At 40.0% G+C, this 144,179-nt stretch overlaps 8 protein-coding genes across 9 annotated transcripts in view; 3 read left to right on the plus strand and 5 right to left on the minus strand.

Moving 5' to 3' along the window:
- Positions 1 to 11,282, minus strand: part of LOC105883479 (E3 ubiquitin-protein ligase TRIM34-like) — a 15,661-nt gene extending 4,379 nt beyond the window's left edge. The window contains exons 1-4 of one of the 2 annotated variants that reach the window (XM_076002233.1): positions 11,104 to 11,268; positions 4,791 to 5,283; positions 4,046 to 4,141; positions 3,196 to 3,426 (exon numbers count right to left, since the gene is read on the minus strand). In XM_076002233.1, the coding sequence (XP_075858348.1) occupies positions 3,196 to 3,426; positions 4,046 to 4,141; positions 4,791 to 5,213 (750 nt within the window). In that variant the 5' untranslated portion in view covers positions 5,214 to 5,283; positions 11,104 to 11,268. Of the gene's footprint in view, positions 1 to 3,195; positions 3,427 to 4,045; positions 4,142 to 4,790; positions 5,284 to 11,103 lie in introns of both variants that reach the window. The other variant, XM_076002232.1, reaches the window with a different exon arrangement.
- A 5,076-nt stretch (positions 11,283 to 16,358) lies between these two features.
- Positions 16,359 to 31,982, plus strand: LOC105883338 (tripartite motif-containing protein 5-like). The gene is made up of 8 exons (XM_076002231.1): positions 16,359 to 16,558; positions 22,953 to 23,434; positions 24,029 to 24,124; positions 24,746 to 24,976; positions 29,416 to 29,438; positions 30,663 to 30,763; positions 31,055 to 31,081; positions 31,329 to 31,982. Exons 2-8 carry the CDS (start codon positions 23,012 to 23,014, stop codon positions 31,889 to 31,891), a joined length of 1,464 nt encoding a protein of 487 aa, XP_075858346.1. The 5' UTR covers positions 16,359 to 16,558; positions 22,953 to 23,011; the 3' UTR covers positions 31,892 to 31,982.
- A 7,470-nt stretch (positions 31,983 to 39,452) lies between these two features.
- Positions 39,453 to 59,229, minus strand: LOC105883481 (E3 ubiquitin-protein ligase TRIM34-like). The gene is made up of 5 exons (XM_076002234.1): positions 58,929 to 59,229; positions 55,677 to 55,854; positions 54,812 to 54,889; positions 41,528 to 42,020; positions 39,453 to 40,795 (listed from the first exon to the last, which is right to left on the minus strand). Exons 4-5 carry the CDS (start codon positions 41,948 to 41,950, stop codon positions 40,679 to 40,681), a joined length of 540 nt encoding a protein of 179 aa, XP_075858349.1. The 5' UTR covers positions 41,951 to 42,020; positions 54,812 to 54,889; positions 55,677 to 55,854; positions 58,929 to 59,229; the 3' UTR covers positions 39,453 to 40,678.
- A 4,419-nt stretch (positions 59,230 to 63,648) lies between these two features.
- TRIM6 (tripartite motif containing 6) lies at positions 63,649 to 77,411 on the minus strand. Its single transcript, XM_012786599.2, has 8 exons — positions 77,228 to 77,411; positions 69,402 to 69,877; positions 68,830 to 68,925; positions 67,960 to 68,190; positions 66,606 to 66,628; positions 65,170 to 65,270; positions 64,867 to 64,893; positions 63,649 to 64,649 (listed from the first exon to the last, which is right to left on the minus strand). Exons 1-8 carry the CDS (start codon positions 77,409 to 77,411, stop codon positions 64,084 to 64,086), a joined length of 1,704 nt encoding a protein of 567 aa, XP_012642053.2. The 3' UTR covers positions 63,649 to 64,083.
- Positions 77,412 to 85,730: 8,319 nt separating this feature from the next.
- On the minus strand, positions 85,731 to 86,743 carry LOC105883339 (olfactory receptor 52B6). The gene has a single exon (XM_012786403.2). The coding sequence runs from the start codon at positions 86,709 to 86,711 to the stop codon at positions 85,731 to 85,733; it is 981 nt and encodes a 326-aa protein (XP_012641857.2). The 5' UTR covers positions 86,712 to 86,743.
- A 23,618-nt stretch (positions 86,744 to 110,361) lies between these two features.
- On the plus strand, positions 110,362 to 111,321 carry LOC105883400 (olfactory receptor 52H1-like). The gene has a single exon (XM_012786467.3). The coding sequence runs from the start codon at positions 110,374 to 110,376 to the stop codon at positions 111,319 to 111,321; it is 948 nt and encodes a 315-aa protein (XP_012641921.2). The 5' UTR covers positions 110,362 to 110,373.
- Positions 111,322 to 125,497: 14,176 nt separating this feature from the next.
- LOC105883340 (olfactory receptor 52B2-like) lies at positions 125,498 to 126,448 on the minus strand. The gene has a single exon (XM_012786404.2). The coding sequence runs from the start codon at positions 126,446 to 126,448 to the stop codon at positions 125,498 to 125,500; it is 951 nt and encodes a 316-aa protein (XP_012641858.1).
- Positions 126,449 to 140,209: 13,761 nt separating this feature from the next.
- LOC105883488 (olfactory receptor 52H1-like) lies at positions 140,210 to 141,169 on the plus strand. Its single transcript, XM_012786609.2, has one exon. The coding sequence runs from the start codon at positions 140,222 to 140,224 to the stop codon at positions 141,167 to 141,169; it is 948 nt and encodes a 315-aa protein (XP_012642063.1). The 5' UTR covers positions 140,210 to 140,221.
- Positions 141,170 to 144,179: the final 3,010 nt, after the last annotated feature.

The raw sequence follows: 144,179 nt of genomic DNA on the forward strand, positions 1-144,179 counted from the left end.
GCCAATATCCTTTATAAATATAGACACAAAATTCAACAAAGTATCAGAAAATCAAAGCCAGAAAAATATAAAAAGATTATACATCATAGCCAAGTAGAATTTATCCTAGAACTGCAGGAAAATCAATCAATGTAATACATGATTTTAATAAAATAAAAGATAAAAACCACATGATGATATAATAAACATGATAAAAAGCATTTGACAAAATTCAACACACTTTCATAATAAAAACAAAAGTAGAATAGCAACAAACTAAGAATGGAAGGGAGCTTCCTCAGTCTGATAAAGGGCATCTATGAAAAACCCACAGCTAACACCATATTTCATGGTGAAAAACTGAATGCTTTTTTCCTAAGTTCAGGAAAAAGGCAAGGATGTCTGCTCTCACTACTACTTTTGTTTAACATGGTACTGGAGGCTCTAGCCAGGACCGTTACTCACAGAAAAGAAAAACAGGCATCTATTTTGGAAAGAAAGAAGTAAACCTGTCTCTATTCACAAATGATATGATCTTTTGTATAGAAAAGCCCTGCTCTACCCACTACCTATATGTGACCCTTTCCAATCTTAATTTTAGCTCACACATAGGTGCTGTTGATTTTAAACTTTCTGTGTGGAATCATATCTTGTCTCTGATCATGGCAAATTCCTAATGAGGTAAAAGAATAAGTTTCTTGATTGTCCATTAGCCCTTCTTGGAGGCTAACATCTATATGTGGAATGTTAATTCCACAAATTTTACAATTTTTGATCTATTAAAATTGTTTTTATTGCAATTGACTAAATAACAACTCCACCTGAATTAAATAGAACAGATGCCTGAACAAGTGACATAAAGTAGCTCTTTCATGAAGATTGCAATTGAAAGAGCTGTGAAGAGCTTAGGGAGGAGCTATAAAAAGGGGTCTTTGTTTTTATTGAGATATAATTCAAATGCCATAAAATTCACCTTTTACAGTGCACAATTTAGTAGGTTTTAATATATCTACAAGGTTGTGCAAACATCAACACTATTTGTCATTCCGAAAAGAAACTGTGCACTCATAAGCAATCACTTCCTATTTATCCTTCCCCAGATCCGTGGTAACGAGTATATAATCTCTGTCTCTATGGATTTTCCATTTAAAGACTTTCATATAAATGGAATCATACAAAAAAATCCTCAAAAATAACTCAAAACTGTGTCTGCTTCTTTCAATTAACGTTATGTTTTCAAGGTTCATCCATGGTGTAACATGTATTATTGTTTCATTCCTCTTTGTAGCTAAATAATACTCCATCATTTGGATATAACACATTTTGCTTAGCCATTTATCACGTAAGGAGATTTGAGTTGTTTTCCTTTTTGTGACATTATGAAAAATGCTGCTATGAACTTCTGCATATAAGTTTATATGTGGATATATGTTTTCAATTCTCCTAGGTATATAGTATATATGTAGGAATGGAATTGTCTGGAAACAGGGGAACTCTGTCTTTAAGTTTTTGACCAACTGCCAACCAGTTTTCCAAAGAAGCTTGAGTATTTTACATCTCTACCAGCAATTCATGAAGGTTTCAATCTCTTCACATCTTCCCCAACACTTAGTAGTGTCATTGTTTTGATTATATCCATCCTAATAGGGGTGAAGAGGTATTTCATTGTGATTTGGAGTCTGTATTTCCCGAATGATTAATGATGTTGAGCATCATTTCATGTGCTTATTGACCATTTGTATACCTTCCGTGGAGAAATGTTTACTCAATTTCTTTATCTATTTTGAAATTGGGTTGCTTGTCTGTTATTTTTGAGTTGTAAGAGCTAAATAGATAAACTGTATACTAAACCTAATCACATATATGATTTAAATATTTTTTTTCCACTCTGCGGACTACTTGTTCACTTTCTTCCTGGTGTCCTTTGTAGCACAAAATATTTTAATTTTGAGGAAATCCAACTTATCTACTTTTTCTTTGATTACCTCAGATTTTGGTGTCATATCTATGAACTATTACTTAATCTAAAGCTATTAAAACTTATATCTATGTTTTCTTCTAACAGTTTTATAATTTTTGCCCTCATATTAAAGTGTTTGCTCTACACTGAGTAAATTTTTGTATGTAGTGTGAGGTAGGGGTTCAACTTTATTCTCTTGCATGCAGATATCCAGTTGACCCAGCCTAAGTTGTTCAAAGGACCTATTGCAGTTTTTTACTCAAATTTGTTTTGTGTATTATTTTTGGAGAACCTGGTGAAAATACTCAGGGGCAGGCCCTGTCTTACTACAATGAGCCTGAGTATGCAAGGTCTTTATTAGCACTGTAGCTAATTCTAACACAAGAAAAAAAGGTTTAGGAACCCCTGTTCCAAAGTAATCTGAAATAATAAAAAAGAAGAAGACAAAAGTCAAGAGGAATACAAAGAAGCTGAAATGTATGCACCAAAGACAAAGGAAATGATCCAACAAATGAAAATCAATTGTCCCTATGCTTGGTACCAGAATTTTTAAAAAAAACATGTGGTAATAAAACAACAACAACAAGAAAAACTAGTGGGGTAAGCAGATAAACAAAAAGTCAAGGAAAAAGTACTTTGTAGAAAAAAAATTATATAAATGTTAACCTTAGCTCAAGTGATTCCATCAAGTCGCTATAGATTTACACCAGTATTCTGTCCTAGTTGGTATAAACACACACACACACACACACACATATATCCCACTCAAGTTTGTGTGTGCCTGTCTACATATTTGCCCAACTCTACCCCAGTAAGATTCTGTATTATGTAATCAGACATTTTAAAAAATTAATGAGATATTGGCAATAACAAATATGCATATTTTAATTTTAAAAAAAGAACACGTCTTAAACCTGAAAATGCATGTTTGCCTGTGACCAATGTAAGTAAAAAGAAGACTGACAAATGTCCAACACTAGATCACAGATAGCAACGCCCAGAGACCACAACTGGTTACTATGGCTCTTCTCTTCAAGGTCAAATGTGCTCCCTTACTTCATTAATTACAGACAGTTGGATACACTCCTAGAATGGGTATATTCAGTCACCCCATGACCTCTGGAATGATGACAAAGAAGGGCACTGCAAGGCCAAAGCAACCTCTTAGTGTCACCACCTGGATAAGAGCCCAAGGACACAAAAGAAAAGGAAACAGACAGTGGTTCCAGAGTCTCCGGTTGGGCGATTCTTCTCACCTGCAGCAGCTCCACTGATGACCACTGACCCCGACGCTCCAGTTCTGAGATGAGCTCTTTCACCAGCTGTCTCTGCTGAACTACCTCATCCTCAGACTCTGCCAAGTGGTCCAGTGTCATCTTCTCCTCTTCTTTCAATCTTTGCAGCTCTCTCTGCTCCTCAATGTTGAGGATGCTTCTAAGATGATTAAATTCTGCTTGTATCCTTTGTCTCTCAGTCTGTACCCGATACTGCCAGGGTGGACAAGGGAGACAGGCAATGAGTCTGCTAGGCCGAGGGCCTGTGAAAGGAATTAGGAGCCAGGAAAATAAATATTTTCCGTGGATTTTAAACCAGGTGGGAAGTAGAAGGATGAGAGTAATTTGGGGGAAGCTGGTTTTTTCCTATTATTTTCCTTTCAGTGCCTACTAGAACAATGACCTTAGACTGTCTATTCTAGGCCAACCTTGAGACAAAATGAGTCTTACTTTGTAGACAGCTGTCCTGGCCACTCATGACTTTCTGCATTACCACACTCTCAATTGGAACCTTGAGGAAAACCCTGATCCTTTGTTCAGTGTCTTCTACCAAAAGTATTAGCGCTTGATTGGAAAAGAGAAACGGAGCAGTGTTCTGCACCTTCCGCACCATCGAGTTCATCCTCCTCCTCAATTCCAGGTGTCTATGTGTTTATAATATGCCCACTTTCCAGCCCCCAGCCCCGACAGGGATAGGACAAAGAAGAAAACTAATGAAATGGCTTCAGGACTCATCCCTGTCAGGGACCAAATAGAAGGCCTCCCTGGATTAGGACCAAGGGTCCTGCCAAGATTCCTGTCTCAGAAATCCTCAGAAGGAGTTCCCTCCTGCCTTCCAGGAAGTTTTCTCTTCTCTGATGTCAGCTTCCAACTTCTCAGCTTCCTGCTGCTCCTTCCTTAGCCTCTTGAGGACTGCTTGGAGCTTCTCCTGGGAAGGTTAAGCTCATAGCTTAACCTTAGTTAAGCTATGAGCTTTCTCAGCACCTGGGTAAAGAACAAACAAATTGGTCCCAGAAAAGGCCAGTTTACAGAAATTGTGAGACTGGTTATTAGAATGTATGACATGGAAAAAAAATCTGAGAATCTGAGAAGGTGAATCTATTGTTCATTTCTGGGTGACAGAAGGCACCATTCCCTAATCCAAGAGTAGCCTGATTCTCTCTTCCTTTACAGTAAGTACTCACCTGTCAAAAGGAAAGTACTTACTTCCCTGTTATCAATGCCCTTTCCTCATTCAGTTCCACTGTTTCCCCAGAATCATCCTGCTGAGAGGAGCAGTGAGAGCTCACTCTGGGAAAGAATTCACCAGCCATACAAGGAAAGCAGAGAAAAACCCAAGGCACCACCTACTCTTGGCCAACAGACTGTTTGTACTAGGCTCATTCTTTATGCAAATGGAAGGAATACACAGACATGTACCCCAGGCATTGGAAGCTTAGCATAGGGTAAAAGATGTGCATGGAACAAGATCACAGACCGAAAGACTATGGTGTCAAGGGGAGTAAAGAAGGACAGAAAGGTGAGATTTCCCACCAAGTGCCATTTGCTGCCCTGTCTCTTTCCATCCAGGGCCCTACCTGACATTCGTTGACTAGCTCTTCCATGAGGAATGTGTGGTGACCACGGTGCTCCTGAGACCGCTCACAAACCCAGCAAATGACCTTCCCATCCTCCTTACAGAAGAGTACGAGTTTCTCTCCATGGCGGTAACAGAGATCTCTCTTCTTCCCATAGTCTGGCCTCAAATCGACATCCCTGAGTCTCTCCACTATGTTGGCCAGATGCCGATCAGCCTGTAGGTTCCCAGCTGAGTATCTGATATCACACACAGGACAGCTGCTTGTCGCTCCTGGGCCAATCACTGCCTCCTCATGGTTCACAGTGACACAGGCTTGGCATAAGCTGTGGCCACAGCCTAGACTCAAGGGTTCTGTCAAAAGCTGCAGGCAGACAGGACAGATCTCCTCCTTCTGCACCTTCGACAGGATTGTTGAAGCCATCGATTGCACTGTTTCCCTGGCTTCTTCCTGCCGGAACTCCTGAGGCTCTTGCTTAAAGACTCCTGGATGGCTGGACAGATTGAAAGGGGATGGTATAAGAATGATACAAATAAAAGGTTTCTAGCTGGCTCACATCAAGGAATGGGCAAGGCAATAACCACTGGAGGTCAAAAAAGAAGAAATAGAATTCATTGGCCTAGGTAAGCCATTAATGCCTTAGGGCTTTTGCAGTTGCTCCCTGCTCAGTCTGTTATGATCCTCCTGTTGGTATTTGAATGACTTTCATTTATACCTCATTCAACGGACTCCTCACATTCTCCTCAGCAGAAGGGCCTGCTCTGACTAGCTTATCGACAGCACAACCACAAAATCATCACTAACTGTACATTTGTCATCTGTATTGTCATCACCACAGGATACATGGTATCTATCTTTAGAGACATCTACTTTTCCTCTCCTCAAATATAATTCATACATAGATTACGCACTTTTTTTTCACTGCTGCATTCCAAGTGTCTAGAACAACAGGAACATAATGTTTGATGAATATATAAACAACCTCCCCATCTTTTCATAGATGATTAGACTTGTCTTATCAGTATTTCACTATTTCTTTCTCTCATGTAGAAATTCTCCAACAGCTGAGCTTTGGGACCATAGGTATGTTTTCCAGTGAAAAAGAGTTTACCTTTTAACATACCTGGCCACATAGAGTCCTTGTATGATCTCACACACTTCCCAGAGATACCAACAAAATCAGCCATGGCCACAATATGGGGATAATTTTATCACTAACAATTTCATAACCAACTATAACTTACAAATTACTTTGACCTATTTGTTCCTCCTCCAGAATTCTTGAGAAATAATAATATTCCCTCTCTTTAGATGGATATATAAAATTAAGTGACTTACAAAGATTATTGAACTCAATAGGCAGTATTGGAGTGAACATAATATCCAATCTATGTTGGGTGCAACCTCACATATTTAAACTAAGACAAGCATACGTAAAGCCTGAAAGAAGTAGATTGGTACCCAGTGCTATGAGAGTGTAGGAATGGAGGAATTCGGGCAAGCTGGAAGATGAGGAGGGGTCTTGTGTTTGTAGATGGTGGGATTGTATCATGGCTGGGAAATATGTCAAAAATGTTGATAGGAACCTAATTGTGCTCATTTGTAGGACACAAAGATGGATATGCATGCAAGATAGCTGAGGAACAGAAATACCAATGAGATGGCTGGTAGTCATGGGAGAGAATTCTCAATATATAAGAAGACATCACATTTTGGAGAGATGAAGTTCTATTCTGTTTCAAATCCACATGCACTAATTGAATGCCAATTATTGATTTATTCATTCAGTAAATTCTCACTGAAAATAGATTATCTTCAGTCATTAAAATCCAGGAAATGGATTAAAAAATCCAAGTTGAGGCCGGGCGCTGTGGCTCACGCCTGTAATCCTAGCTCTTGGGAGGCCGAGGCGGGCGGATTGCTCAAGGTCAGGAGTTCGAAACCAGCCTGAGCAAGAGCGAGACCCCGTCTCTACTATAAATAGAAAGAAATTAATTGGCCAACTGATATATATATAAAAAATTAGCCGGGCATGGTGGCGCATGCCTGTAGTCCCAGCTACTCGGGAGGCTGAGGCAGAAGGATCACTCGAGCCCAGGAGTTTGAGGTTGCTGTGAGCTAGGCTGACGCCACGGCACTCACTCTAGCCTGGGCAACAAAGCGAGACTCTGTCTCAAAAAAAAAAAAAAAAAAAAAAAAATCCAAGTTGAGTACAAACAGATAGTATTATTAGCCATAATAAAATTAATAGTCAGCTAAAACACAAAGAAGCTAATTAAATAATCATCCATAAAAGAGTAAATTGGCAGGTGTGATAAACACTACCGTAAACACTACATACCATATATGTTTTTGAGAAATAGTTTTTCATAGGGGACTTTCCAAGATATCCTCCTTGAATGAGTGAGAGGTGGACTGAAAGATGAATGCTGTCAGAAGCAGAAATTGAATGAGAAAAAAACAAACTATTTTAGGTAGAAAGAATGGCATACATGAATGCACTGTTGATGGAGGACATAGCATCATAGCATCTTCTGAAGTTTTAAAATGTTAGTGTGGCTGGAATGCGAAGAATTGCTAGCTCTTTGGCATCACAAGAGCGTGAAGGGTCATGGATATGTGACGTTTTTCAAATAATGTCAAAGTGACAGTCTCTTTCCAATGATGAGGGCTCAGGGAGTGATGGAAGAATATAGAAAAAGTTGCTGGAGGAAATACAAGTAGATGAGAGTGAGAACTGGGCAAGATAACAGAGAAAAGATTGATTATTAGATTGGACATGTGGAGAAAAAAGGGTTATCATTAGGCTTCAGTCCTTTTTTCTCGGCCATTGGCATTACTTTCCACAGTATTTTATTTTATTTATTTTTTGGTAAGCACAGACCTTACCAAAGAGGGTTGCAACTCTTGTAACAAAATAGTACCCTAAATTCATAGATTCAATGGTCATAGATTCAAAGATCTGTAGGGTACTAAATCAAGTGACTTATCTGTAACAGTCAGACACACAGGGAAGAAAGCCATGGGACAATAGAGGCAGAGATGTGAGTAATGCAGCTACAAGCCAAGGAATGTCAAGAATTGTTAGAAACTACTAGAAACTAGGAGAGAGGCATAGAACATATGATCCCTTAATGTCTCCTGAAGATACTAAGTCTGTCACCATCTTGATTTTGGACTTTTAGACTTCTAAACTGTGAGAGAATAATGTCCTATTGCTGTAAGCCATCCAGTTTGTGATCATTTGTTACAACAGCCCTGGGAAACTAATACAATAGTAATGGTTTGATAATAAAAGATCTGGGATATGCAACAACATATAAAACTTCCCCTAGCCTGCAAAAGAAAGGGTAGGGCACAATAAAAGCTGTATGGAGATAAATCTATGCCTACAGATCTGCCTACTGCCCCAACTATCCACGAAAAGCAACTAATGAGCCAAAAGGCTGTGAGGGGGATGGCAAGTATAATCCAGCCAAAGGAACAGATACTAAATATCATTCAAAGGCTAAATGCTGGTAGCCCCTGGCTACAGTGGCTTTGGTCTGACCAGGCTCCAATGACTATTAAAACCAGGGGTTTATATGATTTGATAATATCCACCCCTGTTTATGGCTGAAGCTATGAGCTATCCATGGCTGTGGGGTTCTCTATCTCTTATTCCCATTGGTATCCAACCAATGCTGAGAAACACCAAGGGCTTACAGAAGAGGGACCAGTGGAACATGCATTCTGCCATGGGGTTGTGAGCTCATGTCCACAGTAGGGCTACACATTAATGTCAAAGCAGCTGCCACCATGATGGCCTAAGAACATGGTAAGTGCAGAGGAGCCAAGTCCCATGTATGGGAAATGACCCCAGCACTGCTCAAGAGTGACCCAAGCCCAGCAGCAGTCAGGAAGGTAGAGATGCCAACATGAGTGCCATCTGCCTGGTAAAACTTCCAGGTCAGCTGGCTAGCACAGCTGTCATGTGATTGCACCCTTCATTTCAGTTTTCTCCTAACATCCGGACTCATGATAATGCAAACTCTGTGTCTCTCTTCAGGTTAGACAGTAAAACTAGAGTGTCTCTAGGAAGTGGCATGTAGGGAAGGATGTCCCTTGAAGTTTTTAGACAATATCCCAGGTACTTCTCCTGGTCCCTGGGTCAGGAACTGCCAGTGGGAAAAGCAGAACCTGTTCTCTGCGTCTGGAGACCTGTGGAACTCAGAAACAGTGCAATTTCTCCTCCCCATTCCTCTATGCACAGAGTTCCTGCTTCAGCCACCCTTAGGGTCCAGAGCCAAATCTGTACCACATTAATGACCCTCTCTGCAAAAGCTCTATTGGTCTTGTTGATATATTTCAAAGAACTCACTTTTAAACACAGGATCATTTTCATTTTCATTGAGCTACCTGTAGTCTCATCTTTTCCTCTCAGTTCATCAGAATATGCCAAGGGTGTTTCCTCCTGATTACTTCCAACCACCTCAAAGGCCACCACTCTGGTAGAAGCCACCTGTATTCCAGGAAATTGTTCTCCCTGATTCTGTCATTGCCCTCGTCACTCTGCTGTCATCACCATTCTTATATCACTGGCCACAGTGGTCACCTTAGCACATGTCATTCTTGTCACTCCTCTGCTCAAAGCCATGCCATCCAGAGTGAGGCCAGAATTCAGAATGGTCCAGGTAGGTCCACATCCCACACCCCTTCCCACTGTCTACCTCCCAGCACACTCCTCTCCAACCCGCATTAGTTCCATTCCAAGCCCAGGAGAAAGCATTGAAGCCTTTAAATTCCTTACATTATTAAGCTTTCATTCTAATATTTCCTTCCCACAATGTGGCCTCGTGAAACCTATTTAAAGTTATAAGGCCTTTAGGAAAGATTCTACAGAATCCTTATCCTAATGCAACTTCTTATAAATGTTACTCCATAGTATTCATCACCTTCTTGTGTCCTCTGTCAATTACTTACTGTTTGTTTATGGCCTTTCCCTCACTAGAATGTGGGCTCTCATGTGTATTTTGTATTTATCAAATGTCAAATTGATGCTCATTGAATTATTTGACATCAGCAGCCTGCTTCAGTTCCTATGAATTAAAGTATAAATAATTAAACAGACAAATGAATCCATTTTATCGTATGGTGGGCCTTGTGCTATTATTAGACCTTGGGGTGATAGTCAGCATGTGGGCAGACACAGACCTATCCAGAAGTCAGGCAGGGAGTTGCCGGTAGGCACAGACAGTGAACTCTGAAAAGTGGGAGCAGAGGACAGGGCAGTATGTCCAGGGCATCTGTGGCATATCAACCAAGGTGAAAATTGCTCACATGCAAGCTAAAGATGGGGTATGCTCAGTGTCAAACTTCTTAGCAAGACCAATGTATCCTTGGACTCCTTCTGAGCATTAACTGACTCCTGTTAATAATTTCCAAGTTAGGGGAAAAAAATAAAACAGTAAGAAATTGAGTTAAGAATGAATGCAAAAAAGGGATGATGAAGATGCAAGTTCTAAGGCAGGTGAGTTCTCTGGTGCCATATGGGCTACTGAAGTAAGAGTAAGCAGGTGTACTCAGGGACGTGCAAGTAGAGCCCTGAGACTGGAGCTCCAAAGGACACAGGATAAAAGGGGACACAGAGGCAGGCAGGAGTCAGGTCTTCCAACCTGCTGTCCTCAGGCAGGCCAAGGGCTGTCAGTATAGCCATGGACAGCCCCTCAGCAGTTGCCAGGAAGAGAGTGAAAAGTATCAGCATTGGTATTTCCCTGGCCGAGCCCCTGAGGCTGAAGCTCTATCTGATACCTCAGAGCAGCTTGGGTTTGCACATTCTAGGAAAACAGGGACATCCTCTCTCCAGCTTCTGAGTAGGTAGAAGGGGTCAGAAAAGAAAACGCCTTCTGTTTATCTCTTTATGAGAGAGAGAGAAAGAGAGAGAGAGAAGAGAAAGAGAGAGGGGTGTCGGGGCAGGGGGAGGATTCCTGTTCCGCTCACAAGGTAGGAAATCAAAACTGTAGATAGGAAGGGGATGGGATGCTATTGAAACAGAGAAATGAAGTTCCCTCCAGAAAACACCCTCTGCCTCTGCAACACTGCTTTCAAGGCCGCCCCTCCCCAGTCTGCAGTTGAAGCAGGAAGCCTGCAAGCTGGCTCTTCTTCCCTCACAGCCATGAATCAAGCTTCACTTAGAGCATTCCTCCTGGAGTCCCCCCACCTCCCCCCTGCCACAAGCCTCCCCACATATCTGCAGACACCAACAGAGAAATCCCGGCTTCCAGTTGAAAGGGTGAAGAAAAGCCAGGGGCAGGCTTGGTCTAGATTCACTCACCAAAGCAGAGCCTCTGGGGGAAGTGATTTCTTCCTGCTAGGAGGAGCAGCTGAGAAATGAAAGTGAAAGTCTTGGGGCCTGCCAGGAAAAAGAAAGGGGAAGGAGCTTCTAGGGGAAATGGCCTGTAGCCCTTTAAGGCCTCTAGAGAGAAGATAATGCTTTAACCTATTGGTTCTTGAGGAGATGGGAGGATGGGCACTTGGCAATATCTAAAAAGATATTTGGTTGTTATAACTAGGAAGATGCTACTGGAATCCAGTAGGGTCCAGGCATGCTGCTAGTCATTCTAGAAAGCATAGGACAGCTCCTGCCACAAAGATTTATCCAGTCCAAAATGTCAGCAGTGCTGAGTTGGAGAAGCTCTGTTTTAACCTTCTCTGCCTCCCAGAACCTCCTGCTGTATCCCTTTCATGGATATGCTTGGTGCCTGGAATCAGTCTACTAATTTGAATCATCCTTCAGCTCCAATGTTCCATTTGCTCCTGTCCCCAAAGTACTACATCACCTCCTAGGAGAAAGGTGGGTTGGTGGAGGAGGGGAGGATGGTGCTGAGAAAGGGTTGGCTGCAAAGGGCCTAGGGGACCTTTTGTATTGGAGATGCTCTAAATCTTGACTGTGTGGTCCTTACACAGATGGACAACATTTTCAAAATGTATCAAACTGTGTATTCTAAATGGGTGCATATTATTGCATGTGACATGTGAAGTGAGCTGAAGAGAGCTGTCCCAGGGTCAGATTGGCTGAGACCCCAAGTAAGCAGAACGGGAACCCATTGCTTGTTCCCACAATTAGCAGGATGTGGTTTGTTGACCGGCTGAAGAAACTGTTTCTCCAGGCAAACGGCCAAGAACCTGTGGCCTTGCATGCAAGCCAAGGTTGCTGGTAACCAGCACGTGGTGCACTTGCAAGATGGTAAGGGATTCAAGGTGTCACACTCAAGCTGAGATTGTTTGTTATCTGAAAGCGGTACAAAACATCAAAGAGATCTCTTGTAGAAGGCCATGCTTTTTGCTTTGACTGGAAAAGCAGATGTTGTTGGCCGTGGGAAGTCACGTACCAAAAAGTAGCTGAGAAGGTAGCTGGCATGAGAAAATAGCTGTGGGATGCTTGCCCAATTAAACTCTGTATAGTAAAATGATGAGCACTTTTCCGGGGCTGCAGTCTGAAACCGTCTCTTGTCTCTGTGTCCTTTTTTCTTCCGGGACTGCAGCCAATTCTGTCTGTCTGCATCTTATGTATATGTTCTGTGTATGTCATCCCCCGTTCTGTAATCAGGCCACGACAGACATGTACCTCAATAACACGGATGACAACTAAAAGTTTTCCAGGATATCCTTATGTGAATCTGAGGCTGAGAACCACTGGCCTTATAAGTGGTAAATCTGGGTTTTCGGTCCTAGGCAGAAAAGGTTACTTAGAAACTGAGGTAACCTTGAAACTACACCTAATGGGAAGTAACCTGAACAAGGGAGTCCCTATCAGATGTCACCACCCTTTTCTTGGTTACAGGGCGATGCCAGCACATTGTGCCTCCATGACCATCGTGCTCTGTTTTCTTGAAGAAAATAAGTTGATGGAGACATTCTCCATGCTGTTTTCATCAAGACAATCAAGTCTCCTACCTTCTGTGGAGCATATCACATAAGAAATGTGCCACTTTGGGAAATTGATTGACAAGGTGCTGTTGCCCCTTCCGCCCTCTCCCAGCATCTCACCCATGCTTGGGAATCAAGGACAAGTTCCAGGCAGAAGGACAATTATAAACAACTTTACCATAAAAATATCCACACCCAATACATTTTTTCATATGCTTTGACCACTTTTAATGGAGTCAATTATTACCTCCCCATTACAATTATTACAATTATTACAAATATTACAATTATTACTTCCCCATTCAAATTTCTTCTCCTTGCTTCAATATTGGTAATTAATATCAATCAGAGAGTAAAGCATCAGACAGATTGTTAAATCATGTATTCAAACATGCATCTACTTTAGCACATCAGTTCTGTGTGCATGGCATCCACTGTTCTCACTAATTTTGTTTAATTGGGTTTTTCTTCTAGTTTTTTAAACTAATTTCTCTACGAATTCAATGGACATGCAACTACTCCATGTCTTTACTTCTTTTTGTTATTTTCTTAATAACTATCAACATCTACCAACATATAATGTTAAAAATAGAAAAAAGTTGCTTTTGGAAACTGCCTTAGGGTATCAGGAGTTCCTCTGGTACCCAGAGCTGTAATTGTGGGTGGCAGAAATGGCCTGGAAAGAGAAATTAGCAAGTTTGGTGCATTCAAGAATCTGCAGATATTTCCAGGGGACTGTACTTGGGGCTTTCCGTGTACAGAAAAAAAAAAAAAAAAAAAAGCTGACAGAGATTGGGCCGGGTCAGATCCTCAAGCCTTATTTATATAGGCAGAGAGATAGAGCTGGGAAAGTATTTAGAGACACCAGTGCAGGAGTAAAGAATCAAGAACTTCTGGCTTTACCAGCACCATTTCCCCTGGTCCCCAAGCCTCCTCAGAACGGGGCCCAGCAGGCCTCTTTTCTCTGCCAGCCTCTGCATGAGGACTGATTCTGGAGCTTGGGCCACCACAATTCTAATGGAGCCAATTAATCCAACCGAGCTTGGACTTTACAACCTCAGCCCCATGGATGCAGCTCCAGCCCATCAACCAGTGAGGAAGATCTTCTGAACCTTCCATACAGAGCAGCACCATTACTGAATGAGCAGGGAAATCTCGGGCCTCTCTGAACACAAGGGCCACCTGTGAAGCATCACCTGTTAACTTTAGCTTTCCTATGACATGCTAAACAACAAAAATGCACTCTCGTCCTATATTAAATATTAATATTGCAAAATTGTATGCGTTTGTTAAAGACGACCACTTGAAATAATGGCATGTTAGAAATAACAAAAAGAGGTTAAAGACATGGAGTAGAAAGATAAAATTTATTTATCTACTACTATAAAGTGTTTTCCCCTCCATAACTTGAAGAAAATATGAGCTTTGTAGTCTCCAGCATTCTCAAGAATATCTTAAAACACTTAAGTTTAGAGATTTAGGGTCTAGGATCATATGTTTATAGTCCTAGTGGCAAAGCCACCCAGAGGATGAAAAACAATTCCCCCTGTCCCACACCAGGGAGAGCAGATTAGAGTCACTAGACTTGGGAGGTGCCTACCTCAAGAGGAGCACTGTGGTAGGGAAGGGATGAGGTGCTGAGATTAAAAATAAAACAAACTATAACAATAAGAAAAACTGATGTGGTGATGGAGGCAGGATCAAGATATTAGTGAGCATTATTGTTAGGAAAATGTAAGATCCCTTGAATTTCACACAAACTACCACAGGTTCTGTGTGTATTCCAATAAGGATTTCAGATAGAAACTTCTGGTGATGGCCCCAGATCCTGCTTATTGTACCTTGTCCATGGACCATCCTGCAGGTTGAGGGATCCTCATGCCCTGAGATTCTCCTGAGCTCACCCAAACTTTCACTGTGGATGTTGGACCTCTAATATGACCCAACACCCCAGAAATACAAAAGGGCATGATTGCCACATACTTCTCCAGAGATGGGAAAAGGGAGTCCTGGAATTGACTCTTGCATGTTGAGAACTCACACTTCGTACCCACTGGGCTTTTTATTTTGAATACAGATGCCCTCCTTCTCTGATCTTTTCCTGAGAATACAAAAGTTGGAAGCAACTTACAGGCATCTTGGTCTTGTCAGCAGAGGGTGCCATTTCTGAGGCCAGGAGGCTCTGTTAAAATGATGATGACCCCTAGTGTGCAGATTTTGTTTGCCTTTGCTATTCGAAGTCTTCTCTTTGTAACCAGTGTCCCATTTGGGGACTATGGAGCTGAAAATTCTGAGAATATGGTAATTTTAACAAATTGCCAGAGAGTGAGGGTGTACTAGCTTAAACAGTGAGAAACTCTTGGGGCCACAGCCCATACTTTCTTGAAATTTACCTCCAAAAACCAAATCAGTTTCCCATAGAGAAAAGCCAAGAAAAAGATCTTTTTTTCTCTAGCAGAGGGAGGGTATAAGAATCATTTTGAAATATGCTCAGAGCATCCCTCATAACAAAGGCCTACTCTCCACTGGAAGATACTTTACCAGAGCCTCACTCCACCTAGGGAGAAGAACGTTGCTTCCACGTTCTTTAACTTAATATTTAGTACAATAAAATACTAGTGAATTGAGGGTAGTATGCTCTTGTATAGTCACGTGATTATCACTGCAACTGTTTTGGGGACATCAAAATATTCATAATGTGAATTCATAGTCCAATCTTTTTTTATCCCCACAGTATACCCCATTTGTGTTCGATGTTATCCATAACCAAGGTTCAAGAGTCAAAATAAACATGTACTTGTTTCCATATTTTATAATAGATTAATCATTATGCAAGGTATACAGTTCATCATATTAGGCTGGTTTTCCCACCATTTATTTAACTTTATATCTCCGTGGCATTCCTGACTGTGGTATTAACATTTGCATATGGAATTATTTTGTTTTTCACATTAGCTTTCAACTTAAATTTTTCATCATTGCTTTTGTAAACTTAAGCTAGGGCCCATCTTTTATATTTCTTAGTATTATATATGGGCAATATAGTTATAGGAGTCCCTACATTTTCCATATTATAAACTTCTTTTGACTATTTCATATATAATATTTACATTTCATGTGGTTTCCTGATGTGTCATGAAATATCTCATATATTACTAAAAAGGATTTGTTCTGTAAAATTTGGATTCAGTCAAAAGGCCGCACACAAGGGCCCAGAAGGCCACATGTGGCCCCAAGGCCACAGGTTCCCCACCCCTGGATCAAAACTATGCAGAACAGTCTCCATATAAAGTGACTGACAGATCACGAATCAAATATTCAGTGGCCATAGGTACCCAAAAGTGTGTATTTTCCAAAACATCAGAAACAAGGATAGCATTTTGGAAGAATTTCCACAAAGGGCACCTTTTCTAGCTTTTAATACATGGTCGGGTTAATATGAAACTACATCAGATGCAGCAGTGTCATAACAAAATCTTGATTCTCATGAGAAAAAGGACTTAAAGCAGGGATGCGCCTTTGTTTTACCACCTCTCTTCCAGTGAAAGGCACAGCTACAAAGCAGGTGACTCTCTCAGAGGGTGGGCCTGGAGGCCCTGCACTAGGCACCTCATTGGTCTATAGTTTATCCTCCCCTTCCTCACCCTCCACCCACAAGAACTTAACTTTCATTTCTTGCAGCGTCTCAGGTTTCAACTCCTTTGTGCCTAACAGGCTACTGGGTTGGTGCCTGAATCCTGACCACGTCTGGCGTGGCCCATCTTCACTCTTCCCCGAATCTCCACTTCCTCATTGCTGTCTGTCTGAAGGAGTGCTGAGTGAGGCCAGAAGACTTTGGAACAAAAACTGAATTTGCCTGGGTGAGTTTAACTGATCATGGGGAAAGCTGTTCTGAAGCAGGAAAAGGCCAGGCTTGCAGACTTCCTGCCAGCAGTGCTGACTCATGGGCGGTCTGGGGAGGAGCAGCTTTGAAAGAAGGGAGATGGAAGAAGTGAGTGGGTTTGTTTCCTAGAGGGACTGCTATTTTTCCAGGCTGAGTCTCTCCACAGCCCTTTCTATTCTGTAAATTTGAACTGCACTTTGCGGAAGAGAGCCAGAAGCCTCTATTCCAGAAGCAGACAGTCCCTTCCTCCAGCAGGGGAAAGCCAGAGAAATCTTGAATCCTAATAGCTTAATGCCTGTCAGTGTAATAATTTTGTATTTCTGCATGACTCTGCAGGTCAGTTTCCAACAACCTGGCCAGTCCTCGTGACATCACCCTTGATGGTGTGACAACTGACCAGCTTTGCAGCCTCTCATCTGGTCACTCCTGCTAGAGCCCCACATCCAGATTCCCAGGAGCTACTGCATTTCCTTAAAATTCACTATCCTTGCTCCTCCCTCTCCCTGGGCCACATGTGCCACCCTGAAGCAGACAGAGCTCAGCAAAAAGATTGAGAGAAAAAGGAGCACTTGGGAAAAATTTCCAGAAGTGTCACCTTTTCTAACTTTTAATTAAAGAATGAGGCGCTTGACTGATATTAATGATATGAAAAAATGTCAGAAGACATGGCATCATAATAAGATCCTGAAGCCCATAGAGAAGAGATTGAACAGGGCCCTCTGTTGACCCAATCCCTTTCCCATGGAAGTTCTAGCCTCAGCTTCACTTGGGCTAATTCAGGCACACAGAAGAGTCCAGGCAAAGATCTTTTCTCTCCCCCTTACTTCTCCTCATCTGACTAAATCTTACTGCATGGAGATTGTTTTTGGAGAGTTTCACCTCTTCATCATATTCCTTGTGCCCCCTTCTGGTAATAAATCAGTGTGTAGTGCTTGTCTTTTCACTATGCAATGTACCTCTGTCATGCCACATGTCACAGGATTTTAAAATCGATTCATTAATGTTTGCTTTAGATTTTAATCTAGCTAGTATTACAGGGAATACACATTAAATGGTTAACGACATTGTGAAATATATTTAGTCTTAATTCCTGCTTCCTGGCATACACTCCTAAAATCCTTGAAATCTTCCAAGAGACGATCTTTTTGTATACTAATGAATAGGCTGATGGCTGGCAGCCCATGGGTAGCTTCAGGATGGGGGCTGGTCTGCAGAAATACTACAGCAGGATTTGAAGCCTGGGAATTTCACCCCATGCTCCAACCTTTTTGGAGGTGAGATGGGCTGAAGGTTAAAATGCATCACTATCCAGTGATTTAATCAATCACCCTATGTAATGAAACCTCCAAACAACCCTGAAAGGGCATCTGGGAGCTCCTGGAGAGCTGAGCATTTGAAGATTTCTCCAGGGTAGGGCACCTGGAGTGGGCATGGGAACTCTGTGCCCTTCCCTCATGCCTTGCCTGTGCATCTCTTCATTTGCATTCTTTGTAATATAGCAGTAAATGTAAGGAGGAGAACCCCGATTTATAACCAGTAGGTCAGAAGCACAGGTATAACATCCCAGTAGAAATTGTGGGCAGTCTGTGCGACTGAGTTCTTAAGTATGGGACACACACTATCTGCAGGTACACAGAATCAGAAGTGAATTGGCAGACACCCAACTGGTGTCCCCTGATGAACTTGCTTGGTGTGCAGAAGTCTTCTGTGTTAACTGGTTACAGAGAGTATAGGCAATACTGAGTTCATTTGTATCCTACATAATGGTATTAGATGATATTATAATACTTAGCAAATGAAACATAGTACAATGTCATTTTCCCAGCCTATTTAGGAAAAGTGATCCTTTCTCATATAACATCAATAATTTGCGGCTTCATCATGCTTAGAGAAATAATTTTACCATAATCACAGAATAAAATAATTCTGTCTATATCTTTGTTGCTTGGAGTTTTACAATACCTACTTATTGTCTTTAATGTCTTTGTTGCATGTCTTTAGCTCTGGGACATTCTCATGGTCTCAGATGTCAGGAGAAGTCCCATGTGTAGGGTGCAATCGCCTGAACCCGATAGCAGCCAGGTGAAGGGGGATACCAGGCAGATAACAGTCATGTTCTTATCTCTACCACCCTGATTATCTGGGGCCTTTGTGCCACAGGGGGTGGTGGGATTACCCCCTTGTGTGGGGACTCTGGCTCCTCTGCATGGTCCTCTTTCAGTGTCTGTTATGGCATCAGAGGTTTTGACATCATCCCCTTTATAGCCCCATTATGAATATAAATTTCACAGCTTCGTGGCAGAACTCAATGTCTGCTCCTCCCTCCTATATAGGCCTTTCATGCTTCTTAGCAGTGTTTGGATTTTTAATGGAATAAGAGGTAACTGGAGTCCCCACCATTATGTTGGGCTCGCAACATGAGTCATAAGCAGGGGTAGACATCATCAAATGATGTAAGTCCCCGATCTTGCCATGCTTCAGAGCATGAGTGCCGGGTCACAGCCCTGCACCCAAACACAACATGGCCTGGGCCAATTTTCACTATCTGTGCTCTTGGCTTGGTTACTCCTTGTTCTTTATCGAGTTCCTGTGATAGATGATGGGAGAAGTGGACAGTTTTTGTAAGTCTGAATTAATCTCCATATAGAGAGAGTTCATTCATCGCTTCTCGGCCTTTTGGCTAAGATCAAGTGTGGAGAGAGTTCATAACTGATTTTTTTCTTTTTAACAACAAGGGAAAAAATTATCAGTTGTCTCATATTGGAGATTGTTTTTTTTTTTCTTATATTTTTTTTACCATCAGATCATGGCCACCATCAATACTTAGTATCTGTTAGGGTCTCCACTTTCTATGTTTTCTTGCCTCATAGCCCGATTTGCCTGAAGCTCCTGACAGAGCCGCTGAGCCCAGACTGAGGCCACGAGGCCATTAATGAACCCAGATCTGAGAGTTAGTATCACCGTAGGACCCCTCTGCACACTAGAAGTACTTTACAATCTGGTTTGCCATTCCACTCATGGGAGATGACAGGACATAAACCATCCAGGTTAGTGTGGTTTACCAGGAGATGCAGGACAAGAAATGTAGCTGGCATAGCTACCTCAGATGAGCTCTCAGTGAGAGTTTTTACCATGGTACAAGAGGAACATTATCCCCGGCATCTCAGCTTTTTGAATAAATCAGACTAGCTAGATGTTTGTGAAACTATGATAGGTTGGGTAAGCCTAGTATTCCAAGGGACTAATTATCTTGTGAAAGCTCATGAACATAGCTTCCAGGGACCTAAAAGAGACATGTCTGGTTACATTGTGAAAAATGAGGTCTGTTTTAACCAACTGGAATTTAAAGTCTACATATAATCTTCCCAGTTTAAATGTGCTTTACATATCAGGCTATTTTTACTACCAATAATGTAGACTAGCAAGACAACTAACATTCCTCTTTATTGTAACCCAATAAGTTTCCCAGGGGAAAATAATACCAGGAGAAGGTAAGCCAATATCATTTTTATAGGCAGAAAGAGCCCAAACCTGATGTTAACCATTTGTTCCTACCTATCAATTCTACTTTCCCAACCTGTCCTTTTTGCTTCAATTTATCTCTTCCATCTGTTCTCTGTTTTCTCCATTGCCTTGTCCTGTAAGCTGTCATCATTTTAACCCTGAGCAAGTGTGCCTGCATCCTAACTGATCCTCCCTTTTTCATGGTGGATCCATCTCATATCTCACAACTCAGTGCACAGCTTATGATATCCTCACTTCCCTCTGCTAATGGATGTTGATAATTGACATCGATAACTGACATTGGTAATTTCTCCTTGCTCTTAGGAAAGAGTACCTAAATTTATGTCTTTGGGGAAGTGTCAAATTTTCTGATGCCTGCAGGCCTAGCAGCTCTGCACACACCAGCCAAACTGGCGATTTAAAACTTATGGAAGATGCTGCATATTCCATGAACAGGTTATTCATATATACAATAACTTCTACCTAATACATGTATCCTCTTTTCATCCCATATTTTCTTCATATTCTTCAGGCTTCAGTTAAAACTTTGTGTTTTCAAGTTGCAATTCTTGGATAACCCTCTGTTTTCACTATTATTTGATTTCTAACAATGTGTACATGTCTCTAGTTGAGTTCATCACATTAGCACTTTTGTGAGTGCATATATATATATATATATATATATATGGCTGAATATTTAATTTATTATGACTATTCAGATGAATGTCAAGTTCATAGTGGTTTAAACTATCTGCTGATCTTTTTGTGTTGGATTTTGGTTCAATTTCTAGCATCCATCATCAATGATAATTTGTCAAATGATCTCATAGAATATTTTGAAACTTTTCTCCCAAGGTTGGCATCCATTTCGTGTGTGTTTCTATTTTTGAGGTCATTGCCATGTGTGTACTATGAGTACATCTTTATCATATCCCTCCCTATTATCCATCCATATGCATGTGCACTATATACCTTTAGGTTCCTATCAACTTCCTTGGCAAATTTCCAGGTCAAGACTCCTCAGAAGCTCCCAGCTGGTCTAGATTTCTCTAGCTTCACACCACCATTGCTCTGGGGATGCATTTGCTCTATGCAATTACCTCTGATTTTCTGTGTTTTATTTTAGTTAATTTATTTTTTCTTTTTTAATTTATTTCAGCATAATATAGGGGTACAAATGTTAAGGTTACATACATTGCTATTGCCTTTCCTCCCCCTTCGAGTCAGAGCTTCAAGTGTGTCCATCCCCCCGACAATGCACAATGCACTTATAATGTGTATATATATATATAAACGCATGCCCTCCCCCGACACCTGATAATGTTTTTTTTGGGGGGGGGGTAGATTTTATAATTTTACCTTACTTAGCAAAGGTTAGAGGTATGCCTTTGCCCTCCACACTGTTCGGTGCATCTCTCAGATGTGGATCTAACCCCCCCACCCCCCGATTTTCTGGTGAACACCACCCCCCTTTGAGCACCATATTGAAAATCAGTCAGTACCAATGTGATGGCGAGTACATATGGAGCCCATCCCTCTGATCTTTTGATAATGGGCTCAAGCTCAATCCAGGATAATAGAAGCGGTGTTAACTAGCTGTCATTTCTTAGAATTGAGTAATATTCCATTGTAAACCTATACCAAATTTTAATTATCCAGTTGTGAATTGACGGGCCCTTGGGTTGTTTCCATGTCCTTGCAATAGTGAATTGTGCTGCCAAAAACATTCGGGTGCAGATGTCTTTATAATAGAATCATTTAGGCTCTTTTGGGTAGATACCTAATAATGCTATTGCTGGGTTGAATGGTATTTCTATTGTTAGCTGTTTGAGGTATCTCCAAATTCTTTTAAACAATGGTTGCACTAATTTGCAGTTCCACCAGCAGTGAAAGAGTGTTCCAGTCTCTCCACATTCTAGCCAGCATTTATTGCTTTCGTATTTCTTGATACGGGCCAATCTCACTGGAGTTAGATGATATCTCATTGTGGTTTTGATTTGCATTTCTCTAATGATTAGAGATTTTGAGCATTTTTTATATGTTTGCTGGCCATTATTCTGTCTTCTTTGGAAAAGTTTCTGTTCATTTCCGTTGTCCATTTCTTGATGGGGTTGTTTGATTTTTTCTTGTTAAATCTTTTCATTCTAGATAGATTCTTCTTATCAGGCCTTTATTGAAAGAGTAGAGAGCAAATATTTTCTCCCATTCAGTAGGTTGGCTACTCGCTCTAATGATGGTTTCTTTGGCTGAGCAGAAGATTCTTAGTTTGATAGATCCCATTTGTTTATTTTTATTTCTGCAGTGATTGCTTTGTGGGTCTTCTTCAAAAATTCTTTACCTAGACTAATGTCTGAGACGGTTTTCCCAACATCTTGTGAATTTTTGTTTTTTATTATAACATTTTGGTTAGATTTTATAACTTTGCCTTTTCCTAGCCAAGGTTCCCTTCCCTTCCACACTGTTCACCACATCCCTGAGATGTGAGTCTATCCCCACACTCCACGAATCTCTGGTGAACACCACCACCCTTTGAGTACCATGTTGATAGTCAGTACCAATGTGATGGCGAGTACATGTGGAGCCCATTATCTGATCTTGTGTACCTCTGATTGTCGTTGATTGACTTTGTGAGGTAGCAAAAAGACCTCATGGGTCAGAATGAAATTTGTCATGTGACATGAACTGGGAGTTTGAAATTATTACTAAAAAAGCACTTTTTACCAGGTTACCAAATTCCTTTCCTTGTTTCTCTCCGACTTGTTTTTTAATCCTTTGATATTTTGGTCTTCGCCTATTTTTAATTTCTGTACAATCAGTAACCTTTCTATTCGAAACTCTGCCCCCTTTTAACTTTTCCAATCATGCAGGGATCTGTGAGCATAGGAACCTCAACAGTGAGGACAGGAAGGATCAGGGAGTGGCTGCTATGGCTTCAGAACTCCTGGTGAATTTAAAGGAGGAGGTGACCTGCCCCATCTGCCTGGACCTCCTGACAGAACCCCTGAGCCTAGACTGTGGCCACAGCTTCTGCCAAGCCTGCATCACTGCAAACCACAGGAAGTCCATAATAGACCAACAAGGGGAGAGCAGCTGCCCTGTGTGCCGTATCACTTACCAGCTCAGGAACCTGCGACCCAATCGGCATGTGGCCAACATAGTGGAGAGGCTCAGGCAGGTCAGGGTGAACCCAGAGGAGAGACAGAAGACAGATCAGTGTGCACGCCATGGAGAGAAACTCCTACTCTTCTGTAAGAAAGATGGGAAGGTCATTTGCTGCCTTTGTGAGCGATCTAAGGAGCACCGTGGTCACCACACATGTCTCATTGAGGAGGTAGCCCAGAAGTACCAGGTAAGAGACCAAAATGATTGGAAGACAGGGCAGAAAATGGTACCTGATGGAAAATATCCACTTTGCATTTTACTTTAATTAATTTGTCATCATAGACCTGAGGCCTGTAATATTTTTTCCATCCTGTGCTTATCATCTGAGGCCTGAAGGACATTTTTATGCACTCCATGTAATTGTAAGAAAATAAGCCTAGAGTACACACTCTTGGACAGAAGTAAATACTTCTAGACCTTAAGCTAGGTGGGTAGACCTTTGGTGGCCAAGGAAAGCTCTGATTACTCCTTTCAGCAGGAGAGGAACTGGGGTGGATGAGATATAAGTTCTTTCCTTGCTATAGGATCAGATTTTTCTTCTAGGACAAAAAAAGAATCCGTCTACTCTTGGTGAGGGGATGGTGTCTTAAATTAGTTAAGACTTAAAGAACACATTCACCACCTTGGGTTTTCTTTTAAGTGATGGATTCTAACTGTGGTTCTCAGAGTTTCTGTAAACTCTAGTCCCTTCTGAGATCAATCTGTTTTCATCCTTGTTCACCTTCTATCCAAGTGATGAAAAAGCTCACAGCTTAACTCTGTTGTAATTCCTTTCTCACAGAAAGTGCTCCAGGAAGCTCTGGAGAAGCAGATGAAGAAGCAACAGGAAGCTGAGAAGTTGAAAGCTAATATCAGAGAAGAGAGAAATTCCTGGAAGGCAAGAGGAGACACTTCCTGAGTGAATTAGTCAGAAACCTGGGCAGGAACATGGGGTGGAACTCCCTCCCTCTGTGCCCTGACACTTGATAACTCCAGAAGTCGTTTGATTAGTCCTCGTCTTCATCCTTTCCCCTATGGAGGCTCAGGGGTATTGAGTATGGCACGAATACACATAGCTATTGGAGGGAGCTATTTACATGGAAGGACTGTCTGGTGAGGATGGCTGGTGAATTCTGAGTACCATTCTTGTGATGCTTTTTGAGTCTGTGTCTCTCTACTCAGGGACTTTTGGCAATGGCTCATGGTTTTTGCCCTCAATGTTCAAGGGTGGGGTGAGAAGTAATACAGGCATGCAGGACTGTCCTGGATAACTGTGTAAAATCTAAGCACACCCAGGTGTCCCATTTTGGCTCAGGGTGGGCCTCATCATACCAATTTAAGGTCATTGTTTTAGAATGTATTAAGGGATAATAATAGGACAAGTAACTTTCCTAAGAATTTCTTCCCTGCTTCTATTTCCCTTCCCTGTGCGAACTTCCCAGGAGAAACAGTTCTACTTCTGGCTCACAGCCTCTTCTTGATAGACTGAATGCCTCTCTTTTCCTTGTCATCCTTAAAGATTCAAATACAGTGTGACAGAGAAAACATCAAGGCCCAGTTTGACAAACTGAGAGACATCCTAGAGTCTGAGGAGAACGATGAACTGCAAAAGCTGGAGAAAGAGGAGGAAGATATTCTGGATAACCTGGCCAAGTCTGAAACTGTGCTGGTCCAGCACAGCCTATTGGTGGGAGAGCTCATCTCAGATGTGAAGCATCGGTTGCAGAGCCCAGCAATAGAGATGCTGCAGGTAAGACTGGAAGAGAAGCTTCAGTATCTGAGATTCAGGAAAAGTGAAGACTGTTTCCTTCTCGATGTTGCTGTGCTGTGTCTTGTGCTGACGCTAAAGTTCTCTGGTCACTGCAGTACCCTTTTCCTAATTCAATGTCAGAGGTTATAGGAATAATCGAATGTATAAGTATCAAGGGAAAATCCTATTTTTATTACTTTTTCAAGAGCAGTACAAATATTTGCCCTTGGAGAGAAGATCAGTTGTATCCAGTGATACTTTCTAGGCCCCTATTCTCTGTAGTCTAGGGCTGAGCATTTCTAGGCTTTTCATTGCTCAGCTTAGTCAAACACATGTATTTCACAATATGAGTTGTTTTTGTTTTTCCCCCTCATAGAATGTGTTGAGACGTTACCTCACTTTCTTTATTTTCTGAAAAATAGTTGTAAAGTACTGGCATTATTTCTTCTTTAAATATTCAATAGAGTTCACCAGGAAAGCCATCTCATACTGTTTCTTACTTTGGGGAAAGGTATGAAATTTTCAATTTTGCACATGCATTGTGCTTATTTAGATTTTGTAATGCTTCTTGAGTCTCTTCTTGGTAATGGATGTCTCCATAGGGATTTGTTCATTTCATCTAAGTTGTCAAATTTGTAGGACTAAAGTTAGTCACAAGCCTTTATAGTCCCTTTAATTTTTATTTTAAATTTTAACTTGATTTATTTATTAAAATTGACAAATACAAATTGTATATATTTATTGTTTACAACATGTGGTTTTGAAATATGTATACATTGTGGAAATGCTAAATCAAGCTAAATGACATTCTTTACCTCACATACTTTTCACTTTGTGGTGAGAACATTTAAAATCTACTCTCTGCGATTTCAAGAATACAATACATTGTTAACTATACTTAACAGTTGCGCACTAGATCTCTTGAGGATAGCCCTCCTATCTATCTAAAGTTAGTATCCTTTGACCAGCATCTGCCCCATTTCCCCTGTACTCCAGCCCCTCGTAAACCCTCACCTACTCTATACCTATATTAGATCGACTTTTTCTTTACATTCCATCAATGTAAGTGATATTGTGCAGTATTTGTCTTACTGTGCCTGGCTTATTTCACTTAATATAAAGTCTGCCAGGTTTATCCATGATGTCATAAATGCAAAGATTTCCTTCTTTTTTAAGATTGAATGGTATTCACTTACAGATATTTATATGCCACATTTTCCTTAGCCATTCAACTGTTGATGGACACTTAGGTTAATTCCATATGTTGTGTAATGTTAAAAATGCTGCAATGAACATGGGAGTCCAAGTATCTCTTGGACATATTGATTCCATATCTTTTGAATGTATTCTCAGCCATGAGATTGCTGGATCATATGGTAGTTCTATTTTTAATTTTTTTGACGAACATCTATATCATATTCCACAATGGCTATACTAATTTACATTGCCACAAACAGAGTTGAAGAGTTCCTTTTCTCCACATCCTCTTCAAACTTGTTATCATTAGTTTTTTAGGTAATAGTCATTCTAACAGGCATGAGGTGTTATATCTTTGTGGTTTTAATAAGCATTTCTCTGATGATTAGTGATTTTGAGCATTTTTTCATATACCTGTTGACTATTTGTCTGGGTTCTTTTGATAAATTTTGATTGAGAGCCTTTGCCCAATTTTTAATTGGGACTTTTTTTTTCTGTTGTTGAGTTGTATGGACTCTTTCTGTATTTTGTTTATTTTTTTTATTTTTATTTTTTTTAAACTTCTATATCCAATGGCAGCAATGTATTTTGGATTCTAACCTTTATCAGATATATGGCTTAGAAATATTTTCCTCCAACCCATAGGCTGCCTTTTCGTTTTGTTGATTGTTTCCTTTGCTGGGCAGAAACTTCTTAATTTGATATAATCTCATTTGTCTGTCTTTGCTTTTGTTGCCTATGCTTTGGGTTCTTAGCCTAAACATCATTGCCTATACAAATAGGTCTGGAGCTTTTTCCTTGTTTTCCTCTAGTAGTTTTACTGTTTCACATCTTACATTTAAGTATTTATTCCACTTTGAGTTGATGTTTTTATGCGTTTTGAGATAAAGATCTAATTTCATTCTTCTGCATGTGGATATTCAGTTATGCAAAGACAATTGGTTAAAGGGACTATCCTTTCCCCCACTGTGTGTTCTTGACATCTTTGTCAAAAATCATCTGACCATAAATGTGTGGATTATTTTTAATGGCTTTCTCTACTGTTCCATTGGCCTGTGTCTGTTTTTAATGCTATTACCATGATATTTGGATTAATATAGCTTTGTAGTAGATTCTGAAGTCAGGTACTATGATGCCCCCAAGATTTTTTTTTCTTTTTTTGCTAAAGATTGCTTTGGCGATTCAGGGTCCCATGTACGTGTTAGGTATTTATTGTGGTCCCATACAAATTTTAGGATTTTTTTATATATTTCTGTTAAAAATGTCAGAAATTTAATAGGAATTATACTGAATTAATTTTTGATCACTTTGGGTAGCATGGACATTTAACAATAATCATTCTTCCAAGCTATAAACACAGGTTATCTTTTTTTCATTTATATGTGTCTTCTTTAATTTCTTTCTGCAATGTTTTATAGTTTTCAGCATATAGATTTTTTACCTCCTTGATTAAATTTATTCCTAAATATTTTAATTTTTTGTAGCTATTGTAACTGGGGTTGTTTTCTTCATTTCTTTTCAGATAATATGTTGTTAGTGGATAGAAATGCTATTGATTAATATATTTTGATTTTATGTTCTGTAACTTTCTGAATTTGTTAATTAGTCCTAAGAGATTTTGGTAGAGTCAATGGTTTTCTATATATGGGATCACATTATCTGCAAACAGGGTTAATTAAACTTCTCGATACCAATTTGGATGCCTTTTATTTCTTTCACTTGCATTATTGCTCTGGCTACTACTTCTAGTTCAATAGAAGTGGTAACAGTGGGCATTCTTGTCTTTTTCCTGGTCTTAGAGAAAAAGCTTTCATCTTCTTACAAGTATATTATGATATTATATTATGATGTCATGGCCTCCGTTGTGTTTAGGTATATTTCTTATATAGCTAATTATTAAGACTTTTTTCCTTTATCATGAAAAGATACTGAGTTTTGTTATATTATTTTTCTCCATCTACTGAGATGATCATGTTTTTTTTCTTCCCATCAATCAGTTAACATAGTGCATCACGTTTGTGGATTTGCTATATGGAACCATTCTGTGTCCTTGGCCTAAATCCCATTTCATCATGGTGAATAGTTCTTTTAATGTGCTGTTCGATTTGGTTTTCTAATATTTTATTGCTATGATTGAAAGTGCCCTTTCCAAAATCCTTTTTTACCACTTACTCTAGTTTTATTTGGTTTATGTCATATACAACATAAAATTTCTGATATAATAAAAAAATCATAGAAGTGTGTGTGTGTGTGTGTGTGTGTGTGTGTGTGCGTGCGCGCGCGCGCGCGCGCGCCAAGGTATTGGTCTAGTTCTTGGAGAAAACTTACCTGAAGGAAACAAATGTAGGGCAAAGGGCACAAAATACATTGGTGCCAATCAAAATATCTGTGATGATAAAGATGACTAGATGACCTAAAGTCACTATGGATATAGAATAAACTGCCCTAGTAGAGACTGGAGTTCAGGGTAAACACTGTAGTTTTTAGGACAGTGACTGAGTAGCTATCAGGAATATTATGCACAATATGGATAAAAGAGGAAAGTGGTTGGTGCTACATATAGACACCCTGAGCTGCAAGTCCTTGTGGCTCCTTCATTATTGAATATATTAAAATGAATTTAAGTCACAAATGTGAGTAAAAATTGAGAGTTAAAAATAAACTGCGCATATGTCTGTGTGGAATTGGAAGGAGTGGATGAGGTCAAATGTAGTTAATGTATAGAAGATAACAAGAGCGGCTGGAGAAACATCCATGCTTGTTTAGTACACTTGTTTCTTTGTACCCTGGGGAAAAACCATATAAAGTTCCTGAGGTCTATTATTTATTCATCTTTAAGTCTCCAAAACCTCGCATAATGCCTGGCAACTGATAGTGAATCAGCTTACACATCTGTTGAATAAAGCAAAGAACCATGAATGATTTAAATCATCACATAGGGAACCATATACATGTGGATAAAAAAATTGGGGGCCTCTTCTTTTCTCTTGTAAACGTGTCCCATCTACAGATATCAGAAACCTCTTCCTCAAGGATGAAAGTTGTTTCTACTTTTTAGGGAATTTGTTAGGCTCACATGAGTCTTCTGGGTGATTGCCCTGAGTCTTATCTTTACGTTTTTGTCGTTCACACTGGAACCATCTGCATTCTCAGCCTATCAGGGGCTGGTGGAAATGTGATGAATCTTGGGGAGGGAAGAGAGGCTACTCTTTCTTAATTGATGTTTTCTCTCTTCTTCCTAGGATGTGAATGACATCATAAAAAGGTATGTGTGGGAGACCAGAGATGGTCCTTTAGGCTGTGAGAAGAAATTTGTAGGCATTAGAACCGTCTGATGTTCAATTAGAATAAAACATGTCCCAGGGAGAAAAATTTCAAGACAGTGTTATCCTTAATTCCTCATCACAAGCCATGATTTGAGTGTTTTATATCTATTAAGAATAGACCAAATTCTATGGTAGGAAATTTGGGTGGTCGGGAGTCACAAAGTTTGTGTCAGGAGTGGTATTATGGATAAGGTTTTGCAGAATCAGATCTCTGTTACATCACCATTTCATTGTCTACTGCTCGCTCTAATTCTGTATTCAAAAGGTGCTTGACTTATCATGGGAGAGATGTATTTTCTTTTTCTACCAAGTACCCAGATATGTCCATTGGGGTAATTTCTATATATTTATATTTTGTTCTGGGAACAGAAGAGACCAGGTCCTTCTTTATGGTTCTATTTAGATTTACACAAACAGATTTAAACTTCTGTGAGTAATATTTTGGTTTGGGGAAAATAATTGATTCATCTTGTTCACATACTTCAGAAAAGTATGGAAAGGGGGCATCTGCGTGTACAAAATTGCATACACACCTGACAGTAACAGTTTCTTCAGAACAAATGAAATTCAGACCAATATTACTTTGGTGCTCACTTTATCTCATTTTCTGAGAGTTTATAATATTTCCCAGAGAACCTGAAACCTCAGATGATATCTGAGGACCTCCCTACTGGGTTTTGAAGATGTGTGGCTTCTCCAGATAGGGTTTGCATACTTAATGTGCCTCAAACACCCAGAGGCCAGGTTCTGAAACCTCACATTCTGACCATCTCCCTGGGAACTCACATCCATGGCAATGATGTTTCCACACATTAAATGTTCTCATTTTTAGGCACGAAAATTTTGTTTTGTTTTAACATCAATTATTTTATGATTTCTTATCAGTTCAAGGAGGTTGAGAGGGAGAGGTTAATTATTTCATTTTATAAGGAAATACTGCTTCTGAAGAGTTTAAGACTTTTCCACGGTCACACAGATAGTAAGTAGAAAGGTCAACATGAGCACATTTCATCTGGTTCCAGGGTTGGGAATTTGTTCTCTCCCTTCTCAGGATCTCCAGGGTAGAGAATTCAAGTGCATTAATGGGGTTAAATGATAGAAGGTCAGTGATGTTCAAGGGAAACAAGGTCAGGGGTATGGGATTCAATTGTTGTCATTCCTAGAAGTGAGACCTTGATGTTGAAGACACCAAAAACTTTTCCCAAGGAGCAAAGGAGAGTGTTTCAAGCTCCTGATCTGAGAGGAATGCTCCAAGTGTTTAAAGGTGAGTAGAGCTAGATCAAGTGTGTGGCTGTGGGATTCTAGTGGTGGCATGGGCTAAGTGGGGGAGAGGGCACAGTTTCTAGGTGTGGATAGAAGAGATAAGGGAGGACTGATATTGTGTGCTGATAATGTGGTCATATTTAATGGTAATGGCCAGCTGCCTGGTTCATCCTCTCATTCACAGGTTTGCTCTCCTATGATAGTCCCCTATTTTACTCCTAATCTACAGGAGACATGGTTTTCTGTGATGACTTTGCTTGTAATCAATATCATATTTTTTTTATCATTTCAGAGTTGAAAGATGTCCAACGCTACTGGGGTAAGAAAAAGTCACACTATCACAAGCTACCCTGTTGTCGTTACCTCTCAGAATTTTTTGGTTTTTAGTAGGTCTCCTGTTTTAAGATCCATGTTTCTCCATGCAACACACACATGCCTACCCCTCCCCGTAACCTGTAAGCAAAGTTCCTCTTAGATTACTCTCAAGTTGTTCTCAAGATTCCTCTGATAATATCACCAGCAAAGCAATATCATATTCTCATCTGACCATTTAATTTTTTCCACAGTTTATGTGACACTGGCTCCAAGCAACAATTCATATGTTGTCATTTCTTCAGATAAGAGACAAGTGGTACCTGTGTGCAATCAGAGATATCTTGGTATCTATGTGATTCCTGACCATTATTATGGCATCCTGGGCTTCCCAGTTATTGCCTCAGGGAAACGTTACTGGGAGGTAGATGTGACCCAAAAAACTGCTTGGATCCTGGGTGTATGTGTTGAAAAAGCCTGCCCACAAAATATTGTGAAGTGTTATAACTTAACAGGAAATTATCAACCCCAATATGGCTACTGGGTTATAGGATTGAATAATACAGGTGAATATAATGCTTTTCAAGATTCGTTACCTTCTGCTCCTCATCCTCCTTCTCCTTCGATCGTGACCCTCTCCCTGACTGTTGCACCTAATCGTGTTGGAATTTTCCTAGACTATGAGGCTGGCACTGTCTCATTTTTCAATGTCACAAACCATGGGTTTCTCATCTATAAGTTCTCTACACGTTTTGCTTGTCCTGTTCATCCATATTTCAATCCTATGGCATGTCAAGTCCCCATGACTCTGTGCTGACCAAGCCCTTAAACCTTCTTACCCACTCAGCCACTTCTGTGCAGCGCCTCTGGGCGCATCTCATACACCTGAACTCATCTGTGCCATTTTGTTCATCTTTCCCTTGCTATCTCCCTTCTTTCTATTTGAATGTCCTTTACTTAACAATAGGAGGTAGGGACTGCCTGGTGCCATGTCCTTCCCGGTATTTGATTCACGTATCACAGCAAATTTGATTCAACATTTTCCATAACCCCGTGAAGAAATGACTGAGCCTTCATAAAGTAAAATCAGCATTTAGGTAACACCTTTGCCAAATCTTTACAACCCAGTTTCCTGTGACACTGACTAGGAAGATAGAGGAAAACTTTTCAACAACTTTTCAATGTCATTGTGTAGGAGACACTCACTAAGGAATGAGCTCTTAGCGGTGTGTCAGTTTCCTCATGATGCTCCTTATTCATCAAAGAGTTAAGGACAAAATATCATAAATAGTATACACTCAGAGTAGAGGTTTTGTATCCTGAGTATCTGAGTTCAAATCCTGTCTCTCCATATACTAGCAGTGTAATAATGAATAGCATACTCGTATGGCTGTGCTTCTTGTCTTAAAATAATTTTGTCTTTAAAACCTTCACCTAAAGTAAGATGTTGGTTTTTCTACTGCATAGTAGGGTGACTAGAGTTAGCAATAACATATTGCATATTTCAAAATAGTTAGAAGAGAGAATTTGGAATGTCCTAATCACAAAGGAATGAGAAGTGTTTAATATGATGTATATGCTAATTACCCTGATTTGATAATTACAAAATGTATACCTGTATGGAAACATTACACTGTACCCCATAAATATGTAAGTAAGGAATTATTGTGTGTCAATTTAAAAAAATAAAACTTAAAAACAAAACTTCACTTAATACTTGGGATCATTATGCAAAACTGAATCATGAAGTATAAAGCATCTATCTAAATGTCTCAATTTAATAATAAGCATTTGCTGTACTAATTACTGGAAAATATAAACTGTGTTAGTGTGCCATGGAACAGATTTTGCTTTCAGGGGAAATAGGGTTGGATTTACTGAATTCTCATTTTTTAGGTCTCAGAGACCACTGTGAACACTACTCCAGTTCGGCCTGGAGTTCTGCCTCTAGTTCTTTTTCTCTCAAGAACTTCAACTGATTGGATAAAGCTTACACATTCTTTGGAGGATAATTTGATTTACTCAAAGCCTACTTATTTAGGTGCTAGTCTCATGTAAAAATATTTTCACAGCAGCCTTTAGACTACTGTTTGGCCAAATATCTGGGCATTCCATGGTGCAGTCAAATTGACACTTGAAATTAACCAACACAAGTTCACTCACTGTCAACTTGGCACCCATGAACATTTCTTGAAATAATACTTAATTTCCAAATAAATACGATAACAAGCTCCTACTTCCCTATAACATGACACAACTATCCTGGGCACAACAAACATGTACTAACACTTTCCCAGATAGCATGTAAAATATTTAGGTAATGTTACTCATATAGATATCCTATAACTTAAATACTATGTTGTAAATAATACTTTGTGATGTAAAGTCAATATAATCTATATGCTAATGGGATAAAAGGAGGAAAATGTAAATATATATATATCTATATAGAGACACACATATTAATAGGAAAATAACAAATACTTATGACAATTATGCTCTCATTTCTGTAATTGGTTATGTAGTCCTAGCTAGTGTTTAGAAACTACTCATTCATCTACTATTTTGCATTTCCTTCTCTGCAGCAAACACCTAAGGTAGTTACTTTCATTCCTTAAGGGCCTTGACCATGAGTAGCCCTGCCCAAATTGGCTTTATGTAAGTTTCTTCAGCTTTCCATAACAAAATACCCTATACTAGGTGTCTTCAACAACATAAATCTATTTTTGTACAGTTCTGGGGACTAGAAATCCACGATGAAAAATGCCAGTAGGGTTTTTGTCAGATGACAGTTCTCCCCATAATGTGCAGACAACAGCCTTCTACCCATGTCCTCATGTGACCTCTTCTTTGTGAGAGTGCAGAGAGACAGTGGGAGAATAAGGTCTTTGGTGTGTCTCCTGATAAGGACACTACTCCTTATGGATCAAGTCCCCACCCATATGAGCTCATATAACCTTAGTTATTTTCTTGAGGCTCCATCTTCAAATATAATCACACTGGACTTTCACACATGAATTTTGGAGGTTGAGAGAGAGGAGGCTGAGTGCTCACATGCTCCAAAGACAAGTTCTCTTGCCACAGCTACAGACTACTGCAGGACTACAGTCTGTTTAGATAACAGGGCCCATGCCTCCTGTCTTTCCCTGAGCTCTCTTCCCATGGAAAGTTGCACCTCTACCCCTCCATGGGAACTGCTGCTTCTCCTACGTGGTGGAACATGAGATGAGGACCCTGGGAGTTCCAAGTCTTCACCATTCACCTGATAAATCTCAGTACTTCTCCTGATTAACAAAGGCCAGCATAAATCCCATGGCCACTACTGCACCTGCCTCTCTCCTGCAAATACCAGCTGCTGGTTGGGAGGTTAACCAGCACAACCCATTAAAACATTTGGTGACAAATGTTACAGTGCTTGGATGGCTCTTATTACAAGCCTGATACACTGGTATTACAAGCTACAAATAGCTAGCATTTCAAGAAACCACCACTCTAAGCCTACCTATAACAAAGGAATTCATACAGAGCCTTAGCTCCTTGAAAGCACTCAGAAACAAAGGACCAAAGGACCCTACCCAACATAACCTACAGTCACATCTTTAATAGGGGAAAAGTAAGTCTCATCCAAAAGAAAGTAAATTCAAACAATAAGAAATGACAGCTTCTCATCTCTTCTAATTCTCAGAAGGAATTAGCATAATAACTCTGGCAGTATGAAAAAACAGTGTAACAACTGCTGCCAACAAAGGATCACAGCAGCTCTGTACCAATGCATCTCAACCAAATGAAAATGTTGAAATAACAGATAAAGAATTTAAAAATATGGATTCAAAGGAAGCTCAATGAGATCCAAGATACGGTTGAACATTAGCACAAGGAAATCAGAAAAATAACTCAGGGTATGAAAGAAAAATTTACTAAAGTGATACATTTTTTTTTTTTTAAAAAGTATCAAACAAAACTTCTGGAAAGACTTCTGAAGGAATTTAAAAATGCAATTGAAAGCTATAACAATAGCAAGCAGAAGAAAATATTTCAGAGAATGAAGACAGTTCTATCAAATGGACCCTGTAAGACAAAAATAAAGAAAAAGTAATTTAAAATAATGAACAGAACCTTCTAGAGATATGGGATAATATAAAGTGTCCAAACTATGAGTCATAGGTATTCTTGAGGGAAATAAAGAAAACTGAAATGTGGGGAAATCCTATCTGAGGGAGAAATTAAGGAAACTTCCATAGTCTTGAAAGAGATTTAGAAATTGAGATATAAGAGGCTCAGTGAATATCAGAGAGATAATATCCAAGATGGATTTCACCATGGCATATATAGTCATCAGATTATCTAAGGTCTCTGTGGGCCTGGCATGGTGGCTCATGCCTATAATCCTAACAATTTGGGAGGCTGAGGCAGAAAGATCGCTTGAGGCCAGGAATTTACGACCAGCCTGGGTGAGACCCCATCCCTAGTAAAAATAGAAAAATTAGTTAGATTCAGTGGCATGTAACCTACAATCCCAGCTACCAGGGAGATAGAGGCAAAAGGATTACTCAAGCCCATGACTTTGAGATTGCAGTGAGCTATGATGGTGAGGGCTACACTCTTGCCTGGGTGACAGAGCAAGACTCTGTCTCAAAAAAATAAAGCCAAAGTGATGGAAAAAATTTCACAAGCAGAAAGAAAAAAGTATTTAGTCACCTATAAAGAAAAGCCCATCAGACCAACAGCTGACTTCTCAACAAAAACCTTATAAACCAGGAGAGATTGGGGACCTATATTTAACATTCTTAAAGGACAGAACTCTCAGCCAAGAATTTTGTATCCTGCTAAACTAACCTTCATAAATGATGGAGGATCAAGGTAGTGTGAGTAGTGAGATTGAGTCATTAATAATAAAAAAAAAAACTCCCAACAAAACACAGCCAATAATTAAATGAATTCATAGACAAATTCTGTCAGACATGCAAAGAACTGGTACCAATTTTGTTGAAATTGTTCCAAAATATCAAGGAGGAGGGAATCTTACCTAACTCATTCTACAAAGCCAGTATTACCCTGATACCAAAACCAAGAAATGATGCAACAAAAAAAAGAAAAGAAAATTACAGAGCGATCTTCCTGAAGAACATAGAAAGAGAAATCTTCAACAAAAAGCAAGCAAACAAAATCCAATAGCACATCAAGAAAGCAATACACCACAAGGAAGTGTGTTTTTTTCCAGGGATATAAGGAGGGTTCAACACATATGAATCTGTAAGTGAGATTCACCACAGGAACAAAATTAAAAGCAAAAACCATATGATCATCTCAATAGATACAGAAATAACATTCAATGAAATCTAGCATCCTTTCATAATAAAAACCCTCAACAAACTAGATATAGGAAGAATATATCTCAAAATAATAAAAGCCATATAGGCCAAACCTATAGCTAACACCATAGTGAATGAAGAAAAATTAGAATTAGTTCCCATAGGAACTGGAGCAACAAAAGAATGCCCACTTTCATCACTCCTATTCAACATAGTATTGAGAGTCCTAGCCAGAGAATTAGGCAAGGGCAAAAATAAAGGGCATCTGAATTGGAAAACAAGAAATCAATTTATCTCTTTGTGGATTATATGATCTTATAACTAGGAAACCCTAAAGACTCCTCCAGAAGACTCTTACATTTGATAAATGAATTCAGTAAGTTTTAGGATAAAAAAGCAACATACAAAAATCAATAGCATTTCAATACAACATTCACGACCAAACTGAGAACCAAATCAAGAGCTCAATCCCAGTTACAATAGCTCCAAAAAATTTAAATACCTAGGAATTCATTTAATAAAAAAGTTTAAAGATCTCTACAAGGAAAACTAGAAAATATTGATGACCAAAATCATTGATAACACAAACAAATGGAAAAACATTCCATGCTCAGACTGAGAGAATCGATGTTATTAAAATGACCGTACCACTCAAAGCAATCTAAAGATTCAACGTAATTCCTATTAAAATGCCAATGGCATTTTTTCACACAATTAGAAAGAAAAAATCTTTAAATGGAAAAAAGCTCCAATAGCCATACCAATCCTAAGCAAAAAGAACAATGCCAGAGGCATCACATTTTCAGACTTCAAATTATACTCCCTGGCATCAAAGTATAACCCAAACAGCATGGGATTGGTATAGACATAGATTCATAGATCAATGGAACAGAATAGAGAAACAAGAAATAAAGCCATATACCTACAACCAACTGATCTTTCAGAAAGCAGACAAGAACATACACTGGGGAAAAGACAGCCTATTTTAAAATTTGTTCTGAGAAAATTGAATAGCCTTATGCAGAAGAATAAAACTGGATCCCTGTCTCTCATTGTATACAAAAATTAACTCAAGATACACTAAATACTTGAATGTAGGACCTGAAACTATAAAAATACTAGAAGAAAACTTAGGGAAATCTCTTCTGGACATTGGTATGAGCAAATAATTCTTGATTAAGACCTCAAAAGCACAGATGAGAAAAACAAAGATAGATGAATGGGATTTAATTAAGCTACAAAGCTTCTGCACAGGAAAAGATATAATCAACATAGTAAGTGGACAACCTACAGAATGGGAGAAAATATCTGCAAGTTCTACATCCAACAATGGACTAATATTCAGAATATACAAGCAACTTAAACACCTCAACAACAACAAAATAACAAATAATCCCATTACAAATTGGGAAAAGGACATGACAGACAATTTTCATATAAATGGAACCATACACAAACACACAAAAAAGCAAGTCATAACTGTGTCTGATTCTTTCAATTAACCTTATCTTTTCAAGGTTCATCCATGTTGTAACGTGTATTATTACTTCATTCCTCTTTATAGCAAATAAGACTCCATTGTTTGGATATAACACATTTTGCTTAGCCATTTATCACTTAAGGAGATTTGAGTTGTTTTCCTTTTTGTGACATTATGAAAAATGTTGCTATGAACTTCTGTGTATAAGTTTATATGTGGATATATGTTTTCAATTCTCCTAGGTATATAGTATATATGTAGGAATGGAATTGTCTGGAAACAGGGAAACTCTGTCTTTAAGTTTTTGACCAACTGCCAACCAGTTTTCCAAAGAAGCTTGAGTATTTTACATCGCTACCAGCAATTCATGAAGGTTTCAATCTCTTCACATCTTCCCCAACACTTAGTAGTGTCATCTTTTTTATTATATCCATCCTAATAGGGGTGAAGAGGTATTTCATTGTGATTTGGAGTCTGTATTTCCCCAATGATTAATGATGTTGAGCATCTTTTCATGTGCTTATTGACCATTTGTATACCTTCCTTGGAGAAATGTTTACTCAAGTTCTTTATCTATTTTGAAATTGGGTTGCTTGTCTGTTATTTTTGAGTTGTAAAAAATAGATAAACTGTATACTAAACATTCTCAAATATATGATTTGAAAATATTTTTTTCCACTCTGTGGACTATTTGTTCACTTTCTTCCTGGTGTCCTTTGTAGCACAAAATATTTTAATTTTGAGGAAATCCAACTTATCTACTTTTTCTTTGATTACCTCAGATTTTGGTGTCATATCTATGAACTATTACTTAATCTAAAGCTATTAAAATTTATATCTATGTTTTCTTCTAACAGTTTTATAATTTTTGCCCTCATATTCAAGTGTTTGCTCTACACTGAGTTAATTTTTGTATGTAGTGTGAGGTAGGGGTTCAACTTTATTCTCTTGCATGCAGATATCCAGTTGACCCAGCCTAAGTTGTTCAAAAGACCTATTGCAGTTTTTTACTCAAATTTGTTTTGTGTATTATTTTTGGAGAACCTGGTGAAAATAATCAGGGGCAGGCCCTGTCTTACTATAATGAGCCTGAGTATGCAAGGTCTTTATTAGCACTGTAGCTAATTCTAACACAAGAAAAAAAGGTTTAGGAACCCCTGTTCCAAAGTAATCTGAAATAATAAAAAAGAAGAAGACAAAAGTCAAGAGGAATACAAAGAAGCTGAAATGTATGCACCAGAGACAAAGGAAATAATCCAATGAATGAAAATCAATTACCCCTCTCCTTGGTACCAGAATTTAAAACAGAAACATTTGGTAATATAACAACAACAACAAAAAGTCAAGCAAAAATTACTTTGTAGAAAAATATTATTTAAATGCTAACATTATTTCAAGTTATTCCATCAAGTCTCTATAGATTTGCAACAGTACTCTGTCCTAGTCGACATACACACACACATACACACACAAACACACACATATCCCACTCAAGTTTGTGTGTGCCTGTCTACATATTTGCCCAACTCTAGCCAAGTAAGGCTCTGTATTACATAATTTGACATTTTAAAAAATTAATGAGATATTGGCAATAACAAATATGCATATTTTAATTTTAAAAAAAGAACATGTCTTAAACCTGATAATGCATGTTTGCCTGTGACAAATCTAAGTAAAAAGAAGACTGACAAAAGTCTAACACTAGATCACAGATAGCAGGGGCCCAGAGACCACAACTGGTTACTATGGCTCTTCTCTCCAAGGTCAAATGTGCTCCCTTACTTCATTAATTACAGACAGTTGGATACACTCCTAGAATGGGTATATTCAGTCACCCCATGACCTCTGGAATGATGACAAAGAAGGGCACTGCAAGGCCAAAGCAACCTCTTAGTGTCACCACCTGGATAAGAGCGTAAGGACACAAAAGAAAAGGAAACAGACAGTGGTTCCAGAGTCTCCGGTTGGGCGATTCTTCTCACCTGCAGCAGCTCCACTGATCACCACTGACCCCGACGCTCCAGTTCTGAGATGAGCTCTTTCACCAGCTCTCTCTGCTGAACTACCTCATCCTCAGACTCTGCCAAGTGGTCCAGTGTCATCTTCTCCTCTTCTTTCAATCTTTGCAGCTCTCTCTGCTCCTCAATGTTGAGGATGCTTCTAAGATGATTAAATGTTGCTTGTATCCTTTGTCTCTCAGTCTGTACCCGATACTGCCAGGGTGGACAAGGGAGACAGGCAATGAGTCTGCTAGGCCGAGGGCCTGTGAAAGGAATTAGGAGCCAGGAAAATAAATATTTTCCGTGGATTTTAAACCAGGTGGGGAGTAGAAGGAGGGGAGTAATTTGGGGAGAGGCTAGTTTTTTCCTATTATTTTCCCTTCAGTGCCTACTAGAACAATGACCTTAGACTGTCTATTCTAGGCCAACCTTGAGACAAAATGAGGATTACTTTGTAGACAGCTGTCCTGGCCACTAATGACTTTCTGCATTACCACACTCTCAATTGGAACCTTGAGGAAAACCCTGATCCTTTGTTCAGTGTCTTCTACCAGAAGTATTAGCGCTTGATTGGAAAAGAGAAACGGAGCAGTGTTCTGCACCTTCCCCACCACTGAGTTCATCCTTCTCCATAATTCCAGGTGTCTATGTGTTTGTAATATGCCCACTTTCCAGCCCCCAGCCCCGACAGGAATAGGACAAAGAAGAAAACTAATGAAATGGCTTCAGGACTCATCACTGTCAGGGACCAAATAGAAGGCCTCCCTGGATTAGGACCAAGGGTCCTGCCAAGATTCCTGTCTCAGAAATCCTCAGAAGGAGTTCCCTCCTGCCTTCCAGGAAGTTTTCTCTTCTCTGATGTCAGCTTCCAACTTCTCAGCTTCCTGCTGCTCCTTCCTTAGCCTCTTGAGGACTGCTTGGAGCTTCTCCTGGGAGAAAAGATTCACACCTGAGTTAAGCCATGAGCTTTCTCAGCACCTGGGTAAAGAATCACACCTGAGTTAAGCTATGAGCTTTCTCAGCACCTGGGTAAAGAATCACACCTGAGTTAAGCTATGAGCTTTCTCAGCACCTGGGTAAAGAACAAACAAATTGGTCCCAGAAAAGGCCAGTTTACAGAAATTGTGAGACTGGTTATTAGAATGTATGACATGGAAAAAAAATCTGAGAATCTGAGAAGGTGAATCTATTCTTCATTTCTGGGTGACAGAAGGCACCATTCCCTAATCCAAGAGTAGCCTGATTCTCTCTTCCTTTACAGTAAGTACTCACCTGTCAAAAGGAAAGTACTTACTTCCCTGTTATCAATGCCCTTTCCTCATTCAGTTCCAGTGTTTCCCCAGAATCATCCTGCTGAGAGGAGCAGTGAGAGCTCACTCTGGGAAAGAATTCACCAGCCATACAAGGAAAGCAGAGAAAATCCCAAGGCACCGCCTACTCTTGGCCAACAGACTGTTTGTACTAGGCTCATTCTTTATGCAAATGGAAGGAATACACAGACATGTACCCCATTGGAAGCTTAGTATAGGATAAAAGATGTGCATGGAACAAGGTCACAGACCGAAAGACTATGGTGTGAAGGGGTGTAAAGAAGGACAGAAAGGTGAGATTTCCCACCAAGTGCCATTTGCTGCCCTGTCTCTTTCCATCCAGGGCCCTACCTGACATTCGTTGACTAGCTCTTCCATGAGGAATGTGTGGTGACCACGGTGCTCCTGAGATCGCTCACAAACCCAGCAAATGACCTTCCCATCCTCCTTACAGAAGAGTACGAGTTTCTCTCCATGGCGGTAACAGAGATCTCTCTTCTTCCCATAGTCTGGCCTCAAATCGACATCCCTGAGTCTCTCCACTATGTTGGCCAGATGCCAATCAGCCTGTAGGTTCCCAGCTGAGTATCTGATATCACACACAGGACAGCTGCTTGTCGCTCCTGGGCCAATCACTGCCTCCTCATGGTTCACAGTGACACAGGCTTGGCATAAGCTGTGGCCACAGCCTAGACTCAAGGGTTCTGTCAAAAGCTGCAGGCAGACAGGACAGATATCCTCCTTCTGCACCTTCGACAGGATTGTTGAAGCCATCGATTGCACTGTTTCCCTGGCTTCTTCCTGCCGGAACTCCTGAGGCTCTTGCTTAAAGACTCCTGGATGGCTGGACAGATTGAAAGGGGATGGTATAAGAATGATACAAATAAAAAGGTTTCTAGCTGGCTCACATCAAGGAATGGGCAAGGCAATAACCACTGGAGATCAAAAAAGAAGAAATAGAATTCAATAGTCTAGGTAAGCCATTAACGCCTTAGGGCTTTTGCAGTTGCTCCCTGCTCAGTCTGTTATGATCCTCCTGTTGGTATTTGAATGACTTTTATTTATACCTCATTCAACGGACTCCTCACATTCTCCTCAGCAGAAGGGCCTGCTCTGACTAGCTTATCGACAGCACAACCACAAAATCATCACTAACTGTACATTTGTCATCTGTATTGTCATCACCACAGGATACATGGTATCTATCTTTAGAGGCATCTACTTTTCCTCTCCTCAAATATAATTCATACATAGATTACGCACTTTTTTTTACTGCTGCATTCCAAGTGTCTAGAACAATGGGAACATAATGTTTGATGAATATATAAAGAACCTCCCCATCTTTTCATAGACTTGTCTTATCAGTATTTCACTATTTCCTTCTCTCATTTAGAAATTCTCCAACAGCTGAGCTTTGGGACCATAGGTATGTTTTCCAGTGAAAAAGAGTTTACCTTTTAACATACCTGGCCACATAGAGTCCTTGTATGATCTCACACACTTCCCAGAGATACCAACAAAATCAGCCATGGCCACAATATGGGGATAATTTTATCACTAACAATTTCATAACCAACTATAACTTACAAATTACTTTGACCTATTTGTTCCTCCTCCAGAATTCTTGAGAAATAATAATATTCCCTCTCTTTAGATGGATATATAAAATTAAGTGACTTACAAAGATAATTGAACTCAATAGGCAGAATTGGAGTGAACATAATATCCAATCTATGTTGGGTGCAACCTCACATATTTAAACTAAGACAAGCATACGTAAAGTCTGAAAGAAGTAGATTGGTACCCAGTGCTATGAGAGTGTAGGAATGGATGAATTCGGGCAAGCTGGAAGATGAGGAGGGGTCTTGTGTTTGTAGATGGTGGGATTGTATCATGGCTGGGAAATATGTCAAAAATGTTGATAGGAACCTAATTGTGCTCATTTGTAGGACACAAAGATGGATATGCATGCAAGATAGCTGAGGAACAGAAATACCAATGAGATGGCTGGTAGTCATGGGAGAGAATTCTCAATATATAAGAAGACATCACATTTTGGAGAGATGAAGTTCTATTCTGTTTCAAATCCACATGCACTAATTGAATGCCAATTATTGATTTATTCATTCAGTAAATTCTCACTGAAAATAGATTATCTTCAGTCATTAAAATCCAGGAAATGGATTAAAAAATCCAAGTCGAGTACAAACAGATAGTATTATTAGCCATAATAAAATTATAGTCAGCTAAAACACAAAGAAGCTAATTATATAATCATCCATAAAAGAGTAAATTGGCAGGTGTGATAAACACTACCATAAACACTACATACCATATATGTTTTTGAGAAATAGTTTTTCATATAGGAGACTTTCCAAGATATCCTCCTTGAATGAGTGAGAGGTGGACTGAAAGATGAATGCTGTCAGTAGCAGAAACTGAATGAGAAAAAAACAAACTATTTTAGGTAGAAAGAATGGCATACATGAATGCACTGTTGATGGGGGACATAGCATCATAGCATCTTCTGAAGTTTTAAAATGTTAGTGTGGCTGGAATGTGAAGAACTGCTAGCTCTTTGGCATCACAAGAGCGTGAAGGGTCATGGATATGTGACGTTTTTCAAATAATGTCAAAGTGACAGTCTCTTTCCAATGATGAGGGCTCAGGGAGTGATGGAAGAATATAGAAAAAGTTGCTGGAGGAAATACAAGTAGATGAGAGTGAGAACTGGGCAAGATAACAGAGAAAAGATTGATTATTAGATTGGACATGTGGAGAAAAAAGGGTTATCATTAGGCTTCAGTCCTTTTTTCTCGGCCATTGGCATTACTTTCCACAGTATTTTATTTTATTTATTTTTTGGTAAGCACAGACCTTACCAAAGAGGGTTGCAACTCTTGTAACAAAATAGTACCCTAAATTCATAGATTCAATGGTCATAGATTCAAAGATCTGTAGGGTACTAAATCAAGTGACTTATCTGTAACAGTCAGACACACAGGGAAGAAAGCCATGGGACAATAGAGGCAGAGATGTGAGTAATGCAGCTACAAGCCAAGGAATGTCAAGAATTGTTAGAAACTACTAGAAACTAGGAGAGAGGCATAGAACATATGATTCCTTGATGTCTCCTGAAGATACTAAGTCTGTCACCATCTTGATTTTGGACTTTTAGACTTCTAAACAGTGAGAGAATAATGTCCTATTGCTGTAAGCCATCCAGTTTGTGATCATTTGTTACAACAGCCCTGGGAAACTAATACAATAGTAATGGTTTGATAATAAAAGATCTGGGATATGCAACAACATATAAAACTTCCCCTAGCCTGCAAAAGAAAGAGTAGGGCACAATAAAAGCTGTATGGAGATAAATCTATGCCTACAGATCTGCCTACTGCCCCAGCTATCCACGAAAAGCAACTAATGAGCCAAAAGGCTGTGAGGGGGATGGCAGGTATAATCTAGCCAAAGGAACAGATACTAAATATCATTCAAAGGCTAAATGCTGGTAGCCCCTGGCTACAGTGGCTTTGGTCTGACCAGGCTCCAATGACTATTAAAACCAGGGGTTTATATGATTTGATAATATCCACCCCTGTTTATGACTGAAGCTATGAGCTACCCATGGCTGTGGGGTTCTCTATCTCTTATTCCCATTGGTATCCAACCAATGCTGAGAAACACCAAGGGCTTACAGAAGAGGGACCAGTGGAACATGCATTCTGCCATGGGGTTGTGAGCTCATGTCCACAGTAGGGCTGCAAATTAATGTCAAAGCAGCTGCCACCATGATGGCCTAAGAACATGGTAAGTGCAGAGGAGCCAAGTCCCATGTATGGGAAATGACCCCAGCACTGCTCAAGAGTGACCCAAGCCCAGCAGCAGTCAGGAAGGTAGAGATGCCAACATGAGTGCCATCTGCCTGGTAAAACTTCCAGGTCAGCTGGCTAGCACAGCTGTCATGTGATTGCACCCTTCATTTCAGTTTTCTCCTAACATCCGGACTCATGATAATGCAAACTCTGTGTCTCTCTTCAGGTTAGACAGTAAAACTAGAGTGTCTCTAGGAAGTGGCATGTAGGGAAGGATGTCCCTTGAAGTTTTTAGACAATATCCCAGGTACTTCTCCTGGTCCCTGGGTCAGGAACTGCCAGTGGGAAAAGCAGAACCTGTTCTCTGTATCTGGAGACCTGTGGAACTCAGAAACAGTGCAATTTCTCCTCCCCATTCCTCTATGCACAGAGTTCCTGCTTCAGCCACCCTTAGGGTCCAGAGCCAAATCTGTACCACATTAATGACCCTCTCTGCAAAAGCTCTATTGGTCTTGTTGATATATTTCAAAGAACTCACTTTTAAACACAGGATCATTTTCATTTTCATTGAGATACCTGTAGTCTCATCTTTTCCTCTCAGTTCATCAGAATATGCCAAGGGTGTTTCCTCCTGATTACTTCCAACCACCTCAAAGGCCACCACTCTGGTAGAAGCCACTTGTATTCCAGGAAATTGTTCTCCCCGATTCTGTCATTGCCCTCGTCACTCTGCTGTCATCACCATTCTTATTTCACTGGCCACAGTGGTCACCTTAGCACATGTCAATCTTGTCACTCCTCTGCTCAAAGCCATGCCATCCAGAGTGAGGCCAGAATTCAGAATGGTCCAGGTAGGTCCACATCCCACATCCCCTGCCACTGCCTACCTCCCAGCACACTCCTCCCCAACCCACATTAGTTCCATTCCAACCCCAGGAGACAGCGGTGAAGCTTTTATATTCTTCACATTATTAAACTTTCATTCAAATATTTCCTTCTCACAATGTAGCCTTTGTAAAAACCATTTAAAGTTGTAAGGCCTTTAGGAAGATTCTACAGAATCCTTATCCTAATGCAACTTCTTAAAAATGTTACTCCATAGTATTCATCACCTTCTTGTGTCCTCTGTCAATTACTTACTGTTTGTTTATAGCCTTTCCCTCACTAGAATGTGGGCTCTCATGTGTATTCTGTATTTATCAAATGTCAAATTGATGCTCATTGAATTATTTGACATCAGCAGCCTGCTTCAGTTCCTATGAATTAAAGTATAAATAATTAAACAGACAAATGAATCCATTTTGTCCTATTGGGCCTTGTGCTATTATTAGATCTTGGGGTGACAATCAGCATGTGGGCAGACACAGACCTATCCAGAAGTCAGGCAGGGAATTGCAGGAAGGCAGGGACAGTGAACTCTGAAGAGCTGGAGCAGAGGACAGGGCAGCATGTCTTAGAGTATCTGTGGCATATAACCAAGGTGAAAATTGCTCACATGTGAGCTAAACATAGGGCATGCTCAGTGTCAAACTTCTTAGCAAGACCAATGTATCCTTGGACTCCCGAGCAATAACCGACTCCTGTTATTCACTTCGGTATCAGGGTCGACTATTGTTGATAGCCACAGATGAATGCACACATCCACTTTAGCTGACAGCCATGATACGAAGGCCCACAGCTGAGCATCGACTTTAGTCTATAATTTTGAATTGACTTTTCTAATGTTTCATTTATCAAAATAAAATTGTGAACACTTAAAAATAATGTAATGAAAACATACATATATATGTTACCTATACTGATTTACATTACAAATAAAGCTGCCTGTAAAGTGAAACAAGCTTTCAGTGCTTTAAAGCTTTCCTCACCACACAAGAGCAAAACGGATTTGTCATCAATGCACAGCACAAACCATCATTCAGACCATGAGTGCCAGCTGTGGACAAGGTTTCATGGCCAGTGACTACAGTACTGAACTGGTTAATAAGTTCCCAGAGAGGAAAAACACAGAACAGTAAGAAGCTTAGGTAATAATCACTACAAAGAAGGGACGATGAAGATTCAAGTTCTAAGGCAGGTGAGTTCTCTGGTGCCATATGGGCTACTGAAGTGAGAGTAAGCAGGTGTACTCAGGGATGTGCAAGTAGCACAGGAGCCCTGAGACTGAAGCTCCAAAGGACACAGGATAAAAGGGGACACAGAGGCAGGCAGGAGTCAGGTCATCCAACCTGCTGTCCTCAGGCAGGCCAAGGGCTGCAGATGTGTCAGTATAGCCATGGACAGCCCCTCAGCAGTTGCCACGAGGGAAGTGAAAGTTACCAGCTTTGTATTCCCCTGGCCAAGCCCCTGAAGCTGAGGCTCTGTCTGATGCCCCAGACAAGCAGCTTGGGTTTGCACACTGTGGATGGAAAAATTTAAATTGGGGGAGGAGGGGATGGGTATATACAACCACAACGAGGAAGATGTGCAACGTTTGGGGATGGACACGCGTGAAGCTCTTACTTGAGGAGGGAGGGAGGCATGGGCAATATATGTAACCTTAACACTTGTACCCCCATAATATGCTTAAATAAATAAATAAATAAATAAATAGAATATACTCCAAAAATAAAAAATAAATAAATAAATTTTGAAATATTTGAAAGAAGTTTATTTTGAGTCAAATTTGAGGATCATGGTCTGGAGCTATTTTTAAGAAACCTTGACCAAGTGGGCTTGCTGTGGCTGGGTTATAGTTTGGTTTTATATATTTTAGAGAGACAAGGATTATAGGTAAATTCATAAATTAATATATGAGAGGCATTTATTGGTTTGGCCCCAAAAGGTGGAGCATTTCGAAGCACGCCTTATAGGTTATAGGTGGGTTTAAAGATTTTTTGGCTGCAATTGGCTGAGGGAGTTAGGCTTTATCTAAAAGATTAGAAAGGAAATGGTTAATTTATGATAAAGGTGTGAACACTCTGGGAGGTCTAGACAGGAGAATGTTAAATGTTAAAGTTAAGATAGGCATCTTCTAGGATGTTTGAGTTAAGATGGGGACTTTTTTTTATCTTTTAGGTGATGTTAATGTTATATTGGAATCAGGTTGGGAAGTAAACTACGTTTTATTTGGTTAACAAAAGTTGTTTAGTGGGAATTTATCACTTATGAGCGTGACTCATCTGGCCTCTTTAGGAAGGAGTTTTGAGTAAAACAAAAAGATCAGAGTTTAGTCTTTAGTTTTTCCTGTTGGCCAAAGATTATTTTATGAAATGTATGTGTAGGCCAATAATCAGCATGAGGTCTCACAGTGCTAGGAAAGCTCATTTTTACAGTTGTCTGTCTAGTCTCATGGTGCTAGGAAGGCTCATTCCTAGAGTTGTCTATTTGGTCATTTAGTGTTGAGAAATGGGTGGAGTTATATCTTAGGGGAGGGACATAACTCTATTTGATTTAAAGGCCAATAGTTAAAGGGGGCCGAATAGAGTCAGGCCTTGGGCCTAGCCTGAAAATATGTCTTGGACCAGATCTATTTTGCCAGCTATTATGATCTGCCTTTGATTTTTTTTTTTTTGTATCTGATATAGTATTTATAAGAAACATATAATGATAATATAGCAATGAGTGTTATAAAAGTATTAAACAGTAGTGTCAAAGAGAGTTATAGGTAGAATCAGAAGATAGTAAGCAGCCTAACCAGCTAAAAAAATTTTTGCATGTATCATATTTTTTAATCATAATTATAATATGTTTATCTTTTTATAAACAATTGAATCTCATGGTAAATTTTATTTGAGGATTGCAAAACTGATATCAATTTAGAATCTAATAAATTTAATTTTTCTTTTGGCCAATTAGTCTTTATAGGTATAATATCTTGAGGAGGATATAAACTGAATTTAAGAAACATTTAATCTTTAATATTTAAATTATTATAGTACTTGTTAATAGTTACCAAATTTAATTTTTTACCACCTTTGTGTTATAGTATATATTAGTTTTTTTGGGGGGAAAGGAGGTTTTGTTATAGAATAAATTATATAATTTTATAATGTCATTTTGTAGTCTCTCCAGCAAAAATGGCCCTTTTTTAGATATTAGATGTTATGTTTTATGAGGGTGGATATTAGGGGCCAAATCTGAGGAGAAATCAGGGTTTTAAATGTTTTGAGAGTATAGCCATTTTTTTTTTTTTTTTATTTTCACAGTCTGAGAGGGAAATGGGATGCCATGTATTTTTATCATCTAAAATAGCCCATCTGCTTTTCATGGGGAGTATTTTTGTATTATTGACAATGATTTTAATGTCGGCTAATTGAATTATAGAATATTGTTGAGCCTTATTTAACTTTGGTGGCTGAATTTTAAAAATATAATGTTTAAGTTTATATTTATCATCTAAAAATTTTTATTTTTAGATCTATCTATTCCATATATTTTTATAGGTGTTTAAATTGAGCCTCAGCACTGCATATTGTAGGCCATTGTTTTATAGCTATTTTAGATTTCATTTGTAATAACATGGACATGAGTCCTTGTTGGGTCAGATTATATGTCTGCTTCTATCTTTGGGTTTGGGCGTATGTCTTTATGTTTTGTCTGGTCTTTTTTATCTACTTGATGAGAGTTATATTATCTTTTAGGGCAACTATTTATTTATTTATTTATTTATTTTTGGAATAGTATTATTTATGTGGCCTATTTTTGAGAGAGAATCTTTTTTTAGGGAATGATATTTTTTATTAGCTGTGAATTTAGCTTGTTTCATATGTCTAACCCCGCTCGAATTCCTCCCATGAGATCGTGATTTAGTCTTTTGGATGACCAATTTTGGTGTATTTATTAGGAATGTTGTTGCCATTGTATATTAATGGCCTCAGTACAATTTGGATAAATCGAGTCAACTCAGAACCACTGGGTATTCCAGATAATTGTCAGATGGGTGGAGGTTATTTTTAAGTATGTCTTTTGTCTGAGTGCGCCATAAGGCTTTTCAGAGGCGCCCTTGTCTTAGGGTGGAATTTGTATTGTCAGAGACTTCTGTCCACCAACTGACTCTCATAAATAGTTTTTTATGGGCAGTGTTAGTGTGGTTGGTGCTGGACAAGGGCATCCTGCCATCAGCACATGGCTGGTGATTATTCGGGCAGCTTATGCTGTGGCAGTTTATACAGGAAGCTGTTAGGTTTTTTTCATCATATCCAGGCAATTGTCTGAGTTTGTCATCATCTATGTCTATTGTGATATAATATTTTACCTGATTAGATATTCTCAATAATTGTCTTGAGGCATTATTCGGTAAATATTTTTGCAGGGCATCATATTTGGTGAAGGCTTTATAATAGAGGTATCCTGCAAAGGGGACACCTCTCAGAAGGTTTATAGTGGAACTGTTTTACTTAGTGGCCTTTATTTTATCCTGATCTATGTCATACCAAATGATGTGAATTTTATCAGCAGGGAAGGTAGTGAGGTTTGTAAGGAGCCAGGAGAAATTTTTAGGTTTGAAGAGAGAAGGAGTATGGCGTGGGGTAGGCAGATAGGGGGAATTATGGGAAGGAGGGTGATTAAGTGAAATATTTTTTTAAATTTTAACAAGGAGATTTATAACTATATCCATTTAGAAAGTTATACCAAGGGAGATTTTATAGATCCTAAACAACCTCTTGGGGGACTTGATTAAAGCATTCAGGGTTTGCAGCAATATACTCTATAGCAAGTAAAATAAGAATGAGAGTTATTTTAGGGTTTATGAGGACTGGGCTGGTCTAATGTCTCTGGAAGACTGTCCGCTTTAGTTATTGCTTTGGACGTTGCTTCAGAGGCTGGTTTGAAGTCGTAGGCAGGTGTCAGAGACCAATTTGGAAGACCAAGTGTGGTCAGGAGCGTGGTCAGGTGCTCGTTTGAGATGTGAGACATGAATCCAAGAGGCAACTCTCTTTAATTTTGCAAGAGTTAGTTAAGAGTATTTGGTAAGGTCCTTTCTAGCGAGGTTGTAAGGAGTCTTTTAGTTGGTGCTTTTTTAAATAAACAAAGTCACCTGGCTGTAATCCATGATCTTTGGAGTCTTTAGCCCCTGGGAGCTCACCATGGAAAGACTCTGTTATCATCTTTGTATTATTTGTTAGAGTTTTAAGTAGCCCCTGACAATAATGCAGTATTTTTCCTTTAAGCACTTTAGTACCGCACTCACCGGCCACGAAACCTTGCCCACAGCCAGCACTCATAGTCCGCACGATAATTTGTGTTGTGCATTGACGATGAATCTGTTTTGCTCTTGTGTGATGAGGAAAGCTTTAAAGCACTGATAGCTTGTTTTACTTTACAGGCAGCTTTACTTGTAATGTAAATCAGAATAGGTAACATATACATATGTTTTCATTACGTTATTTTTAAATGTTCACAATTTTATTTTGATAAATGAAAAATTAGAAAAGTCATTATCACGGCTGTTGGCTAAATTCAATGCTCAGCTGTGTGCCTTCATATCACGGCTGGCGGTTAAAGTCGCTGTGCGCGTTCATCTGTGGCTATCGACTATAGTCGACGCCGGTGCTGAAGTGGTTAAGTAGGGCTGGCTCATATAAGCCCTAGTCTAGCCTCATAGGTCTCTCTGTTATTATTTTGTAAGGTGATAGACAGTGTTTTTCAAAGGGAGAGGATCTAAGGTTAAGCAAAACCAGTGGGAGGGCTTTCAGCCAGGGGAGGTTAAAGGCTTCAGTTAACTTAGCTAATTGAGTTTTTATTGTGCCATTTGTTCTTTTTACTAATCCAGAGGGCCGAGGTTGATAGGCACAATGGAAATGTTGTATAATGGGCCAAATTTTGCAGATGGATTGGATAATTTATCCAGTAAAGTGAGTGTCATGATCACTGTGTAACTCACAAGGGATTCCTCAAACTGGAATGATTCTTTCTAGCAGTATTTTGTCTACTGTTAAGGCAGTAGCCCTCTGACAAGGAAATGTTTTTACCCAATGAGAGAACGTGCAAACTAAGACCAACACATATTTATAATTTTGGGATGGCGGCATCTGGATTAAGTCCAGTTGCTAAATTTCAAATGGTCCTGCAGGCAAGGGAAAATGGCCTTGGGAGCCATGTAAAGGCTTGCCAGGGTTATGTTTTGGACATATAGTATAACGAAAATATATCTTTTGGGCTATTGTGGGGGATGGTTTCCATAAATATTGTTTTTGTTATAATATTATTTTTTCAGGGGCCCAGAGAGTCATTTTATGAATGAAGGAGAGGAAATGTACCTAAAGGAACCATAGGTTTTTCACTGGGACCTAGCCATAACTCTCTATTTGGGCCAAATATATTTCCCTTCTGCTGCCAGATTTGTTTCTCTTCAGGGGTTGATGCCTGTCGATACTGTAAAAGAATGTTAGTGAGGATATCGGTGGGTTGGAAGGTGCATTCTCGTATAGAACAGGTCATCTTTCCTAGGGCAGCATTCTTTGCTGTAGTATCAGCTAGATTGTTTCCCTTAGCTTCTTCAGTGCTATCTTTGGAATGCCCAGGGATTTTTGTGATTGCCAGTTGTTTTTGCATTTGAATTACTTCTAATAGCTCTGAGACATGGTGCTCATTTCTTATAGGTTGTCTAGATGAGGTAAGAAACCCTGTTTCCACAGCATGCCAAAATCATGGGCTATTCCAAAGGCATAGCGGCTATCAGTGTATACAGTAGCTATCTTTTTTTTAGCCAGAATACAAGCCCTAGTTAATGTTGGGAGCTGTCCCGAACACGGGAGAGTTGAAGTGCGGTTGCTGCCCGGAACACTGGGGTCCTTGAGACACAGCACCTGGCGCCTTAACTCATAGCTCTGACATTCTTGGCCTTTCTTCTAGCTCACGGAGGGTGCTGGAGATAACAGTAGCAATTATAGAAGGTCACTGAAGTAATCCTGTGCACACAGCCCTCGTAGCTTATAGCCCCCCTAGGCCCTGCACACTCCTTTCCCAGAATTGTTAATTACGCTTGGGTGCTCTTTTCCTTGAACTGTCTGAGTGATCATAGTTGAGTATTTGTAGCTTTTTTGATATCAGAAAAAAGTTAAGTTGTAGATTAGAAAACTGTTTAAGCGAGGGAAAGGACTATCAAAGTGACGTAAGGTTAAAAGAAACAAGAACTGTTTTGTTTTCTGGTTTAATGAAGACATGCACCACCTGTTCCAATGCATTTTGCTTCTCCTTTGTTCTTATCTGTATAAATATAGCAACTGAAATAAACGAGGTGCGGCAGTCAGCAAGGACTCCGTCCTCCCGTCCTCATCTTTTTGTTGTCTCTTCATTTCTCAGCCTCGCCCCCTAACTCCAGGTGCCGCACGTCGCCGGCTGGCTCCGGCAAGTTAATGCTATTAATTCAGCCATTTGAGCAGAGTTTACTCCTTTGAGTTGGGCACTTTCTATTATGTCTATTATGGAAGTGACAGCATATCCCACCTGATAATGCCCCTGATGATCCTTTAAATAAGAACCATTTGTAAACCAAATTAATTTGGTATTTTCAATAGTTGTTTTTGGTAAATCTGCTCTAGGAGAGAGTAAGATATCAGTTAGTAGACTGCAGTCATGTTCTTCTTCTTGTTCATCTGGAAGAGAGAGGGGAGTTGCAGTTGTTAAGAGTATTGCAGCACTTTAAAGTGATGTTAGGGGCAGAAAGCAAAAGCACTTCATAAGAGGCAAGGCGACTTACGGAATCGTGTTGAGTGTGGTGAGAATTTAGGAGAGATTCCACAGAATGAGGGGCATAAATTATTAGTGGGACCCCAGGACCAATTCCTCAATTTTCCTACATAAAATGGCTGCAGCTGATATGGCTCTCATACAAGGAGGGTGTCCTTTGGCTACTGGGTCTGTTAGCTAAAATAACCAATTGGCCTGTGATTGTCACCATGCTTCTGAGTTAATACTCCAAGAGCATTTCCATTTCTTTTATGTATAAAAAAGAAAAAAGGAGGCTATAATTGGGGTGTCCTAAAGCAGATCCCTGGGTAAGAGCTTGATTAAAATCCTGTGTGTTGCTTTTCCCTTTTCCCCCAGCAGATTGGGTCTGGTTGGTGATGCTTTAGTTTTTGTATAAGGGCTGAGCCATTAATGAGTAATTTGGAATCCAACTTCTGCAGTAGCCTGAAAACGCTAAGAACCCTCTTAATTATTTTTTGTTTTGGGCAAGGAAAAGGAGATGATGGCAGAGATTCTTTCAGGGTTTATTAGAAGTCCCTTTGGGGAAATTGTGTGTCCTAAGTATTTAACTTGGGGGAGACAAAATTGTAATTTATCTCTGGACACTTTGTCTCCCTTCAAAGTAAGCTGTTGTAGGTGAGGCTGAGGCTCTGTCTGATGACCCAGATGAGCAGCTTGGGTTTGCACACCCGTGGAAAACAGGGATGTCCTCTCTCCAGCTTCTGAGTAGGTAGAAGTGGGCAGAAAAGAAGACACCTTCTGTTTATCTCTTTATGGGGCGGGGGGAGGATTCCTGTTCCTCTCTCAAGGTAGGAAATCAAAACTGTAGATAGGAAGAGGAGGGGATGTTCTCAACATACAGAAATAATGTTCCCTCCTGAAAACAAACACGCCTTCTGCCTCTTCAACACTGCTTTCAAGGCTGCCCCTCCCCAGTCTGCAGTTGAAGCAGGAAGCCTGCAAGCTGGCTTTTCTTCCCTCAGAGCCATGAATCACGCTTCACTTAGAGTGTTCCTCCTGGAGTCCCCCCACCTCCACCCTTGCCACAAGCCTCCCCACATATCTGGAGACACCAACAGAGAAATCCCGGCTTCTAGTTGAAAGGGTGAGGAAAAGCCAGGGGCAAGCTTGGTCTAGATTCACTCACCAAAGCAGAGCCTCTGGGGGAAGTGATTTCTTCCTGCTATGAGGAGCAGCTGAGAAATGAAAGTGAACGTCTTGGGGCCTGGCAGGAAAAAGAAAGGGGAAGGAGCTTCTAGGGGAAATGGCCTGTAGCCCTTTAAGGCCTCTAGAGAGAAGATAATGCTTTAACCTATTGGTTCTTGAGGGGAGATGGGAGGATGGGCACTTGGCAATGTCTAAAAAGATATTTGGAGGTTATAAGTAGGGGGATGCTACTGGCATCCAGTAGGGGCCAGGGATGCTGCTAGACATTCTAGAAAGCATAAGACTGCTCCTGCCACAAAGAATTATCCAGTCCAAAATGTCAGTAGTACTGAGTTGAAGAAGCTCTGTTTTAACCTTCTCTGCCTCCCAGAACCTACTCTCCTATCTCTTTCATGGATATGCTTGGTGCCTGGAATCAGTCTACTAATTTGAATCATCCTTCAGCTCCAATGTTCCATTTGCCCCTGTGCCCAAAGTACTACATCAGCTCCTAGGAGGAGGGTGGGTTGGTGGAGGAGGGGAGGATGGTGCTGAGAAAGAGTTGACTGCAAAGACCTGGAGGACCTTTCGGAGTGTTGCAGATGCCTTAATCTTGACTGTTTGGTCATTACCCAGATGCATAACATTTTCAAAATGTATCAAACTGTGTATTCTAAATGGGTGCATATTATTGCATGTGACATGTACCTCAATAAAATGGACGATAAAGAAAATTAAAAGTTTTCCAGGTGATTCTTATATAAATCTGACCACTGAGAACAACAGGCTTTATAAGTGGTTAATCAGGGCTTTTGGCCCTGGGCAGAAAAGGTTACTTAGAATCTGAGGTAATCTTGAAACCACACCTAATGGGAAGTAACCTGAACAAGGGAGAGTCTATCAGATGTCACCGCCCTCTTCTTGGTTACAGGGCGATGCCAGCACATTGTGCCTCCATGACCATCGTGCTCTGTTTTCTTGAAGAAAATAAGTTGATGGAGACATTCTCCATGCTGTTTTCATCAAGACGATCAAGTCTTCTACCTGTTGTGGAGCATATCACATAACAAATGTGCCACTTTGGGAAATTGATTGACAAGGTGCAGTTGCCCATTCCGCCCTCTCCCAGCATCTCACCCATGCTTGGGAATCAAGGACAAGTTCCAGGCAGAAGGGCAATTATAAACAACTTTGCCTTAAAAATATCCACACCCAATACATTTGTAATATACTTTGACCACTTTTAATGGAGTCAATTATTACTTCCCCATTCAAATTTCTTCTCCTTTTTTTCATATTGGTAATTTATATCAGTTGTATAATAAAGCATCAGACAGATTATTAAATCATGCGTTCAGACAGCCATCTACTTTAACACATCAGTTCTGGGTACGTGGCATCCACTGTTTCATTGGTAATTTTGTTCCCTTGAGTTTTTCTTCTAGTTTTTCAAACTAATTTCTCTATGAATTCAATGTACATGCAACTACTCTGTATCTTTAACCTCTTTTTGTTATTTTCTTAACAACTATTAATATCTACCAACATATATTATGTTAAAAGTTACCACTTTTGGAAACTGCCTTAGGAGATCAGGAGTTCCTCTGGTACCCAGAGCTGTGCTTCTTTCTGGGTGGCAGAAATGGCCTGGATAGAAAAATTAGCAAGTTTGGTGCATTCAAGAATCTGCAGATATTTCCAGGGGACTGTACTTGGGGCTCTCAGTGTACAAAAAAAGAGGCTGACAGAGATGGGCTGGGGTCAAATCTTCCAGCCTCATTTATATAGGCAGAGAGAGAGAGAGAGCTGGGAAAGTATTTATAGACACCAATGCAGGAGTAATGCATCAAGAACTTCTGGCTTTGCTAGCACCATATCACCTGATCAACAGGCCTTCGCAAAATGGGGCCCAGCACGGCTATCTTCTCTGCCAGCCTATGTGTGAGGACTGATTGAGCAGCCTGGGGCACCACAATTCTGATGGAGCCAATTAATCCAACCCAGCTTGGACTTTACAACCTCAGCCCCATGGATGCAGCTCCAGCCCATCAACCAGTGAGGAAGATCTTCTGAACCTTCCATACAAAACAGCACCATTACTGAATGAGCAGGGAAATCTTGGGCCTCTCTGAACACAAGGGCCACCTGTGAAGCATCACCTGTTAACTTTAGCCTTCCTATGAAACAATAGACAACAAAAACGTACTCTCGACCAATATTAAATATTAATATTGTAAAATTGTATGAGTTTGTTAAAGATGACCACTTGAAATAATGGCATGTTAGAAATAACAAAAAGAGGTTACAGACATGGAGTAGAAAGATAAAATTTATTTATCTACTACTATAAGGTGTTTTCTCCTCCATAACTTGAAGAAATATGAGCTTTGTAGTCTCTAGTATTATCAAGAATGTCTTAAAACACTTAAGTTTAAAGATTTAGAGTCTAGGAACATATGTGTGTGGTCCTAGTGGCAAAGGCGCCCAAAGGAGAAAAACAATTCCCGTGTCCCTCCTCAGGGAGAGTAGATGAGGATCACCTGAATTGGGAGGTGCCTACCTCAAGATGGGCACTGTGGAGAGGAAGTGCTGAGGTGCTGAAATTAAAAACAAAACAAACAAAACAACAACCATAACAGTAAGAAAAACTGATGTGGTGATGGAGGCAGGATCAAGATATTACCCAGCATTATTTGTTAGAAAAATGTAAGATCCCTTGAATTTCACACAAACTACTATAGGTTCTGTGTCTATTCCAATAAGGATTTCAGATAGAAACTTCTGGTGATGGCCGCAGATCATACTTATTACACCTTGTCCATGGACCATCCTGCAGGGTGAGGGCTCCTCATGCCCTGAGATTCTCCTGAGCTTACCCAAACTTTCCACTGTGGATGTTGCACTTCTAATTAGGACCCAAAACCCCAGAAATACAAAAGGGCATGATTGCCACATACCCCTCCAGCGATGGGAAAAACAAGTTTGGGAACCGACTTTTGCATGGTGAGAACTCACTCTTGGTACCCACTGGGCTTTTTACTTTGAATACAGATGCCCTCCTTCTCTGATCTTTTCCTGAGAATACAAGAGTTGGAAGCAACTTACAGGCATCTTGGTCTTGTCAGCAGAGGGTGCCATTTCTGAGGCCAGGAGGCTCTGTTAAAATGATGATGACCCCTAGTGTGCAGATTTTGTTTGTGTTAGCTATTCTAAGTCTTCCTGTAACCAGTGTCCCATTTGGGGACTATGGAGCTGAAAATTCTGAGAATGAAAGACAGGAATATTCCTGGAGAGTTTCCTATCAATAATTCAAGAGTGCGCAGGACATTCCTAGTGAGTCAGAGCCTTGAGCCCTGTAGCAGGGGTCAAAGGGAAATGGACAGAAATGGATTTCCTGTGGTTTCCATGGAGGAGTGCTGAGATAGTGGTGTGTGTCCACCCATAGAGAGACTGGATATGTGACTTGGAATCCCTTCACCCACCACAGGTCACCAAGACATGGAGACAAAAAATTTCCTGACAAACAGAGACCAGAGCAGAAACTGCTTTGTCTGTTCCAAAGTAGGTGTGGAGGAGGGTTGGCAGTTAAAATGTCAAAAGACACGGGGATTCCACCATGCTGCTGGAACAGGGCAGCAGTGGCATTTGCCCTACTGTCCCATTGGAGGAGCAGAGCAGGTTTTACCTCATTCCTGAGGACTACTGTCGCCTTTTACCTCACACAGCATGAGGCTCACCAGGAGAAAGATGACTGACCCTGGCCAACACCATTGTTGAGGGAGCCCATGACAGCTCTTCTGACCCTCCCACTATCGCTGTGATTCACACTGTGAGCCAGCAACCTGAAACATGGAGACTTAGCGGGGCAGACAGACAGGGGGTTCTGATGAAAGAGAGCTACTACAGAAGTAGAAATGTGTACCAGAGAGTTCTAGTTTTAGTTTCAACATGTAAAAGGCTTTAAAGTCACTATTCCTATGTTTGCAAAAAGAAAAGGCTGGACCAACTAAAAATCAGTTTTTAGACTCATCAGAGAATTAAGGTCACAGGAAAAATTGCCACCCCAAAATCTTGAGACAGATGGTAAATACACAGAATAACAGCCTAAATCTACTTACCTGGAGCAGAAGTTGCATGGGCCATATACACTGGTAGAAACACTTAAATTGTAACTTTGACAAATTACTGGAGGGTGAGTGTGTACTAGCTTAAACAGTGAGAAACTCTGGGGCCACAGCCCATACTTTCTTGAAATTTACCTCCAAAAACCAAATCATAGATGTAAGGCTGGTGGCAGGGGCCCCCTCCCCTCCCTAGATGGAAAAAGAAAACGCTTAGTGACCTGACCTGCCAAGGACAAACTGCCAGGCCCCACTGAGAGGAACCACACCCAGATCTCCACCTGGATTCGCTCCTGGATTCCACAAATACCTCCAGCCCCTCCTATTTCTTGCCAACCATCCAAGGTCACAATAGAGAATCCCAGCTCTTCCCGCCACAAGTTCCTAGCCCCGCCCAAAGGGTATAAAAGGCCTCAGCCCCTTCAAACGGCTGCGACTTCCGGGGCCCCGCTGTTGGGGCTACAGAACCTCGTCCACGAGTGTATAATAAAGCCACGTGGTTTGGCCCCCCACTCTTTCTCTTTCTGTGTCTCTTTTCTTTTCGCCACCGCTGAAAAACCTTACAATAGAGAAAAGCTCATAGTGAAAAGCCAAGAAAAAGATCTTTTTTCTCTAACAAAGGGAGGGTAAAAGAACCATTTTGAAATATGCTCAGAGCATTCTCCAAAACAAAGTCCTACTCTCCACTGGAAGATACTTTACCAGAGCCTCACTCCACCTAGGGAGAAGAATGTTGCTTCCACATTCTTTAACTTAATATTTACTACAATAAAAACTAGTGAATTGAGAGTAGTATGCTCTTGTATAATCATGTGATTATCACTGCAACTGTTTTGGGGACATCACAATATTCATAATGGAAATTCATAGTCCAAACTTTTTTATCCCCACAGTATACCCCATTTGTGTTTGATGTTATCCATAACCAAGGTTCAAGAGTCAAAATAAACATGTACTTGTTTCCATTATTTTATAATAGATTAATCAACATGGAAGGTATACAGTTCATCGTATTAGGCTGATTTTCCCACCTTTTCTTTAACTTTGTATCTCCGTGGCATTCCTGACTGTGGTATTAACATTTGCATATGTAATTATTTTGTTTTTCACATTAGCTTTCAACTTAAATTTTTCATCATTGCTTTAGTGAACATAAGCTAGGACCCAAGTTTCATATTTCTTAGTATCATTTATGGGCAATATAGTTATAGAGTCCCTACATTTTGAATATTATAAACTCCTTTTGACTATTTCATATACAATATTTATATTTCATGAGGTTCCCTGACGTGTCTTGAAATATCTCCATAATTATTAAAAGGATTTGTTCTGTACAATTTGGGTTCAGTCAAAAGGCCACACTCAAGGGTCCAGAAGGCCACATGTGGCCCCAAGGCCACAGGTTCCCCACTCCTGGCTCCAAACTAATACAGAACAGTCTCCATTTGAAGTGATTGACAGATAATGCATCAAATATTCAGCAGCCATAGGTACCGAAAATTATGTTTTTTCCAAAACTATATGTGTTCATTAGCAGATCACAAAGCTCAAAAGTTTTGTACTGTTACCCACGGCCATCACTACAGATTTCAATCATCATCTTCCATACGTCTTGGACATGTAAATCTCAGGGATTTTGATTTATTCCATGATCCTAAAGGCAGAGCCACGTGAATGTTATATATACCACAAAGAGTGCTCCTATTGCTCTGGAGGCCACTGAAATTGATCATGTTTCTTTGTTACTTGGTATTTAGTAGCCATTACTGGGGAAGTAAGGAATATGGTGTTTCCATAAATGAAATGTACCCACTAACTGTTGCTTGTAGGCATTACTAAATACAACTGTTTTCTAGACTAAGTGTATCTTTGGTCCCACCCATTCCTGGCATTCAGGGGAATTTTACCGTCTGAGTCAACTCTTGTCATTACTTTGGATTTACATTCTGTCCATGCAGCATTATCAACTATATCACCTTTTCTGATATATTTTGTGCTTAGTTTCACACTACTATCAGAATATCAAGCATAAAATGAAATACAGAAAAGGGAAATCTATCAGGCATTTTGTCTACTGGATTATAATAAACAGGAGACTCTAAGTAGTCCTGAAGACTATAAAGTGATATCACATTCTGAGCCAAGTGAATACAAATCAGTCTCATTTGGACTTACTAATAGTACATAGACACACACATAGGTAAGTATTAGCCATATCAGATAATGCACCAATCTATTTTTTTATGCTATCAACTCATCAAACATGTAGCACAACTGGTGCTAATTTGTTGACTATTCAATTGACCATCTTATTTAATTCTTAGTCCATCGTTGAAATTCAAAACTTCTTTACAAGTCACACAGATTACTTAATGAGAGAATTTCTAACACCCAAGCACTCTCTGTAGTCCTTAATATATAGTGTAATTTCTTTTATACATTGTAACAATCTGTACTATTTTATCTGTGTAACTCATTTTGGTTTTGGTTAATGCTAGTAAGACAATGTGCAAATGTTCTATAATGATGAGCATAGAATAATTATCACAATTACTGATATTGACCATGTCAGAGCAGTGCATCGATCCAAGACTACAGGAGAAAACCAACGGCCAACCTTTAATACGTATGGGTATTTAAATTGCATGGGTATGGCTCCTCCTTGGGAAGTTTTATCAACAAAATGTATTATTACCACATCTTTATATCAAGAATATCTCTTGATATTCTTTACTTCCTATGATAATAGTTTTACCAATCATTCTACTTTTGTCTTTCTCTCAATGATTTTATTGTTATTGGTAAATAGACTCCATGACCCTTCTTACAAGAAGAAATTATCCTATCAATAACTTCCCTGGCAGCAGCAAGGTAAGGGGCAGAACCCATTTACAATCTGCCTCAGGGGTTGACATAATCAAATCACAGATCATATGTTCCAGCTTTGGCTATCCCTTCCTTCCTCAAGTTCTCCCTAACTTTAACCATAATTCTCAATTTCTTGAATTATATCGTGGGATGTTGGTGTGTGTCAGTAGTCCCCAACTTTTTTGGCACCAGGGACCAGTTTCATGGAAGACAGTTTTTCCACAGAAGCAGGGGACCCCGTGGGGGGAGGCGGAGCTCAGGAGGTGATGTGAGCGATGGGGAGCAGCTGTAAATACAGATGAAGCCTCGCTGGCCCACTGCTCACCTCCTGCTGTGCTAACAGCCACAGGCTGGTACCCGAGGGTTGGGAACCACAGTGTTAGATGAATATAACACAGCTTGATTTAATTGTTTTCTACAGTCCAGTTTCCACTGTCTCTACACATTTCCCCTTTTCTCCATTCCCAAGCATATGCTCTAAGTCAGGCCCTCTCTCATTTATTCTTTGATTATTGTCACAGCTGTGGCTATCTTTGTTAACAGCACAAAGCAATATGCAGTAATAATCAGCAAATTTTTTGGTAAAAGTGTCAAATAGTAACTATTTTAGGGTATGCAGGTGGAGTTCCCACTTCAAAAAAAAGGCCAAGAGTGAGAACTTACTCTCATAATTTCCCCCAAGTCTGTTTGGGCAACTTTCCCCAAAGGTGAGAGACCTTCTGTAGGTCTCACCTACAGAATTCCAGCAAGTACTTTGGCTTTCATTGGCCATTTACTAGACACCTCTTTAGGTTCTCCAAGTGAACTTATTTGGAGTTTACTTTACAAGTAGAGCAGAGTTGGACTAATAAACCCCTTTTGCCTGGAACTTATTGCATGGGAAAGCCTTGGAACATCACTTGAGCCCAGGAGTTTAAGGTTGCTGTGAGTTAGGCTGATGCCCGGCACTCTAGCCCAGGCAACAGAATGAGACTGTGTCAAAAAAAAAAAAAAAAGGAAAAAAAGGGGTGTGTGTGTGGAGAAGCTGTAAGAAATCATCCTCTTACTGTAAGTGCTTTCTATTAATCATATTTTCTCTTTGAATTTTCTTCCCATTCTGAGAGAACAATGTGTTTTGAACTGATCATTTTCTTCTCCTCCTCTCTTTTTTTTAAAACTTCAATTCATTTGAAAGATATATTTTCTTTTTTTTTTTTTTTTGAGACAGAGTCTCGCTTTGTTGCCCAGGCTAGAGTGAGTGCCGTGGCGTCAGCCTAGCTCACAGCAACCTCAAACTCCTGGGCTCGAGTGATCCTTCTGCCTCAGCCTCCCGGGTAGCTGGGACTACAGGCATGTGCCAACATGCCCGGCTAATTTTTTATATATATATCAGTTGGCCAATTAATTTCTTTCTATTTTTTATAGTAGAGACGGGGTCTTGCTCTTGCTCAGGCTGGTTTCGAACTCCTGACCTTGAGCAATCCGCCCGCCTCGGCCTCCCAAGAGCTAGGATTACAGGCGTGAGCCACAGCGCCCGGCCAAAAGATATATTTTCTTTATTTTTGGATTGCTACTCTGAAATTTATAGATGAAGGTTGAAGATTATAGAAGACTAAAGTTACAATCTCCTTCAATATGAATTTAAAGCTCCTTAAATAAACATTTTGTTTTCAGAGCTCAATGCTATATATAATTACACAAAAACACAGCCACTTCTTTGCTCAGTATTGCATTTTATAAAAACCTGACAAAGATATCACAAGAATGAAAAATTATAGGCTAACTCTTTCACAAACATAGATGAAAACAATATCTGAAAAATGTGTTAGCAAAAACAAATCTAGTATTGCATATAACAAATAATGGTTTATTTTAGGAATCTGTGATAGATTTAACAAGTGAAATAAAACAATCTACTTAATTTATTATAACAATACAATTACGTAACATTATCTCAATAATAATAGGAAAATATCTGTTGAATTCAATTTTTCATTCAGTACACAAACTCATAGCAAATTAATAGAGAATTTCCTTTGATCCCCTGCATCAACCAAAAACCTCCATCAAATGCCAAGGTTGGTGGCAAAAGGTTAAAAGCTCCCTGCTACGCACAGCAAGGTTTGTCATTAGTCAAGGATGTTCACTGTCACCACTGGACAATATCCTAAGTCTGAGGAAATGTTCAAAAGGAAAGAAGTGAGAACACAGAAAAGCAGGAGATGAGAAAGGAGTGCCACGTGCAGATAAGCCACAGGGTGAAGGGTACTGCTCAGATTGGTGAGGACAGCCGACAGCAGAACGTTCAAAAGCTTGGACCACGCAGGGTCATGGGAACTACACAGTCGCAAGGATTGAAATAGGGGCACAGGGTGGTGGGGAAGTAATATTTAGAGAAAGTGTAGATGGGGAAACCATGGTTTGTGACATTATAAAAGGAGACAGTGCCAGCCTCATAGTCTAAGAAAACGCCAATCCGGCGAGGGCGCACCGTCATGGAGAGCAGCAGGGCCGCGGTGGAGTCCTCGTAGGCCCGGTACACGTGTTTATGCTGGAGCCCGATCACCCAGTACCCACTCTGAGGCTGGTACCGCGAGTAAGCATTGGGGTTTTTCACATACTGGGCAAAAGAGGAGGTGGGTCCCACCGAATTGCTGCATACCCCCAGGATCCAGGTGGTCTTCTTGGCCACATCCACCTCCCAGTAATGCTTTCCCGAGGAGAAGTACTGGATGCCCAGGACACTACAGTCATAGTGCTCCTCCAGACAGGAAGGCTCAGAGGGCTTAGCACCCACAAACCTCACTTGTCTCCGGTTTTTAGACAGGACAAGATTTAAATTAGCCGTGTGCGGGTTCAGAGTCACGTCCACTGCAGGAAGAGAAACAACAGCAGATGAGAATGGGAACATGGGTGTTGTAACACCGAGAACAGGGGATGTGGGAAGCAGCTGGAGGAACTGGGATGCTGTGGTAGGGGACAGAGGTGGCTTTGATGCCACAGAGTGGCGTGTGCTGGTAGGTCCAGGGAGGAGGAAGGGAAAGGGGAGTGCGTGTATCAGCTCAGAGAGGTCCAGATTTCTACTTACCCCAGTAGCTCTGCACATCTGTCAGCTCTGCAATAATGAAGGGAGTCAACAATGTTGAATAGGACCAACAGTCTCAGGTCTGATCTCCCTCCCCTTATAGGATGGAGGGGAATTACAGCAAATTCCACAAGGATGTGTCATCTTCCCCTAAACACAAACTGCATCTTCTTCAGCACACTATGTCCCTCCCTCTGGGACTTCCCCTTTGGCCACTATTCCCAAATACCAACTATATCCTCTACCCTGTTTGTCTTCCCATGACAGTAATTCCACAATCAAACTCTCTCCTCTGAACCTCCTTACCTCTATACACTCGCAGCATCTTCCTCAGATCTGGGGTTCGGAACGTACTTCTCAGCTTGCTGGGGAGAGCTTCTGGCTTCCTCAGGGTCCAGAACTCACTCCTGCAGAGGACAGACCTCGTGAGTCCCCACAGGCCGACTGTGGGTTCCTCCAACACTTTGTCCCCCTCACCCCCAGACCCATCAATGAACTTCAACACTTCCCTCAAGAAACTTGACATCATTCTGCAAAGAGCCCTGGCCCTGGAGCCAGAAGAACTGGAAGAGAAACTAGCTTCTCACCATCTGTATAGACTTTGGTTAGATGTAACCTCCTAAAGTCTCACTTTTTTCTGCTGTTGTTTTTAGAACAATACCAAATATGATACAAATATAGTGACTTCCCTTTCTCTGGGTCCTTGAGATAGTATGAAATTCAGTAAAATAATGACTAGGAAATCCTTTGCTACCTCTGAAAAAGATAGAAACTATTTACAATGTTAATGCCTATCAGAAGGGCTGGGGATGTCTGGGTTGCCGGGCAGAACACCAGGAACCCGCTGCCAGAGCTTTGAAAGTATCAAGTGAAGGGCTTTCTTCAGAAAAGTCTGTGAGCTTAGGCCCCAGGATTTATCAGAAGCCCAAAGGAGAAAGGCCTTCAAAACAGTATCTTAGGATGCCCTATGTCTGGGAATGTTCTGCAGATGGAGAAAGGAGACGTCCTCACCTCCAAACAGAGAGTGAAGACTTCGGAAGGGACAATGGCATTCATATTGCACGTGTCTGTGGGGAGCATGAAGGCACCAGGTGTGTGGGCAGCTTTAGATGTCACCCTGTTCCATGAGATTCCAGAGTATGTGACAGAGAACATGTTTTGTTCCAGGGCCAAAACCACTACTCTCAGTATCTCAGGCCTCTGCTCTTATTGGAAACAAGACAAAAGGAAATCTGAGAACCAAGCAGTAAGGCCTAGACTGTTCCAAAGCCAAAAGAGAAAAGGAAACTTATGGCAGATGTCCCAAGAGCTAATTCTTGGGCCTTGGGAGACAATGCTGATGGGAATTTCCCTGTGATAAAATGTATATGCAAAGAAAATCCCCGTGGTGTATTTTGAGGTAGCAAAAGCTATGAGAATCAGGGCTAAAAACAGATGCAGAGGTTTGTGGAAAAGGAGTCACGTGATGTGGCCCTAAAAGAGTTACTGACACTGTAATACTTTATTTTTAATGATGATACTATCCCCAATGTGTGACCTCCCATCACCCAAATCCTCTTGCCACAGAAGCCAGTCCACTCCCTTTATTTTAGAACCCCTAAATCCCCATGTGATGAGCAATTTAAGACATAACGGTCTTGAATCTTCCCTGTTTCCCTTTACCACTGACCATGAGAATATTCTATGAGCACAAGAATTGTTTGTCAATCCAAGGGAACCACCTCATGTTCTCCTACACATACCTTTTTGTGACTTCACTCACATCCTAGGAAGGAAAAAGACAGGTTAAGTCCAGGAGTAGTAGGTCATGGCTCATCCACATTCCTCATTCTCTGTCCACCACCCCACGATGTGACAGGAATAAAGACACTTCCAATGTGGAGGCCACAAGTAGAGATAAAAACTCAGTGCAGAAATCATGGGAAGACATCGCAAAATGACTCGATTGGTTCATAAATACCTTTATTTCTACAACTTTGTGTGTGTGTATGTGATGTTATGTATGGAGAACAATGTAAACTGATGGTTTGTTTCTCTTTAAGGTAAACATTTTTACAGTTCGAGGGATCTATTGAGGAGCTAGAGCAAAAGGGTGAAGAAGAAAGCATTACGGTAACCTAATATCAAAGACAAGAAAGAACAAGAGGCCAGCAGAAAAAATGAAGATGTGAAGCAGAAAGCAGTGAATGAAGAAAAGCTCTACTAGGTAGAAAGCAACTACCCCATGACTCCAATACCAACACCCAAGAATAAGTAAACAAAAAATTATTCCACTACCAAAGAAAGAGCAAGAGGAAAGCAAGAAGGCAAATAAAAAAGGAACAGCAGAATATCACAAGGTTACACTATTCACTCTATGCAGAAAACAGCTGTTCAAATGTCCACCTTAGTTCATATTCCTCCATCAACTCTCTCTAGACTTGATGCCTTGCACCCACCCAACCTACATACACATGGACCGGAGCCCTAGAGAAGAGAATAAAAGCAAAGAAGTGCTGATAATTACATAAAAAATTCTCAAAGAACTTGAGTTTGCCATGTGTTTGCCTGTGACTAAGCTGGGTAAAAAGCACCTGACAAGTCCCAACACAGCAACAGAGACAAGTGCCCAGTGAGTGGTGGCTCTCACCTGGGGGAGAACAGTACACTCCCTGGGGACACATGGAAAAGTTTTTGGTTCACACTGGGGCTGGTGACGCTGACACCTAGTGGGCAAATGCCAAAGACACTGCTAAATATCCTACGAAGTACAGGAGAACCTCTCACAACAAAAAGTATCCAGCCTAAAATGTCAGTAATAGTGCTGAGACTGGAAAACCCTGCTATAGAATGTCACTGGATACAACAGATCTTCTCCACAGTATCAAATAGACTTGTGGACCACCCTTTATAAATAAAAATGAATCTATCCCTTAGCATCTGTAGTCTAATTATGTTTTACCTCACATGACTTTAGTTTAATAGGGAAGAGGGACTACAGGGACAAACGGATTTTTTTGTGTCCCCAGGAGGATGTTAGCCCGATGTCCAAGAAAGGAAGGAAAGTTGGTCTCCCTCTTCCTCGACTCTCAGATCCGGCTCCTTCACGGGCTTTACCTGCAGCAGCTCCATCGCTGAGCCCTGGCATCGACGCTCCAGCTCTGAGATGAGCTCCCTCAGGGACTGGCTCTGCTGGGCCAGCTCATTCTCAGCCTCTTCTATCATATTCAGCCCCTTCCTCTCTTGCTCCTCCAGCTTTTTCAGTTCCCGCTGCTCTACTTTGTCCAGGATGCTGCGCAGATCATTAAACTCTGTCTGGATCCGGCGTCTCTCAGGCGCCAACTGATGCTTCGAAAACAGGGAAGAGAGAGAGAGCTCTCGTCTGCTGGGCTGAGGGTCTCCTCTACAGGGGGCTGCTTTCCTGAGCCAGGACTCACTGGCAGGGGAAGGGTAAATGCCCGCAGGTGCCAGCCTGCAGAACCTGTTCTTTCCTTCTGTTCCCATTTAGCTCTCCTGACCATTAGCCCAGGCTGCCTGATCTAGGCCTTCTAGATACAGACTCTGATTCCTGCGTGAGGTTTAGATTCCAGGCAGCCTGCCTGGCCTCTCCTGACTCTGCATCAGCTTCTCCTTCCAATTCTGAGTGTCGACGTAAGGATCATTGGCCTGGAACTAACCTGTCTTTCCCAGGAGGCCGATGAAAATGAAACTGTAGAGTAAGACCCAGAATCATGAATTCAGGGCAACCCCCAGCCATGGTTACTCTCCTATGTGATTATCTCCAAAAACCTTAGTTCACTTCTGATATGTTTACTATCTAGCTACCCTACCCTTCTGCTCCCCGTTTGGAAAGGATGCAGCCAGGGACTAGGCAAAGAAAAGTTCTTCTAGACATGACATCGGGGGACATACAGGACCAAGACTCCTTTGCTGCCATGACCTGCCCCGATTCCCAACCCAGGACACCCTCGAAGGAGTCCCTCTTGCCTTCCAGGATGCCTTCCTCCGTTGGATGAAAGCTTCTAGCTTCTCAGCTTCCTGCTGCTCTTTCTTCAGCTTCTTCAGAGACTCCTGGAACCTCTCCTGGAAGAAACACATCAGGTCAAGCAGGGGCAGGCTTCCAATTGTCTCACTACCCAGACAGGCAATGAATGAGGCAGAGGTTACCCTGACCTCCCAAGAAGGCTATCCTGTCCCAGGATGGAAAACCTCAGGCCAACATATCTTTTATACACAGGGATGGAAACCGACAGGAGTAGGCTGACTCTCTGTCCTCCTGGGGGAAGCGCCTGACCACAAACACCTCAGTTTTTTTACCCTCATTGCCAACATCTCCCACACTCAATCCACCAGGACCCCTTTTTGCACCCAGCAGCTCACTCTATTCAATCTTGTGCAGCAAAAAGAAATTAAGTCTCTACTCTTGACTGGGAGGGCAGTTTCTAGGTTCATCCTCTAGATAAATGGGAGGACTACAGAAAATTAGATGAGAGCATGATAGGATTTAAAATCTCCCACCACCCCATTCCTCCCCATGTCCCTCCATCCCAGGCTCCCACCTGGTACTCCTGGGCAACCTCCTCCATGAGGAACGTGTGGTGACCATAGTGTTCCTGAGAACGCTCGCAAAGCCAGCAAATGACCTTTCCATCCTCCTTACAGAAGAGCTGGAGTTTCTCTCCATGGTCTGCACAAAGAATTACTTTCAGGTGCTTCCCCAGGCCCAGGGCTACCTCTCTGAGCCTCTCGGCTATGTTGGCCAGATGGCGATTGGGCCGGAGGTTGCCACGCTGGTAGCTGGTCTGGCACACAGGGCAGCTGCTCTCCCCTTCCTGGCTGATCATTGATTTCACGCTGTTCTGTGTGATGCAGGCTTGGCAGAAGCTGTGGCCACAGTCTACGCTCAGGGGTTCTGTCAGGAGCTCCAGGCAGATGGGGCAGGTCACCTCCTCTTGTATGTCCATCAGCACTGAACTCATTGTAGCTACTCTTCTGGATCCTGCCGGCCCCGCCTGACTTCTAAAGTACTTCCTGCCTAGATTAATAAGCAAACAAAAAAGGGTCAGGGTAAGAAAGGGGATGGGGCGGGGTGGAGGGGGGAAGGGATGCTGAGTGTCTTGTCCTGGATAAATAGGCCAGACTCCTAGGGTAACAAGGGCTTCTCATTTTCATTTCCAACACTTTCTTTTCCCTGGCTCATATGAGATACCAATTTCTACCCTTATCAGAGCAGGGATTATGATTTCCTTTTCCTCCTATTGGATGGAGGGATAAACTCAGGCCCTGAAGAAGAGGGTCCTGTGTGAGCCTCCACCTGTCTGACGTTTTCTCAGCCCACCAAAACACAACCTCAGTGTTAAAAGCGCCAAGACTGTCTGGGCGTGGTGGCTCACGCCTGTAATCCTAGCACTCTGGGAGGCTAAGGTGGGCGGATCGCTCAAGGTCAGGAGTTCGAAAGCAGCCTGAGCAAGAGCGAGATCCCATCTCTACTAAAAATAGAGAGAAATTAATTGGACAACTAAAAATATATATGGAAAAAATTAGCCGGGCATGGTGGCACGTGACTGTAGTCCCAGCTATTTCGGGAGGCTGAGGGAGGAGGATTGCCCAAGCCCAAGAGTTTGAGGTTGCTGTGAGCTAGGCTGATGCCACGGGACTCTAGCCAGGGCAACAGAGTGAGACTCTGTCAAAAAAAAAAAGAAAGAAAGAAAGAAGTAAATAAAAGCACCAAGACTCACTGCTGCCTCCAGATTCTTGCTTTTGCTGGTCCTGCTGCCAAGGCAACCCTTCACCTTGTTCACCCTGATATGTGCATGACTCACTCAGTTCTTACCTGTTCTCGTATCAGAAGGATCTGCTATTCTGCCTACCCTATCTAAAGCACATTCTCCATATACTGACCTGCTTATTTGTTTACTTAATCACCACCTGATACAGATCTTTAATTGCCGGAATCCTCCCAGCGGAATATAAGAAATGTAAGCTCCAAGAGATCAGAGACTTTGCTTTTGTTCACGGATGTATCCTCGATAGTCAGCACAGTGCCTGACACACAGGCTCTCAGCTTTTGAAGAATAAAAAGCCAGAACCTCCTCACCCTCCACGAATGACAAGACCTTTCTCATAAGCTCTTTCACTTCTTTGCCATTATCCTGGCATCACTTTCCGTACGTGATCTCTAAAATCAAAGGTCTCATTGATTATGTAGACACTTCTGCTCCTAACAGCCCTGCTCCACACAGAGCCCGCCAGTCCCCAGATTCCCTTCCCAGAAAAACCCAAAGAAACAATGATGGCTACAATTAGGGGAGGTAATATTTTTATAAGTAATGCTTCTGTGACCAGTTGTGATTTAGAAATCACATTTTCCTGCTTTCTTTATCCCTCATAGGACAAGTCTGCATAAATAAGAGTATTCTTCTTGGCCCTTCAACAAAGAGATTAGAGACATTAAGTGACTTTTAAAATCATGCATTTTGTTAAGTCGTAGAGTTGGCATAACCTAATCTTTCAAGGATCCTAGTCAAAGCTCAGCCCACAACCTTCTAACTTCAACCAAAGACAGTGGTAAAGGAAGGAAAAGTGAGGCACAGACCCAATGCTCTTGGAGTGCAGGAATGGGAGCGATCGCATTTGAGGATGGGATTTCACTGGGACCTGTCATAAACTTTGACAGTGCAATAAAATCCTACGGGGGCTTGTGTGTAAAAGGAAAGCAGGTAGTAAAGCTGAGGCTTTATATCCTCATTGAGAAATACTATCTTCATTCTCAACTCATTTTTCTTGGATGTTTTCAGTTGCTAGATTACATTACTGTTGTTTGAAATAACATCACAAATACTCTTTAGACATTTAATTATTTTTAATACTGTTTTCAGCATTGAGCCATTTTCACTGGAAGCCATTTGCTCTGCCTGCCTAGCTGGAGTTGGGTTTGGGCCACCCAAGAAGAGCCAGTGTGCACTGCCTATTTGAAGGTGCACTGACCCTGGTCCCAGGCATAACCCTGTCATGTTGGACAGGCTGCAGCGTGGCCAGGAGGAGGTGAAATTCCACAATTTGTCTCTGGCTGGGGAGATACTCATTTGTTTACCAGCAAAAGCAAATGTATGCTGATATAAAACATGGTGGGTGTGGGCATAAGACCACAAGGCCCTGTAAATTGTACCAATTTTCTCCCATCTTGAGGGCTTGATCGGTTTTAAAAAAATAAAATCGCCTACCAATAACAACACTACCATCAGAAGAAAGGGCCTCAGAAAGTGTTCCAGATAAGAGAAAAAAGGTTTTAAGATATCGACGTGGCCCAACAGGGCAACTGTGAGGAGGGCGGGTGGGAGTAGTGAGCTAAGAACTAGGCTCGGTGCTGCCACCTAGTGTTCCGTGGTGCTCCTGCAAGTCATGGACTGGGTCATCGGCTTTGCCCTGCTTAATATAATAGTAATGGTAACAGGAAATATTTAAAATTACCCATTAGGTACTAGGCAAGAATTTAATTATTTTGTATGTAGTAACTCAATAATTCCTTGTAATAATACTACGAGTGTCCCTTAGAGTCCATTTCATAATTGAGTATAAACTGAAGTTTATACTCAATTAGTATAAACTGAAGTAGCTCCTTCAAGCAGTAGAGCCAGTTTCGAATGCAAATTCTCAGGTTCTTACTATTCCTTTATGTTCCTCATCTCCATAAACGTTGCAGAATAAATTGTTAAAAAATTAACGAACTCTGGACATCTAACTGGGATTACCTGGTGTTACAGAAGTATTTACCTATCATTGGAGATTCTGTTTAACCAATCAATCACACTTGTGAGAACTGGACATTTAGTTGGTTTATTAACATCTCCTACCACACCCACCAGTAGGTACATGCCTACTGCACTATGCGGGTCTATCGCTGTTGTCAAATTATCATTAAAAGGACAGAGGCCCAATCTTTCTTGCTCTTCCATATACCTCAGACCTTAGCAATGCACCTAACACAAGAAATGAGCAATTAACTTATAATGGATTTAAAATTACAACTTATAGGAATAACATTTATCAGGTGTCAGGCAGGTGGGAGGGGGGAGGAGGGGATGGGTATATATATACATAATGAGTGCTAAGCGAACCATCTGGGGCATGGACACGCTTGAAGCTCTGACCCGTGGAGGGTGGGGGGGGGCAAGGGCAATATACATAACCTTAACATTTGTACCCCTATAATATGCTGAAATAAAAAAAATAAAACAAAGTAAAATAAAATTATAACTTATTGCTGAACTTATAGTTAGACTTGATGTTGGCACTGGAGTATGGAAATAAATGTGCTTTCTTTTGAAATTGTAAATATTAAAACACAATTGTGGTATATTATACTTACTATTTTAACTGAAAGTTGACTCCATCCTCTCTAACACACACACACACACGCGCACACACACACACACACGCACGCACACTTTTGCTTCACACAAAACTGTACTTTGTATACACAATTCTCTTGAAGGAAATATTCTAATCTCATAAATGCAATGTACTAATAGCCCAAACTGGAAAGAATCCATGAGGTCACTAACTGGTAAATGGACAAATTGTGGTATATCCATACAACGACATATTACTGAACAATTAACTGAAACTGCTGACACATATAACAGGATAAAACTCAAAAGCATTATGCAAAGTGAAAGAAGCCAGATACCAAAGATAAGTTACTATATGATTCCATTTATATGAAATCCTAGAAAAGGCAAAGTTATAGTATTTGAATATACATCAGTGCAAGCCAAGAGGATGAACTGCAAAGAGGCAGAAAGAAATTTGGAGGGTGACAAAAATGCCCTTTATGTATCATGATTGTGTTGGTGGTTATACAACTGAATACATGTCAAACTCACAGAATTGGCCAGGTGTGGTGACTCCCACCTGTAATACCAGCACTTTGGAGGCTGAGGTGGGAGGATCACCTGAGGCCAGAACATCAAGACCAGACTGGAAACATGGCAAGACCCCATCTCTACAAAAAAATTAAAATTTACCTGGGCCTGCGCCTATAGTCCCAGCTACTCGGGAGGCTGAGGGAGGAGGATCACTTGAGGCCTAGAGTGAGCTGCAGTGAGCTACGATTGCACCACTGTACTCCAACCTGGGTGACACAGAGGGAAATTTTTTTAAAAATAAAAAACTCAAAAATGTTATGCTTAAAAATTTTAACTTAAGATGTAAACTACAACTAAATAGAACTGAAAAAAAGAAGAAATACAGTAAGAAGTAAAGACTTGGCTTCTGATCTTCTAAGCAAAACTATATATAACTGTCATTACATATGGTAACCACATGTGGCTACTAGGCACTTGAAGTGTGGCTAGTCAAAAATAAGATGTTTTAAATATAAAACACACATTGAATTGTGAAGATTTAGTAAGAAAAAATAAAGCATCTCAATAATTTTATATTGATTACATGTCCTAATAATATTTTGCATGTACTTGCTTAAATAAAATATATTAAAATGAATTTCACCTGTTGCTTCTTACTTTTTAATGCAACTAGAAAATTTAAAATTACATATGTGGTCCCATTCTATTTCTATTTCATTATATATCTTTTTTTTTTCCTATTGCATGTGCTACTTTCGATATCCAAGACAGAGAAAGATTCTTGAACGGAAAAGATAATGTGACAATTGATGTTTTTTGTTAAGGTTTTAAAGTTGAGGCTGGGGAAAGGAAGAAATTGTGAAGGAAGAGAGCATACAGTCAGCAGAGGTTTGAGTGACCCTTGCCCACACACTACCAGGCCCTTGACGGCCCACTGTGGCCAAGTGCAGCCCAGAGGAGACATGGGAGGATGACAGTCTCCAAGTGAGGCCATGCCTCCAGAGCAGTGCCAGTGGGCTGGGAAAAGGCAGTCTGCTGTGTGAATAGTGAGACCAGAGGAGCCTGAGGTTCCAGAGCTCCATAGATCAAATTAACAGATAAAGAAGCCAAATTCAAGACTGAGTGGGACCAGTTAAATCAGAAGCAGATGCCTGAAAAAGAAAGTCATGTGGTCTGTTGACTAACACTGGCATCCACTGGGGCTCTTTAGTCATCTCAGTCTCACCCAGAGGATTCAGAATCTGTGCATTAATAAGATCCCCAGGTGATTAATATGCACATTAAGGCATTACAGAAAGGATTCTCTTTCACAGGTGGATACAATTTAGGGTGCAAAACAACTAAAAATGGGGGTGGGAGTGGCAGAGAATGTACTGCTATTTAGATCTGAAGGATCTATTAGACTGGAAGCTCACATTGATACCAAAATTGCTTTGAGAATAAAAATCAGTGACTGAGCAGGAGATATCAGGGCTGGTCCAGGCTGGGGGCTCAAAATAACAGCAAGGAATGAGAGGACAGGGCTCCACATCCCCTGACCCACTGGAAGGCCTAGTGAACATAGAGTAAAACAGGTGGCAACTGCATTTTTTTAAGTGAGTTGGGCAAGTATTCTTGTGCTTTGGGAATAACATTATTCTTTACCTTTGTGTAGAGTTATATTCCAATTTATTATCTGGAATTGATTATCTAACAGATAGCATTCGATAGATAAATATTTGAGTTGGGTCCTGGCTTATGCTTGTAATCCTAGCACTTTGGGAGGCCCAGGCAGGAGGATTGCTTGAGGCCAGGAGACTAGCCAGAGCAAGAGCAAGACCCCCAGTTCGACAAAAAATAGAAAAAATTAGCCACGCATGTCTGTAGTCCCAGCAACTCAGGAGGCTGGGGCAAGAGGATCACTCCAACCCAGGAGTTCGAGGTTGCAGTGAGCTATCTATGATCACACCACTTCACTGCAGCCCAGGTGACAGAGCAAGACCCTGTTTCAAAGTAAATAAATAAATAAAATTTGAATTAGAACATAATCAGTTTCAATTTTTTTAAGCTCCACTTCAAAAGAATACCTCTGGGAATTTAAGAATTTTTATTATGCATTTTTTTCTACAGCTAGGCATGGAGTTTATCAATAATAATGACCATAATTTTAGTTTTTACTATTTGTCAGGCAGTCTCCCATATGTTTAAACCTCTGCCTCACTTAATCCTCACCAAAATTCTAAGATACGTATACTAATCTGGCCATTTTATGGATGGAAGAAACTGAAGCTCCAACAGGGTAAGTAACAAGCCGGTGTCTAATGGCCGGACCCAGGATTTGAGCACGTGCGGTCTGCCTGCAGCATCTACGCTCTTTTTTTTTTTTTTGAGACAGAGTCTCACTTTGTTGCCCAGGCTAGAGTGAGTGCCGTGGCATCAGCCTGGCTCACAGCAACCTCAATCTCCGCCTGCCTCAGCCTCCCGAGTAGCTGGGACTACAGGCATGCGCCACCATGCCCGGCTAATTTTTTGTATATATATTTTTAGTTGGTCAATTAATTTCTTTCTAATTTTGGTAGAGACAGGGTCTCGCTCAGGCTGGTTTCGAACTCCTGACCTTGAGCAATCCGCCCGCCTCGGCCTCCCAAAGTGCTAGGATTTCAGGCGTGAGCCACCACGCCCGGCCGAGCATCTACGCTCATAAACCGCAGGTCTCGGTCTCGAGTGATTGCCTGATTAAAGGTTGACTCTAACCTCAGTGAGCTTCATTTGCAGTAAGGCAGAAAAAAAATTACCTACATCATGAGTTTCAAAAGGGAACGGGCCTTATTTCCTTCACTGCTGTGTCCTCTCTGCCAGAGGTGACAATACGTGGCAGCCACAGAACGGCGGGCCCCGCCCCGCCCTTTACCGGCGCACCTGGGGACGAGAAGCAGCATCAGGTGGTCAAGGTCTCCAGAGCGAACCGGGAGTCCCGCGCGGACTCCCAGGGGCAGAGGGCGCGCACTCCGCTCCGTAAGTGCGCTCAGCCACGCGCGTGTCCTCCCCTTTCGGAGGAAGGCAGCGCTCCCGCCTCCGCCAACCTTTGGCCTTTGACCCGCAGGTCGGGCGGAGTGCGGGAGGCGAGCCTTCCGACCCGCCCGGGGAGGAGTCGGGACCCCTCGCGGTGGCGGTGAGCGGCGCTCACTTCCTGGCGCGGCCACGCTGGGGCGGGGGAGGGGACGCCGACCTCTGAATCGCGCCCGCCGGACCGGGGTGTGCAGTCGCCCCCCGACGAAAAACGTCCAGAGCGGCCTCCCCTACATCCTTTAGCTCCCACGGTCAGGGGTTCACTCTCACCGCTGCCCTTTACCCGGCCCTCTCCTAGCTGCAAAGGTGCGTCCTCGGGCTCCCTTCCCAAACTTGCGTCCACTCAAAACCGCAGAGGCCTCCCGCTCTGTTCCTCCACGCCGAGAACCCCCGCGGGCGTGCGGCGCGGCCGGGACTCTCTCTACTAACGGGGCCGTGGGGGCTGGCCAGAAGACGCATTTCCCACTAACCTGGAACCGAGGCCTGGGACAGAGCCGAGATTGGCAGCGGCGGCGTCCTCCCCGCCGCCGAGAGACCCTGGGGCAAGGGGGCGGGGCCGGGAGGGGGAGGTGCCGCCCGAGGGGCTCGGGTGTCCCGCGCGCCGCCCGCCCGCCTGGGATCCCAGGGCTCGAGGGCGCGGTCCTGCTGTCCCATCGCCGTGAATGCAAGCCTGTTCCGCTTACCCGATCAACAGCAAGTTCTGAGGCCTTTGGGAACACCTCAAGGTGACGCTTGTAAATTGTCTTCAGTTTACTGTAGTCTTCCGACATCATATAAGAAGTTTAATAATAACACTGATAATGCACCTCCACTCCATATTAACATCTTAGTTAAAATGCCCAAATAGATAAAAATATCTACAGTTATATGAGTATGAGGATGAACGCTTGGCCTAATGGCATGTTTTGCAAAAACGTTATTAAAAGTTATCGGTTTAAAAATACGTATATATGTATATATACCTGTGTGTGTATCTATAATTTTAACCTATACAAATGAGAGACCATCGATCTTTTTTTATAGGGCCTACGAATACACACAAAGCTTACAGAGCCCAGGAACTGTAACTGTAGGGTTTCAATGGCACAGCAACTCTGAGAAGAAAAAAAAATAGTCAAATTTGATGATTGTCACCTGATCTTAGAAGGTGGGTTAGAGGATGGAAGTATAAAGGGAGGAAGGACTGAGGTGTGCAGATAAAAGCCAGATCAACAGTTGGGATGTTGCCACGGAGATAATTGGGTTAAGTATCAAGAGATTGCCCTCAGTAGGCCCTCAGACCTTCAAATAGAAGGTTATCAAAATCTCAAAACAAGAAGAGCAGACATGTGTCACTATTCCAATGAGAGTATCTCAGGTCCTTGGAGTTAAGAAGGCAAACAAAGGGTACTTTGCGTCACCTCCATCAAAAGGGTTTTAGGTTTATGTGCAGTTGCCTCCACATTGCCCATGGATGATGCTGCAGGTTGAAGCCTGCTTATGCTCTGAGATCCGCTTGGGCCCACCCAAACTGCCTAGTGTGGACATCAACCTGCACAGCACACTTTTAAGTCCGCTGGAACGTAAGATGATGTGTTTGACACCCACAGGGTTAGAAGTGATGCAGTAGCCCAATACAGAATCCCTTCTCAGGCCCTTTGCTAAGAGCCAGTATAACTGAAGTAACTTACAGGCTCTGTAGTTTTGTCAGCAGAGGGCTTTATTTGTGGAGCCAGGAGGCTCAGTTAAAAAGAGCATGTCTTTCAGTGTGCAGAGCTTTTCTTTTTTGTTTGCTAACCAAGGCAGTTTTTATTTTCTCTATAATCAATTTCTCATCTTGAATTGGGATACTGGACATTCTGACGATTGAAAAGAAATTAATGTACTTGGCAATAATTCAAAGGATCTTAAAAAGGTAAACAAAATTTACCATATGAGCTAGTAAATCTACTCGTAGGAAACTACCCAAGAGAAATGAAAACATATGTGTTCATTTGTGCTCAAAGACTTGTACGCAAATGTTCATAGCAGTTTTGCTCATAAGTATTAAAAAATGGAATATTCCAAATGTTCATCAAGTGTTGAATACATTAAAACTCAATTAGTATATCCAATACAAGGGAATTCTATTAGCATTAAAAGAGAACCAAGTATGTGGGATTCAGTGGTTTAGTGGGATGGTGTGAAGCATTTAGCAGGACAGGTTTGAAGATAATGGGGCCACAGATTTGCTGACAACTCCAAGTCCCTGAGTACTCTAAGTACTTGCAGTTCTAGACTCAACAGATGCGTCAACGGATCAAGCCTGCTAATATAACAACACTCAATATATCCCAGGATTATTGCTTATGGCCCAGGGCAAAGGGCCAAGATTTCTTAATAGTAGAAACTGGTTATTAATATTTGACAGTACAAAGGTTTCAAAAAAAGCAAATAGGACCATGACAAGAGGTGCAGAGAACATTTTCACAGCCAAATAGTGATTGAAAACACAGATGCTTGAGATAGATTTTCTGTTAGTAAATCTCTAACATATTCTATTCCCTGTGAGAAAATCTTTAATATAATATATTCACAGGAGATAGGTTTCCTGTGAATAAATCTGTAGTATATGGTTTTTCAGTATGATTTGTTTGAAAGCAATATTGGATGATTCCTTGTGTCAGAAATGTCTCCTCTTCTCTCATTGAAAACCCTCCTCTCATAATTACCACCCACTGGGAGTTGATGGAAACAGAAGAAAAAAAATAGACATCACAAGGCAGAGACTAAGACTCAGGGTAGTTTATTCTTGAACATTCTGCATGATAGGGATAGTTGGATGTTCTGTTAGACAGAATCAGTTATTAATGTCTGATAAGAGGAGGGACTTTAGGAAAACAAAGTAGAAACAGATTTCAGTGAGGAAGATTTCTTGTTCCAGAGGCTGAAAAATGCTCTAAAAACAAGCTGTTAATTTTGATTTTTGAGGCTTGTGATCATCACAGATGGACTGAATTAATATTTTCTTTTTTCCCTTCTTTTCTACCTCCTTTCCTTTCTTCCTTTACTTTTTCTCCTTTTTTCCTTCTTTCTTTTCAGCTTTTCCTTTTTTTCTTTCTTTTTTTTTCTTCTTTATTTCTTTTTCTTTTTTTCTTTTTTTTTTTTTTTTTTTGAGACAGAGTCTCACTCTGTTGCCCTGGCTAGAGTATCGTGGTGTCAACCTAGCTCACAGCAACCTCAAACTCTGGGGTTTAAGCGATCCTTCTGCCTCAGCCTCCCGAGTGGTTGGGATTACAGGCATGTGCCACCATGCCCGGCAAATTTTTTTTTTATATTTTTAGTTGGCCAATTAATTTCTTTCTATTTTTAGTAGAGACATGGTCTCACTCTTGCTTAGGTTGATTTCAAACTCCTTACCTTGAGCGAGCCGCCTGCCTCAGCCTCCCAGAGTGCTAGGATTACGGGCGTGAGCCACCAGGCCGGCCTTTATTTCTTTTTAACAGATGCATATTAAATGCTATATATAATGCAGCATGGTATTTAAGTTTACAGGCTCTGGAACCAGTTTTGTCCAGGTTCAAATCCTAGCTTATTAAAGACTATCTGCATGATTTGCGACAAGTTACTGAATCTCTCTTGTACCTCAGTTTCCTTATCTGTAAAATACTTCATAGAATGATTGTGAGGACTAAATATGCAAATATATGTATATACTTAGGACAGTGCCTGAAACACAGTAGGCAGTCAATTAGTGACATTATTAGCTATAATAATGTGCCAAGCATTTGGCAGGGCTCTGGACTAATACGCATGAGTAAAACATGAATTTTTCCAGCGTATTCACAGTCTAGTTAATCTGGAGAAAGTCAAATCAATTCCTTAAATATAGTTTTAGGGTTTCTTTGTTTTTGTTTTTCTTTAGTTTTGCTATTATCTCATTTTTTCTAAACCTTCTTCCTAGATAATTTCACCCACTTCCCTAGCTGATAAAGCCCAAACATTAACTGTGGATCAGACCTCTCTTTTGGGCTTCAGAGACCACTTGAATAACCCACAGGCAGAGTAAGAACGAGATGTCTAATATTAATGTTTATTTGACCACCAACTCATTTCTCCTTTCCTTTCCTTTCCCTTCCCTTCCCTTCCCTTCCCTTCCCTTCCCTTCCCTTCCCTTCCCTTCCCCCTTCCCTTCCCTTCCCTTCCCTTCCCTTCCCTTCCCTTCCCTTCCCTTCCCTTCCCTTCCCTTCCCTTCCCTTCCCTTCCCTTCCCTTCCCTTCCCTTCCCTTCCCTTCCCTTCCTTCCCTTCCCTTCCCTTCCCTTCCCTTCCCTTCCCTTCCCTTCCCTTCCCTTCCTTCCCTTCCCTTCCCTCCCTCCCCCTTCCCTTCCCTTCCTCCCTTTCTTTCTTTCTTTCTTTCTTTCTTTCTTTCTTTCTTTCTTTCTTTCTTTCTTTCTTTCTTCTTTCTTTCTTTCTTTCTTTCTTTCTTTCTTTCTCTCTCTCTTTCTCTCTCTCTTTCTCTCTCTCTCTTTCTCTCTCTCTTTTTCTTTCTTTCTCTCTCTCTCTTTTCTTTCTTTCTTTCTTTCTTTCCTTTCTTTCTTTCTTTCTTTCTTTCTTTCTTTCTTTCTTTCTTTCTTTCTTTCTTTCTTTCTTTCTTTCTTTCTTTCTTTCTTTCTTTCTTTTCTTTTCTTTTCTTTTCTTTTCTTTTTCTTCCTTTCTTTTTTTAGACAGAGTCTCACTCTGTTCCCAGGGCTAGAGTGCCATGGCGTCAGTCAGCCTATCTCACAGCAACCTCAAACTTCTGGGCTCAAGCAATCCTTCTGCCTGGTCTGGAACTCCTGACCTCCAGTCCTTCTCCTTTATTTGTTATCTTGATGAATGGCACAACAATTCACCCTTTAGGCACCTCAAAAACAATGAATGGACTCTTCTTGATTCTTCCCTTTTCCACACCAACATTCCATTTTTGTCCTTTAAATATATCCTTTTGAACAACTTTTACCCATTTGATTTACTTCTCTTTATCTTTGCTGTCATAAACTTGTACCAATTTAATAGACCATTCCAATATTCTGCTAATTTGTCTTCCTGATTCTAGCCTGATTTCTGTTAAAAGATAGTTTTAAAAAAAAGTGAAATCATGAGATTTATAGACATGTAAAATGAACACATGCTAAAGATTTTATTTAGTTAATTATTAAGGAGGGAATCAGCAAGATGGTATAGCTATTCCAAAGAAGAATTTAAAAACACACACACACATATATAAGCAATCAGAAAAACCTGCAACAAATTTACAAATAGATGAAAACAAGTCAACATCCACAATATATCTACATTTGAGAGACAATTTATTTGCATTTCTATGGACAAAATCATTTGCATTACTATCAGCTTAATACAATGTACATAATTAAAAGGGCTCGAAGACAATAAAAAGCTAAGAAAACTCAGGAGTATACTAAATAGGACATCCAGTAATCATTTTTGTCTATTTCAAAATCTTTCATAGTTTTTTCCTCCAAGACTCCATCTACCGTGGCTGTTAGACTGACTCATTTAGAAAACAAATAAATATACTCCACTGAGTCTCTTACAAATGCAAACCTCTCAGTGTGAATTTGTGAAGAAAAACTTCTGTTACCTGAAATGAGAATAGTGAAAAAGCCTGTAGCTAGAGATACAGCTGGAGGGTGAAACAGAACAATTAACAACAGTTCAGTATGCTGCAATATGGAAGTTGAAATTTAGCACGTAGTCAAAAAGAGTGTGGGGGGGTTATTTTTGGTATCTATGTGTGAGGAGGATAATTATATAGTCTTTTATTCTTAATATAACAGCTTTATTGAGAACAATTTATGTACCATAAAATTCATCCATTTAAATAGCACAATTCAATGATTTTTTTTTAGTATATTCAGAGTTGTGCAATTATCACCACAATCAATTTTAGAATATCTTTATCACCCTCCCCCCAAACCTGTATTTATTAGCAGTCACTCTCAATTTTCTTTCTATTTCCCCAGCCCCTAGCCCTAGGCAACCACTAATCTAACTTTCTTTCTCTATAGATTTGCCTATTCTACTCATTTCGTATAAATGGAATCATACAATTTGTGGTCTTTCTTTCACAGAGCATTATATTTGCAAGGTATATCAATGTTTATCATGTATGAATAGTTTATTCCTTTTGATGGCTGAATAAATATTTCATTGCTTGGATTTTTCTACATTTATCCATCCATTCATCAGTTTTTGGACATTTGGCTTGTTTCCAATTTTCACTTATTATAAATAATGTGGATATAAGTTTTCTTGTACAAATTTTTGTTTAGACATAGGTTTTTATTTCTCTTGGGTGTATACCTAGGAATAGAATTGCTGGGTCATGTTTTTACACTTTTAAGGATCTACTAGACTGTTGGCAACTGCACCATTTTACGTTCCCACGTGTATAAAGGGTTCCAATTACTTCACATCCTTGCCAATACTTGTGTCTCTTTTATTAAATTCATCTTAGTGAATGTGAAGTGGTTTTAATTTGCATTTCCCTAAGGGCTAATGATATTAAGTGTCTTTTCATATGCTACTGGCCATTTGTATTTCTTCTTTGGAGAAATATCTATTCAGATCATTTACCCATTTTTAAAATGGGGTTATTTTTCTTTTTATTACATAAGAGATTTTTAAAATATATTTTGTGTATTCTAAATACAAGTCCATTATGAGTTCTATGATGTATATAAACATTTTCTCTCATTCTATGGGTTATCTTTTCACTTTCTTCAAATGATTATATCATTTGATTCATAGTATATCTTTATAGGGTATATGTAATGTTTATACAGGCATACAACATGAATTAATCAAATCAGGGTGATTGGAGTATCCATCTCTAGCATATTTATTTATATGCTAAGTGGTATCATAAGATAAATGTCAATATAAATATATTGTTATTTCCCTTTTAAAGATAAGAAAGTTGTGACTCAGAGAAGTGAAGGAACTTGATAACTTGTCTAGAGTCACACAGTTAGTAAATAGAAGAGTCAGAATTCCCACAAAGAATCTAGAACTCAAAATGTGATCACTACTCCTTACAGTTTTCTCCTCTCTGTAACAAGAATGCTGATAAATTCTCTCTCTAATTTTCATTATCATTGTCTTGAGGATGCAGAGAGCTATGTGAAAAGAAAGAGGAAAATGAACAGAACATTCATTGAATGCTTACTATGCAGTAGATATATAATGTTATATCATTCTCATCATCTTTATAGATGAGTAGAAAATTAAATTCATTGATATTATGAAAACTCCCAAGCTTATTGAACAAGTAGTATATCTGATTTTTAAAAATCCACTCTTCTGTCACCTAGCACAGTTCAGTTCTTTCCTCTATATGACACCGAATCCCAAGGATGAGAAGAACTCCCTCAAAGAAGAATGTAGAGCAGAAAAATGGTGTTAAAATTTTTAAATGAAACCCATACTACTAAGTGAAGTATCCCAAGAATGGAAAAACAAGCACCAGCAAACTGGTATTAACTGAGTAGCACCTAAGTGGACACATAGGTACTACAGTAATAGGGTATTGGGGAGGGGAGAGGGGAGAGGGGGCGGATATACATACATAATGAGTGACATGTGCACCATCTGAGGGACGGTCATGCTGGAAAATCAGACTTGTGGGGGGAGGGGGGAAAGGGCATTTATTGAAACCTTAAAATCTGTACCCCCATAATATGCTGAAATAAAAAAAAAACAGAAAAAAAATTTTTAAATGAGAATTTTAGATGCATACACATATTGCATATCTTCTATAAGCAGGTCCTCATGCTTTGGGACAAGGGGATAAAAAGCCTTGCAAAATAATCTTTTCCCTCAAGGAATGTGCGGACAAGACGAAGTTAGGGCACGAACATGAGATGATCTTTGATAAAACAAGAAAGGACATGCTCATAATTCAACAAAATAGTGATTTAGATGAAAGTAGAACAATCTCAAAGGATGGATCTTTTAATGTGGGCTGAGTATGGGAGTGGGCAGGGTTTAGATATGAACTATATTTTCAAGGATGAGTTGGTCTTGGACTAAAACTCATGCTGAGTTGTTCTTCTCAGTCTCAGAGAATATCAAGCTAGGTGGTGTTGTTGTTCTGGTGTTAATGATTAGTGAGCAAGTTATTAAATTACATAGACATGTTTATATTTTTAAAATATCCATTAAAGAATATGTAAATCCATTGCTATTAGATATGAGTAGATATTTTGACTTCTAATTTTAATGATGAATATAATTTTTAAATACAAAGCATATTTGGATGGAAAATAGTACTCTATCCCTATACAATTATCTATATTTTGAGGAAAACTCTGTCCAGAACATGTAATGGTAATGCAGGTTTATTTGGTAAAGTTTTTTAAATTATATGTTCATATTTAAACCAATAAATGGATGTGCCCACCTATGTATGCTGCTGTGTGTTAGTATTTTTGAACTTGGGTATATACACCTGTGTAATCCTGGATTTGTGTAGCTGGTAAGAAAAATAAATATACCATGAGACTATAAATTTTTAAATGTGACAATTCTCAGAGGTTTCCCCATAATGAGAAAGATGTTGAATTTGCCAATAAATGTCAAAATTATATATACAAGTGATTAAAAACACAATAGGGAGCCAATGCAAGTAGATGTTGAGAAAAGTCCTATGTGGATGATAAATTTGGGGTAAGTTATCACATTTCCCTCTAATTAGTTAGTTTTTCTTGAGCTGATGAGAGATAAGACCACATTTGAATAATAGGTAGAAGAGAATGGGATGGGTATTACCACAGATTTCCAAGAAAAGAAATCAGAGGTGGTTTTGAGTAGATCACATCTTTAAATAAATTGGGACATGGATGAGAATGACATGGGGATAATTGGAAGATGTAGAGATGAGGATGGAGTGAATATAAGACAATTGGTAATTTTAGGGAAGAGTTAGCAACCTAACTCTTTCAAGTTGGGAGGATTTATTTAGATTCTTTGACCATATTTGAAAACATCTGCTTAGCTCCTTCCAAAATTTGCTTGGTCCTCACTCCATAAATAATGGGATTGAGCATAGGCGGGATGACCACATAGAGGTTGGCCAGGAGGATATGGACATAGCGTGGGATACGTCTCCCACCAAACCTGTAGGCAAAGACAGAAAAGAGGGCAGGGATATAGAAGAGCAGAATGACACAGACATGGGATCCACAGGTGCTCAGGGCCTTGGAGCGGGCCTCTCGAGAAGGGAGGTGGAAGACAGCTCGGAGGATATGGATGTAGGAAACAGCAATAAGGATGATGTCCAGGCCTGTGGAGAGGAGAGCAGCTGCCAAGCCATACCAGACATTGATGGAGATATCAGAACAGGACAGACGGGCGATGCCCATGTGTTCACAAAATGTGTGTGCAATGATGTTGATCCGGCAATAGTGCAGGCGCTTGAGGAGAAAGATGGATGGAAACATGATGATGAAGCTGCGGGTCATGGTGGCAGTGGCAATCTTCCCAATGGCCTTACTTGTGAGGATTGTGGCATAATGCAGAGGGGAGCAGATGGCCACATAGCGGTCAAAGGCCATGGCCAAGAGGACAGCAGAGTCGGCCACAAAAAGAAAGTGGATGAAGAACATCTGGGTGAGGCATCCATCAAAGGAAATGTGGCTGGAACCAAGCCAGAAGTTGGCCAGTGCCTTGGGCATGGTGGAAGTAGAGAGCAAGACATCAGCACTGGCCAGCATGGACAGGAATATGTACATGGGCTCATGCAGGCTTGGCTGGGAAAGGATGACACAAATTAGAATGCCATTGCCTGCCAGGGAGGCTATATACATGGTGCAGAAAGGGATGGAGAGCCAGATGTGTAGGTGCTCCAGCCCAGGGATGCCAGTGAGGAGGCAGCCTGTTACGCGAGTGTCAGAGTTGTTCACAGCAGCTATACCATTGGCAGATAAAAGGGCCATGATTTTCTGCAGAGCCCTCCTCACCTGTGCCACAGGGGAAAAATAGCTTCAGACTTTGAACACATTAGCAGAGAGCCCATAAAGGTTTGCACATAGCCATATGGTCTGCACATATTCATAGACCCTACAATAGTTACGGACTCTGCACACAGGCATATCATCTATAGACAATCACACAGAGACTCTGCACAAAGTGCACAGTTACAGGCTCTCCCCATGGACAGGCTCTGTGTTCTTATTCAGAAGCTCTCCACACAGCTCTAAGACTTTCAGGAAATTACAGGGCTCAGAAACATTGCAACAGATTCTGAAAAGAACAGGGATAACTAGAACATCAAAAACAATCTCTATAGTCTCTTTGGGAATGGGAACTGTAATGAGCTCTGCAAAAGCCCCAGGCTCTGCACAGAGGATGCAGTTCCACACGGAAGAGCCATTGTCTCTGCTTAACAGACTGTGTGGATGAGTAGGGTTAAGGACAGTGGGCACGGTGTACCCTATATCTCCTTTCCCTTGGGCTCAGATGCTCTGCTAAGCATGGAAGCAGTGAAAATCGCTATGATATTTAAAAAGAACAATGGAGAGGCTGTGAAAACACTCAGGTCAGAGATTTTTCTGTCAGCTATTGACTATACACACACACAAACACACCTATGCATACTTACATACACGCATCCATATGTGCACATATGCATGTATACATATGAGGGCTACTAACTTTGCAGGTGACAGCAGCACCTGCATACATCTTTCTTCTCCACCTTGGCTCCAACTTTCCTCCTGAATAATTAACCTCCAAGGCAGCCTGTGCTCTTAGTGTCTGCCTATTCCCCATTCCAGTGATTTTTGCTTTCATTCCAGATCAGGCACACATTGAAGTTTCCATACCCCAAAGCTGAACAAGTCCAGTATCTCCACTTTAAGTGTCTATCTGGCAGCTCCTTTTATTAGACCTTCCACTCTTTATATGCCCAATGCCCCTGTCTGTGGGTTCCTCCTCCTGTCATTTTTGGAAACTTTTCTCCCTTCTCATATGCTTCCTCCAATGAAACATCTCTCGGCCACCAAGGAAATTTACATTTTAAAGAGTAGAATCAGGACAGAGGTAGACTATTTAAATTTAAATACTTTAAATACAAGAACAGAAGCTCATTTTATTCACTTTCAATTGGCTTCAGGCTTCAACTCTGCCAGCCTGAATTCATGGTCAGAAACTTGCATGATACTGACCACATTTTACCACATATTTTTTCCCTCAGTCATTGACGATACCTTATCTGGCTCATATTCCTAGTTTCCATTCTTAGGTACTAAATTATTTTTGTTAAATTCATATATCAGATATGTTACAAATTTAGGCAATTTCCAGGGGAATCTCTCTGTCATCCTTTAACTCATCCCTTATTGGTCTCTCAACATACGAATATTGGCTCCAAACCGTCTCTTCCTCTTCCTCTTCCTCTCCTCCAACCCCCAGTATAGCAGTTGGGCCTATCTCTGCAATAACAGAAAAATCCAGACCACCAAGCACAAAGTCCTTTATCTTCTTTTCTCTGTACTCTGGCTATCCTTTTCCATCCTTTAACTCTCTTCTTTTTACTGGAGAAAGTATTACTTCTACTATTTCAGTGAATTCTTATCACCTGTTTTTGAATCCTTTACCTGACTCCTCTGTCCAGGAACTTGACCTGTTTATCCTTTATACATGGTTTCCCATATGTGGTACTTTAACTTTTCCTTCCACTGTTTCTCAATGTCTGAGGACAAAACCTATGTGTGATTTATGATTTTTGCATCCTCCTTGGGAGCTAGGGATTAGTTCCTCACCAATCTCTCCATCCTTACCTGGAAAGTGACCCTCTTGACCGTTCTTTTTCCATCCCGGTCCCCAGGAGAACACAATTCATGTCAACTACCCTAACTTAGTCCTCTCTTTGTCCTCCTGCCCCTCTTTCAGCTTTGCCACAGTACCCGTTTCTCACCCTCCTGTCCATACTAAAAATATCTGACCTGGACTTACCTCACCAGTGCCACCTTCTCAGTTCTCAGAGTCTCAGTTCCTCAATTCCACATTTTGCACACAGTTCAACCTTCCTTAATATATAGAACTGAATCTCAGGTCTTGCCTCATACAGTGTTTATTCCCTCCTCTCCTTTGGGAGCAGGGATTCTCCTGCCTCTGTGTGTCTTTTCTTTTCTCTGCTCCAATTCCCTTCCTGACCATTAGGGCCAATGTGCCCCCATTAACACAAGTGTAAAGCACATTGGTATATGCTTTGGCATAGAGCCAGACAGAAAAAATCTACTGATGGACACTCTGAACATCTGAGGGCTGGGGAAGGACTCAACAGCAACTCAGAAGCTCTTGGCCTGAGAGTTTTTGTTAATTTTTTTTTTACCATTTCTTTTTCCAGTACTGTGCCTTCAATCCCACACTTTATTCTCTCTTTTTCTTTTCCCATTGTTCTTCCTAAAGCATTTGTCTCTTGGACTTTTTTCATTCATCATCTTCCTAGTGTTTTTCTTCAAACCCATGTTTCTTTTTCACCTCCGTGTTCTCTCTTCACCCCTCACTACAGATAAAAATCTGTTACATTCATATGACAACCTAAAGGAAAGGATGTAGAGGGATTGTTTTCATTTTGCTCATTCAAACATTTGACAAAGCTTGACTGATCACTTCTTTGGTCAGCATTTACAGTTGATAGATGAAGAAATCATGTCTCTTTGCCATGAGTAGCTGCCATTAATTACAATACAGCAGTAGTGCACTGTGCTGGGGGAGTCCAGAGTCCAGAGGGAAAATTATTCCTGGTGTAGTTAGGGAGGTCAAATTGTAGTTAGGACTAAGAGTGTGTGTGTGAGCACGTGTGTGTGTGTGTGTGTGTGTGCGTGTATGAGGTTATTGTGAGAGCCAGTTGAGGCAATGACTATGAGAGGGCTTTACAGATGAAATAAATGGTGATGTTAATGCTTTGGAGAATATGGATTAAGGGGTAAGAAGGAAATGAAGACACAAGAACCAGATAATCTTTATTCAATAAACAGTGCTGGGAAAATCAGAGAGCCACCCGTAGAAACTGAAACAGGATCTGAAATCTCTCATCTCTCACAAAATCAACTCACGATAGATAACAGACTTAAACCCAAGGCATGAAACTATAAGAATTCTAGAAGAAAATGTTGGAAAAATTCTTATAGACCTTGGACCGCAAACTAGTACAACCTCTGTGATAAATAATATGGAGATACCTCGAAGAGCTAAAAGTAGAACTACTATTTGATCCAGCAATCCCATTACTGGGCATCTACCCAAATGATCAAAAGACATTCTATAAAAAAGACATCTGCACTAGAATGTTTATAGCAACACAATTCACAATTGCAAAGCTGTGGAAACAAGTCAAGCGCCCATCAATACATGAGTGGATTAATAAAATGTTCTATATGTATACCATGGAGTACTACTTAGCCACAAAAAGTAATGGTGAACTAGCACCTCTTATGTTATTCTGGATAGAACTGGAACCCATTCTACTAAGTGAAGTATCCCAAGAATGGAAAAACAAGTGCCACATGTACTCATCATCCAATTGGCATTAATTGCTCAACACTTATGTGCACACATAGTAGTAACATTCATCAGGTGTCAGGCAGTTGGGAGGGAGGAAGAGGGGATGGGTATATACATACCTAATATGTGCAGTATGTACCATATAGGGATGTTTGAAGCTCTGACTCGGGTGGAGCAAAGGCAGTATATGTAACCCAAGCATTTGTACCCCCATAATATGCTGAAATAAAAAAAACAAAATAATAACTTTTAAGTTTCTACCATAAACAACTGTGTGTTTGACAGTACATCTCCAGCCACATAGTAAGCATTCAATAAAGACACATGACCTCGGAGAGTGGTTTATGTAAAAGTTTAACTTCCCTTGCTCAGGAGCCATTGCATTTCTTGAATCCAAGGGGTATTTCAATGCATTCACAAGTAGAGACCACCAAAAAGCCTCATTCAGTGAAATAAAGGGTGATATTATCATCCAGAAAAACCCTCACCTGATGGGGGATTTGGAGTTGAGGGGCTGAATGCATAAGAATTTGGAGGGCATTGAAAACCTGATATTCATATCTGTCCCATAGCAATTTCATCTGGAACCCACCAGCATTCTTTACCAATCAACTGTCTGTCCTTCAAATATTTATATAAACTTCAAATATTTATTTATATAAACTTCAAATATTTATATAAACGGAATGTAGAATTTAAAGGGTCACCATCATACCATTCTTTTAAGTCAGAACCTAAAGTTTGACTACTTTCATTCATTTATTCTTAAAAAAATTTTTTTTTTGAGTGTGTATAGGTGACTAGTCTACACAGGCCACACTCTGAAGGATTCCGGCACTTTCTGGTTTCTCGCTTCTGCCCAGAACCCTGAATCATATCTTATGTGGATAGAATGTAGTTTCTAGACCATGAAAATATTAATGTCAACATGTACATACTCATAGTATTGACTGGGAAACTGGAGTTTCTGGTGTCTCCCTGGGTTTTAGAGCGCTGACCTTTTGGATCATCCCATCCTCTGAGAAAAGCAGTAAGAGAGAGAAAAAGTTAGGTTATGCAGGCCCCATGTCTGTCCTTCCTGGTTGAATATTTTTTCTACCCAAGCTTTACCCACCCACTCAGCTGGGTACTCTTCCCTTCCTTCTTTTTATCAGCAGTCTCCAATTATATTGTGCACTCTTCTGGATCTTTCTCTTCTCATCCTGGAGCTATCTTCTTCAACCCCTCCACTGGCTTTCTAACCTGGCACTTATATAAAGATCAACTGTGAATATTGTCTGACCATGATAGTGATAGTGATGGTGAAAGGAGTCTTGAGGAGGCAGAGTGGGGAAGATGCAGGTGGGGTAAAATATCCTTGTAGTAGGCAGAATAATAATGACCCCTCAAAGGTATCTGCATCCTAAATTCCAGAACTTGGGCATAAGCTGTTTATATGTCATAAGACAGTTATGGTTGCTAATGAACTGCTTTTAAAATAGGGAGATTATACTGAATTGTGTAGGTGATCCCATTTAATCACAACCACCTTTAAAAGACAAAGAGAGTGGAAGAAGAGTTTAGAGACAGGGAGTGAGATTTAACTACAGTGGGATGCTAGAACTCAACTCACCATTAATACTTTTGAAGATGGAGAAAGGGGTTATATGCAAAGAAATGCTCTCTCTCTCTCTCTCTCTCTATATATATATATATATATGGATAGATAGTAGAAAATCAAATAATCATGTCACTTTAATAGAATTTCTTTTTTTTTTTTTTTTTTTTTTGAGACAGAGTCTCGCTTTGTTGTCGAGGCTAGAGTGAGTGCCGTGGCGTTAGCCTAGCTCACAGCAACCTCAAACTCCTGGGCTCCAGTGATCCTTCTGCCTCAGCCTCCCGAGTAGCTGGGACTACAGGCATGCACCACCATGCCCGGCTAATTTTTTTTATATATATATATATCAGTTGGCCAATTAATTTCTTTCTATTTATAGTAGAGACGGGGTCTCGCTCTTGCTCAGGCTGGTTTTGAACTCCTGACCTTGAGCAATCGGCCCGCCTCGGCCTCCCAAGAGCTAGGATTACAGGCGTGAGCCACAGCGCCCGGCCTAGAATTTCTTATGTAAGTCAGTAGCAAAAGTTCTGCAATCTCCAATTTCAAGATCTCAACTCTGTTGAAGAAAATCCTAATTTTCTATCATCAAAAATATAAGCACTCAAATATTTTACTCTTCCTTTAGTCCTTTTATCCTATATCAATCTCCTCTTTTTAAAATAAAAGAAAAACAGTACTTAATTCACAGGCTTGTTGTGAGTTTCAATGTGTCTAGGACACGGCAAGCTAATAAACTCAGTAACCATCTTTATGCTGCAAATTCCCAAATCTAAAGCTTTACACCAAATTCCTTCTCTGTGCCATATAATCTCTCTCATATAATCTCTCTCATATAATCAACTCTCTATTTAATGCCTGCTCTCATATTTCTTGCTGAAACTTCAAAATTAACATGTTCAAATAAAAATTACCATCTTCTCCCTTTTATTTCCTCATGATCAAAACATCCTCTTGAATTCTCTATCTTATAAATGGGATACAAAATTTAACCAGTTTTCCACATTAAAGCCTGTTCTCTTTATCTCATGTATTTTCTTTAATGATTTAAAAATTCATATATTTTTGATTTGGTATTCTATGTATCCTTTGAATTCATTCACACATTTCACACTAAAATGTGATTACAGGCTAGGCATGGTGGCTCACATTCATAATTCCAGGAGTCTGGGAAGCTGAGGCAGGAAGATGACTTGTTCAGGAAGATCAGGAGTTCAAGACCAGCCTGGCAACATAGAAAAACCCTACCTCTACCAAAAAAATGTAGATGGGTGTGGTGGAGTGTTTCTGTAGTCCCAGCTACTCAGAAGGCTGAGGTAGGAGGAATGTTTGAGTGCCAGAGTTTGAGGCTGCGTTGAGCTATGATCACTCCATATACTCCAGTCTGGGACACAGTGCAAGATCCCATCTCTAAAACAATAACAATGACAAAAAAAAAGAAAGAAAAAGAGAGAGAGAGAGACCAAAAACTCCCCATGATGATTACCACTATCTATCCTAAATTTTTCAATGGCTTCAGTTATCAATTTGCTACCTCCAGTCTTTTTTTCTCTTTCATACATTTTCTACTCTGAAACCATAATGATCTTACTGTATTTAGACCAATTTACTCCTACTTAAAATCATTCAACAGTTACTTATTAATAGGGTCAAGAGTTTATCTGGAGGTGAAATGAATATTGCATGAGGCTAGTGAGCATCATTACATATTTGGAGCAGAGTGCATATCATGCAAATGCAGTAAGTAACCATGATATTACATACATCCCATGATCCAAAACTGGTGGCAATTTTAGTAGTACAATGACCTAGGGGTTAATATTGGTAATTTTTTCAGTCTTGTACTCAGGTGGGATGTGTGGGATGTGGAAAGTAGGCTGTTCAGTGGGTCCTTGGGCACAATTTGTAGCAGGGTGTTGCTTATTTTGTCCTCCATGAACAAACAGGTGGTGTAAGTCCTTGTAATTATCTCATGGCTGCAAGAAGAGTCTGTCATTTCCAGGAAAAAATCTCAATAGGTAATACATCAGTGCAATAGAAACTTACAAAGCTCTGGTCAGCAGATCTTACTGGCTTGGGAACTTTATGCATAAGAGAATTACAAAAAAAAAAGTACTAAAAACAACATCCTGAGGCTCAATAAGGAAGAAATAGAACTCTTGAACACACCAATATCAAGCACTGAAATTGAAGCATCAATAAAAAATTTTCCAACAACAAAGGTCCTAGACCATATGTTTTCACAGCTGAATTTTATCAGATCTACAGAGAAGAACAGGTACCTATACTTCAGAAATTATTCCATAATAGTGAGAAGGAAGGAATCTTCCCCAAGTCATTCAAAGAAGCCAATATCACCTTGATACCAAAGCTAGGAAAGGACACAACGAAAAAAGAAAACCACAGACCAATATCCCTTCTAAATGTAGATGCAAAAATTCTCTACAAAATCTTAGCAAACCGAATTTAGCTGCCTGTGAAAAAATTAATTCACCACGGCCAAGTGGGCTTCATGCCAGAGGTGCAAGCATGGTTCAACATACACAAGTAGATCAAAGTAATTCACCTACAAAGATCATATGATCCTCTCAATGGGTGCTGGAAAAGCAATTGACAAAATTAAGCACTCTTTTATGATAAGAGCCCTTAACAAAACAGGCATAGGTGCGATGTACCTCAAAATTATTAAACCATAAATGACAAACACACAGCCAACATCATAGTGAAAAATTGAAAGTGTCACACTTAAAAGAGGTACCAGAGGTTGCTCACTATCACCACTTCTGTTCAACATAGTGCTGGAAGTCCTAGTCCTAGCAATCAGACAAGAAAAGGAAATCAAACATATCCAAATGGTGAATGAAGAGGTCAACCTATTGCTCTTTGCTGACAATATGATCTTATATCTAGAAAACCCTATTCAACCAAGAGACTCCCAGAGTTGATAAATAAATTCAGTAAAGTCTCAGTTTTCAAAATCAATGTACACAAATAATTAGCTTTCATATACATCAACAACACAGTTAAGCTGAGAATCAAATCAAAGATACAATAGCTTTCACAATAGCAACGAAGAAAATAAAATACCTAGGAATAGACTTAACTAAGGAGGTGACCTTTAGGGAGAACTATGAAACACTGAGGAAAGAAATTGCAGAGGATGTAAACGGATGGTGAAACATATCATTTCTCTGGATTTACAGAATAAATGTTGTTAAAATGTCTATAGATCACTCAAAGTGATGTCTATAGATCACCCAAAATGATATACAGATTTCATGCAATCCCCATTAAAATACCACATGCACTTTTCACAGACCTAGAAAAAATAGTAGTATGCCTCATATAAAACCAGAAAAGATACCGAATAACCAATGTAACCTTACACAATAAGAACAAATAGAGAGGCATCACTTTACCACATTAAAATATCAATTCATTTCTCACAGACATAGAAACAATAGTTCTATGCCTCATTCAGAACCAGAAAAGACGCCAAATAACCAATGTAATCTTACATAATAAGAACAAATAGGGAGGTATCACTTTACCAGACTTCAAGATTAGGATATTCTAACCCAAATAGCATGGCAACTAGCACAAAAACAGAGACATAGATCTGTGGATCGGAACAGAGAACCCAGATATGAAACCATCCTCATAATCCTTTCTGATCTTTCACAAAAGAGATAAAAACATACACTGGGTAAACTAATTCCTCTTCAATAAATAGTGCTGGGAAGATTAGATAGTCACATGTAGAAGACTGAAACAGGATTAGCACCTCTCCCCACTCACAAAAATGAACTCATGATGGATAACAGACTTAAGCTTAAGGCATGGAACCATAGGACTTCTAGGAGAAAATGTTGGAAAAGCTGTTATAGACATCAGCCTAGGCAATGAACTTATGAAAAAGACCCCAAAAGCAATCACAGCAACAACAGAAATAAATAAATGGAACCTGGTCAAATTTAAAGCTCTGCACAGCCAAGGATATAATCAATTGAGCAAACACACAACCTAGAGAATGGGAGAATATACTTGCATGCTGTTCATGCAACAAAGTGCTGCTACCCAGAATGTACAAAGAACTCAAGTAAATCAGCAAGAAAACAAATCAAACAACCCCATTAAAAAGTGTGCAGAAGACACGAACAGATACTTTTCCAATGAAGATATTCTAATGGCCAAAACACATGAAAATATGCTCAACATCTCTAATTATTAGGGAAATGCAAATAAAAGCACCATGAAATACCACGTAACTCCAATGTGAATGGATCTTATCAAAAAGTCCCAAAACAACAGATACTGATGTGGATGCAGTGAGAAAGGAACATTCATACAATGGTGGGACTGCAAACTAGTACAATTTCTATGGGAATTAGTATGGAGATACCTCAAAGAACTAAAATAGACCTACCATTTGATCCAGCAATTCCACTACTAGGTATTTATCCAAAGGTAAAAGGAGACATTTTATAAACCAGACACTTGCACTCAAATACTTATAGTAGCACAATTCATGACTGCAAAAGTATGTAAATAATCAAAGTGCCAATCATTATAAGAGTGGATTAATAAAGTGTGGTATGTGTATACCATGGAGCACTCCTCAGCCATGAAAAAATGATGATCTACTATATTTTGTAACAACCTGGATGGTACTAGAGACCATTCTTTCAAGTGAAGTATCACAAGCATGGAAAACAAACATGTACTCAATATTAAATTGAAACTAACAAATTAATACTTATGTGTTCATATGGAAGTAAAACTCAGTAGAAATCAAGTAGGTGGGGGAAGGGGAAGGGATGGGTAAATTTACACCTAACAGGCACAATGCATACTATCTGGATGAAGGGCAGATAGTGCCTTTATAACTTTGACTGAAACTGTACAAATCAAATTATGTAACCAAAATATGTGTACCCCTGTAATATTCTGAAATAAATTAAAAATAACAACACACATTATCAGATAGAACATATCTAACGTGATGGACATGACTCTTGGCAAATTCTCTACCAGTGATGAAACAAACTTTAGGATCCAGGACCACAGAGTACACACGTCACACATGACTGAATAAATGATTCTACTGTGCAAAAAAAAAGTTTTCTTGCTTATGGAGCCAATTACACTTCTGCCAGCCCCTCCCTCTTAGTCACTAGGTTAGGAATCCAGTTGTGAATCACACGGCTCAGGTTCTTGTTTACTTCTCCAAACTCATCTGATCTATTCTTTCCTTGCTCTCAACCTCAGCACATCTAAGGTGCTGCCCATGGGAATAGAAAAACAAACACCAAATACAGCCTCTAATAATTCGGAGCTAACTGATGGGCACACATGGACACAAACAGATGTAAGGGCCATTGGAAATCAAGAAACGAGGAAGGGGAAAGAAAGGAAGGGGTAGAAACCTACCTATCAGGTATAACAATCACTATTTGGGTGATGGGGACACTAAAAGCCTTGATGTAAGCATGATAAAATATATCTCTGTAACAAAAACATTTGTACTTGATTAATATTTTGAAATAAAAAAATATCAAATAAAAATTTTGTTTATAGCCCTACTTTTAAATAGGGGAGTTCCAATAATCTACATTTATAATCCTAAGGGATATGATTAATTTAATGTTAAATTGTTCTATACTTCATGTTTTTTACATTTTCTTTATATGACTTTGTGTCATTTGCTGCAAAAATATCATATATTTATACTATTTGCCACATAGTCTATTGGCTCTATAGAGAATTTTCACTATATTCCTGGGCATCTAGGGAAAGACTCCTTGGCTCTGATTCCCTGCCCTACCATTTCCTCACTGAGTGGCTTTTGAAAAGTTACTTGTCTCTGCTTCAGTTTCTATATCTTTAAAATGTGGATAATAGTATCACCTATCTCATGAGAATTTTAAGAGAATTACAAATTGATATCATATAAATATGTTTATATTTGTGTAGTACATTAAAAACTTTCCAAAGATACCTGCTCTTGTTATAAGTTTGCTTATTTGTTTTTATCATGAACCAGGATTTATAAAATAAATTATATTTTTCTTCCAGTAGAAGCCTTCTCTGTATTTATAACAAGCACACTTGAACCAATTTTTTCAAATTCTTAATCACGATTTCCTCATTAATTCCTAAGGGTGGGCTAGAGACGGAACCTCTTATGCTTTGTCATATCATTCTCCATGGTGAGGTATCAAAAATCACATTTTAAGAGAAAGTTATGGTCTGAAAGTCCTAACGTTCTCTATAGAGTGTCTGAGATGCTAGAATCATCATGGAGATTGGGGTAAGGCTGATGTGTGCTGGACAAATTGCAGTTCCAGCGATCTACTTCTTTACATCCTTCTCTCCACCTCCACGCCTCTTCTACATTCTTGGCATGTAGCAGTGTGTGGAGGCAGTCACCTGGTGTGCGACGACAGCATCAAAGAGCAGGGGCTGTGGAATCTAATGGTCTTGGCTCTGCCCCTTACTAGAAGTGAGATCTTACATAATACTACTTCCAAGAGTTTCCATGTCTTTTAAAAAAAGAAAGAAAGAGAGGTATATAAAAACGTATCTCAGAAGGTTGTTCTAAATAACATAATACTATATAAGAACCTGGTACATAGTAGGAGTCTGTAATAGTTAGTAATTTCATTTTCCCAATTGTGACCCAGTTTTTAAAGTTTCTTTTTATTCTTGTACATAGTTACACTATGTTTCTCTATACTTATATCCACACAGAGACAAATTATATTGTCCCAGGGTCATTACAATGAGAATAGCCTTTTATGAAATTTAATGAAGATTCCTGAATAATTGGGTGATTAGAACCAGAAGTATTGGGTCTGCAGGATCTTTCTCAAAGAGATGAGCACTGCTCCTGATAGTAATGGCAGGTTCTTTTTTTTGGATCACAGGAAAGAAAAGGGCCAGCCGTAGGAAGAGATAGGGGAAGAATTACTAAACAATCCTCCCATGTTCATTATATACAATTCGTTTTTAGGACACAGAAGCTATTCATTGGGCCTCAATGGCCACATACAACCTGAGTAGCTACAACACAGGCCCCTTCACCCCTTCGGGCCTCCCTGGACTTGAGAAGTACCACACTGGGATCAGCATCCCTTTCTGTTTTATGTGTCTCATGGCCACTGAGGGCAATAATATCCTTCCCTACCTCATAGCAGTGGAACACAATCTTCTTGCTCCCATGTTCTTGTTCCTTTCCAGGCTGGGCATCACTGACTTCATACTGTCTACTTCATGTGTCCCCCAAACACTTTGCGTCTTCTCGTTTGGTCCCCAAAACTCAGTTTTCCTGGCTGTCTCACCCAGTTATTCTTTCTGCACTACATAATTGTGCTGGACTAGCTGTACTGCTAGCTATGGCATTTGACTGCTATGTGGCCCACTGCTCACCCTTGAGATACACTAGTATTCTAGCCCACAAACCATTGTCAAAATTGCTGTGGGAATCTGTGAAGTTTCTGTGTTTCATTCCATGTGTTTTCCTTGTGAATTTTCTACTATTCTGAAAGACACATATCACCCTTCAGTGCTGCCTGGCTTGCCTGTGCTGATATTTCTACTGAGATCTGGTATGGCTTTTGTGTTCCCATCAGGACAGTGATTACAGATGTGATCCTCACTGCTGTGTCTTACACCCTCATCCTCTGTGCTGTCTTTCACCTCTGCTCCTGAGATGCCAGCCAGCAGGCCCTTGGCAGCTAGGACTCACATGCCTGCCCCATCCTCATGCTCTAATTCCATATACCATCATTCTTCATCCTTCCCCATCACTTTTGACACAATATCCCTTGTACCTTTTGTGTTCCGTCTTCCAACCTCTATGTAATCTTCCCACCTGCACTCAATCCTATTGTGCATGCGATACAGAGCAAGCATATCCAGGAAAAAGTCCTTCTGCTCCTTCCTAAAGGGTCCTAATTATAGTAGCTTGAGGTCTGGGATGTGGGGAATAGTTCCTAGTGTTCTATGTGTTTGTCAACAAGGATAGTTTTAACCAACCTTCCTGCTTTCTAGTTCTTCTGCTTACATTCATAGGCATGCTGGTCCACAAGTGAAAAATAGAAGGCATACACATTCACTGCAGAGCTTATAAACACAGATTCTGGGCCTCCCCCACTCGTCACTTTAACAGGTGCCCTACATTATTCATCTACACTATGTGTTTGCCACTAAGTTCAGCATTTGTGGCAGGGACCAGTCTGTGGCCCTTAGGAATACAGCCCTGGGCTTTTCACTCACTTAGTCTCTCTCCTCATCTGGTGTCAGTCAAGCCCCTTCAAACGACCAAAACTCACTGAATCTTGGGGGTGAGGCAAGGGGGAAAGAAGAAAACCTGTGCTGACAGACACAGCATTTCACAAGCATTTTCCCTTTCTTAATTTGTCAATCCATATACAATCTTAAGAGCTAAGTACTACTATAAGCACCTATTCTGGAGATTAAGGAACTTGTCTAAAATCCTTTATCCAAAGTGGGGCATGAGTTTGAAATCTGGATCATATGTTGAGCGGGTACATATCAGCTCATATGTAAATCCAAAATAAAATAAAATAAAATAAAGCATCCTTAGGCAGTGTTAACCCAAAAGCATAGACAGGGTTAATAGAAACTTCTCCATCTTTTTCCTTTGAGGGTGAGAAGAGAGGCATCAGAGTCCCTAAGGCCCTAACTACTTAATTTTTCCCCACATTGAGTAGTCATGGAAAATAAATGGCCAAAGAATCAAGCTCTCTACCAGGTCTTTCTTTCTGCTCCACTCTGTTCTGTGGTTCCTGTGTCTGCCCCTGGCAGATTTTCTGTGAGTCTGTCAGCACACTCAACTTTCCCTTTTGCCTGATGCCCAAGGATTCAGGGAGCGTTGGTTCTTTGAGGGGTTTTGATAGGTACAAGGCTTGGAGAAAGACAGGGAGTGAGTGGAAAGCCCAGAGCTGTATTTCCTAGGTCCACGGACTGGGCGATATAACCTTCTTCCCTGAGCAACTCCCTTTTATGAACCGAGGTCATGGTCTCCAGTACCTGTGTGTGTGCTCCACTGAATGGGCACCAGAGATCAGAGTGGATGGAAGCTACACGACTGGGTGAAGTGTGGCCACAGTTAGTATTGTTCAGGCAATTCTGTGTCAGACATATGACAAGAACTCATAACCCTAACCTAAGAGTAGAATTAAGTGTGTGGGTATGTGCGTCTTCCTGTGGGCTGTTTGTGTCAGCATTTATGCATTTGCCTATCTCTGTTCTCTTCTTCACTGTGTGATGTGACTGATAATGATGATACTAATGTTAGAAAATATAGCCTAATAAAAAGAGGTAAAATTTGTGATATGCTTACTATCTTCCAGACTGCATTAAAGCTTATTTTGGGGCCTTTATAATTTTGTCCTAATAATAACTATAAGAATTAGAGACAACAATTCCTTTTAAAAGGAATTAAATATCTTATCCTAACTTTGTGGTCCCTGTGAACCCAAGTATCAAAAAGTTTGAGTAGCTTGGCCAAATTCAGAAAGGTAGTAAATTGTGGAACCAGGATTAAATTAAATTCTGGAATTTAGCGTTCTGAGTTCCAGAGAACATATTCTGTGTCACTATGTTTTCAAGGTCCTGGGAACATCTTTGCACATGTTTGTGTATATGGGTGTGAATGTGTGTATCTATCATAATGCCGTAATCACACCTAATAAAATTAACACAAATTCCATTATATCATTTAATACCTAGTTTATCAATATATATCCTTATCATTAATTGAGGTCTACGGCTATTTTTTTTTTAATTATTTTTTTTATTTTGGCTTATTATGGGGGTACAGATTTTAAGGTTTCAATAAATGCCCATTTCCCCCCCTCCCCCCAAAAGTCTGAGTCTCCATCATGACCATCCCCCAGATGGTGCACATCTCACTCACTATGTATGTATATACCCGCCACCCTCCCCCCTCCCACCTGCCCAATACCCTATTACTGTAGCACCTATGTGTCCACTTAGGTGCTACTCAGTTAATACCAGTTTGCTGGAGAATATATCTGGTGCTTGTTTTTCCAATCTTGGGATACTTCACTTAGTAGTATGGGTTCCAGCTCTAACCAGGAAAATATAAGGTGTGCTATATCACCATTGTTTCTTAGAGCTGAATAGTACTCCATGGTATACATATACCACATTTTATTAATCCATTCTTTGATTGATGGGCACTTGGGCTGTTTCCACAGCCTTGCAATTATGAATTGTGCTGCTATAAACATTCGAGTGCAGGTGTCTTTTTTGTAGAGTGTCACTGGATCATTTGGGTAGATGCCCAGCAATGGGATTGCTGGATCAAATGGTAGATTCACTTGTATCGCTTTAAGGTATCTCCATATTGCTTTCCACAGAGGTTGAACTAGTTTGCAGTCCCACCAACAGTGTAGGAGTGTTCCTCTCTCTCCGCAACCACGCCAGCATTTATTGTTTGGAGATTTTTTGATAAAGGCCATTCTCACTGGGGTTAAGTGATATCTCATTGTGGTTTTGATTTGCATTTCCCTGATGATTAGAGATGTTGAGCATTTCTTCATATGTTTGTTGGCCATTCTTCCGTCTTCTTTAGAAAAATTTCTGTTCAAGTCCTTTGCCCACTTTTTAATGGGGTTATTTGATTTTTTCTTCCTAATTTTCGTGAGTTCTAAGTATATTCTAGTTATCAGTCCCTTATCGGATGCATAGGATGCAAAAATTTTCTCCCATTCTGTAGGTTGTCTGTTTACTTTCATGACTATTTCTTTGGCTGTGCAGAAGCTTTGTAGTTTGATCATGTCCCATTTATTTATTTTTGTTGCTGCTGTGATTGCCTTTGGGGACTTCTTCATAAACTCTTTGCCCAGGCCGATGTCTAGGAGAGTGTTTCCAACTTTTTCCTCTAGAGTTCTAATAGTTTCATATCTTAGGTTTAAGTCTGTTATCCAGCGTGAGTTGGTTTTTGTGAGAGGTGAAAGGTGTGGGTCCTGTTTTAGCCTTCTACAGGTGGCTATCCAGTTTTCCCAGCACCATTTATTGAAGAGGGATTCTTTTCCCCAGCGTATGTTTTTGTCTGCTTTGTCAAAGATGAGATGGCTATATGAGGATGGTTTTATATCAGGATTCTCACATCTGTTCCACTGGTCTATATTCCTGTTTTTGTGCCAATACCATATTGTTTTAATTACTACAGCTTTGTAGTATAGTTTGATATCTGGCATATTAATGCCTCCCATTTTGTTTTTGTTGCCTAGAGTTGCTCTTGATATTCGGGGTCTTCTTTGGTTCCATACGAAGCGTAAAATTATTTTTTCTATATTTGTGAAGAATGTTGATGGGATTTTAATAGGTATTGCATTGAATCTGTAGATCAGTTTGGGTAGTATAGACATTTTGATGATATTGAGTCTGCCGATCCACGAGCATGGTATGGATTTCCATCTGTTTACATCCTCTGCTATTTCCTTCCTCAGTGTTTCATAATTCTCCCTGTAGAGGTCTTTTACCTCTTTGGTTAAATATATTCCTAGGTACTTTAATTTCTTTGTTGCTATTGTGAAGGGAATTGAGTCTTTGATTTGGTTCTCAATTAGATTGTTGTTGGCGTATATGAATGCCTCTGATTTCTGTGTATTAATTTTGTATCCTGAGACTTTACTAAATTCATTGATCAGTTCCAGGAGTTTCTTGGTTGAATCCTTGGGGTTTTCTAGATACAATATCATATCATCAGCAAACAGTGAAAGTTTGATCTCTTCTGCCCCTATTTGGATACCTTTGATTCCCTTTTCCTGTCTGATTGCTGTAGCCAAGACTTCCAGCACTATGTTGAACAGAAGTGGAGATAGTGGGCAGCCTTGTCTGGTTCCAGTTCTAAGTGGGAATGATTTCAATCTTTCCCCATTCAGTATGATGTTGGCTATGGGTCTGTCATATATGGCTTGTATCATTTTTAGGTATGTCCCTTCTATGCCTATTTTCTTAAGTGTTCGTATCATGAAAGGGTGTTGAATTTTGTCAAAAGCTTTTTCTGCATCTATTGAAAGGATCATGTGGTCTTTGTTTTTGCTTCTGTTTATGTGGTGAATTGCGTTTATAGATTTACGTATGTTGAACCATCCCTGCATCCCTGGGATGAAGCCCACTTGGTCGTGGTGGATTATTTTTTTGATAAGTGTCTGGATTCGGTTAGCTAAGATTTTGTTGAAAATTTTTGCATCTATATTCATTAGGGATATTGGTCTGTAGTTTTCTTTTTTTGTTGCATCCTTTCCTGGTTTTGGTATCAGAGTAATATTCGCTTCATAAAAGGTGTCGGGGAGGTTTCCGTTCTTCTCGATGTTGTGGAATAGTTTCTGCAAGATAGGTACTAGTTCTTCTTTGTATGTATGGTAAAATTCAGGTGTGAAGCCATCTGGACCGGGACTTTTCTTTTTAGGGAGATTTTTAATTGCTGTTTCTATTTCAGCTGTTGAGATTGGTCTGTTCAGGGAATCTATTTCTTCCTGGTTGAGCCTAGGGAGGCTGTGTGTTTCTAGAAATTTGTCCATTTCCTCCCCATTTTCCAGTTTGTGTGCATAAAGTTTTTTGTAGTATTCATAAATTGTATCTTGTATCTCTTTGGGATCAGTTGTGATATCACCTTTTTTATTCCTGATGGAGCTTATTAGAGATTTCTCTTTTCTGCTTTTCGTTAGCTTAGCCAATGGCGTGTCAATCTTGTTTATTTTTTCAAAGAACCAACTTTTTGTTTTATTAATCTCCTGAATAGCTTTCCTGTTTTCAATTTCGTTTAGTTATGATTTGATCTTGTTGATTTCGCTTCTTCTGCTGGGTTTGGGGTTGGTCTGTTCTTCTTTTTCCAGCTCTTTGAGTCGTTTCATTAGATTGTCTATTTGTGATCTTCTTGCCTTTTGGTTATAGGCATTTATGGAGATAAACTTTCCTCTCAGAACTGCTTTAGCTGTGTCCCAGAGGAGTTGATAACTTGTCTCTCCATTGTCGTTTTCTTCATAGAAGTTTTTTATTTCCGTCTTGATTTCTTCATTTACGAAGTAATCATTTAGTAGGAGGTTGTTTAATTTCCACGTTTTTGTGTAGAAATGTGAGTTTCTGTTAGGGTTGATTTCTAGTTTTATTCCACTGTGGTCTGAGAAGGTACATGGTATGATTTCTATTTTTTTAAATTTCTTGAGATTTTCTTTGTGTCCTAGGATATGGTCAATCTTAGAGAATGTCCCGTGAGCTGATGAGAAGAACGTATATTCAGTGGATTTTGGGTAGAATGTTCTGTAGATGTCTGTCAGACCCAATTGTTCTAGAGTTTTGTTTAAGTCCATTATTTCTTTATTAATTTTCTGTTTGGAGGATCTGTCTCGTGCCGTCAGTGGGGTGTTGAAATCCCCGGCTATTATGGAGTTGCTATTAATCCATTTGCTTAGCTCCAGTAAGGTTTGCTTTATGAATCTGGGTGCACCTAAGTTGGGTGCATATATATTTAAAATTGTTATCTCTTCTTGTTGGACTGTGCCCTTCACCATTATATAATGACCCTCTTTGTCTTTTACTACTTTTGTTGGTTTAAAAACTAAATCGTCTGAAATTAGAACTGCCACACCAGCCTTCTTTTGGCTTCTATTTGCTTGGGATATTGATCTCCACCCTTTTATTTTTAGTCTATGTGCATCCTTGCAGGTTAAATGTGTTTCCTGAAGACAGCATATACTTGGCCTGTATATTCTTATCCATTCAGCCAGCCTATGTCTCTTGAGTGGAGAGTTTAAGCCATTCACATTTATTGAGAGAACTGATAGGTAAGGTAGATTACTGATCATTCTGTTGGGTTGGATGTTGTTGCTATGATTTCTGTCTTGAGCCATTGTAATATCTGGCCTTTAATATCTTTGGGTTTTGGTTGTTTTTATATCCGTGGATTATTATTATGATGTTCCATGCATAACGCTGTTTTAAGTACTTCTTGTAGGGCTGGTCTTGTCTTGGTGAATTCTCTGAGCCTTTGCTTGTCTGAGAATGTTTTTATTTCTCCTTCATATATGAAGCTTAGTTTTGCAGGGAATAATATTCTAGGCTGGGCATTGTTTTGTTTCAAAAGAGTGAGAATGGGGCCCCAGTCTCTCCTTGCTTGTAAAGTCTCATTAGAGAAGTCTGATGTTATTCGAATTGGCTTTCCCTTGTATGTCACTTGCTTCTTTTGTCTTACAGCTCTTAGAAGGGCCTCTTTAGTTGATACTTTGGTCAGTCTGATGACTGCATGACGTGACGTCTTCCTGTTTGCATTGAATCTCCCAGGGGTCCTCTGGGCTTCTTGAACTTGTATATCGTGATTTTGAGCAAGGCCTGGGAAATTTTCCTCTATTATATCTTCAAAAAGCTTGTCCAGCCCTTGAGTGTTGTCTTCCTCCCCTTCGGCTAAACCTATGACCCTCACATTAGGTTTTTTCACATAATCCCACAGCTCTTGTAGGCTTTGGTCTTTTCTCTTGTTTCTCTGCTGTATTTCTGTGACCGATTTATTTCATTGGAAGGTGTTATCTTCAAGCTCTGAGATTCTTTCTTCTGCTTGATCTACCCTGTTCTTGAGACTTTCCACAGTATTTTGTAGTTCTCTGAGTTGATTCTTCATCTCCAGGACTTCGGTTAAAGTTTTCTTCACTGTGTCAATCTCTTTGTTGAACCTTTGTTCCATTTCTTGGAGGTTTTTTGTGTTTTCTTGGTGTTGGTTATTGAGTTGTTGTTGCAGCTGGGTGAGTGTTCTTATGATCCACATACGAAATTCCTTTTCTGTCATATTGGTTGCCTGATTTTGGTCGGTGTCCGTTTCTAGGGGGCTGGTGCTCCTCCTTGGGGGTGTGTTTTCCGTTTGGTTCTTCATATTTCCTGAGTTCTTTCGCTGATTTCTTCCCATGTCGATCAGTTGTTGTTTCTTTCCTTAGGTTATTGTTTGGGTATTCACACACCTTGTTTAGTTTCTGAGGCGTTAGGTGGTGCCTGTGGGTGAAATTGGACCACTCCCTGTATATTGAGTCAGTGGATGCCGTGGCAAGGCTGTGCAAGATGCCGTCCCTGTCAGTAGGTGGCGTTTGCTTGGAGGAACAGGCTATGGTGTTGATTTTGAGTCCTGTTATCAGCTCTCGTTCTGGGCGGAGCTGGGTTTGATAAGCCTGCCCTCAGGCCGTTAGCAGGGGTCAAAGTTCTGTTCTCAGCTTCCAGGAAAGCTGTCAGGGCGGGGCTGGAATGGTCCCGCTCAGCCAGAAAGTCTGGGTGTGGGGGTGGGGCTGTCTGAGACCTGCAGTCTGCAGCAGGCCTCGCTTCTTTCCACCCTCCCCAACTCTGCAGCTACTCCTGGGCCTCTGCCAGCAGGCCAGACCACAAGCCACCCGGCCTCCCCGGACTGTGGTGCCGGCGGTGAGGTTCCCTGCACAGGAACGCCACCTGGGTTGGGCGCACTGCCTCCTCCTGGGAGGAGGGTTGTCCTCTAGGGCGCCGATCCGCCCCTGGAGGCACACAGCCCTCAGTAGGCTGTTCACGTATAACCCTTCTGTGCCCTGGGCAATGCTAGCCCTCGGTGCAGGGGATCTGGTCTGCAGGTCCGACCTCTGGGTCCCAGAGTTCAAACTGTATTCCCACCAGGGAGAGGATTTCCGGTCCTAATTCACCCACAGGGAGCCCAAGCTGGGTCTATGTCTCTCAGCCTCTGAGTCGGCACCGTTTTCATGGGAACAGGGTGCCAGCAGCACCTGGGAGGGCGGGCGGGGTCCCAAACGGGAAGGTCTGGTTCCCTGGAGGTGCCTCCGGCTGGTGGCTGTATTGTCTCTCTGGGCAGCCGCGGGTAGGGTCGGCGGAGGGGAGGAGGAGGCAATATGGCGCCTGCCGCGCGGCTCGGGTCAGTGCACACGGAGGTGCCCGGAGGAAGTTGGGAACCTGGTGCCACGTCTGCTACTGGCTCACCGTTGGCAGGCGGCGGCAGTCTCTGGGCTGATGTCCGCAGGTCTCTCCACCCGCTGGGGAGCCCACCAGCAGTCCCGAATGCAGGGGAGGGGAAACAGCAGATCCACCTACCCTTGCCGCTGGTCTCCGGGCTGCTCCGGTGGTCTCAGCCTCCAGTTCTCCTCTGCAGCCTCCTCCTGTGGAGTCTCCCGGGGTCTCAGGTACCCCTCCTTCCGGCCCTTGTCTACTGTATGCTCGTCTTCTTGCTTCTTTCCTCTAGTTTCTGCTAGAATCTGTCTTTTCTGCAGAGACCCTCTGTCTGGCGGTGTTATTCGTCCGCCATCTTGCTCCGCCCTCCTCTATTTTTTTTTTTTAAATCCAATAAGAACCACATAGATTTTGTTGCTGATTTTCTTATTTTAATGTTGAAATGTGTGTCCTCCTTTAATACCCATGCCCCCATCCCTATGATTTGCATTGTCTTGTTGGGAAAAAAAAAAAAAAAACAGATTGTGTTGTAGATTCTCCCACAGTGTGGATGTATCTGATTGTACATGACAAGGCTGAGAGTTCACTTTCTGTGTGTTCCCATGTTTGTTTGTGAATTCTTTCAGATGACTGCATGCACAAGTTTGTATTTCAGTACATGGAAATATAAAAACTATAGAAGACCCTTCCCCACGTATATATGAACAAAGATGACTTCAAACAAGCTGGGGGAGCTATGATTCAAAATGTACGGTTTCAGGATGCTGAAGGAATGTGACCTTAGAGTATGTGAGTAGCCTAGAAGAGGGATTTTCAACATGAAGGCTCCAACAACCTAATCAGGTCTCTAAGGCTAGCATCTATGAACTAGTGACAAGTGAACCAAGTTGAAGGTGACTAAGCAAGAAAAGGTAGGTGCTCAGCAGATGGGGGCTGGGCTGTGACCGACTGTCTGAGGTCTGGTCTGTGTTCTCTGAACCTACAACATATTACTGTGGAGACACTGTAAAGGAGGGTTTGGGCTGCTATAAGAAAGGTATGTTTACTGATAGATAAGGAAGGATCAGACAGAAAAAGAAGACCCTGTGTCTCTTTTGGCAAAAGTAGAAGAGCTGAGAAACTAAGACCTGTCTTGGAGATGGAAGGTATTGTGAGCTGGGTGGAAGAATAACATAAAAAGCAGGCGTTGGGTAAGATTGAATATGGTTTTCAGCCTCACCAGGCTGGGAATTTGAGGCATTTGACTGTGAAAAGCCACATATTTGTGTTGAGCCTAGAATTCCTAGACCTTGCTGCTTATCTGTTGACCTGTAGAATACAAACAGCTTTCTGTATAAATGCAATGGGGTGGGTGAGGGTAATACTAGGGAAGAGAGTTGGTATAGGATCTAATCTTTAGTAGAAAAAATTCCAGAGAACAGGATTTATAAGCTTAAAACTCATTTGGCAGTGACAAAATCCATTCATGAAATATTTTGTTAATACTATCCTTGGCATGTGTGTCTAAGAGAGTGTTTGTATGCATGTGTGTGGAAGAGAGAGAAGGAGAGGCAGAGATACAGAGAGAAAAAGAGAGAGAGAGTGAACGGAGGGTTTATAATTATGCAAGAGTATATGTGAATAAATAAATGGTGCCAAAATATATGAGAGAATTTAAGTATAGTTAAGTTTGTGCCTTAAGAAGTATCAAGCGAAAGAGTTTTTATATTAGATCAGTGTGTCTATCTAATAGAATATGCATTTACAAAGAAATAATCTTTTGGATAGAAATCCTGACTGTGTTACTTAGTCCAAAGAATTAGGATATTACATACTTAGACAGTATACATGGTGCTGGAAAACTATCTTTGGAGAAGAAAGGTTTCATAAATCTCAGCTATAGGGGACTTTTCCAATTCAAATTTCAGTTGGCATGTTATCCAGCATAGTGTAGGAACTCAGCTAGTGTTTGCTTAACCGAATTAGGATTAGGATTTTGGATGGCAATGAAGGAGGTTGACCTCACAAATTTAAGAGACAGGGTCATCAGGCAGCCTTGAAAATAGCCAGTAGTTGTCTTGGGGCTAAAATTGACATTCCACAATGAGAGAGCAAGTAGAGCAATGATGTTCATAAATTCATATAGACTATAATGCACTAACCTCTGTAAAATATATCCTATACCTTGTTAACTTTACCAGAAGACAGTGTACAATGAAGAGTGTGGTCAGTCTGGAAGGTTTCTGGAGAAGTAGTGTAAACTACTGTTGGTGGCCAAGAGAAGGAGAATTTTCTTTAGGTAGACTAAGTGTACATCCAAAGGTGTCTGCAACAATCTTGGTTTTTGCAAGTGGCTGCCATTATTATTAACTTCATCCTTGTAGTGGGACTTCAAAGGAGTCCCACTTGAATGACAAACTGTATGGTCACTCTGTCTTTTGGAGTCAATAATGAAGACGAGCTGTAAATGAGAGTGAATAAAGTTTTTCTAATGGTTCTTTACCATGTTCTGTCTTCAGGACTTGAGACTTGTTCCATCTTGGTCTGCCATGATCATTTTCAACCTGAGCAGTTACAACCCAGGAAACTTCATTCTGATGGGGATCCCAGGCCTGGAGCAATTCCATGTGTGGATTGGGATTCCCTTCTGCATCATCTACATCGTAGCCATTATGGGAAACTGCATCCTTCTCTACCTCATTGCAGTGGAGCGTAGCCTTCACGAACCCATGTTCTTCTTTCTCTCCATGCTGGCCATGACTGACCTCATCTTGTCCACAACCACTGTGCCTAAAACACTCATAGTTTTCTGGCTAGAGGCTTGGGAAATCACATTTGCAGGTTGTCTTACACAAATGTTCTTCCTCCACTTTAGTTCTGTCCTGGATTCAGCCATTCTGATGGCCATGGCATTTGATCGCTATGTGGCCATCTGCTCTCCCTTGAGATACACCACCATCTTGACCCCCAAAACCATCATTAAGATTGCTGTGGGCATTACTTTTCGAACCTTCTGCATCATATTGCCAGATGTATTTTTGGTGAAACGCCTGCCTTTTTGCAGGACACGCATCATTCCCCACACATACTGTGAGCATATAGATATTGCCCGGCTCTCCTGTGCTGATATCTCTATCAACATTTGGTATGGCTTCTGTGTTCCCATCATGACAGTCATCTCTGATGTGATCCTCATTGCTGTGTCCTATACCCTCATCCTCTGTGCTGTGTTTCGCCTCCCCTCCCGAGATGCCCGCCAGAAAGCCCTGGGCACCTGTGGTTCCCATGTCTGTGTCATTCTCATGTTCTATACACCTGTCCTTTTCTCCATCCTTGCCCATCGCTTTGGACGCAATATCTCCCGCACCTTCCACATCATGTTTGCCAACCTGTACATTGTTATCCCACCTGCACTCAACCCCATTGTGTATGGAGTGAAGAACAAGCAGATCAAAGATAAGGTCATATATTTGTTTTCTACTAAGGGTATGGAATGATGTTCCACTGGGCAATGGAAAATCCAGTAAAAGTTTATAATGCACAGAAATGTAGCAGGAATAAAGAAGCAAATGCTATTTAAAGAGAGAAATGCTTACAGATGAGTTTGTGTACCAGGTAAGTGGCATGATCTATCTGACAGAGATGTTTGTGTGTGTAAAAAAATTCTGATGACTTCTTTGCTTCTGGAATATGGGATTGTACTGGATATGCTCATGGGATCAGGAAAAAGGAGATGAAAACAGACAGCTGAGTTACTCTAAATGGAAAGTGAATAATATTTGGAAATTGTGATTTACAGCTATAATGAGCGATACGGTGTTATGCACTCTAGTTTTCTTTTAAAATTTGATACAATTTATTTTTTAGTTATTCTGATAATGTTTGAGTGCCAATAATTATATATATTATGTGGAACAATGGGATGTTATTATATACATCATGGAATGATTAATCAGGCTAATTAATTTATCCATCATCTCTCACACACATATCAATTCTTTGTTGGGATAATATTTAAATCTACTGTTAGCAATTCTGAAATATTCTGTACACTATTATTAACTATAGTAGCCACAGTGTACAATAATACATCACTATAACTTATTTCTCTTTTCTAACTCAAACTTTGCCCTCTTTGACTAACATCTCCTCCTTCCCATTCCACTTTCTGCCCCATCTGGTAACTACAATTCTGCTCTCTACTTTTGTATGAACTCTAGTTATATAAAAGTAAGACACATCCGAGAACAGGGGGATTCTGCTTTCTGTGCCAGCTTTCTAAAAACACTCTCAGATACCAGGAGATTTTCTGGTGTTCTCTTATTCTCAGCTGGTTATTTCCATTTTGCTGAGCATATGGTTTGGCCCAGTCATCATATTTTTAAAAGTTTACTGAAAGAATAATAAATAAGTAGACTCTGAGCTGAGATAATTTAAAAGTACATACTACTTTAATCCTGGTAGGAGTTCGAACACATGATTATGTTCTAACATGCAAGAGTGGCTGCCATGAAAGACTGATGACCAGGAAAAACACAACAAAGCAAGGGGACAGCTGCCTGTTCTGTCTCTTCTTCGTATTCTGGCCGTCTATCTTTGGTCCAGTTGTCTGCAATTATTTTTCCACTCTCTTCCACAAGAGAGTTTGTTTATTTCTATGGCTACGGGAACTTTTTCCAGCAATGTTGTACTCAGATTTTATATATGATCCTTCTGATGATTTCAGTGTTTGCTTTCTGAGCTCACAGGAAAAGTGCTAAGATTAAAAAAATAATATAGATGGATGTGCTGGGCAGATTACAACTGCTGCTCTAATATTAGATGTTATGTTAGTATCTTTGGTAATACTGCTGCCATTCTAACCTCAGACACCTTGTGTTTAAGCCTCAGTTCATCATTTTGTCATTTAAAATCCTCCTTCTCTTCACTGTTGAATGAAGGAGAAAAGATATCAGGCAAAGTTTTGCTTTCTCCAAGTTCAGATCAATTGCCCTAGCTGCCAATGGCTCTTTCTGGTGAGGAAGGCTGGAAATTTTCCTGTGCCATTATCAGACAATGAATGAAACCACATGTTCTGGTTTGTTTTCAAAATTGATAATTATACAAAATTCAGCAGGGGACTTTCCCCAACATAAACTGTCTTATCCTATATATTTCCCCTTTGTGCAAATTTCCCAACTTATACTAGAGACTCTATTAATAAGGTTATTGTGTCTTCTTTTATTGGCACATACTCAGAATTTAGTACAGTATTTTACACATAGTAGGGAATCAATGAATGTGTCCCTAGCACCTTTTCTTCCAGACTTTCCACATCTAATCATTCTTTATATCTTCTTTATTCTCTTGGATTTAGTCCTGCTCACTCTCCCATCCATTTGTCTCCAGCTTAACCCACATATTCGCTACTTGTACCTGGACCATATATTGCACATATGCTTTATGTCAGATGTCCATGACAATTAGGAGTATTTTCTGTGTTCCGAAGAATCATGTAGTTCTTATTAAAAATGAGTGATGGAGTAGATTTACAATATATGTCTTTGAAGAAAAGAGACATTTTCATCTTAGATTATTAAAATTAAGTTCCATATATTTTATCTATCATAATTTTAGTCCAATAACATTTACAAAGCACCTGCTATATGAAATAAAATTCATACAAACAAAAAGTAGAGACATGGAGCAAGTATACACACTGTTTACAAGGAAGAAGAGTACACCATACAAATAGATCATTTATGCAGATAATTTCAGTCTTACATATTGCAATGATTGGAGTGTGGTACTAGAAGAGCACAAAGAAACCATCCTCAACCACTCTTTGGAGTCACAAAAAGGTTTCTGGAAGAGCCCATTCCTGTGATATGTTTTGAAGAATACAAATAAATTGAGCCTCAAGTATAAGGAGTTGAGATCTGCCCACTGGAGGGTATTGCCTAAACTGAGGTGGGAAACCACGTGTTTCAAAGGTTTGTATGTCTAAATTGGTGGAAGAATCCTCCATTTTCATGATGGCATTACTCAGAGGGGTTGGCAGTGAGAACTATGGGTGCTCATAAGTCAAAGTGTTTGGCAAATGTAGCGAATGGACTGGAACATCCATAAAAGAGGTTTCTAGAGCATCTCATAGTTTGATGCTGTAGTTGACATTTGAAGACTAATTATTAATCTTCTATCTCTGCCTATACCCTCTTGCGAACATAATTGAGAGATAAGCATAGGAGCCAGACAGCTAGATATGAAGATATGAACTTTATTTCTGACCGTGTTGAATTCAAGGATGTGATATGACTGTATAGTGAGATTGGTTTCCCACTACTTTATTTCCAAATCTCAACTTGGCAGGACACACCCAAGGGTGAGTTGGGGTCCTTGGAACAATCACAGTAGCTCATCCATCTACAGAAGATCATGAACCACAAATTGGGCATTCATGTGTATGGAAACGTGGAGAAAGGACTCTACATCAGTTCTTCTCAAACTTCCGATAAAGAACTTTAAAAAAAGCTTTTCCCCCCAAAACTGGATTGATGCTTTTGTGAAAAGCAGTAACATAAATTACTGAAAAAATTTAAAAAATACACAGAAGATTCAATCCTCACATTTCCTATTTTACTTAGATGACGCAAAAAGCATTCAAAATCCTAGCACTCTGGGAGTCCAAGGCAGAAGTATCACTTTAGGCCAGGAGTTTGAGAGTAGCCTGAGTGATAGTGAGACACCAAACTCTACAAAAAATACAAAAGTTAGCTGGGTGTAAAAAAATAAACAAGTTAGCTGGCACACACCTGTAATCCTGGGTACTCGGGAGGCTGAAGCAGGAGGACCATTTGAGCCCAGGAGTTTGAGGTTGCAGTGAGCTATGATGATGCCACTGTACTCTAGCCAAGGTTACGGAATGAGACACTGTCTCAAAAAAAAAAAAAAATTCAATAAATCTAACCAGAATAAATGTAACATAGGAAATAAATAAAAGACTTATAGAAATTGCACACGTTGTTTGAAAGTGTGCAGGCATATAGATGACTAATGTAGAGGACTTCTATTAGATTCATGAGATTTTGTCATTGTGCGATTATAGTGAAACAAATAATTATGGATAAAGTCCTGCAAGCCCTATGTTAAAAGTCTAGACACACCTTCTGAAGGAATACCATATATATCTGTCTTCAAAGTTTTAATGTGTCAAATGAGCTTACATCTTGCTTGTGAATTTATCTAATGTAGATTGGATTGATGACAATGCTTGTTACAAGCAGTAATATATGATTAAATAATTTTTGTGTGTGTTTTAGTGGTTAGATTTTGCTTTTCTAATGTTAATGGTAGAGACATCTGTCTTACAAAGGTGTATTAACAGGAATGAAAGAAATGATTTTATGGAAATTTCATCCTTTCCAAAATAATTATTTTATATTTTATTGAAAATTATCCAAACAATGCTATATTTTCTAGAAATTTAACTCATTTTCAATGACAACAAATAGATTTTGAATTCTTGCATTTCCTATGTCTGGAATAATTTTTAATGGAAAATAAAATTCAAAGCATTTTATTAAATTAGTAAGTTGGTCAGTGATAAGTTTTTGTAGATATGCAATACATAGTCCATTACTTATTTTATTAAAATAATTATTATATGGAATATGTCATAATATTATATGGAAATTGTGATTTTCCAAATTCTAACTTCTATATTTCCCCCTAAAATGTATGTACTATGGAGAAACATGTTGCAAGATATATTGAGAATATTAAAAATACAAAAGATAGCTAAATAAGCATATCTGGCTATACAATTTATATCCTTAAAATGTTGGGAGAAAAATGTTTCTTATTTTGAAGAAACTCTAAAAGTTCATTTTACAGTTTACACATCCCTATAGAAATTTTTCCCTTAAGAACTTTGTTTCTCATCATGGAAATACTCATTGTTTTTGATCAACTTCCATGTTATTACATAATAAAGAGAATAATCTTGTTCTAGCACATTAAGCTTTATATAATTTGTCATTCTTATTATAGGACTAAATACATTATTCAGGTTAGCTGACCTTTTTTTTTCACGATAAGTCTTTTTATTTACATTCTGAAGTAAGCTCTTTAATTTTGCTAACTACTACAGAAAATTTGCCTATATCTATTAGTATTTCATGAGAATATACTTTTATACCAAACTGAACTCTAAACTACACTTGCTGACACTGTGTCCATCACAATTTTATATACAGTTCAAGTTAGTTTGGTTTTTCCTAAAGAGAGTTGAAAGAATAATTCTTCCTTCACATCACAGTCATGTACAAATCATACATATAATAAAATAATTATTATGCTAGCAAATGTGTGCTTTTATCAAGTTGCAATGAAAAACACTTTGTGGGCTTTATTTGTTCTGTGGATTGGACTTCCATATCATGAACTGGTTCCTCAATGTGTAAAGTTATGTTGTCTTTGGGAAGTGGGCAGCCTGCTCAGAACAGAGGCTACCTCAAGAGAGAACGCAGGCTGGGCTCCTCACTGAGCGACCCCAGGACTAAATCATCACATTGGAAGAGTGACTCCTTGTTTGTGGTCTCTGGGTCACATCACGAGAACTACTCCCATATACCTTAGGTCGTACTGTTTACACACACAAAATGCCACAAGGAAAATTTCTAATATGAGAGAAGGTAATTGGATAGTTCTGGGCTACAAAAACATAACCCCATTGTATAAGAATATTTTGTTGTTGTTTTTCCTAATTGCGTGTTTTTTCTGTAGTGTATACACAAACATTTTTGTTTCTCAAACTAGGGAAAAGACAACATAAACTGTGGTGAGATATTGTAAAAGATTTGCCATTACCATATTCTATTACATGGCTCTAAATGGGAAGGTGTGCATTTTTTGAAGGAGGGAAGAGGTTGTGAAACTAAGAATGTCTACCATTAGGGTAAAACAGTTTCTCCTTGAGGCTCTGGCATCTCAAATAGGCCAATTGAGTCTTAAAATTGCCTCTTTCCAAGACACAGAACGTTGTGTAATGTTGCCTCAAGTTTTCTGAGCTCTAGGTGCCCTGCTAAGTGCCTTATCAATGGTACTTTAATTTTTACAACCACTTTTTAAGGAAAATACATTAATCCTCATTGTACAGTGGAAAAACTAAGCTCAGAAGGGTTAAGGAGAGTGCTCAAGGTTACACTGTAGTGGAGCCTTAGTCAAAAGTCCAGGCTCATTCCACTATGATCCTTTGTCTCTTTAGAGGGCGAAGGGGCAGAAACAATACTAAAGGATGACAACTGGCTACTTCCAGATGGCAACTGGGTTTGTTATTCATGTAGAGTGAAGCATGTCTCCATCTGAGTTTGCTGCTGCCCCAACCAGTGCTTCTGCAGAGGTCTCCTTGCTCAGTTCCTACCTTTCCCCAGGTCCTAAGCATGCCAGTCACATAATCCAGGGACCCAGAAAAGCCTGCAGAGAGAACTTCAGAGTTAAAATAGGGACATGGTGTGCAGGGCCTTGTGGCCCAAGCTGGCAAGCTGGAAGTGATCCTGTAGGTAAAGATGAGTAAATAGAAGTGTCACATCAGCAGTGTGACGTGGTTAGTTGCTTATTGTAATTTTCACTTGTGGAGCTCTTGGGGAAAGTCAATAGGATGTGACCAGACTGGAAGTTGGGTCTGTCCCTTCTTCACTCAATCAGCAAGCCTCTCCTGAGCAGCACCTCTGACCATGGGAGGGAAAAGAGAATCTGCATGGTGTGAGAGTAAGAAATATTTTCCTGGATATGAGTGTCCTCAAGTGTGAAGTGGGGATAATACTAATGACCGCCAGAAGGACTATTAATAGAAGCAAATAAGGTGGCAGCTGTGAGAGTGCTATGAGGGCCGTATGGCCCTGGAGGATGCGAGTGGGTGGGAAGAGCCACGGGTGTCAACATTTGGGGGAACTGCTTGTTCATCCCTGCATGGCCAGGTCATTGAAGATGAAGACAACAAGCCCCTGGAAATGAGCCACAAACTGGAGTGCAGGAATCCTGGTGCCCTGGCTTCTCCCTATGAGACCCCAGCCTTCGACCTGCTACACCTGGAGCTGGAGGAAGCTTGCGAGTTGGAGGCCCAGCTTAAGGCCAAGGGAGGAGGTAATGGGGCTGGAGACCTCCTCCACCAACTCCAGAGCCAGTTACATGGACAGATTATCGAACAGCCCTCCACCTTCACAGCCTTAGAATCCTAACTTCCTGCATGAAATGTTTAAAGCATGACGCTGGCCGAGCTTGAGACTTGGAGTCAAGCCAATCAGAATTTGAATCTCAGTACAGCCACTTAAGGTAAGTGATCTCTGAGAAATGAATTCACATCTCAGACTCATTCTTAGCCATATGTAAGATGAGGATAATTAAATATATGAGAAGATCACATGAGATTACCTAGGAAAGTATAGACAACATAGTAGGTACTGATAAATATATATGTTAGATGAAAAAATGGTTAAATGAATCAATAAATGGATGAATTAGCTCTTCAGTAAAATTATTAGCCTTGCTAGAGAGGTAGGTACTTCTCACACAATGTTTAAAGTCAGTGTGTGTAGAAATGTGGTAGAGAGGTTGAGCCAGGAGGACTGCTTGAGCCTAAGAATTTGAGGCTGCAGTGAGTTATGATCACTCCAGTATACTCCAGCCGGGGACACAGTGTAAGACCCCATCTCTAAAACAACAACAATGACAACCACAAGAAAAAAACAAAAACACCACCATCCCCATTACTATTGTTTATCCTGATTTTTTTCTATGGCTTTATTTAGGAATTTGCTGCCTTTGATCTGTTTTCTCTCCTATCAGTTTCTACTCAGAAACTACAGTGCTCTTCCTAAATCTAGATCGATTCCCTCCTCTACTTAAAATCATCCAACAGTTACCCATGTTGCTGTGAATAAAGTCCCAAATCTCTAACATGTATATCTGGCAAGCCTTTCATGGCATGATGGTGCTAACCAGTTTTTGCTTGGTGTCCCCTGACCCAACCTTCATCTTTCCTCTCCCTCCCCCCCCCCGCCCCAAGCCTTTACACTACAACCACCTTGTATTCCTTTTATGTCATGTGAATCTTACCTCAATAAAAAAGTTAAATAGTAGTCTCCCCTGGCATCTGTCAGCAGGCAGGAGTCCAAACCTGCCGAGCTACCCAGCAATGCACATGGCCTTCCCACGGGGGGAGAGGTACTCTGCAAGTGTGCCGTGACTCAGATCCACACTGCACTCTGCTCTCAGTTCTGCCCACTAGGCCTCACTTGCCTCCTGAGATTAGTTCACAAATCTCAGCGCCCCCATTCCCCTGAGGAACATGATCAAGTCCTGGGAATATGGGGTCTGGACTGTGGGCCTGTCCCTGCATCCCAAAAAATCAATTCTTTATCATGACAGGGAAAAGCATGCTGGGTCCAGCTGCTTTTGGGGTGCTCAAGCAGGTCTGATGTCCCTCCACTATGGGGTAAGCCCTGCTCTGATGCAGCAGAGAGGAGAGCTGCACTGGGGAGGGCTGGAGAGCAGGGAGATCACAGGGTGAGCACCCCCTGGTCCACTACAGGTCTTTAAGAGGAAGATTTGAGCTTATTCCTTCTTGTTCTGCCCTGCAACTACTTGCAGAGCAAGTTAGTTAGGTCCTGGCACTTTTCTCTCAGAATGTTACCTAATCTATGTTTTTCCCCTTTTTCATCTACGACTTTCCCCTTCTTTCTGACACAATCTGGCAGCTGATGTCTCTAGTCAGATATCTTGTCTCTCTTCTCTAAATGCTTCTTTTTATTGTAGTTTTTAGGTTTTCCTCCAGCCAAAGATAGATGCATGATGCAGATGTGGAGCAACAGGAGAAAGGAATTTACTAGAATCGTGGTTTTGATAAACGTACAAGTTTTCATCATTTGACTTACCTTTCCTTCCCCACCCTAGATTCATCATCTATATTGCTATCCCTTAATTTGTTTCCAGAGAGGTTGATCCCTATCAAATGGTATCACCAGCTTATTCTTTGTAGCTGACTTCAGATTGAGATTCAACCAATAGAAGATTCTAATTGGAGATTGGAGGGCAAAAAGGGAAAATATCAGGATATTTCTTTCTATGCTTTCTCTGCTCTGGACGTTCTTTCATGGTAGTAGCAGTGTCTCTATAACATTTCTAGCTTACTGTGTGTCAACCTAAAAAAAGACACCAAAGAAAATATCTCTAAATATGTTAGATTTATTTGGGAGTAAGAAATAAAGATTATAATGTAGAATACATGTAATGGCAAAGATACCAATGCATTCTGTGAGAGAAGGGTAGAGGAAGGGTAAGAGGAGCATTTATTAGCAAAAAGAGATTTACATAAACTGTTCAGGAATAAAGTTCATTAATGCTAGAGTTTCAAAGTCAGAGTTGTCACTTCATTGGTAGAGATGACCTTACTAGAGAAGTGCTCTTCCAAGAACATCTTATTGAATTACTTAAGTTCTATTGAATATCTAGTGATAAATCTTTTCAAAGCAGGAGTTTTGTGAAGGATTTAAAAGATTTTTTTTAGAAAGTTCTCAGAAACAATTGTTATCTCAGACATGCAAGCATGACCCTCCTCTTCTTTGTGCCTTCTTTGCCTTATTTAACAGAAGTGAGTTCTTAACAGAAGTGAGTCTTAACAGAAGTGAGTTAAGTCTTAACAGAAGTGAGTTCATCATAGTATCTGCAGCTTTCTCATTTCTCCCTTTGGATCAAGATCTTTCACTGAAAGCCTCACTGATCAATTAAGTTTTGTTAGGTTTTAAGTGTCCCTAAGTGACAGGAAGAACCTTTCCCAGTTAATTGGCCTTTTTCCATATTGACGGGAGGTGATGAACAGCCAGAAGTCAGTGTTAAGACCCTTTTAGTCATATTTTGGCAACAAGCAGGCCAGAAGGAGAAGCTCTCAGACTTAGTTTGTCTGGATTTCATCCTTAAATTTGATATTATTTTTCCATAGGCATTGGCTATCATCTCGAGGAGCTGGACTAATAATATTCTAACAGGAGTTGTATTTCTGTAAAGATTTGACAGACAACAGGCACACAGTTTAAAAAGAAGAATACAAAGCATATATTACAGCAATATGACAATTCTAGTTTTCATGTTTTTGAGCCATGAACCTAGACTTAAAGGCAAACAACTAAACAGATCAAAGGACCACAGAGAACTGTGTGAGACTTGTAGCCAAGTGGCTTCTTTTCTTATTTTATGTAACGGAGTCTGAACTTTCCCAGAGGAGTTTCTCTGAGTACAACATATAGCATTAGCAGTAGTAGCACAGCCACCACCTTGTTCAGCTAATAGATAAACAAGAGCAATTCTGTTATCTAGCGCTTCCCTTGCAAGAGAAGCTAATGAGCAACAATAGCCTTTGCAGTGGAGTCTGCAAGAATTCTTAGTATATCAGATACATTTCTTATCTTTTTTTTTTTATTAGTGCCTATACCATATAAAAGATCTGCCAAAGGAAGCAAATCTAGAGACCCATAACCACCAAGTAACTCATGTTTAACTCTTTATTGTAATGAGAGGGTAATGTTGTAATTTAGCATAATAATTATTCCAGTGGTAACTTTTAGATTATTATGTATTGACAATGGAGCAGTCAAATGTTCTGATATACCTTGGCTTCCTGTTATCCAAGGGTCTAAACATTGAAAGCTGATATTGAGATATTTCACCTGAAAAACTACATATATCCAACAGGAGCACAGGCAATCCTTCCATCTGTCAGATTTTTGTACATGCTAGAATTAAGTTAAGCATTGGTTATATTAATACATATTGCTAATAGTGCTCCCTCTCAAAATCAGTACCAATAATTTCTTACATCTGTTATAGAGACTCAAAGAGTTTTCCCCCATGACAACAGACTAGAAAATGCAAACAAGGGTTTTATGCTTGTGGAGAAAAAATAAAATAAGAAATAAAAATTAGGAAAGGGTATATAGGCTGCTCCAGATATCTCAGAAAAAATCATCTATGTGGATGTTGTCTACTTCAAATTCTAGATATTTTTAATCTTAATTTGTTGATAGAAGTGCAGTTCCATTCAGGAGCTGATGTTTTCTTTAGATAAAATACATATAGCCATGAATCACTTCCTTTCACCTTGGCAGGCAAGGGCTGCTGAATAGAACCCTATATGGGCCTTTCCAGTGAGCTTGGAGGGACAGGTTTTTTTTTTTTTTTGTAAATGTAGACAAAATCTCCTGGTTGTAGTTATGGGATTTGAGGTCTTTGTCTCTCGAGAGCATACAAGAGAAAGATTGTTATAATTTTTACTTAATTGTATCTTTAAAATATTGAAGAATGTCACTTTTTATTAATTTTGGGTCAAAAGAAGTTGGGGCAACATACATAGTTTGTCCAGTAATTATCTTGAATGGTGAGAATGTATGTGTACAAAGGAAGTGGCCCTTAAATTCAGATGTACTATAAGTAGGGCTTTTGGCCGTGGCAAGTGTAAGGTTTCCACGAACTTTGTCAGTTGGGTTTTAATAGTACTGTTGATACATTCAACTAGTTCAGGGAACTGAGGATGATAAGCACAATGAAAGTGCTGGGGAAGGATAGCACACACTTGCTTTATAACTTCTCTGATGAAATGAGTTCCTTGGTTGCTGTGGTATCTGAGGGGGTTTCCTTAGGTAGGAATGATCCTTTCTAATAAAACTTTAGCTACTGCTGAGGCAGTGGTTCATTTGTAGGGGAAGCTTCAACCAATACAGATAAAAAAAAAGTTAAATAGTATTCTCATTATCATAAAAGTAACACATGATGACATATAGTTCATAAGCCTATTTGATTACAAAATCTTTGTTCTCACCACTCACTATGCTACCTTAGAATGAGGCAGGATTTCTCTAGCCCAGAGATTTGATTCTCTCACTTCCTTTGTGAGTTAAATCATTCTAACTCCTGTGTCAAGCCTAACAAGAGCTACAACAATCATCTGCCAAGAGCTGCTCCCCTTGGATCACAAGAGACAAATGTTAAATATTCAGGAATTTTGCAAGCAGGTCAATATCATGTTGGTAGCCTGAAATCAGCCAGGATGGGAACAACTACATTTTGGGAATCAGTAACTCTGCAGGTCAATCCCCCAAAGCTAGTTATTAGATATTCATCAGTTGTTATACACCCCTGGGTATAGTCCTCTTGAAACTCAACTCACAGTCTTGACTGTGGTTCAAGTCATGACATTAGGCCTTATACAGCTGCACTCAAGTTCTATATACTCTATTGTGCTCTATTCCTCTATTCTTCTGAACTCAGAGTTTTATGTTCCCTGGGTCATTTTATTTTTCCAATGACCCTTCATATTCCACAGCTTGGCAGTATAGTTGGGGGTGGTTTGATAACATATTATTTTATCGGAATTTGTGTGATTATAGGGAATACAGAGGAAAAAAAGTGGGAAGGAAGACAGGGATAGGCACAGGGAGAGCAGCCACCACAAATGCACAAGTTTGAATTTCATGGAAGTAGAAGACCACTTACACTAGAAATTTGGATTCAGCTGTGTTGGGTTTAAAATATTTACTTAAGCAACATTTATTTTATCAATTTTATCCTGAATGCACAAAAATATCATGGACCAGAGGCTTAAAAAAGTTACTATTCACTTTAAATCAGTAACTATTTTGTCCCCCCACAGGTGATTCTGACCCTACAACAATGCAACGAAGACCAGGAAAAATGCCCTAGGCAAACAAGATTTGCATCATAGGCAATACACAAACAAAAATATATTTTCTTTGCTTATAAAAGCCAAAGAGAGTATTCCCCACCCCCACAACCCCCACACACTTCCATCCTTCTGAGAATGTTTCTCTACAGACTAATGGGAAATGAATCTCTCCAGGAAAAAGATAAGGCCATTGTCCCAGCTTTACAAACCTGGAATGTCTCAATACTTCTGGAGTTAGGTAAATCTCTCTGTAGTTCTCTCAGTAACTACCGTGTTTCTCCGAACACAAGACCTACCCTAGCAGGATTTCTAAGCATTTGCGCATTATAAGCCCTACCCCGAAAATAAGACCTAGTGATGGGCGCGGCTACACAGCATAACGCTACACAGCATATCTGCACAACCCATGCATTTCCTCATGGAGCCGTAAAGAAGACAAGCGGTCCTTCTCATCTGCCCCATGAGAGCTCTATTGCTGGACATGAGAGATTGGGGCCAATGGTTCTAAAGGAAATAGAGTGGCAAGAAATTCAGGATGGAATTTGGGGTTTGGAGAGTTATGATGATGTTCCAGAAGAAGACGACTTAACTATATTTGAACAAATGTAGATTGTTGTACCATACTTAACAAAAATAACACATTCCATGAAAATAAGCCCTAGGGTGTCTTCTTGAGGAAAAATAAATATCAGACCCTGTCTTATTTTCAGGGAAACATGATATGCACTTCTAAATTAACTTTTCAAGGCTTGTCATTAGCCCAGCATCAAAAAATTAAAAAAAAAAATATTATCCAGAAATCTTCAACTCAGGAAAATAACAAAATATTTTCTCTGTACCCCATAGTATATCAGGAATCTAAGCAGACAGTTGAGAGGAAGGAGATTCCAGGGTTATGGAGTAAGGTAAATTTTTAAAAAAATTCTTACAGGGGTTTCTGAAGATGGGAAGTGCAAGAGGCATCAGCAGCTCACACCACCCAGTGTAAAGACAGAGCACATGGAGAGCACATAGTGTCTGTTGTCATCCTCCACCCAAAGGGGGCAGCACACAGCTGACAGGGAAAAGCTGCAGGAGGACACTTCACTGTAGCTAAACCATTCCTGGTGGGAAAAGAAAGGAGGAGGGAGGTGGAGGACTTTGCTGTAGATGAAGATGGAGGTTCTACATTGTTTTCCTTTTAACCTTTCACCATAAGGAGGTTAAAACCTCATACCAGGAAATGTAATGACACTAATAACAATGACAAAATTCTTTTGTACAGTGTTTTATAATTCCTAAAGTGCTTTAACATACACTTTCTCCTTGGTTTTTCACATGAACATTCCTGTGAGATAAGTGTTAGGCAGTCTAAAAAGAAGGGCTGCTCAATGGCAAATTAGGAGATTTTCACAGAACACACAGCATTCAAGGCAGGTCATATCTCAGAAACACTTGACCTAATTATCTTTCCTTTTGTTTTCTCCCAGATCATGTTTATTATATCATATGTATGGATAGTGCTATCTAGTATTACTAGGTGTTCCCATTGTTGCTGAATAAAGTTAGAAGAAGGACCTTCCACCTTTCCCTAATTTGTATACAATTTGGGGGATTATTTTTTCTAATATATATTAATAATAGATGTTGGATGGGATACATAGAGAGATAAAATTTAAATAGCACAGGAGAAGTTTTTTGTATGTCAATTTTATTTTTGTTTGGTAGAAATTGAGTTATCATGTTGTCATTAAATATTGAAGAACTCTATGGACATTTAAATACTACTGTTTATATCTGTGAACACACAGACTTTCAACAACCTATTTCCCTTTAAGATAAAAGACTTATTCTATTTGAGACATCCCAATTTCATGAAAAATGACTTGTTTCCATAGCAAGAAGAGTGTCTCCTAAATGGTGGCTTATGTGTCACCTTATCTTCCTTTCCTTTGAGAATACACAGAGAGGTCAGGTCATCCTCAGCAACATTTTACTTTTGGGGAAAACACAAGGGCCACGCGTTCACGAATCTGTTTGGTTTTTACTCCATAGATAATTGGGTTCATCATGGGGGGTACAAGAACATAGAGATTGGCCAGCAGGATGTGGACATGCTTGGGGATTTTTCGGCCAAAGCGCTGAGCAATGACAGTGAAAATCCCTGGAAGGTAGAACATGAGGATAACACAGACGTGGGCACCACAGGTGCTGAGTGCTTTCATCCGAGCATCATGGGATGGCAGCCTGAAGACTGCTCGAAGAATGAGCCCATAGGAGATGACTATTGTCACCATATCTAACATAACACTGAGTAGTGGCACAGAGATTCCATACCAAATATTGATGGTGATATCAGCACAAGCCAGCTTGGCCAGCCCCATGTGTTCACAGAAGGTGTGGGCAATGATGTTTGTCCGGCAGAAGGGCAGACGCTTCACAAGGAAGACAATGGGGAAGACGGTTGCAAAACTCCTGAACACCACAACACCCCCTATTTTGCCAGTGACACTGTGGCTAAGAATGGTGGTATACCTCAGTGGGTAGCAGATGGCCACATAGCGGTCAAAAGCCATGGCCAAGAGAATGCCTGACTCCACGACAAAGGCAAAGTGCATAAAGAAGAGCTGAGTGACGCAGCCTCCAAATGAGATGTCTACATCATCCAACCAGAAGATGCTCAGAGCTTTGGGTACTGTGGATGTGGATAGAACCAGATCCCAAAAAGCCAGCATGGAGAGGAAGAGGTACATGGGTTCATGAAGACTGCGCTCTACCGCCACCACGCAGATGAGAAGACCATTTCCTGATAGGGCCACCAGGTACATCAGGCAGAAGGGGATGGAGATCCACATGTGCAGCGCCTTCAGGCCAGGAATGCCAATGAGAACAAACACATCATAACTGACAGTGGAGTGGTTGGGAGCTGACATGCCAGAATTATGGGGTACAACTTTCATCAATTATCTATTGATGTGGAAAGAAAGTAGAGAACCAGTCTGTCAGAACCAAGAAGCACATATTTATTACCTCTCAATTGGCTCAAGCATCTATTGTGTGAAATCTTGGTTAATGAGTCCCACCTACTCTGCGATGTTAATTATGAACCTAAATATTTGCAGTATTCTGCTTTGAAGAGAAAGATTGCAAAAATTCAAAGTGGGATGGAAGAATTTTTAAAAGATACTTCAAAGGAAAATCCTGAGGCCAGTACTATTTTCTCCAATAATTGGCATAAATTTAAAATGGCCATCCAAAGTTGTAAAATCTTTAATAATATAAGGTGTATTATCTGACTACACATTTTAAGACAGAAATGAAAATTATGAATTTTTATAAGGAATGTAAAAATTAATAGAAACCAAAAGTTTTTCTTATTGAATTAAACAATTGTGTTATCTGGAACACGTATTTACCTAGTCAACTGTTGAATTGATTACTTAAGCATCTTTGAACACCTACTATGTGTACATAGAAATAAACATGTGCATGAAAGGGAAAAATTAATTCAAAAGCTTTTAAAACAGAAATCTTGCACATATGGTTATAATGTATATGAACTATGGTTTCAATATAGGTGTTTTTCCATTTATCTATAAAATAAACTCTTATCCATCATTTACAGATAACTTTTGTTTTGAATTTGAATAGTGAAATATTTTATTAAGTTGTTAAGAACTCGCCCTACAGTTAGGGATCCTGGTATTTGAGAATTGGTGGATCTACAGTGAAAGCACAAGATGAGTACTTTTCCTGAGATGCAGGATGAGACTCTAAAGTCCACCCAGATTATTAAAAATATTATGCTTCTATCACACTTTTCCTTATTAAAATATCAAAGCTTCCTTACTTAAAAGAAACATTATCAGAAATAAGTAATGAGCAATTATCAAAAATATAAATCACTGATATAATTGGATACATATACCAACCACTTCTTACTTAAAAAAACCACTTCTTACTTAAAACCACTTAACTTACTTAAAACTTACTTAAAACCACTTCTTACCAACCACTCTTCTTACTTAAAATAAATTTAATAATTTCTTTCTTTGTCAATTTATAATTCATTAATGTTTGTGTGTGTCAGAACTTAATTTGAATGAAATCAGTAAACAAAATTTTTTTTGTTTAGAAAACACAATGTAGTGACTTTCCTTTAATCTTAACTTCCAGTGATTTTTGCAACAGACACACCCATGCTAAATGGATTTCATCACTGAAAGAGGAATGTACAATGGAATATACTATACTCTCTAACGAAAACAAAAATAAACTACCCAGACCTGCCATCATTTTTAAATAGGCTACAAATTAATGATCTTTATTGAAAAGGAAATTATTTTATTATCAAAGAAAACCTAGTTATTCTGTACCAAGAAAGAATGATTTATACAAAAAGGTAGTATTAATTATTTTCACTTCAAAATTAATATCATCTAATATTTACTATTTATTGGTAAATTTAAAAAAGAATTGAAAAAGCCACTTACACATAGTGTCACTGTTGAACAATAGAAATAATGTATATGGATACATATGCGTTGATAAGATCTTTAGTAGATATAACATTGCAATAGCAACTATTATTATGTCTTAGTGAGGAACTAATGGGTGATTTTGTTTTATTTCTGTCCTATCAATAGTTTCTATTTTTCTATTATGTGGAAAAATTATAGTATTATTTTTATATTTTCAGACATATGGTAATGATGTCATGAAGTTCACTTTTTTAATTAAATGGAATGCTGAGAATTTTAGACTTTCATTAAAAGTAGTTTAATTCATATCCCCAAAACTTGTTGGAGTGTACCCACTCTGTATGTTCTCCTAGGTAACTAGTAACCTAGTTTTCTGTTGGACTATCTCCAGACTCATGAAGCCTCTGGAGTTGTCCTTTGATTTTCAAAAATATGTTGGGAAGTCTGGTATCTATTACTGTCACTTGAAATATTGGTTGGTGAGATTAGTTGGCATGAAAAACATTAGGGAGTTACATTTACCAAAAAATCGCGATGTATGTAGAATAGTATATATTCCTTTTCACTTCATACTAAAACATTTCCCTAGTAGTTCTTAAAATTAAGAACCAAGACATTTCCCGTTTTTCCCGTACTTACAAATATCAATTTACTAGGCAAAACAACATCTCTGATATGGCATCTCAAGTTCTGAAAATGGTAGAAACTAAGTGTGTGAGCCCAGACTTCATAGACAGGCAACCAAGAAGTGAAGGTCAAGGTCTAGCCATTCACAGGAGGGGAGAATTGAGAAGCATCCAAAGAACTCCTGTCTTCCCTAACCTATCATGAGCTCTGCTTACCCAGACCACCTACCTGGGAACATCCCAGATCTCGAGTTCTACCTTGGGTTAAAAGATTAGAGTACTCTCTTAATACAGACCTTCTTCAATGCCTGCATCATTAGGGAATTCCTGAATGCTAGTGTTCATGTATGCTCCTGTGAGGGGAATACTACAATTAAATAATCACAGCTGCAAAATGTCACTGGGGCAGGCTCAGAGAGTAAGTTAAAGAGGTGGATATTTTCCCTGGGAAAGTGCACATGAAGGCTGAAGGCAGAGAGAAATTGCCAAAGGAAACCAGGAGGGAAATTCAGATTCAGAGAATTAAAATATTAGAAAAGGGTAGTCTAAAAAGTACACTCTAAAATAAAGTTACTTACTTTATGTCTTGTACATGTGGCCAGCCCACAGACACAGGAATTGTTTCTTTCAATATAGGTGGTTACAGTAACTCTTATGTGTTTGTGTTTAAGTACACCAGGAGTTTTCTACTTGCTACCTGTGTAACCCAGCTTACACACATTTGTCCATCCCTTCAGCCACAGATGGGAGACTCCCTACTGCACAGAAGGCAGGATGAGCCTGAAGGCATTTATTGCTCCTGGAAGGACCCAAGGGAGTGACCTCTGGGACTTGGTGCCTGGCCCTGCCTCTAGCTAAACTGCAGAAAGGAACAAGTGAGTGAAGAAAACAATTCTTTCTCTGCTAAACTGGTAGTAACATCTTGATTGTGTAGTGAACAGTGAGTTCCTTAGAAGCACCTAGGGAAAAATATTAAAGGAAGCACTTGAGACCCAGAAAGTGAGTGTCTCCTTCCTTAAATACTGAGTCCTAGGCACCACACTGGCCTCTCCCTAGTTCCAGCCCTAGAGGGAGCATTAGTAAATTCATTCCAGTACTCTTTGGCAGTGCTTCATCAATCTGCCTGGACCACAGTGGAAGTTCTCAAATTAATTTTGCTGTCCATGAAGCCTAATTCCCAATATCTCATATTTCATTCCAGTAACAACTCTATATGATAGCAAGAATGAGCATTTCAACCTGTCAATTTAGTTCTGTCACACTCCCAAGTAAAACTTTGTTAGTCAACCCACAAGGGGCATTCTCTGTTGCTCGCTGCACAGAAAACTAATACTAAGACAACAAGGATTATCAAGGAAGAAAACATATTTACTGTGGAGGATGGATCCAGCAGGGGTAAGGGATAGGAAGAATGCACTGCCTCAAATCTGCCTCCTCAATTAACAGGATCAGGGGTTTATCTGGAGGTGAAATGAATATTGCATGAGGCTAGTGAGCATCATTACATGTTTGGGGGGCAGAGTGCATGTCACACAAATGCAGTAAGCAATCACAATATTACATACATCCCATGATCCAAAACTGGTGGCAATTTTAGTAGTACAATGATCTAGGGGTTAATATAAGTAATTTGTTCAGTCTTGTACTCAGGGAGATGTGGAGAGTAGGCTGTTTGTGGGTCCTTAGGCATAATTTGTGATGGGGTGTTGCTTATCTTGTCTATCCTGGACAAACAGATGTTATAAGGCCTTGTAGTTATCTTATGGATGCAAGAAGGTTCTGCCATTTTCAGGAGAAAACTCAATAGGTAATGCATCAGTGCAACAGAAACTTACAAAGTTCTGGTCAGCAGATCTTACAGGCCTGGGAACTTTATGCATAAGAGAATTACAAAAAAAAAAAAATACTACTAAAAACAACCTCCTGAGGCTCAATTAGGAAGAAATAGAACTCCTGAACAGACCAATATCAAGCACTGGAATTGAAAAATCAATAAAAATTTTCCAACAAAAAAAGTCCCAGATTACATGTTTTCACAGATGAATTGTACCAGACCTACAGAGAACAGGTACCTATACTTCAGAAATTATTCCATAATAATGAGAAGTAAGGAATCTTCCTCAACTTATTCATAGAAGCCAATATCACCTTGATACCAAAACCAGGAAGGGACACAACGAGAAAAGAAAACAACAGATCAAAATCCCTTATGAATATAGATGCAAAAAATCTCTACAAAATCTTAGCAAACTGAATTTAGCTGCCTGTGAAAAAAAATAATTCACTGCAACCACGTGGGCTTAATACCAGAGCTGTAAGCATCGTTCAACATACACAAATAGAGCAATGTAATTCACCACATATATAGAAGCAAAAACAAAGACCATATGATCCACTTAATAGGTGCTGGAAAAGCAATTGACAAAATTAAGCACACTTTTATGATAAGAACCCTTAACAAAATAAGGATAGTTGGGGCATACCTCAAAATTATTAAACCATAAATGACAAACCCACAGCCAACATCATAGTGAAAAATTGGAAGTGTCCCATTAAAAGAGGTTAAGAGACAAGGTTGCTCACTATCACCACTTCTGTTCAACAAGGTGATGGAAGTCCTAGTCTAAGTAATCAGACAAGAGAAGGACATCAAGCATATCCAAATGGTGAATGAAGAGGTCAACCTATTACTCTTTGCTGACAGTATGTTATTATATCTAGAAAACTCTAAAGTTTCAACCAAGAAACTATCAGCATTGATAAATAAATTCAGTAAAGTCTCAGTTTTCAAAATCAATGTACCCAAATAATTAGCTTTTGTATACGCCAACAGCAGTTAAGCTGAGAATCAAATCAAAGATATAATACCTTTCACAATTGAAACAAAGAAAATAAAATTCTAGGAATGGACTTACCTAAGGAGCTGAAGATCTCTATAGGGAGAACTATGAAACACTGAGGAAAGAATTGCAGATGATGTAAATAGTTGGAAAGACATATGTTCCTGGATCTGCATAATCAACATTGTTAAAATGTCTATAGATCACTCAAAGTGATGTCTATAGATCACCCAAAATGATCTACAAATTTCATGCAATCCCCATTAAAATATCAAATTCATTTCTCACAGACATAGAAACAATAGTTCTATGCCTCATTCAGAACCAGAAAAGACACCAAATAACCAATGTAATCTTACATAATAAGAACAAATAGGGAGGTATCAATTTACCAGACTTCAAGATTAGGATATTCTAACCTAAACAGCATGGCAACTGGCACAAAAACAGAGACATAGATCTGTGGATCGGAACAGAGAACCCAGATATGAAACCATCCTCATAATCCTTTCTGATCTTTCACAAAAGAGATAAAAACATACACTGGGTAAACTAATTCCTCTTCAATAAATGGTGCTGGGAAAATTAGATAGTCACATGTAGAAGACTGAAACAGGATTAGCACCTCTCCCCACTCACAAAAATGAACTCATGATGGATAACAGACTTAAGCTTAAGGCATGGAATCATAGGACTTCTAGGAGAAAATGTTGGAAAAGCTGTTATAGACATCAGCCTAGGCAATGAACTTATGAAAAAGACCCCAAAAGCAATCACAGCAACAACAGAAATAAATAAATGGAACCTGGTCAAATTTAAAGCTCTGCACAGCCAAGGATATAATCAATTGAGCAAACACACAACCTAGAGAATGGGAGAATATACTTGCATGCTGTTCATGCAACAAAGTGCTGCTACCCAGAATGTACAAAGAACTCAAGTAAATCAGCAAGAAAACAAATCAAACAACCCCATTAAAAAGTGTGCAGAAGACACGAACAGATACTTTTCCAATGAAGATATTCTAATGGCCAAAACACATGAAAATATGCTCAACATCTCTAATTATTAGGGAAACACAAATAAAAGTACCATGATATATCACCTAACTCCAGTGAGAATGGATCTTATCAAAAAGTCTCAAAACAATAGATACTGGTGTGGATGCAGAGAGAAAGGAACACTCATATAATGTTGGTGGGAGTACAAACTAGTACAACCTCCATGGGAATTAGTATGGAGATACCTCAAAGAACTAAAAGTAGACCTACCATTTGATCCAGCAATCCCGCCACTAGGTATTTACCTAAAGGTAAAAGAAGACATTTTATAAACCAGACACTTGTACTCAAATAATTATAGCAGCACAATTCATGACTGCAAAAATGTATGAACAATCAAAGTGTCAATCATTACAAGATTGGATTAATAAAATGTGGTATGTATATACCATGGAGCACTCCTCAGCCATGAAAAAATGATGATCTAGTATATTTTGTAACAACCTGGATGGTACTAGAGACCATTCTTCCAAGTGAAGTATCACAAGAATGGAAAACAAACACCACATGTACTCAATATTAAATTGAAACTAACCAATTAACACTTATGTGTCCATATGGAAGTAAAACTCAGCAGAAATCAAGTAGGTGGGGGAAGGGGAGGGGATGGATAAATTTATACCTAACAGGCACAATGCATACTATCTGGATGAAGGGCAGATAGTGCCCTTATAAGTTTGACTGACTCTACAAATCAAATTATGTAACCAAAATGTGTATATCTCTGTAATATTCTGAAATAAATTAAAAAACACTTTCGCAGACAGAATATGTCTAGCCTGATGGACATGACTCTTCGTAAATTATCTAGCAGTGATGAAGCAAACTGTAGGATCCCAGGACCACAGAGTATACACATGACTGAATAAATTATTCTATTGTGCAAAAAAAAAAAAATTTTTTTGTTTTCCTTATGGAGCCAATTACACTTCCATCAGCCCCTCCCTCTTAGTCTGTAGGTTAGGACTCAAGTTGTGAATCACAAGGCTCAGGTCCTTGTTTACTTCTCCAAACTATCTAGGGTGCTGCCCATAGGAATAGAAAAACAAACATCACATACAGCCTCTAATAATTGGGAGCTAACTGATGGGCACACCTGGGCACAAACAGGTGTTTGTGGGCCATTGGAAATCAAGAAGCGAGGAAGAGGAAAGAAAGGAATGGGTAGAAACCTACCTATCAGGTACAACAATCACTATTTGGGTGATGGACACACTAAAAGCTTTGATGTAAGCATTATAATATGTATCTATGTAACAGAATCATTTGTACTTCATTAATATTTTGAAATAAAAAGTATCAAATAAAAACTCTATGGATAGCCCTACTTTTAAATAGCAGAATTCTAATAATCTACATTTATAATCCTAAGGGATATGATTAATTTTATGTTAACTTGTTCTATACTTCATGTTTTTTATGTTTTCTTTATATGACTTAACTTTGTGTCATTTGCTACACAAATATCATATATGTATACTATTTGCCACATAGTCTATTGGCTCTACAGAGAATTTTCACTATATACCTGGGCATCTAGGAATAGACTCCTTGGCTCTGACTCCCAGCTCTACCATTTCCTCACTGAGTGGCTTTTGAAAAGTTACTTCGTTCTGCTTCAGTTTCTGTATCTTTAAAAGGTGGATAATAGCATCACCTATCTCATGGGAATTTTAACAGAATTACAAGTTGATTTCATATAAATATGTTTATATTTGTGTAGTATATTACTTTCCAAAGATACTAGCTCTTGTTATAAGCTTGCTTATTTGTTTTTATCATGAATCAGGATTTAGAGCATAAATTTTATTTATCTTCCAGTAGAAGCCCTCTCTGTATTTATAACAAGAACATTTGAACCAATTTTTCAAAATTCTGAACCAAGATTTCCTCATTAATTCCTAAGGGTTGACTGGAGATGGAGCTTCATGTGCTTTCTCATACCATTCTCCACAGGGAGATATCAGAAATCACATTTTAAGAGAAAGTTATGGTCTGCAAGTCCTAGGGGTCTCTATATAGTGTTGGGGATGCTAGAACGGTCATGGAGATTGGGGTAAGCCTGGTGTGTGCTGGACACGTTGCAGTTCCAGCGATCTACTTCTTTACATCCTTCTCTCCACCTCCACGCCTCTTCTACATTCTTGGCATGTAGCAGTGTGTGGAGGCAGTCACCTGGTGTGCGACGACAGCATCAAAGAGCAGGGGCTGTGGAATCTAATGGTCTTGGCTCTGCCCCTTACTAGAAGTGAGATCTTACATAACACTACTTCCAAGAGTTTCCATGTCTTTTAAAAAAAGAAAGAAAGAGAGGTATATAAAAACGTATCTCAGAAGGTTGTTCTAAATAACATAATACTATATTAGAACCTGGTGCATAGTTGGAGTCTATAATAGTAATTTCATTTTCCCAAGTGTGACTCAGTTTTTAAAGTTTCTTTTTATTCCTGTACATAGTTACACTATGTTTCTATATACTTATATCCATACAGCAACAAATTACATTATCCCAGGGTCATTCCAATGAGAATAGCCTTTTATGAAGTTTAAAGAAGATTCCTGAATAAATGGTGATTAGAACCAGAAGTATTGTGTCTGGAAAATCTTTCTCAAAGTGATGAGCATTGCTCATGATAGAAATGTCAGGTTGTTTTTTTGGATCACAGGAAAGAGGAGGGCCAGCCCTGAGGAAGGTCAGAGGAAGAATTACTACACAATCTTCCCATGTTTATTATACACAATTTTTTTTAGGACACAGAAGCTATTCATCAGTTCTTAATGGCCAAGTACAACCTGAATAGCTACAACACAGGCCCCTTCACCCCTTTGGGCATTCCTGGACTTGAGAAGTACCACACTGGGATCAGCATCCCTTTCTGCTTTATGTGTCTCATGGCCACTGAGGGCAATAATATCCTTCTCTACCTCATAGCGCTGGAACACAGTCTTCTTGCTCCCATATTCTGTTTCTTTTCAATACCTGTCATCACTGATCTCATATTGTCTACCACATGTGTCCCCCAAACACTTAGCATCTTCTTGTCCAGTCCTCCAAACTCGGTTTTCCTGGCCGTCTCACCCAGTTACTCTTTCTGCACTACAGGATTGTGCTGGACTCAGCTATACTGCTAGATATGGCATTTGACTGCTATGTGGCCCACTGCTCACCCTAGAGATACACTAATATTCTAACCCAGAAACCACTGTGAAAATTGCTGTGGGAATCTGTGAAGTTTCTGTGTTTCATTCCATGTGTTTTCCTTGTGAATTATATACCGTTCTGCAGGACACATGTCACCCTTCAGTGTTGCCTCGTTTGCCTGTGCTGGCATCTCTACTGAGATCTGGTATGGCTTTTGTGTTCCTATCAGGAGTGATTACAGGTGTGATTCTCACTGCTGTGTCCTACACCCTCATCCTCTATGCAACGTTTCACCTCCTCTCCTGAGATGCCTGCCAGCAGGCCCTTGGCAGCTATGGCTCCTATATCTGCCTCATCCTCATGCTCTAATTCCATATACCATCATTCTTCATCCTTCCCCATCACTTTTGACACAATATCCCTTGTACCTTTCATGTTAGGTCTTCCAACCTCTGTGTAATCTTCCCACCTGCACTCAATCCTATAGTGTATGCAATACAGAGCAAAGCATATCCATGACAAAGTCCATCTGCTCCTTCATAAGGGTCCTAATTACATGTGGCTGAGGTCTGGGATGTGGGGAATAGTTCCTAGTGTTCTATGTGTTTGCCAATAGGGATAGTTTTAACCAACCTTCCTGCTTTCTAGTTCTTCTGCTTACATTCATAGGCATGCTGGTCTCCCTGTGAAAAATAGTAGGCATACACATGCACTGCAGAGCTTATAAACACAGATTCTGGGCCTCCCCCTCTCTTCACTTTAACAGGTGCCCTACATTACTCATCTACACTGTATGTTGCCACTAGGTTTAGCATTTGTGGCAGGGAGCAGTCTGTGGCCCCTAGGAATACAGCCCAGTGCTTTTCACTCACTTAGTCTCTCTCCTCATCTGGTGTCAGTCAAGCCCCTTCAAACGACCAAAACTCACTGAATCTTGGGGGTGAGGCAAAGGGGAAAGAAGAAAACCTGTGCTGACAGACACAGCATTTCACAAGCATTTTCCCTTAATTTGTCAATCCATATACAATCTTAAGAGCTAAGTACTACTATAAGCACCTTTTATGGAGATTAAGGAACTTGTCTAAAATCCTTTATCCAAAGTGGGGCATGAGTTTGAAACCTGGATCATATGATGAGCGGGTACATATCAGCTCATATGTAAATCCAAAATAAAATAAAATAAAATAAAGCATCCTTAGGCAGTGTTAACCCAAAAGCATAGACAGGGTTAATAGAAACTTCTCCATCTTTTTCCTTTGAGGGTGAGAAGAGAGGCATTAGAGTCCCTAAGGCCCTAACTACTTAATTTTTCCCCACATTGAGCAGTAGTCATGGAAAATAAATGGCCAAAGAATCAAGCTCTCTACCAGGTCTTTCTTTCTGCTCCACTCTGTTCTGTGGTTCCTGTGTCTGCCCCTGGCAGATTTTCTGTGAGTCTGTCAGCACACTCAACTTTCCCTTTTGCCTGATGCCCAGGATTCAGGGAGCGTTGGTTCTTTGAGGGGTTTTGATAGGTACAAGGCTTGGAGAAAGACAGGGAGTGAGTGGAAAGCCCAGAGCTGTATTTCCTAGGTCCATGGACTGGGCGATATAACCTTCTTCCCTGAGCAACTCCCTTTTATGAACCGAGGTCATGGTCTCCAGTACCTGTGTGTGTGCTCCACTGAATGGGCACCAGAGATCAGAGTGGATGGAAACTACACGACTGGGTGAAGTGTGGCCACAGTTAGTATTGTTCAGGCAATTCTGTGTCAGACATATGACAAGAGCTCATAAACCTAACCTAAGATTAGAATTAAGTGTGGGAGTATATGCGTCTTCCCGTGGGCTGTTCTTGTCAGCATTTATGCATTTGCCTATTTCTGTTCTCTCCTTCACGGTGTGGTGTGACTGATAATGATAATACTACTGTTAGAAAATATAGCCTAATAAAAAGAGGTAAAATTTGTTATGTGCTTACTATGTTCCTGACTCCATTAAACCTTATTTTGGGGTCTTTATCATTTTGTCCTAAAAATAACTGTAAAAATTAGAGATATCAATTCCTTTTGAAAGATATTAAATATCTTATCCTAACTTTATGGTCCCTATGAACCCAAAGATCAAAAAGTTTGAGTAGCTTGTCAATTGTGGAACCAGGATTAAATTAAATTCTGGAATTTAGCTTTCTGAGTTTTAGAGAGCATACTCTGTGTCACTATGTTTTCAAGGTACTGTGAACATCTGTGAATATGTGTTTGTATGCATGTGTGTGAATGTGTCTATTTATCATAATGCCATCATGACACCTAACAAAATTAATACAAATTCCTTTATGTCATCTAATAACTAGTTCATTATTAAATATCCTTATTATTTATTGAGTTCTATAGCTGGTTTTATTTAAAAATCCAATCAAGAACCACTTTGATTTTATTGTTGATTCTCTTATTTTAATCTTGAATTTGTGTCCTCATTTAATGTGTGTCCTCATTTAATACTCATGCCCCCATCTCTTTTATTGGCAGTGGCTTTTTTGAATAAAAAGCAAAAACAGATTGTGTTGTAAATTCTCCCACAGTATGGATATGTCTGATTGGACATGACAAGGCTGAGAGTTCACTTTCTTTGTGTGCCCATGTGTGTTTGTGAATTCTTTTTGATGACTCCACACAAAAGTTTGTATTTCAGTGCATGGAAATATAAAAACTATAGAAGACTCTTTCCCACACACATATGTATGAACAAAGGATGACTTCAAATAAGCTGGGAGAGCTATGATTCAAAATATACGGTTTCAGGATGCTGAAGGAATGTGACCTTTGAGTATGTGAGTAGCCTAGAATAGGAATTTTCAACATGAAGGCTCCAACAACCTAATCAGGTCTCTAAGGCTAGCATCTATGAACTAGTGACAAGTGAACCAAGTTAAAGGTGACTAAGCAAGAAAAGGTAGGTGCTCAGCAGATGGGGGCTGGGGTGTGACCGACTGTCTGAGGTCTGGTCTGTGTTCTCTGAACCTACAACACATTACTGTGGAGACACTGTAAAGGAGGGTTTGGGCGGCTATAAGAAAGGTATTTTTAATGATAGATAAGTAAGGATCAGACTGAAAAAAAGATGATCCTGTGTCTCTTTTGGCAAAAGTAGAAGAGCTGAGAAACTAAGACCTGTTCTTGGGGATGGAAGGTATTGTGAGCTGGGTGGAAGAACAACATAAAAAGCAGGCGTTGGGATAAGGTTGAAGATGGTTTTTGGCCTTACCAAGCTAAGGATTTGAGGTATTTGAATGTCAAAAGCCAAATCTTTTTGTTAATCCTGGAAGTCCTTGACCTTGCTGCAGGTCTGTTGACCTCTAGAATACAAACAGATTTCTGTGTAAATGCAATGGCGGTGTGGGAGGGTAATATTAGGGAAGAGAGTTGGCATAGGATCTAATCTTTAATAGAAAATTTTCCAGAGTACAGGATTTAGGAGCTTAGAACTCATGTGGCAGTGACAAAATCCATTCATGAAATATTTTGTTAATATTATCCTTGGCATGTGTGTGTAAGTGTATGAGTGTTTGTGTGTGTGTGGGGGGGTTGGTTGTGGAAGAGAGAGAGAGAGGCAGAGACACAGAGAAAGACAGAGAGAGAGTGAAAGGGGGTTTAATAATTACACAAGAGTATATGTGAATAAATAAATGGTGGCAAAATATATGAGAGAATTTAAGTATACATAAGTTTGTGCCTTAACAAGTATCAAGTGACAGAGTTTGTATACAGGTCAATGTGTCTATCTAATAGAATATGCATTCACAAAGAAACAATCATTTGGACAGAAATCCTGATTGTGTTACTGATTCCAAAGGATTAGGATATTACACATTTGGATAGAATACATGGTGCTGCAAAACTATGTTTTTGGAGGAGTAAGGTCTCATGAGCCTCAGCCTTAGGAGACTTTTCTAATTCAAATTTGAGTTCTAGCATATGTTTAGCATAGTGGAGGAACTCTACTAGTGCTTAATTAACTGAATTAGAAATCTGGATGGCAATGAAGGAGGTTGATCTCACAAATTTAAGACACAAGGTCATCGAGTAGCCTTGAAAAACTGAGTAGGAGTCTTGGGCCAGAAATTGACATTCCACAATGACAGAGCAAGTAAGGCAATGATGTTCATAAAGTCATATAAGCTATAATCCACTAATCTGTGAAAAATATATCCTATACTTCGTTAACATGTACCAGAAGACAGTGTACAATGAAGAGTGTGGCCAGTCTGGAAGGCTTCCTGGAGAAGTTGTGTAAACTACTGTGGGTGGCCAAGAGAAGGAGAATTTTCTTTAGGTAGACTAACCAGACATCCAAAGGTGTCTGGGGCATTTTTGATTTTTGCAAATGGCTGCCATTATTATTAATTTCACCTTGCAGTGGGACTTCAAAAGAGTCCTACTTGAATGATAAACTATATGGACACTCTGTTTTGGAGTCAATAATGATGACTGACTGGAAATGAGAGACTCTAGTTTCTCTAACTATCCTTTACCACCTTCTGTCTTCAGGACTTGAGACTTGTGCCACCTTTGTCTGCCATGATCATTTCCAACCTGAGCAGTTACAACCCAGGACCCTTTATTCTGATGGGGATCCCAGGCCTGGAGCAATTCCATGAGTGGATTGGGATTCCCTTCTGTATCATCTACATTGTAGCCATTATGGGAAACTGCATCCTTCTCTACCTCATTGCAGTGGAGCGTAGCCTTCACGAACCCATGTTCTTCTTTCTCTCCATGCTGGCCATGACTGACCTCATCTTGTCCACAACCACTGTGCCTAAATCACTCAGCATCTTCTGGCTGGGGGCTGGAGAAATCACATTCCCCGGGTGCCTTACACAAATGTTCTTCCTCCACTTTAGTTCTGTCCTGGATTCAGCCATTCTGATGGCCATGGCATTCGATCGCTATGTGGCCATCTGCTCTCCCTTGAGATACACCACCACCTTGACCCCCAAAACCATCATCAAGATTGCTGTGGGCATTGCCTTTCGAAGCTTCTGCATCATCTTGCCAGATGTATTTTTGCTGACACGCCTGCCTTTTTGCAGGACACGCATCATACCCCACACTTACTGTGAGCATATAGGTGTTGCCCGGCTCTCCTGTGGTGATATCTCCATCAACATCTGGTTTGGCTTTTGTGTTCCCTTCATGATAGTCATGTCAGATGTTATCCTCATTGCTGTGTCCTACACCCTCATCCTCTGTGCTGTGTTTCGCCTCCCCTCCCGAGATGCCCGCCAGAAGGCCTTGGGCACCTGTGGTTCCCATGTGTGTGTCATCCTCATGTTCTATACACCTGCCTTTTTCTCCATCCTTGCCCATCGCTTTGGACACAATATCTCCCGCACCTTCCACATCATGTTTGCCAACCTGTACATTGTTATCCCACCTGCACTCAACCCCATTGTGTACGGAGTGAAGACCAAGCAGATCAGAAATAAAGTAATACATTTGTTTTCTACAAAGGGTATGGAATGATGGTCCACTGGGCAATGGAAAATCCAGTAAAATTTTTTAGTGTACAGAAATGTTGCAGGAATAAAGAAGCAAATGCTATTTAAAAAGAGAAATGGTTACAGATAATTTTGTGCACCAGGTACGTGTCATGATCAGACATAGATGTTTGTATATATGAAAAATCCTTGATTACCTCTTTGTTTCTGGAATATGGGATTGTACAGGGTATTATCATGTGATCAGGAAGAAAGAGGTGAAAACAGATAGCTGAGTTACTCTAAATGGAAAATGAATAAAATTTGTAAATTGTGATTTGCAGGTATGGTGAGCAATATGGTGTTATGCACTCTACTTATCTTTTAAAATGTTAAATTATTTATTTGTAGTTATTCTTATAATGTTTAAGTGACAATTAAAAATTACATATGTTTATGTGGAACAATGTGATTTTATTAATCATGTATACATCATGGAATAATTAAATCTGGCTAATTAACTTATCCAACATCTGAAACACATATTATTTCTTTGTGGTGATAAGATTTAAAACCTACTCTTAGCAATTCCGAAGTATATAGTACATTATTTTTAATTATAGTAGACATACTGTATACATACATCACTAGAACTTACTTATCTTTTCTACATGAAATTGTATCCCTTTGAGTAGCATTTCTTGTTTCCCCACTCATTCCTGCCCCCTCTTGTAATCACAATTCTACTTTCTACCTCTATATGAACTCTAGCTATATAAAATTAAGACATATCCAAGAATAGGGGGATTCTGCCTACTGTGCCAGCTTTCTAAAACACTCACAGGTGCCAGGAGGTTTTCTCGTATTGTCTTATTTTCATCTGGTTATTTCCATTTTGCTGATAGCATGGACTGGCCCAGTCCTGATATTTTTAAAAGTTTACTGAAGGAATAATAAATAAGTAGATTCTGAGCTGATTTAAAAGTAGATACTACTTACTCCTGGTAAGAATTCAAACACAGTTTTCCATTCTTAATTTGTTAATCCACACATACTTGTGAGAGGTTAAGTACTTCTATAAGCACCTTTTTATGGAGATTAAGTAATTTGTCCAAAGTCCTTTATCCTAAGTGGGGCATGAGTTTGCAGCCTGTTTTATTTGAGATTCAGGTACACATTGGCTCACAGGTAAATGCAAAATCAAAGAAAATAAAGGACCCTGAGGTAGTGTTAACCCAAAAGCACAGACTGGCTTAATAGAAAGTTCTCCATTGTTTTCCTATGAGGGTGAGAAGAGAGGCATCAGAGTCCCTAAGGTGCTAACTAGAGAGGTTTTCCCCATATTGAGCAGTGGTCAGGGAAAATAAATGAGCAGGGAATTAAGCTCTCTGCCAGGTCTTCCTTTCTGCTCCACTCTGTTCCTTGGTTTGTGTGTTTGTCTCTGGCAGATTTTCTGTGTGTCTGTCAGCGCACTCTTTTCTTCTTGCCTGAGCCCCAGGATTTGGTGAGTGTTGGTTGTTTGAGGGGGTTTGATAGGGACAAGGCTTGGAGGAAGACAGGGAGTGAGTCATAGCCCAGGGCCATAGGACCATGGACTGGGCACTGTAACCTTCTTCCCTGAGCAACTCCCTTTTATGAACCGAGGTCATGGTCTCCGGTACCTGTGCGTGTGCTCCACTGAATGGGCACCAGAGATCAGAACGGATGGAAACTACATGGCTGGGTGAAGTGTGGCTACAGTTAGTATTGTGCAGGCAATTCTGTCTCCTACATATGACAAGAACTCATAACCCTAACCTAAGAGTAAAGTGTGCGGGTATGCGCGTCTTCCCGTGGGCTGTTCTTGTCAGCATTTATGCATCTGCCTATTTCTGTTCTCTCCTTCACTGTGTAGTCTGACTGCTAATGATGATGCTAATGTTACAAAATATAACCTAATTCAAACAGATAAAATTTGTTGTTTGCTTACTATGTTCCAGACTGCATTAAAGCTTATTTTGGGGTCTTTATCATTTTGTCCTAAAAATAACTGTAAGAATTTGAGATAATAAGTCCTTTTAAAAGGAATTAAATGTCCTCTCCTAACTTTGTGGTCCTTATGTACATAGGATTCTATGTACATTTTATGTACATAGGATTCAAAATTTGAGTGCTTAGCCAAATTCACAAAGGTAGTAAATTGTGAAACCAGGATTAAATTAAAATCTGGAATTTAGCTTTCTGAGTCCAGAAAGCATACTCTGTGTCACTATGTTTTCCAGATATGGTGAACATCTGTGCATATGTGTGTATGTGTGTGTGAATGTGTATATCTATTATAATTCCATAATAACACCTAATAAAATTAACACAAATTCTTTATAACATCAAATACCTAGATGTTATAACATCGAATTCCTTTATAACATTTGAATATCCCTAAGTATTCATGAATTGAGTTCTGTAGCTGGGTTTTTTTCTTAAAAGCAAATCCAGTCAAGAACCGCATTGATTTGATTGTTTATTTTCTTAAATTTACTTTAATGTAGAAATGTATTTTCCTCATTTAATAGTTGTCATATTATTCCATTTAATGGCATTGGCTTCCTGAAAGTAAAGAAAAAATAAACAGATTGTGTTGTAGATTATCCCACAGTGTGGATATATCTGACTGTAGATGAGAAGCCTGAGAGTTCACTTTCTGTTCGTGTGCCCATGTGTTTGTAAATGCTTTTGTATGACTGCAGATACACATATGTATTTGAGTGCATGGAAATATAAAACCTAGAGAAGACTTTTCCCACTTATCTATGAACAAAAGATGACTTCAAACAAGCTGGGAGAGTTATGATTCAAAGTATATGGTTTCAGGATGCTGGAGCCATATGACGTTTGAGTATGCGAGTAGCCTAGAAGAGGGATTTTCAACATGAAGGATGCAAAAACCTAATCACATTTCTAATGTTAGCAATAGATGAATTCCAAGAATTCAGTGGATGAGGGAACCAAGTTGAAGGTGACTAAGCAAGAAAAGATAAGTGCTCAGCAGATGGGGCTGGGCTGTGACCCTCTGTCTG

The sequence above is a fragment of the Microcebus murinus genome, chromosome 4 (genome assembly GCF_040939455.1).
Source record: "Microcebus murinus isolate Inina chromosome 4, M.murinus_Inina_mat1.0, whole genome shotgun sequence".
NCBI classification, from domain to species: Eukaryota; Metazoa; Chordata; class Mammalia; order Primates; family Cheirogaleidae; genus Microcebus; species Microcebus murinus.

Bases quoted from the DNA above. Each gene is read 5' to 3' on its own strand.
- LOC105883338 (XM_076002231.1), top strand. From the start codon at position 23,012: ATGGCTTCAGAACTCCTGGTGAATTTAAAGGAGGAGGTGACCTGCCCC. The intron at 29,439-30,662 runs GTATGTGTGGGA...TGTCATTCCTAG, and splicing joins GTGAATGACATCATAAAAAG to AAGTGAGACCTTGATGTTGA. The intron at 31,082-31,328 runs GTAAGAAAAAGT...TTTTTTCCACAG, and splicing joins AGATGTCCAACGCTACTGGG to TTTATGTGACACTGGCTCCA.
- LOC105883481 (XM_076002234.1), bottom strand. From the start codon at position 41,950: ATGGCTTCAACAATCCTGTCGAAGGTGCAGAAGGAGGATATCTGTCCT. The intron at 40,796-41,527 runs GTAGGGCCCTGG...CTTTTCTCCCAG, and splicing joins AGCTAGTCAACGAATGTCAG to GAGAAGCTCCAAGCAGTCCT.
- TRIM6 (XM_012786599.2), bottom strand. From the start codon at position 77,411: ATGGGACAGCAGGACCGCGCCCTCGAGCCCTGGGATCCCAGGCGGGCG. The intron at 65,271-66,605 runs GTATGTGTAGGA...TGTCCTCTGCAG, and splicing joins GTGAGTGAAGTCACAAAAAG to GAGTGAGTTCTGGACCCTGA. The intron at 64,650-64,866 runs GTAAGTAGAAAT...CTCTTCCTGCAG, and splicing joins AGATGTGCAGAGCTACTGGG to TGGACGTGACTCTGAACCCG.
- LOC105883339 (XM_012786403.2), bottom strand. From the start codon at position 86,711: ATGGCCCTTTTATCTGCCAATGGTATAGCTGCTGTGAACAACTCTGAC.
- LOC105883400 (XM_012786467.3), top strand. From the start codon at position 110,374: ATGATCATTTTCAACCTGAGCAGTTACAACCCAGGAAACTTCATTCTG.
- LOC105883340 (XM_012786404.2), bottom strand. From the start codon at position 126,448: ATGTCAGCTCCCAACCACTCCACTGTCAGTTATGATGTGTTTGTTCTC.
- LOC105883488 (XM_012786609.2), top strand. From the start codon at position 140,222: ATGATCATTTCCAACCTGAGCAGTTACAACCCAGGACCCTTTATTCTG.